Source organism: Mytilus trossulus, chromosome 14 (genome assembly GCF_036588685.1).
Source record: "Mytilus trossulus isolate FHL-02 chromosome 14, PNRI_Mtr1.1.1.hap1, whole genome shotgun sequence".
NCBI classification, from domain to species: domain Eukaryota; kingdom Metazoa; phylum Mollusca; class Bivalvia; order Mytilida; family Mytilidae; genus Mytilus; species Mytilus trossulus.
Window position 1 is genome coordinate 22162124 of NC_086386.1, and position 144179 is coordinate 22306302.

The 144179-nt window shown below is 32.0% G+C and overlaps 6 protein-coding genes across 12 annotated transcripts in view; 2 read left to right on the plus strand and 4 right to left on the minus strand.

Annotated features, from left to right (window-relative positions):
• LOC134697584 (uncharacterized) overlaps positions 1-1997 on the plus strand; it is a 4050-nt gene extending 2053 nt beyond the window's left edge. The window contains exons 2-3 of the mRNA XM_063559869.1: positions 1-857; positions 900-1997. The exon at positions 1-857 is cut by the window's left edge and continues 146 nt beyond it. Of these exons, the coding sequence (XP_063415939.1) occupies positions 1-857; positions 900-1997 (1955 nt within the window). The remainder of the gene's footprint in view (positions 858-899) is intronic.
• Positions 1998-16061: 14064 nt separating this feature from the next.
• On the minus strand, positions 16062-29776 carry LOC134697227 (muscle-specific protein 20-like). Of its 2 annotated transcripts, none has more exons than XM_063559367.1 (6): positions 29648-29776; positions 20173-20240; positions 19409-19489; positions 18758-18831; positions 18089-18293; positions 16062-17281 (listed from the first exon to the last, which is right to left on the minus strand). In XM_063559367.1, the coding sequence occupies exons 2-6, from the start codon at positions 20221-20223 to the stop codon at positions 17099-17101; spliced, it is 594 nt and encodes a 197-aa protein (XP_063415437.1). In that variant the 5' UTR covers positions 20224-20240; positions 29648-29776; the 3' UTR covers positions 16062-17098. The 2 variants fall into 2 exon arrangements, with proteins under 2 accessions (XP_063415437.1, XP_063415438.1); XM_063559368.1 differs by lacking the exon at positions 29648-29776 and adding an exon at positions 29220-29240.
• A 3782-nt stretch (positions 29777-33558) lies between these two features.
• On the minus strand, positions 33559-41052 carry LOC134696056 (replication protein A 14 kDa subunit-like). The gene is made up of 4 exons (XM_063557622.1): positions 40822-41052; positions 36022-36096; positions 35360-35471; positions 33559-34098 (listed from the first exon to the last, which is right to left on the minus strand). Exons 1-4 carry the CDS (start codon positions 40906-40908, stop codon positions 34019-34021), a joined length of 354 nt encoding a protein of 117 aa, XP_063413692.1. The 5' UTR covers positions 40909-41052; the 3' UTR covers positions 33559-34018.
• A 4315-nt stretch (positions 41053-45367) lies between these two features.
• LOC134696503 (L-aminoadipate-semialdehyde dehydrogenase-phosphopantetheinyl transferase-like) lies at positions 45368-54862 on the plus strand. Of its 2 annotated transcripts, none has more exons than XM_063558338.1 (6): positions 45368-45504; positions 50534-50696; positions 51426-51639; positions 52111-52232; positions 53926-54141; positions 54699-54862. In XM_063558338.1, the coding sequence occupies exons 2-6, from the start codon at positions 50541-50543 to the stop codon at positions 54852-54854; spliced, it is 864 nt and encodes a 287-aa protein (XP_063414408.1). In that variant the 5' UTR covers positions 45368-45504; positions 50534-50540; the 3' UTR covers positions 54855-54862. The 2 variants fall into 2 exon arrangements, with proteins under 2 accessions (XP_063414408.1, XP_063414409.1); XM_063558339.1 differs by having other exon boundaries at positions 45380-45478.
• Positions 54863-58012: 3150 nt separating this feature from the next.
• On the minus strand, positions 58013-72389 carry LOC134695842 (zinc finger and BTB domain-containing protein 17-like). 5 transcript variants are annotated; one of them, XM_063557282.1, is made up of 7 exons: positions 72262-72389; positions 70411-70530; positions 69621-69801; positions 66574-66693; positions 65970-66028; positions 61750-64404; positions 58013-61013 (listed from the first exon to the last, which is right to left on the minus strand). In XM_063557282.1, exons 2-7 carry the CDS (start codon positions 70513-70515, stop codon positions 60720-60722), a joined length of 3414 nt encoding a protein of 1137 aa, XP_063413352.1. In that variant the 5' UTR covers positions 70516-70530; positions 72262-72389; the 3' UTR covers positions 58013-60719. The 5 variants fall into 5 exon arrangements, with proteins under 5 accessions (XP_063413352.1, XP_063413350.1, XP_063413351.1 ...); XM_063557280.1 differs by having other exon boundaries at positions 65970-66031; XM_063557281.1 differs by having other exon boundaries at positions 66574-66696.
• A 5461-nt stretch (positions 72390-77850) lies between these two features.
• Positions 77851-86277, minus strand: LOC134697585 (uncharacterized). The gene is made up of 6 exons (XM_063559870.1): positions 86230-86277; positions 83539-83713; positions 82831-82916; positions 81221-81310; positions 79415-79426; positions 77851-78182 (listed from the first exon to the last, which is right to left on the minus strand). Exons 1-6 carry the CDS (start codon positions 86252-86254, stop codon positions 77851-77853), a joined length of 720 nt encoding a protein of 239 aa, XP_063415940.1. The 5' UTR covers positions 86255-86277.
• Positions 86278-144179: the final 57902 nt, after the last annotated feature.

Here is a 144179-nt window from a genome sequence, read left to right on the forward strand (position 1 = left end):
GTTTGGAAAAAAGTTTAAAGAATGATATAACAGCTGGGACAGATGAGTATGATGTATTGAAAAATAAGATACATAAATATTTTTTGCCAAAGAAGAATAAACATCATTCAAGATATATATTTTCAAAAATTAAGCCAGAGAGAGGAGAAATGATGGGTTGTTATGCATCTAGACGTAGAGAAAAAGCAAATGATTGTGAATTTGGAAACACAACAGAAGAAAGAATACTTGAACACTGTATACAAAATATTGAAAATAAAGAATTGATTAGAAAAGCCATTAGTAAAAATTGGGACTTGGATAAATTTATTGAGGAAGCGGCACATGTAGAAGACACAAATCTTCATCTGAAAGAAATGAGGAAAGAAGAACATAATGTTGTATATAAAGTGCAGAACACATTTGAAAGGAAATTCGAAAGGAGACAAGACAGTAACAGACCAAGAAGAACAATGGGAACAGATAATCAACGTTCACAAGATTTGTGTAACTATTGTGGAATTCGTCATGAAAGCAGAAGATGTCCAGCATATGGAAAAGATTGCAGGTTTTGTGGGAAAAAGAACCATTTTGAATCAATGTGTAGATTTAGGAACAAACAGGATAGTAAATATAATCCAAGTAAAGGAGGAATGATGCAGAACATAAACAGAAAAAATGTGAAAAAAACTGTTGAAGACAATTTCAGTGAGGACTCCGATCAGTATGAGGAAGATGATTATTTTGATGAATCTGTAAAATATGTTGCAAGGATAGGAAAAGTGAAGTCAATTTGTAGAAAAGGTCACAATGAGAAAACTGTGAAGATTCATTTAGGAGATGTAGAGATGAAGGTTGAACCAGATAGCGGTGCAGATGTGAATGTTATGGATGAACATCATTTTTCAAATTTAAGGAAGTTATCTAAAAATAAACTAAAATTGGAGAAAAGTAAAACAGTACTTAGTACACTTCAAAATTCACTTCCCGTCAAAGGAGAATTTGAAACTATCGTACGGAACGAGACATGTGGAATGGAAACAAAGTTTATCGTTATTCAAGGAAGAATAAATTCACCACCATTGCTTAGTAGAGCAACACTTAAGGAATTAGGAATGATGGAAATAAAACCAGATGTGTCATTTGCAGAACCGAATGATCTTAAAGTAACAAACGAGAAAACTAACGAAGGTGCTGATGTGATACTTGTAACTGAAAATGGGAAAATAGAAATGACTCAAATATTGAACGAATTTGAAAGTATTTTTGAAGAGATTGGTAAAATAAGAGACTATAGAAATGACAGTGAATTATACGTTAAGTTCAGCATGAAACCAGGAATAGCACCAATTGCTCAAAAACCAAGACAAGTTCCATATTACTTGCAAGTACCACTTAAACAATGGTTGGAAGAGGGAGTTAAATCAGCTATATTCGAAGAAGTGCCATCAGGAACACCTGTGCAGTGGTGTTCTCCATTAGTTGTATTACCAAACCCCAAGTTCAGTGAAGTTGATAAGGACAAATTAGAACCGCATATGATAAGAGCATGTGTCGACATGAGGATACCGAACAAATTCATGGAAAGGAACAGGATAATCCAGAGCCCAGTTGTAGAAGATTTCATATACAAATTCCATAAATGTAAAGTATTTTCGAAGATGGATTTAAGACAAGGATATCATCAACTTATGTTGGATCCAGAATCCAGAGAAATTGCAACTTTCAGTACACCTTGGGGAAACATGAGACCAAAAAGAATAATATTTGGAGCAAAGTGCTCACAAGATTTATTTGACGAACAAATGTACAGAATATTTGGAGACATACCAAATTGTTTGAATCAAAATGATGATATACTTATAGGGGGTGTCAACACAGAGGAACATCACAAAACACTGAGAGAAGTATTAAAAAGAGCAAAAGATTTTGGAATAACAATAAATAGAGAAAAATGTGAATTTAGAGTTAATGAGTTAGAAGTTAGAATGGATATAAATTTACAAAGGATGGATTGAAGCCAACACATGAGAAAGTTAGAGCTGTAAAAGAAGCAAAAGCACCAGAGTCAAAAGAAGCAGTAAGAAGTTTCTTAGGAATGATTGGATTAGGAATGATTGGATATTTATCAAAGTTTATACCGAGATACACACTACTAACAGCACCACTTAGAATACTAACGCATAACGATACACAGTTCAGATGGGGACACGAAGATAATTTAGCATTTGAGAAGCTAAAGACAGTATTACAAATGAAAGTACAATGGCATTTTTTAATCCGATGAGACAGATAGTGTTGCGTTGTGAAGCAAGTTTCAATGAAGGACTGTCAGCAGGATTATTTCAACGAACAGAGAAAGGATTACAACCAGTACATTTCATTAGTCGATCTATGTCAGATATAGAAAAGAGGTATAGCCAGACTGAAAAAGATGCATTATCTTTTCGATGGGCAAAGAATAGATTCAGTATATATCTTCTGGGAGCACCCAAATTCAAGATAATCACAACACATAAACCATTGATACCAATGTTTAATAAGACGACGATCAAGCTACCACCACGTATTGAAAAGTGGGTCATGGATATGCAGGATGTAGACTTTGAGATAATGTATGAACCAGGAAAAGATGAAGCTGACCCGCTAGACTTTTTATCAAGACATCCTTTGCCTGAAAAGGAACACGATGAAACAGAGAGGGTGATAAAAGCAGTCATTCACAATGAACATGCTGTAATACTAGAACGATAACAAGAAGAAACTAACAAGGACGAACACTTACTTAAATTAAAGGACTGTATATTGAAACTATCTGGGAAAGAAACAAGAAAGACATGGATATTATACCATATAACCATATGAGAAATGAATTATACGTAGCAGAAGGACTCGTGTTCAGATTGAATCAAATTATAGTTCCAAAGGCACTGCAAAAAAAAAATTGATCAATGCTGCACATAAGATGGGACATTTTGGAATGACGAAAACAAAACAAATGTTGAGAGAGAGATATTGGTTTCCAACAATGAATGCTATGGTTGAAGAAAACATTAAACACTGTTTTGAATGTCAAGTAACAACAAAACAACAAGGAAAAGAACCATTGAAGATGACAGAAATACCAGAAAATCCATGGGAAGTTGTATCTGTAGATTTTGGAGGACCATATCCAGATGGACACTATAATGTAGTGGTAATTGATAAAAGAACAAGATATCCTGAAGTAGAAAAAGTAAATACAACTTTACAGCTTGCAAACAAACAAAAGATAAACTTATGAGGATCTTAGCGACACATGGAATTCCAAGAAGGCTAGAAAGTGATAATGGACCACCATTTAATTCTGTTGAATTCGCTTACTTTGCCGCAGAACAAGGATTTGAACACCATAAAATTACACCCTTACATCCGAGAGCTAATGGAGAAGCCGAAGCCTTCATGAAAGTATTAAAGAGGGGGGGCAAGGGGGGCTCAATAACAGCAAAACAGCAAATTGATTTGGCTTATAACAGATAACAAGGAATTAAAATGGACAATAACAGATAACAGTAAATGAAATATTAAAATAAGTTGGCTCCTTGACAAATCCAGTATTTCTTATTTCGGGTATAATCCTTTGGAATGAATTCCATTTTCTAGGAACATGGTTTTTAGAATTAATGTATCTAGATATGTATTTGGTATATTCTTGTTTTAAGTTTCTGAGTAATGGGGTTTTATTCAATAACAATGGTGGGTTTTTTTTCTTCAGTTTTCTGATAATATCTAAAAAATCCTTCCACAAATTTGCAAGAAATTTTTGTGAATTGTTTATATCTATTGACATGAGCTCCCTTTTAATTTTTATAAATTTAAGATTTTACGTTTCCGAGTTAAGGGGTTTTATTGTTTTCGGATGTTAACACAAAAACGTTTTCAGCAGTTCTCATGAATCTTTGCTGAATTATTTATATCTATTGTTGTAAGCGCCCTTTCGATTTTTATTAATTTTCGATTTTATGTTATTCAGTTAAGGGGTTTATTCATTAAAAAAGATGTTATTTCCCAGTTTTCGGACAATAACTCAACCATGTTTTCAGCAGTTCTCAAGATACTTTGATGTATTGTTTAAATTATATACACGATATGTATTGACCGAAGCTCCCTTTCAGTTTTTACAAATATCTGATATGACATTGAGAAGTTATCGAATTTTTCAAAAAGGCAACGGGCGTATCATGTGCTCATGGCGTACACATGTATAGTTTTATTAGTTATATAATACTTTTTTCAGCATTCATTTATGTTCAGTTATAGAAACTCACACATGCTGGTAATTTAAATAGTGTGTAATAAAATGAAAATGAGGAATGTGTCAAAGAGACAAAATTGATATTTAGTAAAAATTCAAGGGCAGTTATGGTATCAAAGTAGGTCCAATTGACATAGTTCTTGTGTTTGTTGCTACTGAAAAATGACCTAAAAGAGTTTGAATATATATTCGCATTCTGACTTTTTTCAATGGCCATTTAATGAGATGTGTGATTTTTTTCCGAATAAGACTATGAGGCAAAGTTGTATATAGGGTAGAAAAATCAAAAGCACCAATTATAAGCATGCAATTTATCAAGTACCTCAAACCAATTTAGACACTCCAAAAGTACTTTATTCCACTATTTTCAAAGACCTAACAAATCTTTGTTTGTAATGAGTTATGTGCAGCTTCGGAACCCAGTACATGGTGGGAACTTTCATTGTACAATGTATTTGGTTCTGCTTTGAAGAGAGCCGAGTCTATCGACTATACAATTTAACCATTCGAGATATTTTTCCCAGGATTTTTTATATTTACGTTTCCTTATCAGTTTAAGGGGGCTTGCGGGTCTAAATCATTTTTTTTATTTAATATAGGATTTCTCTATATTTTTCTATAAATTAACTTTATCTTATACCTAATGGAAAAATGAAATAAAAAAATGGGGTCACCGTGCATTTACGCTCACAATCTGCCTTCGAAAAAAGCATACATTTTTGTTAATGTCCTTTTTTTCTGTTGAACTAATAGGAGAAATATTGGTAATATCGAAATAAAAAAAGAACTAAATTACAGAAATTGGTTAAATCTTACAATTATTCAGTTTATGTACAGCCTATTCGAAAACAACAATAAAAAATATAGGTCACCGATGAGTTTAAAAAGATATTTCATTTTTAGAGCCAAAAAATGGCATTTTTGCACCAAAGGGAGATAATTTGAAGCTTTTTCACTGATATCTAAATTTTAAAAGTCACCTGGGGTCAACATGTATTGATTTTTTTGAAAAATTCTTGTACCATAAGATAAAGTAACAACTACTAAAGGTAATTAATAAAAAATTTAAAGAAAAATGAATGTTTGATTTTTTTCTGAAAATCTTATACCCGCGAGCCTCCTTAAAACATCTTTCTTTTGAATGTCGCTTAATTAATTTATTTTGCCCGGCGTTTTAACTCCATCGAAAAAATTCCACATTTTGCGTTGTTGTGTAGTGCGCTCACCTGGGATATTAATTAAATACTTTTAAAATAGTACCCCAGTACCCTTAAAATGATTTCTTATGTTTACTTTTTTGTAAACAAACCGCGATAGAGATGCAATCACTGAATCAGTGATTTAAACGAAAAATTTCTACTGGTCCGACACAAATTCTACTGGTCTCAGACACCGGACCAGTTCCAATTTCGACCCCTGGGTAGACCCCAATGTCCAATGATCGATTTTCAATTTCTACCAAAAAGGCTGTCAAAAAAATGCTAACATTCCAATTTTCAATAACAGTTAACAGCAAATACATAATCACAATAACAGATAACAAAAAAACTAAAAGCTCAATAACAGCTAACAATGAATAAGACAATAACAGCTAACAGCAAATAAATTTTCAGAATAACAGATAACAAAGATTTAAAATGTCCCATAACAGCATAACAGCTAAACCCCTTGCCCCCCCCCCCCCCCCCCCTCACTAAACAAGACCGAAAAAATAGCAAAATTACAAAACAGGGATAGTGCAATAGCTGTACAGGAAATGCTTGTAGGATATCGTTCCACACCTCATCCAGCTACATATGTACCACCATATGAAGCACTCATTAAAAAACTAAATTAGGATATATTCCAAATACAAACAAAGATGAAGAAATTGCAAATGATAAAAAAATTAATGAAAAAGACAAATCTTACAAAGATAAAATAGTCAGCACTTTTTATGCTGACATGAATTTTCATTGATATGGTAATATTTATAAATTTACTGTTTACAAATTTTTGAATTTTTTGAAATACCCTGGCTTTTCTACCTCAGGCATAGATTACCTTAGCTGTATTTTGGCAACACTTTTAGGAATTTTGGTCTAATGCTCTTCAACTTCGTACTTTTTTTGGCCTTTTTAACTTTTTTGGATTCGAGCGTCACTGATGAGTCTTTTGTAGACGAAACGCGTCTGGCGTATATACTAAATTTAGTCCTGGTATCTATGATGAGTTTAATTATAAAACATCAAGCTGAGAACAGAAATACCAGAAAACACAATTTAAAGATAGGCGATTATGTGTTATTGGAACAAAACAAGAGAGACAAATGGACAACAGCATATGAACCAGCATTCTATGTAGTTTTTGTAGTAAATGGCTCAACCATAGGTGCAAGAAAAGTAACAGATGGAAGAGAGATTCGTAGGGATGCTAGTAAATTAAAAATAGCAAACAAACTGGTAAAAGAAGAAGAATATGGGCCCCCGCAAGACAGGCGCGGGAGGGGGCAGATTGGAGAGAGGAACTGCTAAGGAATACAGAACAAAAGAATTTTCAATCAAGTTTCAATCAATTGTCAAATCAGAGACCCCAACGCGAACGTAGGGTACCAGAACATTTTAATGACTACATTATGTCACGGAGATAAACTGACAACGATATGAAAATACAAGTGAATTTATGCAGACTGATAATCAAAGACAACACAAACAAAGTGAAATACTTTTTATTTATTTAATTTCAAACTTCTAGTTTTTTTTATAAGTTAAGGAGGAATGTAGTATCCAGATTAACCCGGAAACTCACATCATACACATCCGCAACTGTTATTATTACGTTACGTTGCTACAGCATTATTTGTATATTATTTTGAGACAGCCATTATTAAATTACTATCTAAAGAAGCTAGTCTTAGATGTTTCACATTTAAATGACAAAAATTTCTTTAACAAGACAAATCTAGTATGAACTTCTTCACATGTCGCTCGGCAGTAAAACCTTCGTTCGAGTTGCGTGTCTGTTTAGCACGTCCGGTCAGAATGAGGATGTGAATACAAGTGTATCTAGTAGAAAGTGTGCTACTCTGTACGTTAAGAATCTTAGTAGTACTTATAGTATAACTTATCGCCCTTTTTGAATATCAAAAATAAGACAACTTGTGACCAAACGCCGCTATGGATTAAACGAGTGCGCATCAAAAATAAGACAACGCGTGACCGAACGACGCATGGATTAAACGAGTGCGCAGTCAAACTGTTTCTACCTCAAGAATAGATTAACTCAGCTGTATTTGGCAAAACGTTTAGAAATTTTTGGTCCTCAATGCTCTTCAACTTCGTTATTTATTTGCCTTTTATACAATTTTTTATTCGAGCATCGCTGATGAGTCTTTTGTAGACGAAACGCGCGTTTGGTGTAATATGAAATTTTAATCCTGGTATCTCTAATGAGTTGATATATATCAACGGTTTCCATTGTAGTCCATATATCCCAGACCTTTATCCTTTATTTCAGAATTTACAGATTGTATTAATTGTAAAAATTATATAATCCTGAACATGCATGACATATTTACTTCTGGGCATTTAGTAATTTAAACAACACTCACTCATATTAGAAGACAACTGATAATTTCATATATTCTGAATTTATTGAGCGCCTCCTGATCTGACTGGGCTGTGTACTTGTACATCCCACACAGCAAGATAGCTATCTAAAAGTACCAGACTTATAGTGTGATACACCAGACGGGCGTTTCGTTTACCTATGACTCATTGATGATGCTCATTATCAATAGTTAGACCGCTAAGATCAAGAACAAAGTTGTAGAGCACTCAATACCAAAGGTTTCATAAAGATGTGTAATATACGACTGAGGTAATATACGCCTGGAATAAGAAAATCCTCAGTATTTCGAATAATTGCAAACAGTAAATTAAAAAAAATGTCCATATATTAGCTATTGATTTCTACGCCGAAGTGATAACTTCTGGGCTGGTGGTATTCTCGTGGACGAAGGGTTTTACTGTAGGTCGAAGTAAGACCAAATTCACCGTAGATGGACTGTCTTGCTTTTCAAAGTTTTCACATACTAAATCCTTTTCTAGATATAGCGATTTGGTTTCTAAGTTAGGATGTTTCAAACGAGAAAGCATATAGTTATCGAAGGTACAAGGATTATAATTAAGTACGCCAGACGCGCGTTTCGTCTACACAAGACTCATCAGTGATGATCAAATCAAAACATTTATAAAGCCAAAGTTGAAGAGCATTGAAGATAAAAAAATTCCAAAAAGTTGTGCCAAATACATGTACGTCTAATGTAATCCTCATTTTTACGGCAATATTTACCGGATTTGTTATCTCATAACCAACACGACGGGTTCCACATGTGAAGCAGAATCTGCCTACCCTTCCAAAGCACCTGAGATCACCCCTAGTTTTTGGTGGGGTTCGTGTTGCTTATTCTTTAGTTTTTTATGTTGTGTCATATGTACTATGATTTGTCTTTTTGTTTTTATCCATGGTGTTGTCAGTTTATTTTCGATTTATGACTGTCCCTCTGGTATCTTTCGTCACTTTTTTGAAACCGTGTCCGTAAATAAAGAACGATCCGAGTAAACTATTCGATCCTGTAAATAAACTTATTCTAAGGGTTAACCAATTGAAACACTTTTATTAGATCTATGAATATAATATTTAACATACACTATCAGAAAATATCATTTCACCGACCACGGTTTTGAAGTACTCAAGAAGACAATATTATTTTTAAGGGTTGACAGAATACACGTAATTGTTGATAGTTTCACCTCAAAAATATTAGGAAGCAGATTTAATAATCAATGAGTCACTGATAAATCTTATGTAGACGAAACGCGCGTCTGGCGTACTAAATTATAATCCTGATACCTTTGATAACTATATTCAATACTTTATATTTTGTTGGTTTACACTTTATATAGGGCTTTATTTGTAAACTTATTTCAGTTTGCACAATTCTTATTCTATGTATTTCACCTTTATCAAAATTAGGAAATCTATTTGGTCGTCCAATTTTGTTGTAGGGGTGTTTAGATTTACGTATACTAAATTCAAAACCATTATAGATTTAGTAAACGTATATATTTTATTGAACTCTGCAAATTGATCGGAATGCGAATGACAACATACACCTACGATTCTTTTTTGTATTTCCCGTTTCGGTAACACATGACATTTGCGCGGGAACTTCTTACATTGACATCGCAATATGATTTGACTTTGAAAGTCGGAAGCCCATCTCATTTTTGTAAGTTCTAAGTCGTGATGGTGTCTATATAGCATACGAAACAAGATGAGCATAAACATCTGCCATAAAAATACTGGAATATTCTTCAAATCACCTGTCCACCCATTCTGGTCACACTGAAAGACAGTCAGAAAAGTTACTTTTTCTCCATTTACTACAACTGTACGTTTGAATTGAAGAAATGAGTCGGTGTCATCTGGTGTTGTAATTACCGGTAAATCCAATTCAACAGCAAGTTCTCTCAACTATTGAACACTATAGTCAGATACCGTCATTCCTCTTTTCACTAAAAATGAGCGTAAAGCTGGTTTTAGCATTCTATTCAAATCCTCCGCCATCATTGACTTTGTTGTTTGTTGTGGATACAAGTCCCACCTTCCGGTTAGTAACGCGACGTTTTGTGTCTATATCACCGGAGAGTTACTATCTCGGAACTTGCGTATGGTATTTGGATTATTGAAATGTAATGTAACAGTAATAGATTTTTGGAGGTTATGTGACATTATCGATCCATCTATAGTGCATAAATTGGTAGTAAAAGGAAAAGGAACATGTAATTAATAGTGTTGTTGAAAAGTCGAGTGTGTGTCTCTCTCTGTACATTTAGAAACATGCAACATTTTTTCGATGGTTCCGAAAGTTATCAGCTTGAAGACCAAACTTCTTTTTTAATCTGTTATTCCTATTTCATTACATATTGAATACTCTTGAACCCGATCGATTCATATGACAATCCTTCTATGTCAAAGAGACAGCTGGCCCCTAAACAAATATATATACTAGTTCAGTGATAATGAACGCCATACATGCGGCGAGGTTAAACATGTTTATGTGATCTCAACCCTCCCTCTATACCTCTATACCTCTAGCCAATGTAAAAAAGTAAACGCATAAAAATACGTACATTACAATTCAGTCCAAGAGAAGTCCGAATCTGATGTCAGAAGATGTAACAAAAGAAAATAAACAAAATGACAATAATACATAAATAACAACAGACAACTAGCAGTTAACTGACATGCCAGCTCCAGACTTCAATTGAATTGGTTGAAAGATCATGTCTTCATTCTATGATTATTAGGCAAAATCCCTATCGTTAGGGGTCTAGTATCATACCATCAAAACATATTTGAGAAGAACAAAACCCGTGTCATGCCAACAACTGGTTTTTAAATAACTGGTTAAGTTTTGATGCAAAGACCCGATAAGAGAATCAATATTAAAGCCGAAATATGCACTCTTTAATGACCCGACAACAGTATCGTAACTATATCCCTTCTTAATAAGTCTAATTAAAGGTTTAGTAAGCTGCTGAGGTGAAGACTGGAATACAATTTTAGATTATTTACAATAATTACAAGCTCCATTGAAGGTTTGTTAAGTTGATAGACGTTTTTCTGTGAAATAAATGAATCGACTGTAAATGCAGTTTGATAGGTTAGGTCAATATGCTGAGCATGAATTTGACAGGAAAAGGCGGTTATTATTTCAAAATTATGTAACCTATGTGACATGTACTTAGTATAGTGATATTCAATTCTATTCAAATTAACCATGGTCACTCGGAATGTCAGACTCTTCCAATTGCAAAAGGAATGAATCTCAACAACAGCCTGTAACATAATCATATATAAAGAAGATTCTTTATTGAAATATTTTAAATTAATAACTTTGCTTAGTATCAGTTTCCAATCAAACATGACTGGTTATGCAATTGATGCGTTATATCCTGAGTAAAAGTCATGTGAACAAAGGTCACCTGACCTCAACCTCGTTTCATGGTTAATCGGTTACGATGTCAAATGTTTGCTTTCTTCGGTCTGTTTTTCAAATAACATAGACTATAGTTCAACTGTGTTTGTTGTATGGAATAAAGGTAAGGTGTGCATGCTTTCGTTCATTTGTATGCCCTACCTACGATAGTAGAGGGGCATAATGTTTTCTGGTATGTTCGTTCGAATAAGACGAAGATGTGACATTATGTCTGTATTATCAAGCATGTTTAGTCCTTATATTACAGATTAATGGAACTAAAATTAGATAACACATTCGTGCACAATGTTCTGAAGGGTAAATATTTAATTTTATGTGACGATAAATACTATAGGCACTTATTTAAATCTACAGGATTTTCTTCCTCAAATCAAGTTGTGTCCATTTGTTCTGTACCACCAATTGCCGACATAGTAAACTGAGGATCTTTTTTTTTATGAATTGATATTCACATAGTTATTTATTAAATATTAATTATTTATTTAAATATATAATATGTATAATCTGGTCTACATTACTGTTGCACATTCTCATGACATTCAAAGCAATGGGGTTTCTGATATCTTTTAGAGAAGGATAAAAACGTTTGCTGCAATGTGGTGGTAGCTGATTCGGAAACACGTACTGTTTTAATGAACTACCAACAATGTTTTCATAAGTGTTGTGCTCAGGATATTGTTAATAGATATAGGAAGATGTGGTGTGAGCTGTCCACCGGCTGGATTGATAAAGACGTCTGAAAGGGAAAAAGTATGTCAAGTTGAAATGATATCATGATAAACATTTTTAATGAGATGCTGTTGCTAATATCTTAAAGAATGATGTATTGAATTATTAAAAATTGTGTTCATAACTAGAATCCTATTCTCTGGTTCTTTAATAAATCAATGTTTTGGCAAATTGCATTATTCAAGATTTCGATCGTTATAGCACGGGCCATTTATCCCTTATTTTTTTTTAATTAAAAAAATATTAATATCAATAAAATCCCAAAGTTGCAAAGACAAAAAAGAAAAACAATTTTATGATAACCTCTCCTGTGAAATGGTCTGTGTGTTTATCATTTTTACTTGGCATACTGGTTAAGTACAGGTGTTCTGTTTTTTAGACTATCCCAATTATTTGGCAATTTCTGGATTCTGCGATTTACATTTTCCTTCTCTAATCGGTTTTTAAGAGATGACGCCTAGCATATCACATACATAAACAGCTATATAAGGAAGAAACGGGGATAACATAAACTTGTATAAGTTTACTGAATAGCTTTGTAAACGGTAATTTAATTGTGAGGCGGGAATATTTCCATAAAAATATTCATAGGTGCGTTTGTCATGGACATTGGCAAAGACGCATTATAAATGTTCGTTATTCCCATCAAATAATAATTATTAATTATCAGGATCTGAGCATATACGATAGTGTTCATTGTCCGTTGACAACGCCCTAGAATTTCTACGGTGTCTTAAAAGTAGCAACCTTGCTAGGTCGTTGTTATAGAAAATTACTTGCATATTTCTCTGTATTTCATTACTTACCTTGAAGTCGAGAAATTTTAGTATGTTTCTAGCTATGATTTTGGCCGGATAGTTCATCTTCGTGACTGTATTGTTCGTTTATTCTTGGTAAATGTGTGATCTCATACTTGTTCTAAATACTCATACAGTCAGCTTAATTTTCCGGGTTTTTTTCAGATGTTGGTCAAGTTTATTAGAAATGTTCCAGAACATATGAGAATATTTTTCAAAGTACGCATACACGTTCAGACTGTAGGCTTAATTACGACCTGCCTTATTTTAATATGGTGATTAAGTTTAATATATATTATTGATCATCATAACTGAAATAGTCTAACTAATTTTAAAAGCTTGATTGTAAATGAAATATTTAAACTATTTATAAAAAGTCACGGTAATTTAATCTGTTCAGTTCCTGTATTAAAATGTCAAATATACACGAGATTTCAAATATACACGAGATTTAATTATCCTCAACCGTCAAAGATACTGGGCTAATACTAAAAATATCCTCGAATATACAATAAGAAAATATATTATTGCAAAGAAAAAATAAGGTAGCTTTGTTACTCTGATAATACCAGTTGTTGATAGGATCTTGGTCGATTATTGTGTAGGGTTGCTGATACATTTCACTCTATTCGTCTAATTGTAATAATATTAATTTGTAAAAGATTTTGATACATTTTTATCTTAAATAAACTCATATTTGGCCCATAACTCGTGTGTTTGGGATATACAAGTACCCGGCCATGTCCACTTTGTGTAGTATTTCTTTGTGTATCCATTTGATGAGTAAAGTCTTAAAGTCATGAGAAACGAGTGACCGGTGAAAAATAATGTTCTTCCAATTCTTGAACCAACGCATACAAACATCATAAACTTAGTCTTCTGTACTCGAATTTATCATTTTTTTCGTGTAAATTTCGTATAATCGTCAATTCTTTTTTCAATCGGTCAGTGTTGTGAAAATATGGCAGGTAATTAAAGTTCGTGTTTTGAAGCCGAAGTTTAACGATTGTCACCTGTTTGTCAACAATTGACGAAAAATAAAAACAAAAAAGCATGGAAATTGAGCACGTGTTTAACATGTAAATACAGATAATAGTTTCTTTTAAGGACATCCATGCGTATTGTGGTCACCGGATTTTTACGAGATGGGTCACACTGAGGTAACCTTGCATACGGAAAAAATGTTGGGGGAATTGCTTGCTGGAAGGAAGCAATTCAAATAAAGTAAACTTCTTCTAAATATGAATAAATTAAAGAATTTTCTTCAGAAAAAAGTATATGTACATAAGTTTTATAATGAAAACTACCCATTGAGTTATAAAAAACATATGTATTATTCTTTTTTGACTTGAGGTTTCTTATGACTTTAAACCTGATTTTTATAGTTCGTTCTTATGTTGTACTGTCCCAGGTTAGGGAGAGAGTTGAGATCTCGCTTACTTTTTCTGCATGCATGTGCCTGTCCCAAGACAGGAGTCTGTTTTTTAGTAAGTGGTTGGTTGTTTATGTGTTACATATTTGTTGTTCGTTCATTTTTTTAACATAAATTATGCCGTTAGTTTTCTCTTTTTAATTGTTTAACATTGTCATTTCGGGGGCTTTTATTGTTGAATATGCGATGTGTGCTTTGCCCGTACTGTGACCTATAGTTGTTAATTTCGGTGCCATTGGTCTCTTCGAATCAGCAAGCCTTGTTCTCGCTTTCCCAACTCTAAGATTAGACAAAAATCAAAACAGTTAGTTATTAAAGATCTAGTTGCAGCTTTCAAGCACTGAAAATGGTTAAAATAGATATAATGCATGAATAAGTTGAGCTTGAAATTACCAAAATCGGAATCAAATCGTAGAATATCCAACATGTCTGGTATAACTTGATATTTGCCTTGGTAAAATAGTTGGGTTTTTTTCAAAGCATAGATAATTGTATATTTGTGGTCAATACTTCCAAGTCATTCTAATTTTGAGATTGTTTTTCTTCCTTTAAAATCATGATATGATACAGGACATACAGTGGATGCAGGCCAACTTATTCTGTAAGCTAAATAAATATGTAAAACATATTCAGTGTGTATATAAATTTATTAACAATATGTAAAATTTCAATAATGAACTAAAATTGTTGACCATGATGCATATGGATATATAATAATAAAAAAACAATAGGATTTTTATACAAATAAAAAAATTGGTCCCATTATCATACATAAGCTGCAAAAGAAATAAAAGTCTGCTTTTCAAAGAGCACATAATATCAAGACATACATACATCATAATATTTGGCAAGAAGAAATAGAATTATGTATGAAATTTAGGGAATGCTTTATTTCTGTTAATTGTTATATATTATTGGCTAGTTTAATGAGAAAAAGACATAAGCAACCTATGCTAGCATACAGTATTTTATAATCATTCAAGCATGAATTGCAGATATAATGAATTTCTTCACCTTAGTTTTCTAAATGTACATGTAATGGTATGGATTGTTCACAATAAAATTGTCAATGAAAATGGGGAATGTATTCTACAATGTAAAAAATCTTGTGTGGATTTCAACTTTAGCATTCATTATTCACATCGATAATTTCTAATACATGTAATCAAATGTCTTAGTGTAAAAAGGACAATTTAATGTTTTCCCTGTTAATATATGTTAATTCTCTGTTTAAGCCTTAAAAATACATTTCCATTTATTATCACTAATGAATTATATGTATCAATATTTTCTTTTAATGATCATTAAGAATGTGCATATAAAACTTGCCTCTATAATATTTCCTTAAATGACCCATGTAAATTCGTGGTCATCTAAATTAAAATTGTATATTTAAAATATATTCATGAATAAAAATGCATCCTTAGTGAAATATCACACACAGAAAGAGCTTAACCTGTGAATATCAACAAAATAATGACTGCATGATAAATGGTAAGGTTCAGACATTCGTTTACATTAACACTTTTTCAGCTGTCAAAAATTTTAAATCAATGCATTCCAATTTTAATAGTTTTCCAGGAACTTTACGTCAATGATTTTTTTCAATTAAAGTTTATAAAAAAAAAAATCAATCTAAATGCAACAAAAATGAAAAAAATAAAACTTTTATCTTATACTTTAGCAATTGTTGTATTGCTCTGCTGTTGTATTTTTTTATTTTGGTCGGGTTGTTGTCTCTTTGACACATTCCCCATTTCCATTCTCAATTTTATCTTAAACTTTAAAAAAAAACCACACACAAAAAAAACAAAAAAAAACTGAAAATGTTTTTTTTCTACTTCAATGTGTAAATGTGCAATATCTCAATATTCAGATAAAAACGATAAATCTTTTTTACATTAAAGTACAGTAACTGTGTATTGTAACCATCTTGCAAACATGCATCTGAGATTTTTAATTTGAGATTCTATATACTTGTAAAAGCTGATTGATGCAAATATGTAATCAAGACAGATAATACAATATAGCAATTATCTCCCCTTGAATTACAAAAGTTTCATAGACTAATGAACATGTTCACACACACAAAAATGCAACCAGGAGTAAAATATCTACTTTTGGAAAAGATTGCTTACTACACAGAAACTCTAGAAGAAATGATTTTCTAAATCAAAAGCAACAGAAACAGTTATTTAGTAAAATGGAATTTAGAGACCATAATAGTATGTGTACAGTTAAATTAAAAGCAGAACATGTTATTCAAAAACAATAGCTATAACAACTCTTACATCATGAAGATACAAGACAGATCAATAACAGTAACATTTACAGCGTTAAAAAAAAAATTTCATTGAATGGAACAGCATTATTACATGATGGTTTAAAAGACTGGAGAAGCAACAGAATTGTTGGTTTTAATAGATGAAACTCAGTCTATGGAAAATTGTAATAGTTAAAAACATTTTTAAAATAATGTAAATAGAGTTATTGTTATTTGATTCATAATTCGTAATATCAATCATAATCCTCATTTGTTTTTGTATAAGTGGGGTAAAAATGCACTTGCAATAAATGCTTTAAATATATTTCTTTTGTAGGTTCCAAATCGTATCTTGAATATAAAATTTAAAGACCAGCAAATCATTTTGATTAAATACTTTTTGTTCATTGCTTAAACAAAGATTTATTAACTTAGTGATCAAATGCTTTTGTAGCACTCAATTAAAACTGGGGTAGGCAAATAAAACAAACTTCCATTAGCAGGTGATTTTTCTGCACATTGTCAAAGCAGCTTTTTAGTTAACATTTATACTAATCAATTAGTCAATAATTGACCGAGATTTTCCAAAATTCATGCCAGCTTGTGAGGCTACTTTATTTGTTCCTGCTTGAAGTCCTATCACAGTTTGTCCTGCTTTCATTTTCTCTTCAGAAAAATTTCTAGGATTTGATTCTGCTTCTTTAACACCTAATACTGGTCCTGTGTAACCGTTTTTCTGGGCCTGAAATGTTAATAAAAAAAAAAGTAAAATCACAAAAATACCGAACTCAAAAGAAAATTCAAATTGAAAAGTCCCTTTAATACCAAATGGCAAAATCAAATTTAGCTCATACACATCAAACGGATGGAATAACAACTGTTATATTCCTGATGTAATTTATATCAAGTAGTTATCTTTCATGTATTCTTTGAACATGCTGAAGTTGGAAACAAAATAAATTGTGATGTAAAAAATACTGAGCATCCATGTTTCTTTGAGGAGTTTTTATCAGGCTAATTCTGATTTAATTTCAAATACGGTTGAACTATTGCTTACAAAATCTAAGTACATACATGACTTTGAAAATTAACCTTGATCACTGATCCATGAAATGAGGTCAATGTTGAATGAAATTTGCCTGACCTACATTTTGAACCTGCAATTTCAGTTATTCGTATTCATGTTTTGATCTAGAAACGTTTCACTCATCCTGAATATTCACGAATTGTTTGCCACTGAATGTTAAGCAAAAAATAATCAACCAAACTCAGCATATCTGATGAAGGCTTATTCAAAACAAACTTCAGTAAAATATCTCGGAAAATTTTATTTAAACCAATTTTAAGCTCCAGGTTGATTGATATAAAATTGACAGATTGTTTGAAAACCTATTTGTATTGTATTGCACCTTGTGTTTTACGGGGATTTAACCTTTTTGTTCCATCGTGGTACACTGCTCATCTCATTTTATACACACTCAAACACAACACATTTAGTATGATTGATTTTGACCATTTAATTTTTGTAGGCAAAATAAAAAATACTTACTTTTCTGCCTAAGGCATGTATTGCATTAACAACTTGAACCATATTTTGTCCTTCATATAAATCTACAGTTTGAAATAAATCATGACGTGAGACACCATATTTTTCTATAGCTGTTAAAAAGTTTGAAATATTTTCCATCATTTTAAATGCCATTTTCCCTTCATTTAATTTTTTCACAGCACCTGGACTTAATGTATTTATTAATCTGAAAAAGAATAGAAAAAATACCATATATAAATAAGTGTGTCTTTTATTATAACTTTTTAATTTTATTCTTTATTTAGTGATACAGTTAAGCATGTTCTTAACATGTTTTTTTCAAGTTCGGAAAGTAAAATAAACTTTTTCCAAATCACCTTCTAAAATACCTTTGAGATGACCCAAATTTTAAATTCCAAACATGATTACTTCCCCTTAGGAGATAAAATTACAGATTGTACACTTGTCTTTTTTCAAAAGAAAACCAAACAGAAAAAGATAATGATCTTCAAATCTAAACAACTTTTACAATGATATAATTAAAAGAAAAATATATTGTTTATCTGTCCTTGCAATCAATATTGACGTTTTTATCTTTGTCAATTATATTTATTTAACAGAACAAATATTTATAAAAATTAATTATTTTTGAACATAATTTAGATCTATGATACACTGTAACGTACTTACTGACATAATATTTTACCATCTTTCAAACATTGTTGAAATTCACTTTGGCCTAGCGCTTGATTTGGATCTGCTCCCTGTTTACATTTAAAAAAAACATGAATGAAGTAAAATTTACCTAAACATGTTAAATATAATAATGTGTAAGATATGTGTTGTTGTCTTTTAGCAAATTGAAATGTGTATGATATGACTTACTATTCTTTTCTGAAAAGATTTTATATTTAAGAGAGATATATTTTATTTTTCTATATTTTTATCTGTGTATAAAATATTATAAAATGTGAGAACTTGCATATCCTAAATTTGAAATCAAGCTAAGATGCATTTTCTTTATTTTATATTTTTCGAAATATTTTTGAAGTTAAAGCCCAAAATTAATACATCTTATAAAAAATCACTAATTTGATATTCCCCAATTTATATATCCAACAAAGACTATTAGCCTTTTCTGGACATCCATATAACATTTGACACTGAATTTTAAACAAATAACATTTTCGACCTATTAATCTTCTAATGTTCATATCAATAATAACAATCTTTTTCAATGTTCATCAACACTGACTTTACGATGTATAATATTCAATCTTATCTGTCATTCATTGTTTAAATAACAAATGTAAAAAAGTCTATATTCGTAAAATAAGTCACCTCTTTTAACTCTAATTGAAGGACATCCTCAATCCAGATTCTGGCCTCTTGTTCTAAATTTATATCATATTTTCCTTTAATCTATAAACAAAAAAAATCGTATGTTATGTAATAGAAAACATAAACCATACCTACCCAAAACATGCATTTGACCTGAAATATCCGGAGGATTTACATACATATCATGTATTCCTTTAAGTCTATATACTTGTGCAAAGTGTGCATTTTTAAAAGATGACATGCTTGTATAAATATCGTTTATCTATATCGTTTGAAGTTTAATCATATCTTTCGTTTATTATGTCAACTTGGAGAGAGCTAGAAAACTGATATCTCGAACAGGAACAAAAACTTCCTTTTGAAGAAAAAACAAAAATAATAAGTAGGAGGATGTTTATATATCTATGATTTGAAATAGATTGTTTGATTTTGTATTTAACAAAACTTTAGAAAAGACCTTGCTTCATTAAAAATGGAACCACTACTTTGATTACTTGTTTTCTTTTCGTATTCACTAAAACTTATTGTTTTATTTTTTCAACCGCAACTTTTTTCTCAGGACAGGTTAATTGCAAAATTGTTTTGAAGAATTTCAAATCTTTTGTTTACAAAGTCCATGAATTTTACTGAAATGAAACATGACAGATAGTAGTGGCAATGATACAGTAACCCAACTATACATTTTTTAAATTAAACACACACATAGATAGGCAGAGTTCATTGTTTTAGATGTATTTTATTACTATAGATTTATCAATACAAACCTTTCGTTGAACCTCCCCCGTCAGACCATATGCCATAGGTCTATAGGCCATCACGTTGATTTTTTATTCTAAAAAACATAAAAAAAACTATTTTCATAAATATATATGTTTATATATAGAACGGATTAGAACAAAACTACAATTAGTTGACCAATCTTAAATAGTTGTGAGGTTCCTAGATGACAAAACGCGATACGTATCGTATGTATAGCTGTGATTTTTTTAAATGCAAGAACAAGGTCGTGACAGCTTGGATGAATGCAGTAATAAAACGATACAAAATAAAACAGACGTCGCTCGTCTGCCAGTAAAGCTCAAGTGCTATGGTTGGGACTAGGCATTCTGTTGGTTGTGAGGGATGTATAAATACGCAGCCACGTCCATTCTATATATTGTTGATTTTTTTCTTCCTTTTCCTAGCTGAGTATGCATGAAATACTTGCTAGTGTACGTAAATCAAGTATCAAGCAATCAGTCATATAGATCTTTTTGTAAAAAGTGTCATCCAAGAAACAAAAGGCTTTAACAATATCATTCATCAAATCACAATACCCCTTTTCTCACACAATCCACTTTGTTCATCTCAAGGTACGTATTAAATATACTACAAAACTATGTATCTATAGTAAATGTTTGTCTAATGCGCATCCTATATCATTTATCAAACCAAACTTCTTTTTAATTGTACACAAAGCTTTCTCAAATATCTACTCCAGTTAAAAGTTTAAATGACACAGCTTACAATAGAATGATTTTATAATTCAGAAAAATAATAATGAAGGTGGAAAATCATAGTCCTTTACCGTATATCAACGATCATATTCTCGAAGAAGTGGTAAATTTAAATATCACATCACCTTTATTTATGTACAAAACTAATGTATCGTCCATATATCTGGTTGGAATTGTGAATGTTAGACTAGAGCATTGGGGGTATTTACACAAGTGAGTCCTGATTAGAATAGGCCACCTCACCAGTATTTTTCTCTATTCTTTACTTTTTGCCAATTATTTTCAACTCTTTATATTTCAGCACCCCGTGATTCTTTATTTTTTTTATTAGATTTAACTTTTTCTTGGCCAATTGTTCTTTTTTCTTGATAAATTAATGTCTATTCTGTTAACCCCATCCAGACCATCGTGTATTTCTAAAAGGGTATGTTATAGCGCGATGGACATCTAGCAATATTCACGGATGAATCAAGATTATTTGAGGGTTGTCTTAAAAGACACTTAATACATGTATTATTATATTGTAATAAGATGTGACACTGAGTATTTGCTCCATGCTAAAGGCTGTGACTCACTGTTAGATAAAGAACAATAACAACGCTGTTCATTTGCTAAACATATTCGTGTGCTGCGATTTTGTTTCATTAATATCGTTACAGTATATCTTTCTTTTCCGTATGTGCAAATCAAATGGCATCTATACAGATCATAGCAAACGTGTCCATTACTATTCATCCATAGTCTCAATTTGTTTACTGTACGTATATGCAATGAAATACATGCACAATTGCTTGATGGACGATCTACATGTAAAAGCCCCAATATGATCAATAGTCCAGTAGCAAACATTTCTGGCTGGCTATAGATTTTTGACTGCTTGATATTGTAGACCGCTAAACTTATTTGGTTTTTGCTATTTGTCATGGTATTTCTAATACGTATGTTCCCATCTTTGTTGGTCAACGCCTCCTGTAGTTTTTTCAAAAGGATTAATCAAGAAATACAAGTCGAATATAGTAGTAACGCTAACGGGATCTTATAAATTATATGTCCATGTACTAGTAATCAATACAACAAGATTAAGCAGTTGCTATTAATACTGGTGATTGCCAGGATGTGCGATTGTTTTATTGGAATTTTATTGAACGATCCCTCGTAATTAAAGCAGTTATATGTGATAAAAGTCGATATGGTCCTCGAGTTTTATTGCGGTTAAATATAAAATTATCCTACAGCACGAATAACAATGCTGCTGTATTGTATGTTCTGCTTGTGGCTAAAACAAACTTTAGGTTTGACTGCGACGTCTGATGGGCTTCTTGTGACTTGCTGGTGCCATTAAACTAGCGAATTATGATTTGCGAAGGTGTTGCCAAAGCGAAGGCTTCAACAATTTACGAATTCTTGCTGGTCAATCATAGGTTTCTGGGAATTTTGAGAAATAAATCTTCTTCGTATACAAGCTATTACATCAATTTTTGTTATTCATGGTGACGAAATTTTCTTTTTGTAAGTCTCTAAAGATATAGGTCCACGTGTTATGATGACTCAACGTCCCATTTCCGACCGTTATTGCAGGATGGTCTCGCGATCTTTTAAATTCAAATAATTTTCTTGGACATGCACTTGTCTGTCATTGAAAAGTTTTGTTTACCTCTATGGTTATTGTTTGTTTGTTTTATGTTGTATTTTATTGCTGTCTCAGTAATATATACTTTAAAGATTCATTTATCCATCTGGAGTCATCTAGTAGAAGTTCGTATTTTTATTTTTAAAAACAGTGTAAAATCATTACTTTAAGGTTTATTCTTTTCCTACATATCAAAACAAAACATTGAATAAGTCATCTGATAAATTTACGTAAATACTGTTTAACAACACGAAACTTAAAATAATAGCTACATTACCATTTGATATTAGCTTATGTACTAAGAGATTAGCCTGTTCATCTATCAACCCCAAAAAAAAACATGACGGGGAAATATCTCAAATAACATGTGTTAAAAGTGTGATTTAACACGTCCCAAAAATGTGAAATTTTATAAGTTAATTTATAGAAACAAAATGACATACAAAAAATCGCACCGTGTGACATACGGTGTTTTAATTTTGAATTAATGTTAATATATTAGTATGCATAAATTCTAATTCGATTCCATGCTAATTTTACAGTGGTACCATTAAAACGTTCAATAAGTGCTCTAGTCAATCCTCACTAGGACTGTACAGACTTTGATAGCATATATTTATCAAACTCTTTAGAGTTTTTTTTACTAGTACTGAAGATGTTAATTGTCATTTTGGGGGTAAAAAAAAATCAGGATTCAATCGTTTCACTGGGTCGTTACCACTGATGTTGAACTGTTAGACCCGCGGTTATGACTAGCAAAGTCGTAAGTAAAAAAAATGTAAATCCAGAAATTACCCCCAAAATGACAATTAACATCTTCAGTACTAGTAAAAAAAACTCTAAAGAGTTTGATAAATATATGCTATCAAAGTCTGTACAGTCCTAGTGAGGATTGACTAGAGCACTTATTGAACGTTTTAATGGTACCACTGTAAAATTTTCAAAATCCGAACGCACGAAATTTTAATTTGTATAAAGTGTTATTTCATCTAATGAAAAGAATAGTCGTACTGTTCGTACAAGACTTTCATAATTTAAGCACCGCATAGCCTTTCCAGGAGGGAATTCGTGAAAAAATAAATAGTATTAACCTTGACATGACATTTAACCTTGGCATAGCATATAATATTAATAGTAGACAAGCAGCATACGAAAATCTCCTTAGTTTGACAACAGTATCAAGTGTGACGCAACACGTGGATTTATGTTTATTAAAATGACTTATTAACTAATATCAAAGTCATTGTTATCACCCTAATTAGATGTTTATTATAGTAAGTTCTGATATGCAATCTGATTGAAACCTAGAAACGAACCTTCTTGTCGGAATTTCGTGGTGTAAGATGACAAATATATATGCAGGTCTATTCACATGAAGTTGTGAAAACTTTACTTTCATTCAACACTTGTACAGTTGTATTGCACGAGTGAATGCAAATTTAAATACTGGGTGCTTGAATTACTAGTAAAATTTCTTATTGAAGTAGATGGTATGTGGTGATTATAAGAGAAAACAGAGGGCAAGTATTAAGAGTCTAAAGTTGACGGCATAGGTCTAGGAAAGTCTTTCTGTACCCCTCTGTTGACAAAATACGCATACACATATATACAAGGGGTATTAAGACAAGTTCTTCGCGAGGGCGGGAAATAGGAGAGAAGTTAGGAATGTAGAACCGTAATAACCTCTAGTTTGTTCTGTCTATTTTAAAAGTAAAAATGCAAAATAAAGTATCCAGTCTTCTGTTCAAATAGCATAAATAATAGCAATAGTATACCGGCTATGACTTGGATGAACTATGTTATCCCAGAAATTCTCGAAGGCCACGAATAAATAATAGAAAATTCAACTCAAGAGAGGCGTAAACCGAGTGTAGTATTTGTCATAAGTTCAAAACATTTTACTATAGAGAAAAAAAAATGAAAATATGCATGTAGGGAAAGATACATGACTGTTTATCATCCAGTGGCAAATACAATGTTTAAAAAAGGCAATAATATGTTAATGTGAATAATATTAAAATGAACCCCGATTCGTTCTTAACCGACAAACAGAGCCTTTTTTTTTTTTTATTTCAGAACAATTAAGCTAGTTCACAAAAGAAACCGTCACCAGGACAAGTTATTCTGATTATATACGAATTAAGAACGGACTGTATACTAGTATAGAGAAGCAGCAAATATACAGATGTTCCAATTTTAAGTCTTCGATTAAACTTGGTCATGGGTCAATTTAAATCTCGCATTTGGGATACGCACGCTACCAAGAGACCAATGAAGCAGTTGGGAGAAAATGGAGAGCTCAATATATGGAGAGAGGACAGGTTCTGCTGAACGTCCAGTGGAAAATATTTCAATTGTTCTGCTTTGTATCGTACTGGTTTATTTTTGTCTAAAGTAATGATTGATACCATATTGTATCAAAATCTTTGTCATCCCACCCAGTCAGTAGAAGATATCTTGTTTCCTATTTCAATTTGTAATTCGTGCATATTCAGGAAGAGAAGACAAGAAGAAGGAAAGATGACACCAAGAACCCCCAACTTTGACACAACCGCAATGCTTTTATTCCCGGACATGTCGAATGATGATTTAAACAAAGGGTTTTTCTTAATACATAACAAAAAGATGAACTTGTCATGTTATTTATCCCAGTATTGTGTTGGTCTGTAAAAATAACATCTTTTATCTAATCCACATATTTTCACAATGCGTACAATAAATAGTAACTCTATATGATGTATTGACCCATTCGTGACCTGAAGTACTTGCTTAGGAATTAATATTCTCAATTTACATTCATCAAGTGGAATTTGGAATACTGTCAAACATTTTTTAATTTCTCACTTAAAATTGTGAAATTCCCTTATACAAATAACAGATGGTATATTTTTATTGTGGTTAACAAATTATTTTCATGAAGCTACATGTAGCAAGACGTCGGAAGCTAGACAATATGCTAGTTGCTAACCAGAAATTTGTAATTTATATTTTAAACATGCAGTAGGTTCTACGCAGGCCCCGGGGATATAATCCAAAGGATGGACTGTCGGGTATTGAACATCCCCATGTTTTTTTTTCTTACAGTAAAGACTATCCCCTTATTGTGTCCTATCCAATCCCCGTTCATTTTCACCACCAGGTTAAGAAATCAGTGCATTAAACTTGCTGTTTGTGCTTTTGTGATACTTATTTCTGGTCTTAAGAAGGAAAATGATCCATGATTTTAGGTTAGAGCGCAAATTCAAACTTTTGAAAGCATAGCAAATCTGAAAACAAGAATCATGAAAATGCGTCCATAGTACAGATATGCCCATCCGCACTATCATTTCCTATGTTCAGTGTATAGTGAAATTGGGGAAAACTCTTATTCGGCATACAAATTAGAAAGATCATATCATAGGAAACATGTGTACTAAGTTTCAAGATGATTGGACATCAACCTTATCAAAAACTACTTCGACCAAAACTTTAACCTGAAGCGATACAGACGGACAGACATACGAACGAACGGACACACAGACCAGAAAAAAATAATGTCCATTAATGGAGCCTAAAAGCTACTTATAATCCAGCCACATCCTCACATGTGTTGTCTATTGTTATTGGAGAATGAATTTTGTGTGGATGTCAGATCTATCAAATTTATTCACAACTTTTTCGTTAAGGGGAGGCTTTTGATCTTTACAAACAAGTTGTTTCGACGTTGTTGAAGACATTATCATGTGTATGTTGACCGGTTTTTTTAATTGTCTTTTGACTATTTTAGTAGTTGGGTTGCTTCTCATACCCGCTTTTTTGTATTCGTCCAAAACAAAAGTTTATAATTCTTGTATTTAACTCTTTCATATAATGACTGTGTGCATAAAGTAATGTAAAGCGGCAAGTCATATTCCGTTGTACTTTTCAGTTGAATTGCGCGATCATGCAGATCACAGACACAATCACCTTTGTATATGATCGTATATGCACGCCAACTTAAAAACAAATTTTCCGAATATTTTAAATATCAATTCAAAATTATGAGCAAATTCCACGAAATAACTGTATTATAAATTCAAAACCTTGTCACTTTGAAAGATATATATATGTTATACCAGAAAACATGGAAAAACATTATTCAAATCAAGAGATTTTTCAAAAGAAAAACACATCCATATTGAAAATGGAAAATAAATTCATGGTTTAGATCATGTAGATAGTTATATGATCTATGCAGCGATAATCGAACATTATTTGAACTACCATGCAACAGTCCGACGGAGCTAAGCTCTGATATTATGAAAGATCAATGGCTTGTCCTGTTAGATGTGTATTTACAAAAGGATGAATAGAAGTTCTTTGAACCCGATAAGATTAAATTATGTTAACATATGAAAGGGGTCACTGGAATACAAAACAAAATTAAATTCATATGTCAAATTAAGACAAGTATTAGGAGGTTCTTGATGGGTACTCCGGATGGGTCTTGTAAAACGGGAGGTACTTGGTGGTGACTTCGTTTTGTGTTTTTGTAAAACTCCCACATAAAACAAGAAAGTAAAACAAAGTCAACGGTAAAGAAGTCGATAACCAAAATATGTGATACACATAATAACTGCAAGAGAAAACGCAATTTAAGCTTCCAGTAAAGTAGATTCCCTATGAATTAAAAAATGGCCAATGGTCAGCCTAATCGAGTAATAACTGGATGTCTTTAATAACCTACCTGTTTAGATGACTCAGTATAAGTTTTGACAATGTTTACCTTTGATATATAATGTTAGGTATTATTATGTTTGTTTAAATTTTATGTGTAAACAGTCATTTATCCCCATAAATTCAAATGTCCTGGGGAAAGTTTTAAGGTGTGTAACTTTTGTTGTGTAAGCTTTCCGGATTGACAAACGAGACCTAGATCTTTGACAATTTTTTTTAAGTTAAATTATGCATATCAAAAATGTTCTTTTTTAAGTTCCCTATATCCATTAAACTTGAATGCAATGAAATGGAACTTTAGAGAAACCGAAACTGATGAGAGATTGACATTTCGTTTTTACTTTCATAGGTCTTGTTCGTTAGACAACCATAATTGGTAAGAAACTGACCTGCTCTAGATGCTGGATTGTTTGTCACATTCAAGTACCCCCAGGGTTTTAGCTAGGATTTTGAGGGCTTTAGTCACTTTTGCGCGTGATAAAAATCAGCCTTAATTTTTTATAAAGCAAGGGATCTAGGATGTTTATCAAACTAGCTATACATATATGTCCAAGTCCTTCAAGGACTAGTCTAGGATCTTTGAAGACTTTAGGATTGCTAATGTAGGCAGTTATTGACAATATTGAATGAATTGACTGATGTGATGCTAAGATATGAAGATAAGAACAGGGATCTGGTAATATGGTCAAAACATCACTTCAGTTATTTTCAGGGCACACCCCTTATCAACAAAAGTTGGGTGCCTCTATTTTTTAACCACTGCACAAATGAACTTGTAACGACTTTTTCACTTCACAATCATGTATATCCTTGAAAATACGTTTTAATATCTATTTGGAATCAATTTCTTTACTATTGGATAGAAGGATCTGCATCCGAACTTAATGTGACGATTCTAATGACTGTAGACTGTAGATCATGTTTACTTTCGATTTTTAAACGAAATGGAGCGAAATGAAATGAAAACGGGAAGTGACAATTGAATTATAATTTCAGAATAAAACCGGATTCATCTACGATCTTTTACGCATGCGCACTACATAGAACAGGAAGCACCTGTTTGCAAGTGAAAATATTTACGTTTTGAATAAAGTTCATTCTTTTTAATCGAAGTTGTCGAAAGTTTTTGATGAATATTTATATAAAGTACGACGAAAATACGTTGAAATGACGAAACTACGACAAGCAAACTGCAAATTATGATCGTAAGGGAAATATTGAAATTAAAATAAAGTTGTAATGTCCGGGAAGTTTATCAATTTTGTTCAAATGACGAAAATTCGACTGAACTGTGAGAAATGATTAAAATGAAATGCTGACTGACTGATTTAACCTAAATAGATTATTATGATGGTCATTTATGAGGTTTTATAATGATAATTAAGGGATTAGCGACCCATCTGATTGGCGATAGGCGGATTACTTGTCATCACAACTTTTAACACCTTTGGTAAACGTTAATTACCTGAGGGTCATAAACTTGTCAGAAACATAAAGACAGGTAGAATTCAAGTAATTTGATGTGTAAATATTTTTACACTTTCCAAATTTAAGTGACGAAATTGATATGAAATATTTTCGTCATTTCTAAAACCTTTTCGTAAAATACGAAAGTGACGAGCGCTAGCTAAATCACTGAGTACCCCCCCCCCCCCCCTTTTTTTTTAACGAAGTCATGACTTTACCTTTAAAGTTCTAAGTTCGAACTTAATTTTAAATCAATATAATTATACTTATTATGACTATCATTATTGAAACAGCAGCCAGACATGTAAAATATAGTATTGTATAAGTATTGTCCATAGTATTGTATCGGCATAACAGTAATAAATAATTCCTTTAATTTATTAAATTACTAACTGGTGGTGCGAAATGATTTATGATCTTGACCACGTGTTTGAGTAAATCTTAACTTAATACACCGACTGATTTTACTACCGATAAAAAGTACAATAAATCTCATTCATATTAAAACTGGGAGTGGCCTCACCTTTAAATTTCACACACATAAACATAAGTTTAACAACTTTCCTAGGGTTAAATGTCAAAGTCAGGCTAAATTAAATTTGAAATGGTTCTTGATCAGGCTATCGGACAGTAATTAGGCTTATCTCCAATTGTAATTGTTTACATATTTACCTATTCATGTATTTACCTGGAGAACAGGTGAAAATTACAGGTAGCAGTTTTCAACTTTACAGTGTAACTCGATCAAGTTTTTTGAAATGGTAAAATCTACGTGTAAAATGAATAAAACAGAAATTATAAAATTAAGCTGCTTCCGTATAAGTAATATAACCATTCATAATGTACTGGGACACCTTACATATTTGTGGTCAATCATACATGTAGGTATGATTGGAATTTACGTTTTAACTATTGATTTTAAATTGATTAAATAAAAAGACAAAATCTTACCTTGAATTTGAGCAAAAACAATAGTATTTTCAATCGAAAAAGAAAAAATAATTCTTGATAACAATATCCAATAAAATACTAGTCTTCTGGCGACAGTGTGACCGATAAAGCCGGTCAGAGTAATTTACCTTACTTTCTTACCGGTAGAGGGCGCACATAACTTCCTGATTATAAACCATGGGCTTTCTCAAAGTACGCAATGGGCATTTTCATTGAAGCCAATGTTAAATTTTATTTTAAAAATTGTTATGAATAAAAACACATCAAGTGTAGTTGCAAATCTTAAGATATTTTTGTATTCAATAATATGCGTTTGTATTTGGGGGTAAATATAAGAAATTTCAAATAAAAAGCAGGGGTTAACATCTGCATTCAGCAAAGGAACAAATTTCAGAAATATTCTGAATTGATCTATGTCCCCAAAAATTTACATATTTGTAAAGTTGTTATAACATGCATATAAATATATATGTACAGATATATACAACCTTCTGGTATGTTCTTCCTTGCATGTAGGGCCATGGTATGGATTGGTGAAGAAACAACATTCATAAATGATATTTTGATGAAACATTTAAAATGTAAAATTGATATGTATCCTGTTTTCAGACCGATTTTTAATGTCACCAAGTACCAGTTTGCAGGAAGACAGGTAATCCTACTCATGCATCAATCATATTCTGCCTTAGAGCAGATAGATTCTTGCCCACTCTCCAAAAAAGTGCTTAGTAGAAAGCATTTACTAGATTTTCTAGTCTCCGATTCAACCCTTTTGTGTATTGAAATGACTTGGACTGTTAGTTTACCTTCTGGGGATCAGCAGTTACTTAACCAAACACTCCAGCTTCCTTAACCAAAATGGCACAAAGAAAATATTAACATAATGAACTAGTGTCGCTCACCTTGGTCTATGTGAATATTAAACAGAGGAAGAAGATGGATTCATGACAAAATTGTGTTTTGGTGATGGTGATGTGTTTGTACATCTTACTTTACTGAACATTCTTGCTGCTTACAATTATCTCTATCTTGGCCCAGTAGTTTCAGTAGAAAATGTTAATAAACATTTACAAATTTTATGAAAATTATTAAAAATTGACTGTAAGGGGCAATAACTCCTTACAGTCAATTGACCATTTCGGTCAGGTTGATTTATTAGTAAAACTTACTTTGTTGTACATTATTGCTGTTTACAGTTTATCTTTATCTATAATAATATTCAAGATAATAACCAAAAACAGTAAAATTTCCTTAAAATGACCAATTTAGGGGCAGCGACCCAACAACGGGTTGTCTGATCCAGATGTCAGATTTGCTCTTAATGCTTTGGTTTTTGAGTTATAAGCCAAAAACTGCATTTTACCCCTATGTTCTTATTTTAGCTGTGGCAGCCATCTTGGTTGGATGGCCGGGTCACCGGACACATTTTTAAAACTAAATACCCCAAAGATTATTGTGGCCAAGTTTGGATTAATTTGGCACATTAGTTTCAGAGGAGAAGATTTTTGTAAAAGATTACTGAGATTTACGAAAAATGGTCAACTAGAGAGCCTGTGTCGCTCACCTTGGTATATGTGAATTAAACATTTTGTTAAACACAGTTCATGACAAAATTGTGTTTAGGTGATTGTGATGTGTTTGTATATCTTACTTTACTGAACATTCTTGCTGCTTACAATTATCTCTATCTAATGTTAGTAAATATTTACAAATTTTATAAAAATTGTTAAAATTTGATTATAAAGGACAATAACTTCTTAGGGGGTCAATTGACCATTTTGGTCATTTTGACTTATTTTTGAGTCTTAAATTGCTGCAAATTATTGCACATTATTGCTGTTTACAGTTTTAGTCCAGAGAATCTGGGGTTTAACCTCAAACAAATTGCAACAGAATTATTTTTTCATGAAAAACGAAGATTACAACTATATTATTAACATATCAAAAATCGGCAAAAATCGGACCACGGCAAAGTTGTATAATTTATACGAATTAAAAAGGTAAAATTCTACTGAATTTCATGCAACGTAATACGCACCATACGTCAAAAGGGAAATAACTTGTACACTGCAACTACAATATGTCAACAAGCTGCATTTGTTTTTGACTTGGATTTGACCTAGTGGAACTTAAAACTGGTGAGTAACGCTTGACTTTTATAATAAATGTATAAAAATAAATACATTTATCATGTTTTGAATCTTTAAAAAAGTATTTGTTTCCCCCCAGTTGCATTATTTTGCCGTATTCCCCCTTCACTTGTCATTTTCAATTCCATAATTTTTTACATTGATTTATTACAATAAATCATGTTTCCTAGTCTTGGAAATTGTTTTAAATGTATAATAACTGTTTTCCAATGTTTTTAACTGAAAAAACGACATTTCATAGGGAGGTTACGTCAAAAATAAAAAAAAGTATGGAACGCCGTTTGTGACACAAAGAATGAACGAGTAAAAACAAGTATTTGTATTTTCATTCCTATAAATGTATTTATCGCTATCTATTTTAAGTAACAAGATAATAACCCAAAACAGCAAAATTTCCTTAAAATTACCAATTTAGGGGCAGCTACCTAAAAAACCAGTTGTCCCATTCATCTTAAAATTTCAGGGCAAATAGATCTTGACCAGATAAACAATTTTACCCCATGTCAGATTTGCTCTAAATGCTTTGGTTTTTGAGTAATAACCAAAACTGCATTTAACCTCCATGTTCTATTTTTAGCCGTGGCGGCCATCTTGGTTGGTTGGCCGTGTCAAAAAACACAAACTTTAAACTAGATACATCAATGATGATTGTGGCCAAGTTTGGTTTAATTTGGCCAAGTAGTTTCAGAGGAGAAGATTTTTGTAAAAGTTAACGACGACCGACGCCAAGTAATGAGAAAAGCTCACTTGGCCTTTTAGGCCAGGTGAGCTAAAAAGTCAATGGTATAACCTGTCTTCTCCAACACACTGGGGGACAAGAAAAATATATCAGAGAAAGCAGTGTGTCATAATACTCAGGGTTATTCTGCAAGGATAGGTATATTTTGGGAAAATGTGTTTGTTTATGCAGGATGTTGGAATACTCAAATGTCAGATAAGGCAGGTTACACTGAAGTTTTTACAATGGCATAACTAACAACCTATGGTGAATTCTGTCTGTATTTGAGAAAATTTAACAAACTAATGTTAGATGACAAGAAGGGCACATTTCTAACCTGTGCGACAAGAATTCATCTCTATCGTATCAACAGATTTAAAAGTGTTGACTTCAAACAGAGGTCTGAATTCATGCCACAGATGAAACAATATAATTTTTAGTGTGAATCATTCTCTTATGTTACCATGGTTACATCTGTCTATAGCAAAGTGTGAATAAGGTCATTTGCTACTGTTAAACTAAAGAACTTGGGAATCGCCATCTTTAATAGACTATTTTTTTTTTTTATCAGATTCTTTATGAAATTATCAAAAATGGAGACAAACGAATGGACTTATAACTGCTGTAGCATCTTACAGCAGTTTAACATATAATATATATTTTTTGAAATACACCAGAGATCTTTTATTGATTTACAAATTCAAGAATGTTTAATCAGGGGAGATAATTTTGGAACATCATGTCCATTTCAGGGGCAGATAATTAACCACTATAGTATTGAAAATCCATCAATTTCTATATTATTGAGTTCAAAATCAATAAAAAAAATTAAGCTTCTATACCTCTTGTCCTTTTATTCTTAGAAGGGTTTGATTCTTACACAATCCAAAAAAAAAATGCTGAAAATTAGAACTCAAGGATGGAATCTTTTTTTGGTAAAGTTTTAAGAATGTGTTTACAGGTTTGAGAAACAGACAGTAGTTATCTAATCTAATATTTACTAATATCTATCTAATACTTTAAATATACTCCTCTGTAATACATAAAGGTACACATAATTTTATTTCACAAAATAGTCTTGTTTGTAATACATCTTAGATAAACAGTACAGGTCGACAACAATATTACGTCATTAATGATGTTACCATAAACTATAAGCTGGTTTGTCTATTTGTAAATCTGTGAAATGAAAAATAACACAAATGATGAAACAGAACAAATTTTACCAATTACTTAGATTATGTCACCATTCAAAGAGGTGTTGAACAAAAATGTAAAATATATGCTTCTCTGACAAGATTGTATGGTTTCGAATAGAGAATCTATATATGTATGAAAATAGAATTCTCAACCCAGGAAACTTCAGAATTCGTTACTACAATCCATTTGTATGGACCTGAAAATGTTCTTCATAAACATGTACTGTATCAGATACAACTAATGTTTCTGTCTTCCAATGTTCTATCGCATATCACTTTTTTAACTCTACATCTGTGCTCTGTGCTACTGTTGTTGTACACCTTGGACATAATTCTGTGGAAGTCTGGCCATCAGTTCTACAGCTTCATTGTAGGCTCCCATATCTGCAGAACATTGAAATAAAATCATTACAAATAATTTATGGAATTTCCCATGCTTATTAAGTTATGTAAAAATAATTACTTAAACTTGGTCTTGGTGGTTGCACAAACATCAATACAACTTTAACTATTAATTAAATAAATAAATATAAAAATACAAGATTTAATTGACATATTTATTAAAACATCAGTAACTACAATTGGCATGTTTGCACTCATGAAACTACCTGTGCACTATGAATGTTACTCAAAATGTTGTTTTACAATGGCCTAAAGATTCAAGAGGTTTCTTTTCATAAAAAAAAACATAATATCAAAGGTGGCACTTTTTTAATTCAGGGATTTTCCAACCCTCTTATTTGGGTCCAAATATGGGCCCCTGTCCGATGAGAAATATGCTTCTTTTTTCCTAATTTTCAGCTCTAAAATTCCCAATTGTATATAGACATCATTGTAAAATTTAATAATAATCTTTTTTTAAGCAATGCAGCTGTAAGGTTTTGTTGGTGTCGTGATGTGGTATTTTGTTTAAAAATCTCTTGAAATTGTTCACGATTTATGCAATTATAACTTATTCATTCTCAGAATGCCGAATTTTGCTCTTAATTCTTAAAAAATTTCTTGGGGACCAAGTTGCATGCAGGTAGTGCGAACTAATATATTTTCTGGAAATCAAACATTTCAAGAACTTTTTATTCCCAATTGCATGGGCCCTGGGCCCCTTCCCTTTAATAAACACTAGGAAAATCACTGTTATTAAGTTATCATTTACATGTAAGTAAGTGTCAAATTCCCAAAACCATCAAAGATATCAAAGTGGGAAAAATCCTTTTCAAGTTATTTAGGAAACAAGCTTTCCAAGAACCTTTTTTAATTTTTGTTTCATAAAATCTTCTTCTTCTTCTTTGTGTACATGTTTTTATGAAAATAACTTTAAATTTACATTATTTCATTCTTTCACACTGAACTTGAATGGAAAAAGCCCTAATAAAAACCAAAAGAAATCTTGAAATACCATACATGCATCAGTTTTTACTCACATATTTAAGTTTTTTGTTTGCATATTTTTAAAAAGAAATTAGTGAAATATCCTTTGGTTCAAGTCCTGTGTATTTCTATGAGAGAAGACATTGAAAAACCATTAACTATAGTCATGATAGTTGTTAACATAAAATTCACCGTCATCTGTTCTCTGGTAGAGAGTTGTCTCACTGGCAATCATATCACATCTTATTCTATAATGTATAAAAATTGTATATCTTACCAAAGTTATCTGAGGTTTCTGATGGGAAGACAATATAGTTCTGACAGAGTATGTTGTTTTGTCCATCAACTTGACCGTGTACTTCAGTTAAACCAGCTACATACTCATTTACCTGAAATATATTACTAAATCTTCAATATTTGTTTATAATAATAATATAGAGAATGGTACTGAGAACTGCATTTAGATCTTGTGATGCCAAGCTTCAGGGCAAATCCAGCCATTTTTAAAAGGGGGTTCCTAACCTAGGATAGAGGGTGGGTTCCAACAATATGTCCCCATTCAAATGCATAGATAATCAAAAAGGGTGGGGGTCCAACTCCACCCCACCCCTGGATCGGCCCACTGCACTTGCCTCATATGCCGTATGATGAGCTAAATGACCTACTGTGTTGTATAAACCACCCATTTCACGTATTTACAATTTGCATGTACATGTACATTTTTGTACATGAAGCTTTCAGTCCTTTGATGGAAATTAATACTTATGACTAAAAAAAAAGAAGTAAACATAACCAGAAATCTGACAAGAATCACTTACACATGGAAAAGTTAAAATTACAAATCCTAAAAATAAATACCCCCTGTGTAAGTTGAATTAAAATACTACTTGTACATCTTGAAGCTTATTTGTTAGGTTTTTTTTATAATTTAATACTCACAGGTTCTTGCAGTACAACACGTACATCCTGGTTATCACTTGTTGTCAGTGTAAAAGAATTGCCATCATTAGCTACCTAAAATAAAATAGTAAATAAAATAGTTATGAACATTATAGCAACAAGAATGTGTCAATAGTACATGGATGTCCCCACTATCATTTTCTACATGTATGTTCAGTGAACCCTGAGAATGGGATAAAAACTCTAATTTGGCATTAAAATTAGAAAGATCATGTCATACGGAACATGTGTACTTAGTTTCATGTTGATTGGACTTCAACTTCATCAATCAAAGAGCTGAATAGATCTGAGGGGAAAGACCTTGTTTCAATTATATTTTTTTGAGGGAGTGGGGGGGGGGGGGGGGGGGCAGGGTGTATCTCTTGATAGTCTTCATATGGGACAACATCCCTAATGCGCCTTGAAATGAGGAACTCAAAAGTCACGTGTAAAGAAAAAATCTCTGTGTAGTGATATTGGACATGTTTCTATTTTTAACAAATGACTGAACTTAATTATTTGTGGTGATTAGGAAAGTAGAGGAACATAGAATAAATGTGTAAAAACTATGGAGCTATTGAATGTGTTCAAAGTATTAAATTTTCAAAGAACTTATTGTGTTAAAAAGGGGATATTTTACCACAAGGAGCCGCATCACAAAGGGATGTTCGGGGTTTGCTAATTTACGGAAAAAGTAATCTCACTTCGTACCCCGAAAATTTAACCACATATGTGAAAATGTCACAGCTTCGAAACGAGCTATCATACATATCCAAGTTTACGATATGGACTGAGCTACAGGAAAAAACGTTACCATTATCGCCTATGGGAAAACAATTAAAGATATTGAGCCATATAAGGGATGAAAAAAAGGAACAGCTAGAACATGTAGAAAGGTTGACAATATTGAAATCAATTGTAGTTTAATGTAATTTCCTTATGTTAGGATTCAATTTGGACCATGGAAGAGATCTGCATCTTCTAAATCTAAACATTTGATTCAAGTTGATAGTAAATTATCTAAAATTCAACGGAATTCTGTCATTTAAAAACAACTACAATATTTTTTGAAATCTTAATAATGTACCACTGAACTGCAGGCTAGGACCATTTTCCATTTTTTGTGACAGTACTCTAAAAAAAATAAAATTCTTAAGAAAGTTAGGACTGAAAAATCTATTCAGTTTTAAATTTCCATTGAAAAGGCCAGGATTTTTTAATTAGTTGGTTTACGGATCTGCCCACCCAATTTTGCCGATTCCTAGAATAAAAATACAATTGACATTTCATGCTTTTTTATTCCTGCCAACCCAAACAAATACATTATCCCTGAAAAATAATTAAACTCTTCTTTTTTTATGAAATGAAATGCATGAATCACTAACAAAATTGATAACACTCTCTGTTGTGAAAAAATAAAACTTCCAGTTTACGTTTCTAAAAATAGACAAATCAATTATAACTGACCTAGAAATGTCGTTTACGCAAATAATTTTGCTGATCGAAATCTGTGATTAAAACCCATTACACAATAAGTTTGTTTCCCTTATTTGTCATCAGTCTGTAAGATGCATAATCTCATAGAAATAGACTTGTCCAAATGTGGACAGGTGGAAAGCACCTTGGAAGTAAAAGTTCTGAATATTATCAACAAGTCATTTAGAATTTTCTTGTTTCATGGATAATATAAAAAAAATATCGTCCATTTGGATTTAAAACGGGAATGAATGACACTAGATTAACCTGATATTCTCGTTTTTTCCTTGGACGAGTCTATTACATTTTTGACACGTGTGTTGAAACTTATTTTCGTAAGACGTTTTTTACATTTTTTTCTTTATCAGTTTCGTTTTTGAAGATCATTACTCACCAAGTTTTTGGGAATTGATTAAGAGCTACACGAATTTCTTCTTCTTTTTTGTGAAAAGACGATTTAATTTCGTCTTTGTCTGTGAACACCCCCCTTTTTTACGGCAAATCATTAGACAAAGTCATACGATATTTATGACAGCTGAGCAAGAATATTTCATCGAACTAAAATTTGAAATCAGGGGCGTGTCCAGGATATTTGAAAGGGGGGGCGTAGAATAAAATATTTTGACGAGGGAAGCGAGGCGAAAAAAAAATTTTGGACCTTTTTTTGGCTTAAAAACATAAAATAATAGAGAATGGTTCTAATGTAACGGTTCCTGACTTGGAGCATGAATATTTTATAGTTAAAGTGTCAGGGTGTGACATTTTTATGCCGAGTTCTATCCATTAATTGTCTATGGTATATTAAAATGATTGGATGGATCTTAACAGCAGTAGACCAATAACGAGAAATTCCAAACTCAAGGGTATAAGGAGTTACTTAACATTTCAATTCCTAGGCCAGGATTTTATGAACGAGAGGTGTGATTACGGTGGAGGGTCCATGGGGAAGCTCAGAAGCTCCTGAATTTCAACCACTTAGCATCAAATTATGAAGTAATCCCTCTATTGTTGATTAAGTTCGGGTTTCATTGAACGACACAGATGATACAAGACAAATAAACACTGAAGAATAAAGTTCTTTCGTTCTGAGTATTGCTTTAATGTGGAAATATACATATTTCTAGTATACATGTACCTTGACGCAAAACCTAAAATGAACACAGAAAAATACTGACGGACTCTCATTTTCAATTACTAGAGTGGATTCATTAGAACCATTTTACGTGGATTTCTCATGGCGTAATCGTTAATAATTTTATCAAATTCAAGTTTAATGTCTCTGTGAACATATAAAAGAAGCAGAGCATTTAGGCGATCCTCCTTCATGGTGCTTCTCAAATCATTCTTGATCAACTTAAGGGATGAGTTAGCTCTTTCAGTGGAGCTTGACGTGACGCTCGTCAAAGCAAGTAAGAAGAGAACTTTCATGATGTTTGGGAATAAAGTCGAGCATGCCCTTACATCAGTTAAGGTTAAGTTAAAAAAAAGGTGTCCAAGACACCTTGATACGATTTTCAGGTCTTTTGACGTGTTTTTTTTGGACATCGACATCTTTGGCGAATTCTTTATCACATCAACAACAATGGATACTAATCGCATAGTCGAACTCCAAGAAACGAAATTTTACGGTTGATGATGACCCATCAGATTGGGGAATCAGTATAAAAAGAAATCAGAGTATGTGTTTAATTAATGAATATGATAAATTGCCATTATTCAATACAATACTAGCAGATTATAACGATAGTTTTTTTTTTGTTTTTTTTTGTTTTTTTTTTTTAAAGGGGGGGCGTACGCCCATTACGCCCTTACCTGGACCCGCCCCTGGAAATGATGACAAAATAGCATAAAAAAACATTTTGTTAGGTGAAATGTATATTTATTTTACATTTTTTTTTCTGTCTTGAAAGTATTTTTTTTTTATTTGCCCCGACCGACTGACCCGGCTTTTTCATGGGGAAAATCCGTAAACCAACAAATTAAAAAACTATGGCCTAAAGTTCCCAGTTGCAACTCTCATCACAGGGATAAAGGTACTAATAAAAACAATATGATCCTACATTTTGAAAGATTTGTAAATTTCATGAATATCCTACCGTAGTCTAAGATCGTTCATCTTGTCAGTTCGTTAGGTATTTGTGTTTGAACTTAACACACGGGGAAACTTCGCATTGATGTCACTACGGTACTTCTGGCGTAGAAAAACAGTGCAAAATACGTTTTTTCTGCACTTTTGAATAAAAAAACATTTCTAAAGGTAAGTTTTCATTGTTGTTCTCAATTATTGCCAAAAAATGCCAATTTTCTTATGCCCGTTTCAATCCCAACTTCCGAATATTTAAAAACATTCTAGAACTTCACAAAATCCCATTTCCGGCCTCCATTGCTTTGAGTACATTCCATTCAGCGTCATCAATCTTGTGGCAGGCAATATAGGTCAAGCAAAACGTATTTTTAGGAATTTAGAAATGACATGCTCCTTACCTCTTTCTCGATTTTCCCGCGAAAAAAGCTCAACCAAAATGAAAGGAAAACTATATGAAAAAACGATGTCCATGCCATAATTTTGAACAGGCATATAGAGTTGGTTAATAAGAAACCATTTACATTTATTTTTCATAGAATTTTCTTTTTATTCATTATAAAAAGATCGATATTCTGACCATCATGACTGTATGTAAATATTCATACAAAATTCCCTTGATGTCAAAAGGGATGGCAAAAAAAGAGTTTTCCTGTTGAATAAAACCCAGAACTATTGCAAACTATTTTGAAACAATATCCCAGAAAGAAATAACGTAATTGCTGTAGACTGAAAAATCCCCTAATTGACAGTAGAGCAATTTGATTGGATATAACGAACTGACATCACGTGATTTTGACGCCATTGAAATTTTAATGTAAACAAACAAGGTCAGAAGGTTCCGTATGGGACATCATTGTACATTTAGTTACTGACAAACAATTACGAGTTATCAAGCTTGCCAATGCATGGTTATAAAAAATTAAAGCTAAGTCTACAGAAAAAAAAAGAAAAAAATAGCCTTAGTATAACGACTTATCATTACACCTGGATACTAGAATAGGTTTAAACCACAAAATGCAACATTTTTATTCAGCCAGGTAAGAAGGGACAAATTGCTGTGCCCAGTTCCTCTGACCAAGTATATTTATACAAAATACCCTTGATCTGACAGATGTCATAAAGCAGATGCCAGGTGGAGGCTAACTAATACTGGGTATCAAACCATACATATGTAACCATAGGCAGCCTCAGGCGTATATCCAAACACACCCACTGGCACTGTTTGTTTTTATCCTTACATTTTTCACTTTTCCTAAAAGACAAACGTTTCTGCCTCTGTGAGAAGGTAACTTTGAAGCATTAACACGAGGTTTTGAGAATTCCATTATCAGTTAAATTTGATGACTTCAACAACTATTTTCTTTGCAATCACCCGCGCAATTTTACACTGGTATCCTTTATTGTAAAACTTTTATGTTGAGGAAAGCGAAATGAACCCTAAAAAATAGGCAACCAGCACAAAAATGTCTTAGTAGCAGGAGTGTTTGAAATAGTGAATGTAATTTTGGTCCATAGCAAGCTCGCCCCGTAACTGAAGGTAGATCATATAATAAATAATAGACTTTTTGAGACAGAATTTTCTTATAATTTTCCAAAATGAAGATTTTACTATACTTTTTTTTTTTCAAAAATGTACTATAAAGTATGGGTCACAGTGCTATTTTTCAAGCTATGAGTCGTGATCAGTCGTTGAAAATTGTCAAAATTTGGTTAAATTGATCATGAAAAAAAAACATTTGTATGCTGCTGCATACAAAAAATTCTATGAGATAGAATTTTGAAATAAATTGTCAGAAGGTTTAATAATATGTTTAAAGAAATAAAAAAAAAAATATGGTGTCACCGAATTTGATTTCTTGCTACAAGTAAAAATAAAAAAAAATCCATGATTTCCCATATTTAGTCCATTATTTTTTTTTAACCAAAAGAGCTATCTCCCCTTAAATGGCTCATTTGGAGGAGAAAAAATTGATTCTATAAACAAACAAAAATTATATTTGTTTATATATTTTGATTAATACAATGAATCACCAAGTTTTCTTAATATAAATAAACAGTTTAACCATTAAATTGCAAATCTGTCTCCAAATTTGCTGATTTGGGCAAATAAATAGACCGATTTTGTACTGTGGTTGTACAATCGTTCCTTAAACATACTTAGATGTAGGAAGATGTGTGGCTCGGTGTGTGGTGTGAGCACAGGCACTTGTTTCTGTCAAAATGGGGATTTACTATCCATACCAGTACAAAAAAATTAAAGTTTGTGTCATTTTGTTCTTTTGTGGATAGTTGTCTCATTGGCAATCATACCACAACTTCTTTTTTTATATTAACCCAATCAAAAAACGTAAATTAATACACTATGAACGAATAAATTTGATCTGTGATATCTGAATGCAAATGCACAGTTAATAAAATATTAGGGACAAACATTCAAGGCCAAAATGCAAACAAACAAATCCAAACAAAGCCATGGCAAGACACCACTGCGAAATATTTTAACAAATAAACAAAGCTGGTATATAGACAAGCTCCATATTAATATAAAATTTTAAAAAAGCATAATAAACAGTATCAACAGGTCGAATTAACAAGAAAATACGATTTGAAATTGAGAGTACTCGCAGTTACTGAAAGCTAGTTAAAAGCCAAAAACAATTAATATAAGTTGCAAAACTTGTTTCCCAATCTACTATAAATAAATATGTTTAAACTAATTAGTAATAAAACATGTAAAAATTATGCATCAGAGACTAAAATCAACTAAAACACAACCCAGGGATTTAGTATTTTAACGTCATGAACACTCAGAGAAGACATGACTTATGGAATAAGTGTAAGGTGTACTGGTTGATATTTGTAGTAAACAGTTTCAAGTATTAAAGAGACTTTCAACATACTAGATGCAATGATAAGTAAAACAGACGATACATTTTAGGCTGTACTTGAAGGTTTTTACTACAGATATCAATCATTCCATACAAACATACAACAACATTTTTTTTTATAACAACAAACACATATTTTATTTGCCAATCACGGTGCCCAAAATCACCAAATAAAGTTGATCTGTTGCTTATGGTATCTGACATACTGACAAAATTACGAAAACTAAAACTTATCAAAGAAAAATCAACTATAAAAATGAGACAAAGGTCAGACGACACCAGTTCGACCGATGGTGCATGTCCATCTTACAATTGTCCCATACACCAATCATATCTGACATATTGTTAGTACTAGTATTAGGGAAACTGACCAAAACCTAATATTGATTTAAAAGCAGTATTTTGATTTGAATTTCTGTTTGTATGTTGGTCTTTATCTATTTTAGACATCATCATCATGACGTTGTCAGTTTACTTTCATGAGTTTGAATGGGACCTTTCGCTTCTCTTTTAGAGGATCTTGAAAACTATTTCTAACATTTAGACAGCAAATAGTTTCAGTAAATTATGAAACACTACTTCGAGAATACCTCAAGAGTCAGCAATAGACCCTCTGTTATTTGTTCTTTACATTTATCAGATTGTGTTAAATCAGCTACTGGTGTTACTTTGGTGAAATAACGGACAAGACACATTCATCTTGTTAATTTTTAAACAAAAACAATGATATTATAAAGTGTTGTATATCATTTTAAAGCTTTTAAACTCTTCTTTCAGATAATTGCAATTTTGTAAATGTAACAGACCATTTTCATTAATCAAAACTCAATAAAATCTTTATTTTTCAACATGATTTCCTTGTCCCGCGTTACACTTTTAGTTTTGTGAAATTCTGAATACCGTAAAAAACATGTGATTTTTTTTTACCAAACGATATAAAAATTTGTCTAGAACAAGCAATTTATCAGTGGACGATGACGTAATGTCGATTTTTATCTCTCGAAAAGACGGAAATATAAGAAAAAGGGATCAAGATGATACAAATTATGTGTCCCATGCACGAAAGGTTGCCGTAATTTTTTTTAATTGTCCCAAAAAAGAGAATTCCAGAGCAATCCCCATGTCGAAAGTAAATAATTCTTATACTGATATTTTGTACAAAGATCACACTTTCGCCTCATGCAATAAACAGGAATTTTTAAAACAAATTCTTTTTACTCGAGTTGATTAGCAATGTCCGACATTTTGTCCCCTTCGAACAATATTAAACGTAGGGTAACGTTCTATGTTTTTTCATGATGTTTATTTCCTACAGTGCCATTTGCTACATAAAAAACTTTATAATAGATAAAAGTACAAAAATTTATCTCTATTTTGATATCAAATTCCCATAAATTAAATCTAATACACGAGATATCAAATAAAACTAAAATGTCCGATACAATGTCCCCACATACGATTTTGACGTTATTTAATAAAATATGCTTCTAACGTTCCGTCTAGTTGTCATGCTTGCAGTTTTCACAGACGATTTGGAATACGGCTATTTTATTTTGTTGCTTAATAAGGAAACTTTAAGATTAATGATTTATTTTGAAGCTGTACCGATTCACAAAGATGGGGTGGGAGAGAGATTTCCTCGCGGATCTGAAGTGTTTTCCGGACTATAATAGTCGGATCCGCTATAATAATACAAATTAATAGAAAAAAAACAGCTGTAATAATTGTTCCCGTTATATATAATTCCCTTGCATATATTTGTGCAGAACTGCCATGCTAGATATGCCGTAGTCCTTTTGCCTTGACATTCTGGAGTGCAAAAATGAATGCATTTGCAGTGCATAGTTATTCCATAAAAAGAAAGCGATTGCCCTTATAATTAAAATGTATATAATTAAATGGTTTCAATTCAAGTTACTTTTTTATTTTTGATTTGTTAATAAAACTAAAGCTTAACATATTTTATCTAAGGAAAAAATCCTTCTTAGGAAAAAAATCAATCCTTTAAAATTTATTGTAAAAGCCATATGAACAACATGCATTCCAACGTTTTTATTTTGTCTTACGTCTTTGAGTTTGTAACGTTAGGTGACACCAGTATCGTGCGACGTGCGTGAACAATACTTACATTATGAAAATCATAAGAAACTTGAGAGACCACCCATGCTATATGGAATATAAAGATCTGGAACAGAAAACTAAAGTGTCAGATACATGTCCCCTTAATTCCGCTCTGAAAATAAAGCACTTTGATAAAGTATAGACTTCCGAGTGCATCTGCTGAAGGCTTAGTTAACCTATAGACCCACTGTTATTTTGTACATTCGTCATGTTCACTCTATTAGTTTCTATTAATTTCTACTTCATCAAAGTGCCAATCTAATTGAAAACCCGACCTCTCATCGCTACCGTTTTCTGATATCTCCCACGCGACATATCAGAAAACAGGAGCGATGAGAGATCGCTTTTAATTAGATTGTCAAAGTGCATGCTTACATTTTTCTTGATGGAAATTAAAGAGCCTTGGTATCACTTCAGTTTTCTGTTCCATATCATTATATGCCATATTGAATGGATGGCCACTCTAGTCTATTATAATTCTTCCAGTCTGATGTTTTACAATTTACTGATACTCGTTGCTGTCCGGCTAAATGTTTAATAGAAAACTCTTTATTTCTAATCAAGTGTCATTAGTTCACAATTTTCATTAAAAGTATCATATTCGGTACTTTATCATACACTGTATATATGCAGCCTATCTGGTATCTTTCATCTAAGACTTCTTTTCATTTATTGAACACTTCCATCAGTCAAGTTATAATATTCCGAGTTTGCAAAGGGGCGAGCTTGTTATAGGCCGAGATAAGCTTCTGTTTGACCATTTCAAACATTTCTTTGACATTGATTGGTGAAAACTAAAACGAAATCAATTACGGTTTAAAACGACCCATAACATCCTAGAACTTTCAAGTTTCGTTTCTTTACCAAGTGTTAACTCAGTATGATGGTAATGACAACACATTGATCAGCTGGGTATTAAATTTCTGAACTCATTGAAAAAAATGACTAAGTGCAAGAGTTGAAAATTGTTGACAAAAAAATATCAAACACCACTACTGCCAGTACTGGACAAAAAAATAGTAAACACCACTACTGGTAGTCCAAATAATTATGACGTCTTGAAAGTCTATTATATTTTTTTTTTATTTTATGACTTCTTGAAAGGCTATTATAGTTTTTTTCTTTAAAGCTTTACTTCGTTGAAGTACCTCATAATTATTTGGACTACACTACTGGCGGTACCTCAAATGACCGAATAACACTGTTAATACCGAATAACACTTAAATAATAACCGAATTACACTTGAAATTTTAATATTCGCACATATTTCTGACTTTATAAACTTTGATTTTTGGAAAATGACGCGTCAGCAGCATTCTTCCATTACTATTGACCAGAACAACAGGAAGTCGATTATTGCCTCTGCCTACCGCACTTGGTTTCATATTTACTATTTTACAAACTAACTGGTATCTGCTTGTATTCTGCTACACTTGAACAAAGTGTGTTAGTCGGACGGGAACCAGTTTACATACTTTTATTTTATTTAGTACAACAAATATGTTGACCTGTCCATAGGAAGTCTTGTATAGTCCGCGCTTTTATTCTCAACAATTGGACCTTCCATTTGGGATGCGCACTAAATAGTACAATTTGCAAGAAATAAGAGAACAAGTTCATTATTCGCGGCGATGTTGTTTGTTTACATTCCGCCATCTTTGTTATTGATATTGTAGAGGGCGCTCTCATGATTTTTCAAACTAATTATTTTAACTCGTCCATATTAATAAGTTATTTCTATGTAATATCAAATTAAATGTGATAAATATAAAAACTAAACCTTTCATTACAAATATCTCCTTTCTGTTCAATGCATTTAGAATTTGTAAACTACAAAACGTGATCGGTTATTGCTCATTCCGTTTTGATTTTTCATACCGACTTAAAATTGGTTTGTATAAGCTTAGACCCTTCAAAACATTAATGTAATAGGTATATTAAAGACTGTTTTACTAAAGGATGGAACTTTTTTATTTTCAAAATCGTATTATAGTGATATCTGTCATGTACGGATTTTGACTTTCACCGGTTAATTTCTTCTTTTACACGTGCGTCTTAAACTTCCTTTCAAAACATCCCAAAGTTTCATAATTGTTTTTTAAGTGAATTAAACTTATTTCAACAATCATGAAGCGTTTTAGAATCATTTTAAAACAGTTTCTACTTCTGTTTGATGATCGAAAACAGGGTTTTTCAAGAAAATACCGCAAACGATCGCAGAGGATTTGAAAAATGGCACCTGGTTAAATCGGCATATAGTCAAATCGGCACCTATTTGAAGTGAATTTGGCATCCAATAATATTTGTTATAATATTTTCTATTCAATCAACTTATAACTTTTACAAAGTACATAGTTAATTAGTTGTTGTGTATAAAGTTAAACAACGAAGCCCTTACCCAAGCTGTTACTTAACAATGAAACAATTAGAAAAATAAAATGGAAAACTATGAGTCCCTTTCAATAAATCTAACTTTCATGCCAAATAATAGCTAATTTTAGGTGTTTTTTTCAGGACAGTTTAAACAACATCAAACCAACAATCTTGTAAAATGCTCAACTGGTTAAAAAATGCATAAAAAATGAATATTCAATACCTTTAATTCCTAAATATACCTCATATATATAATTAAAAATACATGTTCCAGACCATGAGTATTTGGACTGTACGTTCCGGACGGTATACATATACTCGTACAGTCTGACAATACTTGTATGGTCGGACCGTATGAGTAAACATGTATGGTCCAGTACGAGCTAACCATTTATCACAATCTTTATTTTTTATTTTTTATAAATTTTTATCATTACAATTACTTTTAGATGGATCAAATGAATAATTGAACAATTGAATTTAAATATTTGTTTAATTATATATATATCTGAATCCTATTTTGGTACTCTCTCCCATGGTGACTCTTACTACCACAATTAATGATAAATTATTTACATTTACATGTTTGCAGTTCATTCATGTTCCTTTGCATTTGCATTATTTTATAAAGTTTCTAATATATACTAAAATTGTAGTTCCACATCATGTTAACTTCCGATAATGTAAATTTCTATGATCATAATTCAATTAATGTATTACTGATCGACAAGCTAAATACAAGATATTAACATGATGAACAGATTTAATAAGCATGAATTTTTGTATTAGTTAAAAAATTACGTTTTTATTCCAATTACTATTGGAACTTTTACATATTAATTTGAGAGTTTAGTTATGTTGAGCTGTAAATGAACTTTACATGCATTTGTAACTTATAAACTTAAGCAACTTCTTAATGATATTAATCAGATTATTTTGAAAAAGTACGCATACGGTCCAGACCGCACGTGTACCGTCCAAATACTCATACGGTCTGGAACATACACATTTAGTGGAGAAAAATAAATACATGTATATATACAAAATGTACATGAACCCCCAAAAATGTGAAAGTAAATATTTTCAGACAATCCTTTCCTTAGGTACTTAACTCTTTTTGCTTAAATACTAAAAACATATCTGGCAACCCCTTTTTTATTTTTACTATTTTTGCTTAAAATACTGTTAAAAATATATATTTAACATGGGCATATGGGTGACAAATTGACTATATAGGGTGTCGATTTGACCAGGTGCCAATTTAACCAGGTACCGGTTTGACTATAATTTTTTTTAATTACCTGAGTTTCATTAGACCTTTGATAACAGTAACAAAAAGATTATTTAAAATTAATTAAAATTTTCTGAGAGAAGGGACTATGTACCAGTGAGAAATATACAAGCCTTTCTACGGTATTTATTTGTACAATTCAGGTAGTCGTGACCTATTCATTTGTCTTAAAAAAAACAGTCACTTCACACACACACATATATACAAATATCAATTATATGCTTACAAGACATGTTGCATTGTTGAATTAATTACGGTATGTGAAAATCAAGACTTGCAATAAAAAATATCCCAATATTAGAGACAGTGGCGTCATTTTTCCTCAGAGCTTTCAGCTCTTTGATTAAATAATAGTATAATATGAGACAGGCATTACCTGAAAATGGGGACGGTCTATAAATTGTTTTGATAAAAAAAGAAATGGAAATACCGTAACGTTTCCGATTTTGGTTTTGTTGAACTAGGGATTTTAGTTGTGACGTTATTTAAGTTATGAAGTCATATGCAATGTAAACAAAAAAACACTATCATCAGGTAATGTTTTTTCATATCGAGGAGTTATTAAAAATGAAATTGGTATAGCGTTCCTTCCTATTCTATACTAGACTGATAAATATATACTAACTTTACTCAAAGTTTCATACAAACTAGACCTGAAAAAGGAAATACATTGTAGATTTCTGCACAGATGCGGGAATTCAAAACAGGACATAAAAAAAAATTGAACGATTTTGAGTTAATATGTAAAATTTTCCCCGATTTTTTTTTCTTATTTTTTTTTCTTGATTTTTCTACTGTTATTGGGGACTTCGTCCCCATAGTATCGATGTATTTTATAACTAACAAGAATGTGTCCCAAGTACACAGATGCCCCACTCGCACTGTCATTTTTTATGTTCAGTAGACTGTGAAATTGGGGTCAGAACTCTAATTTGACATTAAAATTAGAAAGATCATATCATGCGGACCATATACATGCTACATTTCAGGTTGATTGGACTTCAACTTCATCAAAAACTACCTAGACCAAAAACATTAACCTGAAACTGGACAGACAAACGGACGCACAGACCAGAAAACATAATGCCCCTCTACTATCGTAGGTGGGACATAAAAAATGATTTACAGAAAGCAAATAAGTTCATAAAGATCTTTTAAAATTTAGCATGTGCATCCAACATGGTGACCACGGAAAACATAATGGCCGCCATGTTGGATGTCGCTCTAAATTTAAAAAGATCTTTATGATCTCATCTGCTTTCTGTAAATCATTTTAAAGCTATAGAATACATCGATAATGTATTATTATTTAATAATCAATGTTTAAAAGTCACCAATATGTGCTAATACACAAATGTATTAAAATTTCAAGTGTTATTAGTTCATTACAAGTGTTATTTGGATAATAACAGTGCTATTCGGTCATTCATGCTACCCAGATGTACACACTAAATTTAAAAAGATCTTTATGAACTTATCTGCTTTCTGTTCATAGAGAAAACTTTAAATACCATGATCCGCAAATAGTTAAAAATAACATGAGGACCTAAGAGCTAGGGTTCCACAGCTATTGGTCTGGGAGCTTGTACGTGTTGGAGCAATCATTTTTCTTTTCTTCATTTTTTTAATTTCATCTTTCGATATGATTTTGATTTGATATCATGTGATATCCAAATGGACATGATATACATGCAATATATAAACATTACAATAACAGCTACATATATATGATGCTCTATCATCTAAATTAACCTGAAGTGTGGTGAGTTAGACTTTAAACTCCTTGCTTACTGTTTATATATATATATAGATTAGTATCATGAGTATATTTAATGAAATTTATTTTGAGTTAGGTCTGCCTGTACACCATGTACACTATTGTTCCATTGAAATATATACATGTACGATAAGAAGTTTAACATCTTTTGTGGGAGCAGGGTACATTTTTGTCCAATTTTGATAATAAAAGAGTAACCCTTTTTCAATAAGACGCATATATATAACATAATACAAATGTATAGACATTTATCTAAGCGAAACATTTTGATTTTTTTTTAAAACTAATTTTCATATGCTTTTACCACATTTGTACCAGAAATACATTTGCTATAGCATAAACATGATAACATGATAACATGATAAATGAAAAAGAAGTGCACAGTACAGAATCTTGAGTGTACTTTCCATTTGAACTTTTTCATATTTAAAGTCATGTTAGGGAAGTAAGTTAGGTTTAACAAGCATTCTTCATATGTTTTTTTTTAATATATTTTCAGTAATGATATGAGAAAAGTCATGGCACATGTTAGATGGGCTTTTAATTTCACAGCATGGACACCAGGCCAAACAGAATGGACCTTCTGTAACCAGTGTATACAAAAGGAAGAAAGAGAACGAATAAAAAAATTCTACTTCACTAAAGATGCAAAAGCTGCAATGGTAAAATGTTGATCTTACAATTTTCTCTGTCAATATCATAATGACTTATTTATTTATGTAAATCATTTTTTATGAACTTTCAACAAATTTCAAGATAATCTTAACTTATTTATTGTTATTTAATATACTATATCCTTGCTAAAAAATAGTCTGGAATCCACCTGTTCATTTTTTGCTGTTCTTGTGTCTTTGTAAGTATACTCCGCTTAAACAGCTAGGCAGGAATATAAACCTTGTACATTGCACAAAATGAAGGGGAGATAACCAAATTAATTTTGATAGTGGCATCTCTTCAAAGACTTCTTCGGTTATTTTAATAATGTATACAGCTTCAGGCTGCTGCTATACCAAGGTTTTATTGAATAACCTTTAGTGCAGTAATGGGTATACGCAGCACAATCAGATACTGTAAATTCAGAAATTATGGCGAAGTTTTTATTAATATAAATAATGGGAATTGATGAGTATCGTAATAATAAGAAGGAAATTGAGCTATAATCGCATTTTTGTAGAAATGTTTAGAATACATGTAATAATTTCTGAATTAATTGTATATGAAGAAATGGATTGGTTGATTGAATTAACTTAAGTGCAATGGCAGTTGTTACAAGAATATTTAGGATGTAATCAAATTACCAATATGTTTAAACATTCACAGAAAAATGCATTTTTGTGCTCTGATCATTAGAGTTTTGTTAACATTATACCAACAACATTTTGTTTTGTTAGATAGGTCGACTGTTGATACGAAATTTAGTTGCCGAATACACAGATATTCCATACAAGGATATACAGTTATCTAGGACAGAGAAAGGAAGGCCTTATGTGTTGAACAGAAGCCTTCCGTTTGATTTTAATGTATCTCATCAGGGTGATTACGCTGTGATAGGAGCTGAGTCGGACACCATAATCGGGACTGATGTTATGAAATTAGAACCACCTCGTAAGTTCTTGGATTCTTTTTTTATAAAAAAAATGAAATTGACAAAATTTTAAGTTTTGATATGAGTAAAAGCTTTGTGAGACCATGCTATTTGATTTTTTGATATGACTGTACTTAATGTAATTGTCTGCAAGAGAACTAATACCCAAGAAAACAATTATTTTTAGTTGGTTTGAAATTGGTGAAGAGCAGACAAGTCACAGTAATAAGCATACTGAATGGGAGACAACTCATGCTAAAATATTAAGAATGTACAAAATTTATTCTTGATTCTACCTTGATTGTTGCCACAGAGTTTGCTGTTATTTTTAATAATTTGATGAATTATTTATATTAATAACTATATATATACAACTATACATATGCATATAAGTTCAGTCCTTTCTTATCTTTTTTATGTAAAAATGAAAAGAAAAAAAAGAAAAAACGTAACAGACATGGAGAATCTATTTCTTGCAATTTTTTTGGTAGGATCTTCTGGTGTTGGTAAATTTTTTGACACAATGAATCGACAGTTCTCAAAAGATGAATGGAAGATTATCAAGTCACCTGCCATGGAAACAGACCAGCTGAAATTATTTTTTAGACACTGGGTTTGTACCTTCTTTTATGAACTTTTAAATATTAGCTCAGCTCAAATCAGGGTTGGCAAAAACCCGGGTTTTATGAGTATTGCCCAGCCCAGTGGGAAATATTGGGAAAACCCGGGTTTTACTGGGTTTTAGTGGGTAATACTGGGCAATACTGGGTAATATAAAATACTTGTCTGAATTTTAAAGAGGATTCAGTGATAAACACAAATATAATACATGTAATGAGACATTTATACCCTATTTTGTTTGTTTAGCCTTTGTCTAGATGTGAAAACTGTAAATATAAAGCAAAAATATTTTTTTTCAAATAAATATAACTCCTATTAAGAATTATCAATTACTTGTAAGAAAAAATTCATTTAAATAATGTCACTAATTAGTAATTATTCAGATTAGAACACAGATTTGTTTATGTAACAATAATCAGCCCTTATAATTCTATAAGTTTTATTGGCATGACCCCTTAGGGTGTTTATTTAGCAATATGAATGTATAACAAATAAAATTAACAAGTCACTTAAACACTGCAATAAAATGCATGTTTCAAGGTTTGGATTATTAAAACAATGCTTGGTAATTAAAAAGGTATCTTTTAATGTATAAATCTTCTGTTCTGCCTATACTTATAGAATTAAAAGAGAGAGAATGAAATTGACATTTCAATCTTCTAAAAATGACTGTCAATGGTTATCTGTATAAAAAGTATATGTTTAGCTGTTATACTATGAAACTGTACCAATTCTTTACTATATATAGCTATTTAGTGTTAAAATAAACATAGAAAATCATATTGCCCAGTATTGCCCACTATTACCAATTTCTGGGAGTATTGCCCAGCCTGGGAAAACCCGGGTTTTCCCACCCGGGAATTCCCGGGCGGGTAATACTTTGCCAACCCTGGCTCAAATATTTATATGCATATGAATATTTAGGGAAACAAATTAAAGAAAACTTTGCTGGTTCACATAAACATAAAATATATAAATCAGATATTTAATACTGTAAATTCAGAAATTATTGTGAGGTTTTTATTAGTGCGAATAATATGCGACTGGTAAAGTATGGCAAAATAATATAACTTGCATTCTGATAACCAAAACAGATTTGTACACAGATTTTTTTGGAAATAATAAAAATCGCAATAAGTAAACTCACTTTTTTGTCAAATCTTTAAAAAATTGCAATAATGACATGCACACAATAATTTCTGATATCAAAGCACTTTCACAAGCATGTTTAACAAAGAGACCTAGGTTTTCTGGTAGTTTACTCATACAGAAAAAAGATTTGGGTTTCAGCTAAAACTCTGATATTTTATAACATTTGCTACTTCTCTATGTTCATAGTCTTTTTGTACCTTTACATGTTATTGTCATGATGATTTTTTTCCACTGATCATTTAGCATGCTTGTATTAATTGTACGCAGATGTGATTACATACTTTAATTTTTTTAGTCTTTTAATTTCTTGTCGACTGTAATATCACAAATTTTTGCAATGTTTTTATTATTTGTTAGATTGCAACAAGATATGTCTCACAAATATTAGAATAGGTATTTTTATAAGCACACTAATACATTTTGAATTGGTGTCCATTATTCACAATTATAAATGTAAACAGACATCCCTAAATTAACAATTACTGTAAAAAAAAACCAAGATTAAAATTTTTAACCTCCATAATCTTTTGCAGTGCCTGAAAGAGAGTTATGTAAAAGCCCTTGGAATTGGTATTGGTTTTGAGATACACAGGTTGAACTTTAAGCTGAACACATTAAACCTCCCATCAGATAGACCACTGACAAATACTACATTAAAAGTTGACGAGAAAGAAGAAAAAGACTGGATATTTGAAGAGCATTTACTGGATGACCACTGTATGGCAGTGGCTTACAAAAAGGCACACGATGTATGTATAGTATCTAAAGGTGTCACTCCTGATTATGTATAATTATTGTATCTTTTTCATCATTTAAATCTGTGATTTAACAAAGACTAATTTTCATTTGGATATTAAAACAAAATTAAATAGAGACATGGGATATAGGTCAATGGGGAAGTTTTACAAATATTACTCAAAGTTTTCTATTGAAATGCATCATCGCACAAAGTCTGAATAAGAGAAAACCTTTTCTTTTATGTTTTAATGTACAGTTTTTATTATGTAAAAATAAGATGATGTGATATGATTGTCAGTGAGACAAATTTTACAAGAGGTCAAACAACCAAGAAGTTAACAGCTATAGGTCACAGTGCAGCCTTCAACAATGAGCAAAACACATGTTACATGGTCAGCTATAAAATTCATGTATCTATTAAAGATTAAAACGCCTATATATAACCTTTTACCACATAAAGTTTTATTTTAGAATCATTATTCCAACCAATTACAAAAAAGTACAGATTAAAAGTAAAAGGATTTTGGATACATTCAAAATTTTAACAGTATTTTTCTTTCAATTTCAGGATCAGATAGAAGCAAGTAAAAACTTTTCCATTTTGGATTATCAAACAATCATACAAGGTGCTGTCCCTTTATGTGATCCAGAAGAACAATACTGGAATGATTTCTGTGATAAGCCGAAGAATCCTGAACTATTGAAAAAGTCTAATAAATCTTGACATTTGTATATATTTTTTATTTAAAAAATGTATGTTGGAGGCTAGAAAGGGACTTTCAAAATATCCCTACAACCAAGAACCATTTTTTAGATAATTTGGCATATTCATGGTAATAGATGCATACTGAAAAAAGTCAATAATTAAAACTTCCGTTCCTACCCTCCCACATACATTTTAATGGAATAGCCCACCCATTTTGTGTTAGGCCATATGTTTGCAGTCGTCTGTCCAGAATCAGGTTAACATTTATGTCAAAATAGTTTTCACGAGTTTGTCGTCATATCAACTTAAAGCTACCAGTAGGTAGATATAAATATCAAAAGAGGAGATGCAGTATTATTGTTAATGAGTCCAGAATCACTGTCCTGCCTTTAACAATGATCAAAATCCATACTGTAGAGTCATCTATCAATACTCTAACATGACAAAATGACAAACCCAAAAAACAAGTGCCTCATTTAGACAAAATTAGGAATTAAACCAAATATGACAGATACCAACCATTCTAAAATGACGTCCTTCAAACGCTTTGAGTACACACCCGTGGTAAAATTTGAATATATTGCATGGGCTGTTCCGATCGTACTCCCACCTCATATGTTTTTATATGAATGAGTTTGCGACGTCATAAAACGATGACGTTAGAATATGAGCATTTTACGGGAAAATACACGCTTGTATTACCGATAATCATCACAACATGGAAACGTAAACAAACGATGCTAAAATGTGTTATCAGCCATATTTGTTAAACATTTAGACATATAAGTAAATTATCATTTAAATTAATTCAAAACTATTTATATACGTTATTTTAAATAGGTTAAGCATGGAATGTAAGCATGTCACTAATTCAGTTTGCTCCGTTCTTTTACGCCAATTTAATAGTGTGTTTATTTCTGGGAATGGCAAATATTTGCCTCCACCTAGAGCGCTTCGATCCAAAAGAATTGCCGTATTTGACCTATTAGAATCGAAATAATTCATGGGGGCTTGAATATATCTAGATTTTACCACGGGTTGTCCCTTTATGACGATATTTTACCCCTCGCTATCGCTCAGGGTAAAATATTTGTCATAAAGGGCAAACCCGTGGTAAAATCACGATATATTCAAGCCCCCATGAATTATTTCTTAATCAACACCCATAAGATTAAAGGCTTCCCACTTGGGACAGGCACATATTAAAGAATATCCAAGTTTATACATATTTGTTACGATGTGAACATTTTATATCATATTCCAAAATGAACTGTATAAAGAGAGATATATGTCTTGCCTTATTTGTTTTTTTGATAGTAAAATGCAAATGTTAAAATTATAACGGCCATATAATGTACTTTTACAAGTTATGCAAAAGACAGTGATAGGTGTCCAATAATCTTAATAGAAATGAGATGTGCCAATGCTAATAAATATGCTCACCAAATGTCTTTGACCTTCCCCCAATGGTTCCTCATAAATGGACCTTATCACAAGCATTGTTGACAACACCACCAACGTCAATTTTGTGATTTGACACTGGCTTGACATACAAGGCAACGACACAAACACATGAAACACAAGCATTGATAACAGAATTTTTTTCTAGTGTAGAACATAATTGTCTTAAACCCTTTAATGCTCAAATACCAGTGTCATTAACCAAACTTTACTAGTGAAAATGAAAAGGCATTTATGGAAAAGTATTCCCAATTCAGAGCTTAGATAAGGTTCCTTTTCAGATTTATTTCACACTATGTTTAGTGTCCATTTTGTTGAGCTGCAACTTCTTTCTTCGCAGAAAGATCTACTAAGGAATAGTGATCCAGTTGTGGCGGCGGGTTAACTAACTTCTAAATAAAAGCTTAATATTTCAGAAGGTTCAAGACCTGGATCCTTCATACTTTGGTTACAGATGTTTCTGTTATGAAATTTTCTTCTGTCATATGTCCTTCACCTCATTTTCATAGAACAGCGATTAGTAATATTTGGTATGTGTGTACATTGCAAAATCGCCATGCTTGTCACAGTTTTCAACGACCCCTGCCTCATTTCATGGATTAGTGAACAAGATCAAGTATTTAGAAATTATAAGCATAAGGTCTATATATTTGGTATATACTATGATGTTAAAGTGTATGTGTCAGACTGGCAGGTGTTATCTGACCATGACCTCATTTTTATGGTCCAGGGGTTTTAGTAGTCTTTGTGTTTTGGTCTGCTATGCTAATTCTATATTCATTAGGTCTAATATCTTTGGTGTATGAAATGATTGTAAGATGTACATGTCCAACTGGCAGGTGTAATGTGACCTTGACCTGATTTTCATGGTTCAGTGGTTAAAGTAAAGTTTTGTGTGTTTTACTAATACTCCATACAATAAGTCATCAACATTTGGTTTATGAAAATAGATTTTAAGTTTAAGCTTTTTTGGTCTTTTTCTTAATACTGTTAGCAATAGGTCAACTCTATTTGGAGTTTGGAATAATTGTCAGGTGTAGATCCTTCAGGCAATTATCATCTGTTCATGGTTCATTGGTCAATCTTTACTCTTTCTTGTTAAGTTTGTTGACAGTTTCTATGATACTATATTCAAACGGTCAACTTTATTTAAATAGATATAGAAAGATGTGGTGCGAGTGCCTTTAAATGTGGTGGGAGTATATTTAAAGCATGTTAAGATTGTAAGGTGTACATGTTTGTCTGTCAGGTGTCATCTGACCTCAGCCTCATTTTCATGGTTCATTGATCAATGTAAAATTTTCCTGGTTAATTTGTTTCTTGGATGTACAATAAGTCAACTATATTTCATGCCTATTTGGTGTATGGAATGATTGTAAGGTGAATAGGTTTTCCCAATTTGGTTTATTTGACCTTGACCTCATTTCCTTAGATCATGTTAATTTTATGTGAGTTGTATGAAGCTTTATTTTTAAGACTATCAACATAATATCAAAAGTAAGTACAAAAGGAAGGCATTTCAGCGTGTGCACGCTTTGTTTATAATTCTGTGTAGATTAAATTTGCAGATGAATTCACTCAAAATAACGAAAAGGACTATTGAGACTTTTTACAGGAGAGAGAAAACTTCAATGGTGCTCTATGTTTCATAACCAGTCAATGAAGTCTCGATAATTCTAAACTAACATTAGTCTATCATTAAAAGTCTGACAAAGTTTTCCATGATGCTGAATTTTATTCAGTAGCCAATGACAATATAAAGCAGATCATATGACATTTATACAAAGCAAGTCAAATGACAAACTGATAACAAAGCTATTAAATGACAAATTCATTGTTCTAAATCAATTTACATACATATTAAAATATTACAGTTCAATAGATCTGAGAAAGTATTATTATTCATTGGCTGCAAAATTTTGTTGGTTTCATGATAAGAACAATATTTTTAGTTGATATATTTATATCTAGACTAGAGTTTTCTGTCATTGTTTTTTGTACAATGACTTTAAGGATTTTTTTTAACTCAGGATTAGAGAACTACTGTTGAAAATCCTTATACAGTATATGGGTGGGTAAATAATTTTATAGAAGAATCTTAACACTTAGAATCTGTAATAGACTTTGAAAGTGTTGATAGTTTTAATAGAAAACAACACTATTAAAAATGGCCAAATGTTACAAAATTTAAATCAATTTTCTTTAAGACACACTGTTACAGTATCATCAGAATACAAATAGCAGAACTATAAAATTTCAGTCGAAAATAATATGAAATAATGTTTTCATTGGAGTATCCATGATTCAAAAATGTAGAATACATGATTTTAAAATCTTTTTATTTAAATAAATTGTTTTCATTGGAATATTCATGATTTCAAAAAGAAAAATACATGATTAAAATTGTTTTCCTTTTCACAAAGCTGTTTTCATTACTACATAAAGGTACATAACAAGCTATTTACATACATTTATAAAGCTGGAAAGCTACTCTCATATATCTGTCCATGAAAATGCACAATGGCACAAGCACTATATTCAAATGACATTTTACAGATTTTGATAACAACAATTACACATGCTAGTTTGATGGAATAATGTTAGAAATTTCTCTCAACAATACCAAAGATGCTTTTAAATATCATTTTTTTTTAAAATAATTATCTAAAATAATTTCCTGGACATAAATTTGATTACCCAAACTACTACTAATAAAAACTGTTAACAAAATTTCTTGCAGATGATAATGTTAATATGACAGTGCTATAGTTTCATCGTAATATGGAAAATTATGAATAAAAAATTATATAAAAACTTGTGATTATATAAATCCTTCAAGTGAACTTGGAATCAAACTTCCATCTTTTATAATGGCTACTTTTGATGCTTTCATAAAAAAAAATACACTTTCATCACAATCTGCTGTTCATGTTGTCTACCTTTTTACATCCATTTACGTCACAGAGAAGTATTTTTCATATTAATTCTAAAAAAGTTGCTTCAAATCTAGATGAAGAGAGAATTTTTATTCTTTTTTAATAGAAAAATGTTACTTTCATTTTTATGTGGAATTTTTCTCCCATTTACAATCAATCTTAATTCTAATGAACTTTTACAACTTTTATAAAATGAACATGAAATGATCTTATTTAATGTACAGATGAAAATACAATTTGTCAACTTCATTATTTCTAACCACAACTATATAAAACACATAAAAAAGTATTTATACAAACAAGTATGACATTAACAATGCAATCTCAGAATTTTTAAATCTTTTAATTTCACTTGTGTTCTCTTTAAGTTCAACTCTTTTATATTAGAACGTTCTCAGGATTAAAATACAAAAGATAAAATCAATCATAATTATAATTTTGTTCTAACCCCAAAACATCATGCTTACTAGTTCTAAATATAAGCTATTACAACATGAAGTTTAAAATCATGATTATGGATAATGCATTTCTTATCTTTCGTACATTAACAACGACAGTTTAGTATACCATAATCACAGATATCAATGCAACATTTTAATACAATGGAATGCCTTATATGGTCTTATATGTCTATGCTATCTAGAGATTAAATAACACCTTCCATTAATACTCCATTAATTACACACTTAGTTGCAAAGCAGTTCTAAGTCTTGCAGGTCTTTTTATAAATGTAATTGGTTTTCAAGCCAATTCTCTCCAATGGCAATAGTACATATATTAAATTGCATCATGACTGTTATTTCTCACTTTTGAAGTATACAGATACATGTACCATTCAAAAATCAAGGTGCACCTTATGAAATGTAAAACAAAGATATCTGACAAACACAATTTGACTTTATGATTTAGACAACATAAACCAATTCACTCGGATTATGATTAGTCATTCAATATTTAACAAAATCAGATCTATAAAAAAAATACAATTGTTAAGTAATTTTACTCATTAGCATGTGTCTGTAGCATAAAACTAAAGAAATACCTGTTAGAAAATTTGTTCGCATCGTTTTGATCTCAAAATTAAATGGTTTATATCATCATGATAATTTTTTATAGCTCAAATTACCAATTCTACTAGTTAAAGACTTTTGAAAAAGTAAACTTTGAACATGCTTGGTTAAAAAATATTTGGACTGTTATTTCAATAGCATAAGCCAAGCTGATTAACTTTGCAGAATTTTCCATTACTTTTCATTTAAGATAAATGCTTCAAACTTAACATTAATTAATAACAACCATCATAAAATAAAAGATGAATGATGCTACATTGGATTGAAAATGGTTTCTCTTTTAATATTTCTTTCTGCTTTTTAAAAAGAATCAAGCAATTACAAAAAATGCTGACTTTCAACAAAAAATCGACAGTTTAAAACAATGCAATTGTTTACTTTTTTTTGTGTCCGAATACAACATTAGGTTCTACACATTATTCTTGTTGAATCTGTGCATAAATTTGGTGACCTCCATCTTCGCCAGGTTGTTGCATCACATACTGTACAGTTCCGTCCTGGTCTACGATGGCATGGGTAGCATTCTCACCAGGTTCTGCCGTCTGTACAATAATGATGGTCTCCTGACCACCCTCTGTCTGTAGTGTGGTTAATGCCTGTCCAGCCAGGAGCTGTGCAGCATCTGTCACATTACTGTATGTTCCATCAGCACTTGTTACTACGTATGTGGTGTCCCCAGAAGGTTCACCTTCAAGATGGACATTCTCAATCTAAAAATAGAATTGACAAATTAAAATAAGCAATATATCTATACCGCATTTGAAACAAATGGATTTTAGACTGGTGTTTTTGATTTTTAAAAGACTAAGTATTTAAAGGTATAGTTTTTTGTTTGTTTAAATGATTACAAAGTTAAACTCTAATATTTTTTTTTGGTTTAATTTGAAATGGCTGCAACTTTTTTCCAATGTGCCGGTGGTGAGCTACTATTTCTTTTATTGTCTTGATCATAGCTATGATAATTACATACTTTAAATTGTATTCTTTTTTCAATGAATCAATATTCATGAATTGTGGAAATATTGCACTAATTCAAATTATAATTGAAATAAAATAACAAATTTCATTTAGTTTCTTTTTTCATCATTCATGAATACATTCTGAAATGCAAATACAATCAAGTTGTACAGTATATTCATTGCAATGTTATGCTTTAAAATTAAAAAAATGAACTATATATAATAATAGAAAGACTGTTTTAACAATAGAATGCAGATCATAACAAAGGCTTGAATGTATGCATGTATTACTAGGTCCTTTTTTCATAGTTTTTAGTAGTTTTTTGGTTTAAACCATACATTGTCCTGTAGGTATTAAATTCCAAATCATTTGGTTTTCTCATTGGCAATCATACCACATCTTCCTTTTTTCATATGAGATGGAGCAAACATACTTTTTTTTGATATTTTGGTTGTTGAAAATCTAACATTTAATTGTAAGCCTTACCTCTGCTACTTCTCCTTCTTCGTACTCCTCTCCCTCTGCCTCAATGTCCTCATCATTATCAGTATGGAGATCATACTTCCTAATGATGGCTTGGGCTGCCTCTCCAGCAGTCACATGGATCCTACCAATATGTTCCAGTAATAACTTCTTCCTCTTAAACTGTTCGTGACACATGTCACACTGGTAGGGGGACAATTTCTTGTGGACCAATTGGATGTGAGACATCAGATTAGATTTATTATTGAAGCAGCGTCCACAGTCGTTACATTTATGTGGCTTTTCTCCAGTATGAATCAACATATGCCTGTCGACATGGTACTTCTTGGTGAATCGTTTCTCACACACTGAACAAATGAAGATTTTCTGATTAGGTGACTTCCAGCCTTCATGCACACGCTTTGTGTGCCCAATCAGAGCTCCTAATGTTTTAAATGCAGCTTTGCAGGTATTGCAAAGATATTGCCTGGTGTGGAGATGCATTCCTTTAATATGGGTGTTAAGATTACCACGGAAAGCTGATGCATAATCACAGTGAGGACATTTGTAGGGTTTTCTACCAGAGTGCACCGTTCTCATGTGAGAACTCATTCCAGTTTTGAGGACAACTTTTCCACAAATTGGACAAGGAATTTGCATCCTGTTTTGCTGATGAAGTTCCTGGTGACGTTTCATATTCTTTGTGGTCTTCCCACACTCCTGACATTGCTCTCCTTCCTCCTCAGGGCCTTGTGTGGACACTTTCATTATCTTTTCTCTCCACTTGGCATTTCTCATTTCCTCTTCATAATCCATTTCATCTCTGTGTTTACCTTTTATATGCTTGACCAGACCAATAAATGCTTTGTCACAAAATGGACAATTGAGAGCCTCCTCTGTGTTACGGATTGTTCTACGCTTGGGTTCCATGTCCTCAAACAAAGCCACTTCATCACTTCGTCTCTTCTTTCTGCCACTTCCATCATCCTCTTCCTCTGCAAAACCAAAATCATCTTGACCTAATGGTCCAAATTTCTTCTTCTTCAGTTTAGGATCCGTCTGAGTTAGTACAGATCTTCTTTCTGGAGTTTCAATAACAGTCTCAACTTCAACAAATGGGATCTCAACTTCTGATGTGCCTGGTTCCTGATCATGATCAACTTGTTCAATGCTGTAAACATCTCCCTCTACATTTTCATGAACTATCAGTGTGTGTGGTCTGTTACTTCCTGTCACAGACGAAATAGTAATATTGGGTAGTACCTGTGATAACAGATCTTCCTGGGGTTCCTCTTTTACGATCATTCTATCGTTAGGTCCGGCTGATGAGTCAGTCATGACTGGTGGGGAAGCCTTTGGTTTTTTCTTAACCGGTAAATCTGTTGGTGTGGTTTCCACTGTTTCTTCCACTGGTCTTGCTCGTTTTTTTGATGGAGTTGATGGGACAGTTTCTTCAGCTTCCATTGTTTCATTAGTACCAGTGATATCCTTTGGAGAGTCACCAGATTTTGATGGACGGCCACGTTTTTTCTTGGGCTCTGGTTCAGGAGCTTCCTCTGCCTCCATGTCTTCCTCAGCTTCTTCTTCTTCATCTTCCACAGTTTCTTCAACTACCTCTTTTTTTGGTCTACCTCGTCCTTTTTTGGGAGTGTCTGCAGGTGTTTCCTCTTTCTTTTTGCCTCGTTTCTTTCCCTCATCTGGTGGAGTATCTGCACCTTTTTTATTTCCAGATTTTGCAACTTCTTCTTCATCATCATCATTATCTATTTGTTTAGCTTTTCCTTTTTTACTTGTAGGAGTTTTCACTTTGAGTTTGACAACAGGAGTAGAACTTTCTGATTTAGGTCTTCCTCTGCCTCTTCCTTTTTTTGGTTCAGGGGTGGCTTCCTGTTCTTCCTCTCCAGATTCTGCCTCAGATTCAGCTTCTTCCTCTTCTTCCTGGTCAACTTCCTTTTCTGTTGACTCTTTCCGTGGACGACCTCTGCCCTTCGATTTTGTCTTCGGCGTCTCAGTATCTTTTTCCTTTGCAGCCTTTCCTTTTTTAGATTTAGTTTCTGGAGTTTCTGCAATTTTGTCCTCGGATATCTCTTTGGGAGCTCTTAGACTTCTACGTGTTGGCCTACCCTCTGCAGGAGTACCACTTTCACTTGATTTTGAATCGTTTCTTTGTCTCTTTTCTGGTGATGGACCAGCCACATCTTCAGTGGATTGTTTGGCTGGTCTTCCTCTCCTTTTTGGCGTAGATTCTTCTTTTTCCTCAGAATTAACTATAGTTACAGTAACAGTTACTTCACCTTCTTCATTCTGACTTGACTCAATTTGAGGTTCTGAGGCCTCAGTTGTGTCCTCCATTGTAGATTCCTCCTCTTGATTTTTCGCTGTTTCTTCTGCCAAAGATTCCTCTTCAGCTGTATTTTCTTGGATTGGGTCTAATTGATTATCTGCAAGGGGAATAAAACTTTCAGGGACAATGACTGGTATCTCAACTGGTACCAGACCTTCTTTTTGTTCCTCTGCAGATACCCCATCAGATTTTGCAGAAGTTACTTCTACTGACCCTACTTCCTCCTCTAAAGGAGTGAAATTTTCTGGGACTATAACTGGTTCATCAACTGTTGGTGGCTCTATATCAGTGACTATAGGACTATCAGTTTCTACCACTACTTGAACTATTTGGGGCTGAAATATAAAAGTAGGTACATTTTATTATCATAATAGCATCTTCTCATTGGTTTTAAATTAACAAACATCTAAGAACTTTTGATTAGTACATATAACAATACATAGAAGTGTAAACATTTTTTTCAGAAAGTGTAAAAATGTATAAAATCATTACAGCATAATCTTTAGGATTTGGATTATCAATAACAGAATCTCCTAGTTGAATAAAGGAAAGCGATCATCGTCACTCAAAGTTTTCATTGGTCAATGCTAGCATTGGTGGCTGTAAAAGTTTTGATTACAAAAATATAATATTGTAAGTGGCAAAATTCATATTACAAGTGTATGCTGTTTCAAAGTTCAATCATCAATCAGACAAAAATGCAATGTATGAATGTGCATATTGCTGTGGTTTTATATTTACTTCATTGGTTAGACAGTCAGGGGTGCTACTTAAACAAGTGATTTCATTATCACCTATTTCAGTGATTTTTCATGTTAAGATATCACCTATTTAAGTGATTTTGGTGTTTTCTTTGATCTTCAAATGGTAATTTCAGTGATTTTCCATATTTACACAAACTTATCTATAACTTTCCTACATAAATCTATCATCCCTTTATCTTTGGTATCAATTTCATCAGTGCGCATGGGCAGTAAGTTAATGCGCTAATGCCTTTAAAGGTACTGTTGGGAATTGTTCTGTAATCAAATGTTCATGAAATACTCTTACTATCAGACAAAGGTCAACAATATTAGGTGACCTGATTGGTTTTCTTTTAGAATTAGAATGATTAATTTCAAGGTAACGTCTGGATCTACAAATTATTCAAATTTTTGCATATTCAAATAAACTGAAAAATTGGCAGACTTATCAAGCAAATGACAAAGTCTGCATGTCCAATTTTTTTTCCAATGGAATCAAGCTTGTGGGGAAAAAATCCCAAAAATGTTATAAACACCAATTGAAGTAATTAATTTTTCACTTCTTGACTGGTCCAATTACTTGTTACCATGGTTACAGTGGTTTTGAAAAGTCTTTGCGAAAATTTTAAATATTTCAAAGCCAAAATTACTTAACATTATTTTGAAATCACTTGTTTAAGTACCACCCCTGATTGTTAGAGGTATAAGCCTTAGGGGAAGGATTGAGATCTCACAAGACATCTTCAACCATGTCAGATTTTGTATATCCGATTGGTGGCCATGGGCTGTTTTCTGCACTTTGGTAAAGTTTTTGTTTCTTTAACCCAATCGTCATTTCCATTCTTAATTTTACCCTTTCATGTATACAGCTATATAATTGAACATTTTATTGAAAAAATCCATAAACTTTATCCATAATGAGCTATCAGCGATATGTGTGTGTGTGTATTACCTGGGTTTCAGATGTAACTTCTGTATTTCCATCATGGGCTGTTTTCTGCACTTTGGTAAAGTTTTTGTTTCTTTAACCCAATCGTCATTTCCATTCTTAATTTTACCCTTTCATGTATACAGCTATATAATTGAACATTTTATTGAAAAAATCCATAAACTTTATCCATAATGAGCTATCAGCGATATGTGTGTGTGTGTATTACCTGGGTTTCAGATGTAACTTCTGTATTTCCATCAAAAAAGTCAGCTGGCAAACTGTTATCTGCTAAATATAAAATAAACAAATTATAAGAAAACACAAATAAATTGGGAATGTGTCCATGGAAAAAGATGATGTCCCCACTTGCATATCATATAAAGTTATAAAGGGACATAACTGACAAAGGCTAAACATGGTCCTATCCAAATGTGTACTTAATTTTTTTTGTGGTACATGCTTACAGTCAAGTGCGAGCTTTTGTTCCCTTTTTGAAGGCCTCAGTGAGATAACAGCAATAACCTGTGGCCCCTTGCCTTTGAGTTTGATTGAGTGTGTGTAGGATTTTTGTGACAGTAAAATACATGTACATGTAAGCATAGGGCTGTTCTATGAAAACATAGAAGGCATTTTGCAGTTGGATCTCTTAAATCACACGTATAGATGGGAGACAAGTACTTTGAACATGTTGAAAGTGCAAGAGAAATTCAAAATTTGTCTATACATGCAAATTAATCAATTATAAAAGTGCCTCTACGATACCATTTTTTTTTTAAAACCAGCCCTTATTACACATTCAATCAATAAACATAATTTGTGGAAATTATTACCTGTCTTCCCATCAGATGCAGGCTGTTGTACAGTATCAACTTGATTTGGTAATCCTTCTACTGCAGTTGTCCCTGCCTCAGCTACTTGGGAAACCTCGTTGATCTTTTCTAAAACCTCTTCTACTAAAAAAAAATTAAAAAGCTTTGTTGATTAATATCAATATATAGTTTACATTTTTACATATCTTGCAAATTTGTCAGAAAAATAAATGTTGATGTACAGTACGGGTAGGGACTTATTTTTATGGATGTCTTAATCCGTCTAGTCGGATATGAATAATCGGACATTTTTATGGTAAGTAGAATGGTCATTAATCAATAAATCCAGGTGTGATTGGCAATATATTTGTCCTTTCATCTTAATCCGTGCTGCTAGAATTACGGTTCACTGATTTCAGAATCAGGTTACCTGTAATTTTAACCTCTCATGTCACTTTATTGATTACATCGTATTTGACATAAAATATTTTTACAGGTGAAGTACTGGAGAAAACTTTGTTTTAATAAAAAGAGCCTATTTTCTAATTATGGTTTTTATTTTTCAACTGCTATTTATTTTCTAATTTGTTCCGTGAAATTATTTTTATTCAATGTTCCTTGTTGTTTATTTTTTTGTTTTTTGTGTATCTTTTTCTTATTTGTTTGCATAAAATTTCAAACATAAATATTTTTACATGTATTCTATTTCTGGAAGCTTACGGTTATTTTTGTTTTACTCGTTAATCCATAGATAAGCAGAATGCTGTCTCGACAAGTGTTAGTTTGACGCGGTCACATGCAAAATATTTCTATAATATGTATTTAATATTCAGTCTGTGTTGGGTCAGTTCCGAGATAAAAAATAATTACAGTGAGCAATACTTGTATATTATTAGTAGCTTGATGATTCTTTGTAGTTTTTACTTTTTACTGTACACAAATATTGTCCGTAACTTCAAAGTTGGAGATGTATAAGCAGAGACATATATATGTCTCTGGTATAAGTCAAATAGAACGCAAATAATAACACTAGAAGAAGATAATGATTCTTCCCGGGCATAAGTTTATTTTAAGATTTCCGTGTTTGTTCATTATGCTATATTAATATAATTGATCTGCATTTGGGGGTAGGGGGTAAATAGGGTCCGGATCTCGAAATCCCAGGCTTAAAACACGAAGTCCCAAGGTCTCGAATTTAAATAAATCTAAATCCTGACATCGCGTAAAAAAGAATTCTAAGATCCCGAAAGTGTTAATCCCGAACTTAATTGCATAATATTAATTTACGCACAATCCATGTAAAAAAAGGAAACTTGTATGTTATATATTTTTAACAGCAATTTATTAAGAAAAAATTGCCGTGAAAAGACAATTCCATGATACACATATTAGTGATCAACAGCGTGTGCATGTGGTTGAACTTTAACTTTACTCCACTCACAATAATATTGAATGCTAATAAAAGATATTAAAGATCGATTTTATCCACTGCACGAGATTTTTATATGGCGGGAAATGTCGTAACAGTAAACTCAGGTGACCTTTCTGAACGACCGTGGGAAAATCCATTCATGATTAAATTTGATGTGGAACGATTGACAGTATTGTGCGTTAGTTTTGAGGCTCTTGATCGATTGACCGGAATAGAAATTTAATCGATTTACAAAACAAGATTTAGTCTCCTTCCCCAACTATTTTTTGTTATATTTTTATCAGTCGTTTCCCGGATTCCCATTTAAATAATCTATTTGGAGACTTCCTTTAAACTTCGGAAATAATACAACATTGATTTAAAAATTCATACCGACTGCGAGAGCTTTAGAATGACTAGAAGTACGATGAAAAAGTAAAGACAGCTGATCACAACTAGTACGACTAGCCTTCAACCCCATTGGGGTATAAATGTGCATTTATTCAATAACCTATATAAGGTTAAATTATGATTTTCGTGTATCGATTGATACAATTCGTAAAATATATTTATAATAAAAACACTGGCGATTTTCATAAAATATTTGAGACATGAAAATAGAAAAGCAATATCTCGAGTGTCAACATTTTTTTGTAAACTAAAAATTAGGAATCGAAATATGATCACGGCATTATAAATATTGTATTTAAAGAAACCAATTGTTTGGCTTTCGAAGAGATTAACGAGAAATATGTCAAAATAGAAAGCACGAGTGATCTGTCTGACCAAAATGTTTCACTTATGAGAAATGATTGACAGGTGTGAACTGATGTAAAGGCTCCGACGGGGAAAGTTGTATCAAAAGGAAAATAACTTAAATCACAATGCCTATACATATTTTATAAATACGATAGGTTGGCCTTATACTTAAAATTGTGTTTCTAATAATAAAATATAAAGGAACAGGACGTTAAAAGGGGGAAATAATATAACCATCAACGAAAACTTGTATAATGTACGGGATTGTTGTCTCAACAATTTGATTTAAACTTCGATTGAAAACAGTCTTGGTTGTTATTAGGTTTATTATTTTGCATTAGATGAAATATAAATGCAAATATAAAATAGTTTATTGGCACAAAACTATTGTAATAATTGGCAACACAATATATTGTTAAAAATCGTCTTTATTTCATTTTCAAATTATAAAAAAAATCCCATTCATGATGTTCATTTTTTCATATTTATTTTTTAATTTAGATTCTTATTTTTTATTTTAAATTCTTATATTTAATTTTAATTTCAATTCTTTCTCTTTGAATACAAAGCAATATTTCACATTTATCTATTCTCCTTAAATACTAATATATCTGTACAGGTAAAATTTAATTCTAATCAAGCTGGTACAGATTGATTTACGACCTTCCACTTGGATATTGCACAGCAGGTGTTTATTACACTGGGACAACTGTCTAACCAGTCTGACATCTAGACGGATTAAGGCACCCATAAAAATAAGTCCCTACCTGTACTGTACATGTAACGCCAAAAATCAAATTTAAATTGTTTGATTTTGCGTTGGCTATGTATATACTTAACCACCTAAATAGCAGCCTAAGTGTATTTTAAATATCTATAAAAATCCTTGCGTTCATACCTGATGTTTCATTCTCAATAGGTTTTTGCTCGGCCATGATTTCAACAGGCATTTCAGTAGTCTTCTGTTCAGCCATGATGTTGACTGGCATAACACTTGGCAAAGACTCCATACTGTATCCACCATTAGCCTGAGGAGCTGGGTCAGCTTGAGGAAATACACCTTCCAAAGTCTCTACAACCTGCAACAATACAAAATTTATTTTTAATATTTACAACTGATTGATAATGAAAATTTATGTCCATGTCGCTATTTTCTGTGTAGAAAATTTTAATGTACAGTGCTATGGTAGTCGACATTTCCCTGTCAATATTTTTTTTACATATTTATGTAGCAGAGATTTTACCTTGGGTCAGCCTGCGCCAAAAAAATTCATCTACTAGTCTGGACACTAAATTTCAAAACTTGTCCCAATATGACTATATAAAATTTTGAAATGTTTCACTAGTCCTAATCAATATTTACTATGTCTGGGGCATCATACTAGTGGCTTATGGTGCAGACTGTTGGGTACCAGGGTTGAAAATAAGTGTATCTAATAATAATCTTACTACTTGATTCGTAGTTTTAGTGTTATGAAAAGCCTTACAGTAAATAACCAAAATTATCTGTTGTACAGCAAATTTTGCATAATATACATGTAGATAGTTTCGTACAACCCCATCATGTCTGTGACAAAATGATAAATATAGTCACTTTTATAATCATTCATAAAATATTCAGAATCATTGCAACCAATCACCTCATACATAGTGAATCATATCTCTGTACTGTAGAACAATAAACAAACCTGAGTTTCTGATAGTTTAACTAGGTCTCCAACATCACTTATGACAATCCCATCTCCTCCCCCAACTTCTTCTGCTACCTGCTGTAAAGTATCATCTGTATCCATGCCAACCAGTATCCACTGAAAAACAGAAAAAGTCAATTCAAAAGATTTCATGATGTGAAATTATTAAAATATTTAGTCGCTCTATATACAGTGATATATATGCTCGAATGAAGCATGCCAAGTGTTCGTGTTTTTACAAGATTGAATTTTAATTAGGAATGGACATCTAGGAAATGGAAATTAAAAAGTGAAAATTGTTTCAAAATAAAATGATTTTCTTATAAATTTCTATTTGTGTACAAATTAATTACTTTATTTTCAATTCCCTGACATATTTTCCGTATGCATAGTGACCTCAGTGTGACCCATCTCTTAACAATCCTGTGATCCAAATACACATGGATGTCCTTAAAATAAACCATTATCTGATTGTACATGTTAAACACTTGCCCAATATGCATGGTTTTTTTTGTTGATTGTTGACAAACTGGTGTCAATCGTTAAACTTTGGCTTCAAAAGACGAACTTTAATTACCTGCCATTTTTTCACAACACTGACTGAGAAAAAAAGTGTGATTATACGAAAATTATGCGAAAAAATGACAAAATTGTGGACTGAAGACTAAGTTTATGATGTTTGAATGCATTGGAATAACATATTTCACCAGTCACTCGTTTCTTATGACTTAAATAGCCATTTCATACCAGTGTAGCAGGTTTGCTTCCCCTCCTTAGTACAGATAGAACATATAAAGCCAGTCTTAATCAACTGAGCTAGGGAATCGATTCTTTGGCTCAGTGGGGAAACAGTCAGGGGACTCACTGAAATAAGTGATTTTTAAATGTTGGTTCTGATAAGTTTAGAAACACAATTATTCCCTGGATCATTAGGCCAAAAAAAAATATATGTCTGTTTCCTGCTGTCAAGGCAAAAAAAATCAGGGTCGGTAGATCTGGACTTAATAACGCACTGAATGTAACATGGGTATGAATCACCATGGTGATGATATAAATTTGTAGAATAGATACATCTCTCCAGTTACACCTTCTAGTAATTTTTGATCATTCTTAGAGCAAAATTACAAAGCAACATAATTTGCCAACAATGCCAAAGTGATTGTTTTAATCATATACAGCCTCAAATTCTGAAATAGCCATAAGCTCAATGAACCTACATGTATGATAGCACTCATATGCCAATGCAATTTAAAGCTTCTGAGAGTGAGTATAAGCTTGTAAATTTCTGGGTGCACTTCTAGCCCTATGGGCTTAGCTTTGCATGGACATTACATTGTCATTGGGGACATGAACTCTTGACCCTAAACAATTTATATTATTTATTTTCAACATTTATCATTTTTATGATTTGGTTGTATAAATGTGTTTTGTATTTCTTTTTTATGTATGCTAACTCAAATTTAAATTATAATAAACTGATGATTTTACATTAAAATTATGGATCTTGTCTGGTGACGAAAACACTGCATAAATTTCCCCTCCGCCATTTTGAATTTCTTAAGATCAGGAAGGGTTTCGTCGGTTACAAGGCTAGAATGTCTAGTGCCTGTTATTTTATGGGTTGGCATTCAGCAGTTGAGCAATGCAATATCTCAAGTTAATCGGGTTGGCATTGTAGGGTCGCAAACAGGGGAAATTGTCGCCCTTGTCCGGTTTCTAAAGGGCAGTAATCACAAAGGCCATTTTTCTGCTTCACTTTGTGGTTATCGCCCGTTAAAAGAGAAATCGTCGAAAAATCCTATTTAAATTGATATGAAAAGCGTGACAGTTGCTTCAGAGGATACCTACCAATACAGAGTTAACCACTAGATGTTCTATTTAAAAGCAAAATATAAAATTCTTCCCCAGTATCACATCCAATAATAAAGTTGACGCACGCCGTCCCAGATTTTACCCATGATCCTTCATTCTTACCACGTGACCAACTCGCGGGAAATTCAATTTTTCACTGTGTGATTTTTTAAAATTATAAAATTTGTATAAAAGAGAGTATGTATACGATATATATATATATATATGTAGAAAGGATATATTACAATGCTTATATACAACAGATGTATATTGAAATACAAATCAATGCACTACTACATGACACATCTGAACTAAAAAAAATAATCATGCAAAACTGGGCCAAATACTAGTTTTGGAAGTACACTTATACAAATCCTTGCTAAAACTGAAGCATAACTGAACATTATGACATAACTGTATAAAAATTCAAAAAGTAGTAAAACTTATCTGAAATAAAAGCAAGTAACCTTTTTTATATGTACCATGATGAAGAAATCAAGTCTGCTGTTATGGGGCATTTTAATTCTTTGTTATCTGCTATTCTGAAAATATATTTACTGTTAGCTGTTATTGTCTTTTTCTTTGTTAGCTGTTATAGGACTATTTTCTATTTTGTTATCTGTTATTGTGAGAATCTATTTGCCGTTAACTGTTATTGGAAATTGTAATTTTGACAGCCAATCTTCCGTAGAAATTGAAGATAATTGAAAATTGTGATAATAGTCTCATTGGCACGCTTACCACATCTTCTTACAATGCATATCTATTAGGGTCTTTCTACTGGTAATATCGGGTGGCCCTGTATTTGCAGAAGAATTTCAGTAACATATACATAAACATATTAAAATCAATTGGACCCAGGACCATTCCAGTATATATTATTATTATCCTTTGTAATAAATTCTGTTGTCTGTGAACATATAGCATTTTGTACAAATTATATTTCACTTATTACTTGTAAACAATAACTTATAGTATGGATTTTTTTTTTTATAAAAAAGCATCGGTACACCATATATATTTTTGTATTCAATGACCACATAATAATCTTTATGCTGTACTATTACACCACTGTCCCTGATTAGGGGAGTATTGGACACCAACTAGCATGCTTAAGTTGACACAGTCACATTCTGTATGTGCCTATTTCCAAGTCAGGAGCCTGGATTCAGGGGTTGTAGTTTGTTACTGTGTTACTAAGTTTCTCGTTCACTATTTTGTGGATAAATTAGGGAATTAGTTTTCTCCTTTGAATTGTTTTACATTACTAAGTGGTATGGGTTTGAATTATGGCTTTGGGAATTACACAACATCTTTTTCATTTAGCATTTATATTATCAGTGCTACTCCCTCTCTTTTCATTCTATAATTTCACATAAGATGCATGCTTGGTGTTTCACTTGGTGTCATCCAAATTTTCACTAGGTCCAATTTCTATTATACTACATGTATCAGAATTGTCAATTGAGATAATTTCTATTATCAGAATAACCGTAACTGGCAATTGTGTGTCAGTTACATGTCCTGTCTCCACTGATCTGGGTATTTTTGTATTTGATAAGTATATTGTGCATCAATGTTTTTTTATAATTACTTGTAAAGTATATATATTTTCTGTGACTGTATCTTACATTAATTTGTAGGATCCTTTACTATAGATAATTTAGCTGATCTGTAACAATAACATCTTCATGCCTTATATATCATGTACTGTAGTACACCGCTAGATTAAAACTGACGTGGAAAGGTAACACATGCCCACCGAAAGCTCTTTTTTCGAGAGCCCAGGTGGTCGTGTGGTCTAGCGGGACGGCTGCAGTGCAGGCGATTGGGTGTCACGATATCACAGTAGCATGTGTTCGAATCCCGGCGAGGGAAGAACCAAAAATTTGTGAAAGCAAATTTACAGATCTAACATTGTTGGGTTGATGTTTAGACGAGTTGTATATATATATATATAGATATTGCTTTTCAGAAATAAAATGTCTAAAAATCAAATTGATAATAAAGTGTCACTGGCTGCACTACTTTCAAAAATTAGATAAAAAAAACCCCAAATCATTAAAAAATGATCGCTCAAATGCCCTAGATTAAAAATATCCGTATATCAAAAACAGAAACTAGTAATTTCGTTCAGAAAAAAATCAACATCCATACTATTAGTATAACTTATTGTACAAGTTACAGAAAAAACCAACCAAGGCAGAACTGCCTCAACGGACGAAACGTCTTGTTTACACAAATTACAATTTTCTAGGTCCATACCACAAGTTATGTACTAAGATCTACAAGTCATCTACTGGATTGGTCCTGGACAAATTTATTTTCATATTTTATAAACTGTTATCTGTTATTGACCCTTTTCAATTCCTTGTTATCTGTTTTCACCAAATCAATTCACTGATTAGCTGTTATGGGAACCCCCTTGCCCCCTCATCACTGAAAAGACATTTTTTGTCAAAATTCGGATCTGGTGTAATATATTTTAAACTTATACACAATGCTAAAAACACAACATGTAAACAGAGTTAAAATTTTGGCAGTGAGTCTTTTACATGTCTAGAATTACATCTCTTTCTAACTTGGATTTGTTTAAGCGTATTTGGTCTCTATCTGTAAGGTTCTATCTTAAGTCATGGCATGATGTTTATTGAATGGATTTGAAAAAAAAGATTTCATATCAAAGCATCAGATAATATTTTTGGACAGTTATTGCTGCTCGGAACATTTTTGTTTACTGTTGGTCTGAGTGTCTTTGCGAATATCTACCCATATTGGTAAGTAACGGTATTTGAAAAAAAGAGCCTTTACATAGTTTAGCTCTTCACCGGTTTCGTAACTTATACATCTTCCGATTTCAAATGTTTGGCTTTGAGCGTTCCTAATGGAGGTAAATTCAGAAAAGCGCTTCGGACGCAAGAAATTATTCATCAGATAGACAAAAAATACAAGTGGACGTGGCCGGGTACTTAAACATCCCAACACAAAAAGACACAATAAACAGATCCGAGAGTACTCGCAGTTATCTGACAGCTAGTTCAAAGCCACTAACAACTAATAAAAAAATCATGCCTCTAAGACTAAACAATAAATCCGTACACATTTAACATACAATGGATTTAGTGTAAAGACGTCATAAACAGTCAGAGAAAAACATGGCCTTGTGCAATGCCAAGTTACAGGTATCGACAGATTGTAGATCCATCAAAATGTATATGTTATAACATACTAGTAATATTTAGTTAGCTTTTAATCTACTGATAACAAAATCAATATTTATACCAATAAAAACAATATTCGATGATCTTAAGTAATTTATGGTAACGATATCACTGGTTTAATAATTTACCAGTAGTACATAGGTTGCGTTCGTTAAAATCAGCTTTGGTCAATATGTTTTTTTGCTTGGGCATCAAGGAGTATTCCGAGAAAAAAACCCGGAATCACATCATGAAGTCGTAATATTTAGGTTGAAGATTATGTCCTGGCGTAGTACCATGAATTATGATGTGTTATTTACGGTGAACTCTTTTTACCTTCTTTGATATGAGCGTCACTGATGAATCTTTTGTAGACGAAATGCGCGTCAAGCGTACACAATTTTTATCCTGGTATCTTTGATGATTTATCTAATGAACGTTTGTGTCTGCCCTTACTTGAGACGTTGATGTGACAACACGGCATACGTGCAAAATATAAAAGAAAAGGAATTGGAAAGGACGTGACTCATTAGATGAACACATAGCACATAGACACAATAGACATACAGTTACGATCTTCAAGTAGTTTCTGGAACCTTTTGTTCGATCAGTATCAGTATCTTGATACATTGTTGTGACAACACACCATACAATCAAAGTGTAAAAGAAAACCAATTTCAGCAGATGGATATGAGCACAAAGATAAAAGTACAATAAAAGACGAAAAAGACAAAATTGTAACTACTAGTATATAAAATTACCTGAAGTTACTATTTGTTTAAATGAGATCAACATCAACTAAACTCTAAAGCCCTGGTCACAACGAACCCACGACACATCTATGCAGCGCCACGACATGAATTTTTGTCCAATCGTGAGTCATCTGTGATCGTCGTACGACTGTCGCACGATATGTTGTGCATCGTGACGCTGCCGTGTGTCGTGGGACAAAAATTGGACATGCACCATGTTTGCTCTACGATTTTTTTTTGTCGTGTCTGTCACTGTCTTGTGGCTGTCGAGAGAATGTCTTACCACAGCCGTGAGACTGTCGCACGATTAAAACATTGTTGTGGATACCAAAATAAACCATTTTAATATTTAACAATCGTACGACTGTCGTACGACAATCTCACAATCGTACGACTGTCGTACGACAATCTCACAGTCGCCCGAATGTCTCACAAATACCAAATTTCGTACGATGCTCGCACAACATTGATTGTCTGTCGTACGACAGTTGTACTTTCGACGTGCAACATATTTTCGTCTTCGACCCCAGTGACGTCTCCAGTAGTTTCCGAATCTTCATATACTTCAGGTCATGGAAGGGGGTCCTTTATCTGGTCAACATCATCCACTTTTACTGCTACCACTTTTCTTTTGTTAATTTTTTTTCCGGGGGCATCCTGGTTTAAATTCGCGGAGCATTTATAATATAAACTAATACGAAAAACGTCGTTTACTCAGACCGAACTTATAACACTGAACAATATTGAAAGCAAATGGCAAATGACACGCAATACATCGGGCCTTCTTTATATATCAGTAGGTCGAAGCCAAACGCGCAAGTGACCCACGACTGTTGTGCGACAGGTGTACGACAGTGACACGACAGTAACACGCGCATTCCATGACATGAAAACCTGAGAAATAGCCCAAAACAAGTCACTATTGTCGTATGACTGTCGCGCGACAGACCCACGACAGTACAATTACAATTTTTTTTCTGTTCTGTACCCATCGTTGGCATGTCGTAGCCGATGTGACCACTCGACATACTTTTTTTTGACATTTTGCACGACACTGCCACGAAAACTATTTTAACGATCTTCCAGGACAAAAAATCGTACGATCTGTTGTGACCAGGGCTTAATAGACAAACCATGTATTAACATAGTACACTAATTTGATCAGTGCACCGTTGTCTATTTATTGCAAAATTGTCATAGGATGTTTGAGAACGCATAACCTGCGTACAGCTGAATTTCAATACCATCGCCCTTTGTGTTAATAAAAGTACTACATTGTGTCCTTGACTCTAGCAGGAACATTTTTTAGTAGTTACAACCATTTTGAGTAGAATAATTTTGAAACGCACAACAAAGTCGAATGTTTTAAAAAATAAGCTCACTGTAGACGGAACTTTCATTTTTATTATTCGGAAGTATCAAAAGTTTCATATATGTACCTTACGTATCAACAAATATTAACAGTATACATGAATGACAGATTATTTGAGAGAAAGATACATTCATAAATATTTTAAACAAGAATTTCTGAAAGAGAAAACGAATGAACCGTTCTAGAATTGAGGAAAATGGTCTTTATGTCTTCATCTCATTTTTATTCTAATCAAGGAGAAGTTTTTACAAGGCGAAACTGTTCATGCGTTGATAACTACTAATTCTTCACCACACGTTTCCATTATTAGAGCCTCTAACTCCTCGTTTTTCTTGCACTTTTTCTTTGACTTTGGCTTATTTTTCCAGTTCTGCTTATGTTTTCTGTGTCTTTTTAGTGCCCTGCCACCACCACCACCCACTTCATTGGAACTGCTTGTAGAAGAACTGCCAGAACTGTCAGCCTCGAGAATTTCTAAAAGATCGCCACAGAAACCTTCTATGGTAACTGGAGGTGGTGGTGTACAAGGATTACCATTCTCAATCAGAGGACAACCATCGGGTATATCACATCCGACAGGAAGAGGATCGGGAACTAAAATCAAATGTTTTTGTGAGGAAACCATATATAAAAGTAAAATCACAAATATATTGAACTCAAAGGAAAATCCAAAACGTAAAGTCTTTAAGAAAATGACAAAATCAAAAGCTCAAACACATCAAACGAATGGATAACAACTGCCACATTCCTGACATGGTACATACATTTTGGTTTTTTTTATATTAACTGTTTTGATAATTCGATAGAGTAACAAAAGTCACTTTGTTCCTGAGCAACACGACGGGTGCAAAATGTGGAGCCGGATCTGCTTACCCTTTCGGAGCACCTGAGATCATCCCCAGTTTTTGGTGGGGTTTGTGTTGCTCAGTGTTTAGTTTATCTATGTGCAGTTTTAAGAACTGTTGTTCGTGTCCTTCATAACCAACTAGAATTTAGCTGTAAATGATTTTCTCTAGATTTTGATACATTAAACATAGCACATCAGACTATCTGAACTACGCGTTGTTCTTAACTGTTTGTCTCACTGTGTTTGTATACTAAGTATTAGTTTTCACGGATGATCGGTGGTGTTTTGTTTGGATTTCCCCCCGGTATCTTCCTGTTATATATATATTTATCTTACCTCCTATACATTTTTAGGAATGTGATTGGTTAAAAGCGCCTTCGTGGAAATCGTGTATATTTCATATTAGGTTATTAGGGAGGCGGGGCTTATCTCATACACGGTTAGTAGTGGTGTTACGTCCCTTTATATTCAATATAAGGTAGTAGGGAGGCGGGCTTAATTCATACACGGTTAGTTGTGGTGTTACATCCTTTTATAAAAACAAAACGATACTGAGAAAAAATCGTAAAGGTTAAGTTAAGAAAAGAAAGTTATGATTAAGATTGAAATAAATTCATAAGACACATTTAAACCTAACAAGTTGTTATTGTTGGTATCTGTTTTTGTAGGATCAATGTAAGAAGTTTCTTAATGCTAACAGTATTGAAGTCTTGCTCATTTTGATAGGTCACTAGTCTAAATTTGTTACGTTAATATAGCCGGTAAGATAAATTCGTTACATAGTGTGCTAGTGACCTAATACGGTATAAATGGGGTAAGTAAATTCTATATGGAATTCACTGACCCAATATAAACCGTATTAGGTCACTAGCACACTATGTAACTAAGAATATCATGTATATATGTAATATTAAATACAAAACAAAAAAAACACCCATTCTCAATTCTAAAGACGACATATTGTAAATTACGAACTTACAAACAAGCTTGTCTGAAAAATATATAGAAAATATAAAGAAAATATAAAGAATATTTAATCTCTCTATCTCTTGTTTGAGAGTCATATAACATTCCATTATATTGACATAGATGTGTTAACAAAATAAACAGACATACAACGTAAAAATATCAAACATTTGGGTAGAGCCGTCATTATTGTGTTTAAATTTCAATAACCATTAAGTGCAAGTTGTTTTTGATTACGCTTAAAAATTTAAAAAACATTTTGTGATCTTCATGGCTAGTTTTCCATTGAATAAGTATTAAGTTCAGCCTAAATTACCGTATATCACTGATTGTCGATGTAATGTCATACAATCTCGTATCGAACATTTATGCAATAACAATCAGAAGTTGTTAACAATGTTTTCAAACTAGCACGAAATGCAAAACCAAAGAGACATGATATGTTTTTTTTTAACACTCTGATTAATTCTTTATTGCACATATTGCTGTTTAACTTAAACAATTAAACTTGGTGTACAGCATTTCAACTAGTTTCCCTGTTTAATTACCATTGAAAACACAGGGATAATATTCAGTAAAATTAAATACAAAAAACATTTGTTTAATTATTTGAATACTAGTACATTAAACTACAACCTATTATTATAGTTGTTACACATAGTCTTTGCATTTTGGTTTTTTGTGGATAGCTGTCTCATTGGCAATAATACCATATCTTCTTTTTTATATTTGCAACTTCACAAACAATATTTACGGCTACATAGTTAATAAAAAACATCTACACAATATTGAATGTGGAATCATTCATCCGAAATCTCAAGATACTTCTATGCAGTATATAGCACCAACCAACAGCGTAAAAACATATGTGACATTTTGCATTGGTAATTCGTTATCAAAGGTACCAGGATTATAATTTAGTACGCCAGACATGCGTTTCGTCTACATAAGACTCATCAGTGACGCTCATATCAAAATAATTATTAAGCCAAACAAGTGCAAAGTTGAAGAGCATTTTGGATCCAAAATTCCAAAAAGTTGTGCCAAATACGGCTAAGGTAATCTATGCCTGGTATAAGAAAGTCCTTAGTTTTTCGAAAAATTCAAAGTTTTGGATACAAGAAATTTATTAAAAATGACCACATTATTGATATTCATGTCAACACCGAAGTGCTGACTACTGGGCTGGTGATACCCTCGGGGACGAAACGTCCACCAGCAGTGGCATCAACCAAGTGGTGTAAATAGTTATCAAAGGTTCCAGGATTATAATTTAGTACGCCAGACACGCGTTTCGTCTACATAAGACTCATCAGTGACGCTCATATCAAAATATTTATTAAGCCAAAAAAGTGCAAAGTTGAAGAGCATTTGGGATCCAAAATTCCAAAAAGTTGTGCCAAATACGGCTAAGGTAATCTATGCCTGGTATAAGAAAGTCCTTAGTTTTTCGAAAAATTCAAAGTTTTGTATACAGGAAACTAGTTGATTTAAGTAATCTCTGTAAATAAATATATATATATATATATATAACTCGTCTAAACATCAACCCAACAATGTTAGATCTGTAAATTTGCTTTCGCAAATTTTTGGTTCTTCCCTCGCCGGGATTCGAACCCATGCTACTGTGATATCGTGACACCAAATCGCCTGCACTGCAGCCGTCCCGCTAGACCACACGACCACCTGGGCTCTCTATATATATATACTCTGTAACAAAAAAACCGACTTGAAGTTGTAGTTTCGGTTTGTAGAGAGACCTATGTTTGCTCGAAAATGAAATCAATTAAATGTAAAAAGAAATATACTATCAACTTACTATCACTTCGAAACAGGATTGATATAGATGATGTGGTCATGCTTGAACAAACATCACACAAACCAGGGGGTGAAAGTTGTAGGTTGCGGGCTACAAATACAAAAAACAGATTTTTATTTAATTCCGTACACAAACACACATGTGCAAATTAAACTATAGGTGATAAAGGGTAAACAATATCCAGTTATGGGAAAGATGATGTTATTGAAAAATAAACCTCCACGAACTGCGTTCATGTATATCATCTTCGATTGTGTTTTAATAGTAAATTATGAACACATATCAAACTAGTTTTCATAAAATTTAGTTCACGAATGTTTTGTTCGGTCTTTCCTAGACGTATTAAGGCTCCGTGTTGAAGGCCGTACATTGACCTATAACGGTTCACTTTTTTAAAATTGTTATTTGGATGGAGAATTGTCTCATTGGCACCCACACCACATCTTCCTATATTTATTTTTTGTTGTTGGAAAAATGTGGAGGTAAACGCTGACTTGTAGTCTACTTGTAGTTGTATTTTTAATCAAAGATGTATGTAAGAATTAAAAACAAGGAAAACTTCACAAAAAACAAACTGAGATCACCCCATGTTTTTAATGGGGTTCGTTTTGCTTAGTCTTTAGTTTTCTATGTTGTGTTTTGTGTACTATTGTTTGTCTGTTTGTCTTTTTCTCTTTTAGCCATGGCGTTTTCAGTTTATTTTCAATCTATAAGTTTGTATGCCCCTCTATTATCTTTCGCCACTCTGTTACAATTTATTTGTTAATACTGTTACTATTACTATTGTTGTAAAGTTTACATAGACACTAACTGTTTACTAGTGTCTTTTTAAAATATCAGCAGCTGTTTATGTACGAGACTAAGAAACAGGTGTAATGCAAGCTTTAGCGAGCTATTACTCCTGTTTCGAGCCGAGTATAAATACAGGTGATATTTAAAGACACTAAACAGTTATTGGCCTTATCCTACAATTAATTCTGTGTATTGTCTGTGTTTTGAAAGACACAAAAACTCACATTTTTTTTGCATTTATTGTGGATTTGAAATCCCTTGAGACCCGTGTAGTAATATTATAATCACTCATACAGCGGAAGACGGGTTCGCAAAAACGAATGTCGAATGGTCAACACTTCATCTCTCAAGGTGAATACTTATCTATTTTAACATAACAACTAGTTTCTACAGTTAAAACAAATAACAAAACATTGTCCAATTTGAAACAGAAGTGTACGAGTTTTCCTACGCTTCAGACTTGACATTCGCTAAACATGCATCTTGAAATTGACATAGCTGATTTTGTTACACAATCATACACATTCAAGTTTTTAAATCGATAATTGTCGTCGTAGAAAAGACTGCTGTTCAGGTGTGCATTCGCATAAGGTCTAACACTATTTCATTGGAATGCGACTGCAATACACATTCTGAGGTAACATAGGTTCATACAATACCCAGTCCGGCAGTTGGCGGAGCTTTAATGCGATATCTGTATAGCATAGCGATATCTGTAGGGCTGTACCTGTACAGTTGGACACCAGAATGCATACATAATCGTACAAACGTATTGTCAGGTAAATTTGTTATCTTTGTTAATTCTCATGAAAGCTTACCTGGTAGTATATCTTCAGTTAGATAACCTTGTGGTAACAATTCGTTTATTGAAGTTAATTTCAAGCAAATAGACGATTCCCCGCTTCTACAAAATATATTACACACCATTATTTTTCGTTATTACAATTTTAATGCGTTTCTCTCGGTTTTAGTTTGTTACCCCGATTTTGTTTTTTGTCTATGGATTTATGAGTTTTGAACAGCGGTATACTACTGTTGCCTTTATTTATGAGCAACACGATGTTGAGCAAGATCTTCTAATCCTTCCGAAGCACGTTGAATCCCCACGGTTATAGTTGAGTTAACGTTGCTACGTTTTTACTTTTCTGTGGTGTTTGTTTTTGTTCTGTTTTTTTGTTTGTCTCCCATTTTAGCTATGGGATTGTCAGTTTATTATTGACCTATGAGCTTGAATGACTTGTTGATACATTTGTATCTTTCGCCTTTCACGGTATTTGCATGTATTAAATACGCTCTAGAATGGTGTTGGCCAAATACCAAGCAGATAATTCTGTATCATTATAAATCATTGGTTATCAAATAATTGAGTGTAACCTGATTAATGATGAAGGTGAACCACGGAAAGCGCATTTATAAAATGTTATTAATAATTTTTCCTTTATGGGAGCGTGATTCTTCTACTCGCGAAAATAAATCGCTCGCAAAAATAAGTTGGTTTACAGTAATTCAATTCCTGTATGTCTTACCTTAGCAAGAAAAAGTCGCCATTCTTTTCTACATGTTCTATGCAGTCGTACGATATACCCTGGTCAGTAATTTGAAACTGTGTTCCCGAAAATAAAGCTTTATAAATTGTTGGATTTGAACCAAACTTTACATCAAATTGTTTTCCGTTTATATCTTGAGGAAAGTTGCAAAGACCTGTCATAATGAAAATAAAATTCCATTTGAAAATCACATGTTGTCATGAAGAATAGGCGATGAACTACAAAATACACAACATCTTTATAGTTTTTTCTCCACAGTTTTGGCTTAAAAAGGGCAAAACACAAATTAGTGGCATTTGAAATTTCCCTGATATTCGGTTCCTTTATTCAGAGAATATGATGATCGTTGATGCATCTTCCTTAATCTTAGATTACTTTGATTATTGTAATGTTGTGTCAATTTTCGTGTATTTGAACAGCTTTGCATTAAATGCCACATTACTGAAGGAAGAATAAAACCTACCTTTGTTTTTGTGAAAATTTAACAGCACTAATGTACAATGCTTAACGACGTGGTGGAGAAGTAATAGCACACGGAACTAGTAGGAGATACTGTCAAAATTTTAATCCGGTAATGTACATTAACATATATATTTGACTCAAAAGCAACCAGTCCTTGTTCATGATCTTATCATCCTGATTCTTACAAGAGAGGAAGCAAATACCGACCTTGAAGTCTTTGATTTTACTTTCATTTATCGAACCAAAGAACAAAAAAATTCCAGATGAGTACGCTAATTTTACATTCGATTATCGATCAAAAATGTATAAAAGCATTTGTCATTTTATTATTTTATCTAGCGTAATACCTAGTACAAACTAACAATGGTTTCCTCAATCAAAAAACCATGGAGTACCCATTCATTCGTATGTAATAAGATATTACAAGATGTGGTATGAGTGTCAACGAGAATAAATCCTAATTTCGAATGTCGTAATTTGTACGTATTAGTAACATTGAATGATACACATTAGGATAATTGATTGATTGGATAATGTTTGCTTAACATGGCACAATACACGTCATCCAAATGGATATATAAAATGAGGAGATATGGTATAAATTGCCAACGAGACCAAATGACAAACAAGAACTATAGGTCACTGTACAGCCTTTGACAATGAGTAAAACCCATACCACATAGTCAGTTATAAAAGTCCCCGAAATGACAAATGTAAAACAATTCAAACGAGAAAGCTTACGATGTATGTATAAAATAATGAACGCAATTTTTTAAAGTTTATATCGAAAAGATCAATTAACTTATAAAAGAATGTCAAATATAAAAAAGAGGATGTGATATGAGTGCCACTGAGACAACTCTCCACAAGAGACCAAATCACACCGAAATTATCTAAAAGTCACCATACGGCCTTTTACAATGAGCAAAGCCATACCGCAAATTCAGTTATTAAAGGCCCCGAAATGACAATTGTAAAACAATTCAAAACCTAATTTATGAACAAAACGAAAAACACAAATGTAATACATCAACAAACGACAACCACTGAATAACAGGCTCCTGACTTAGGACAGGCACTTACATACAGAATGTGGTGGGGTTTAACCACGTTAGCTGGATCCCACCCCTCTTCTAACCTGGGATAGTGTTGTAACAGTACAACAAAGGAACGAACTATGAAAATCAATTGAAAAAGGCTTAACTCATCAGAAAGATAGATCTAACAAAATACAGAGTGGACGTGGCCGGGTACTTGTATAACACAACAACAAAAAGTCATTAAGTACTGCTCTGAGAGTACTCTTAATAACTGACAGCTAGTTCAAAGCCACTAAATACTTATAACAAAAATCACGCATCTAAGACTAAATTATCAATCAATACACATCCATCCAACATCCAATGGATTTATTGAAATGACGTCACAAACATTCAGAGAAAAAACATTAACTTGTGCAATTACAAGATACAGGTATCTACATATGATAGATCCATGAATGTATGTATGTATATAACAATAATATTTAGTTAGCTTTTATTTTACTGATCCATATTTATACCAATAAAACAATATTCAATGACCTAATTACAGTGTTGAATTTGTAACATTTTAAAATAAGTTTATTTCAAGGATCGATAAGTTTGCTAGGATAGTTTATAAATTTCGGGTCACGGGAAACAACATTTCCGTAAAAATGAGGATGTGCTATCCCCTTTCCTACAGGTACAACCAAACTTCAAAACCAAATTGTTGTATCGTTGGACGAATTAAGTAAAGGCTTTATTTTAAACGCTACATGTTTCCACCATTTAATAATATGCACTCTACAATTTTTATTTACAATGTATAAAATCTACCTGCTGTTGATATATTTGATGGAATACAACTTCAGTACGTGTAGTTTTACCCACATATTCTTTTATATAGATATAATTTTGGCAAAACCTTTAGGAATTTTTAATCTTCAACTTCCTATTTTATTTGGCCTTTTTTACATTTTTTGATTCTAGCGTCAATGATGAGTCTTTTGTAGACGAAACGCACGTCTTATGTATATATAACTGTATTTTTTATTATTTCATTAGTTTGTTTTTTAAACAAAATTAATGACTTTGTGATTATATTGGCCAAACAGTTGTTACTATGTGATTACTTGGACACCTCAATGAGGGTCCCCATTAATATAACAAATATAATTAATCTTACCTTGAACAACCGTTATGGTCGCCATCAAAACGAAAACAACCAAACGGTTCATCATTTCTGTTCAGTGTAATAACCAAAGTAAGAAACCTCCATTTTATAGCATTTCATTGAAGCGTCAACTTATCAAAAAGATAGATTTGTATAGAAATTGTGAACGTCGACCAATGATAGCAAACATGATGTACTCAAATTTAAAATCAAGTTATAAAAAACATTTCAATTTAACATGTTGAATATGTTTTTATGAATATATGTTTGTATGAATAGGGGTTCTTTCAATTCTTTGAAAGATTTTGATTTGTAAAAATGAACTGCTATACATAAATCAGTTTATATTCCTTGTATCAACATATGATCAAGATAGTGTCAAATTTAAGTAGTGTTAAACTTCTAACAAACAGTTGAAGGGACAAAGGAGTAGTTTAAGACCTCTTTTTGGCCCAAAAATAAAGCAGTTAACTTTAGTTATTTATTAGAAAGTAGAATGCTTCTGATGCATATACATGGGGAGTTTTTTACAATACAATGCACATATATCGAGTACTAGCATCATTAAGTCATGCTAAATTACTGAAATCTTCATAATTTTAGCATTTTAGTTAAATTTAAGACAGTTTCTGTCTTAAATGAAAGCGGCCGAATTCGTGTTCATTCTCAATATTAAAATGTAAGTTGTACATGATGATAATACATAACATATGTAAAGCTTGAGGATGAACACGGATATGGCTACTTTCATGTTTGACAAAAATCATCTGAAAAGTGACATTTTTGGCATATTTAATATAATTTTCATATTAAAGCTATAATCTGAGCGTTTTTAATAAGTAAATCAGTTAAAATATTTCACATAAACTAATTGAATCAACTGAAATAGACACTGAAGTGTTTGAAAAGTGTCCAAAATCTTACGTCAGATGATCCCGAAATTCAGCCCTTACTGGACCTACTCCTTTTGAAAAGTTAGTAATTCCACATTTTAGTTAGTTTTAAAAGATATATGTTAAAATATTACCTTACAATTTTTTTTATTATTTGACAGCAATCTTATTCCTTCTGCGTTATCACATTATATTTTCTTACCTAAAGTTACATATACATAGTACATTTAGAAAGACATAATATATGAATTGTATATGGACATGTACAGTCATACATTTTCCTTAAAATATAGTTTATATGCATGTTCATCTTATATACAGCTTTACAGATGTACAGTGTAACTGCAAGTAAATTGTTTAAATCAATCTTTATACATATGCATAAACAACTGGGATGGCAACTCCATGTTTGAAGTTACAATTTTTTAAGAAATTATAAAATTGCTCTTGCTAGTGGATTAACTGAATAAATGAAATTTATCCTTTTAAATTTAAGTAGATCCTATATGTCGATACTTGTAATCTGAAAATAGGTTACACTATCGCATGTGGCATATGTACCATGTTCACAGTTGTTTTATTGACCACCAAACTGGACATTTGACGTTTGTGTTGTTTTTTAACAATGAAAAAGGATGCTGAATATTCTTAATATCAGGATATCGCATTTTTCAGAAATTTGAGAAGCTTAACAGATCTTGTGTTTCAGTCTTTGGAAAAATAATTCACTTTAGAAGCTACATTAAAATTTGCTTTATGCCCTTTATATAATTTATAATCATGATAATGTAATTTTTTATATTTAATACTTATGAGTATATCACTTGGTGTTTTTAAATTTTAATATATACTGAACGTTTGCAATCATTAAAAAAAATGTTGCTGCATTTTGCCGCCGGATATTATGTCCTTGTTTCCTAAAAGATACTCAACTTTTTTTCATATTTTGAAAAAAGAAAAATCCAGGTAGAACAATGTACACTTACAAAATAAAAACACTAACAATTTCATTATAACGGATCGGAGTTTTGTCATGGATTGGACAAAAAGCAAATTTTCAGGGATTAAAAAAGTCGGAGGGCTCAATTGGGTATTAAACACAGACAAAAAAAAATCAATCGACTATATTGCGCTGAATCGTAAAATATGATGATAATAAACATATTGATATTAATAACAAGGTTGAAAGCATAAAAAGACAAAATATTGGTTCCTTTAATAAATAAAGGATAGCAGAGCGATATGACTCAAATATCCTTTATTTAACATACATGACATCTTCCCAGAAAATTGTTATTGATGAATTATAAATTCTACTATATGTAATTAGTAACGACGGTACCATTATAATAATAGTTATTTCTTGTTTACTAAAATATTGCAACTCGGATTTTAGAACTGTCAAAAATAAATTCTTTTGACGAAAAACTTTAAATTGCTTTATTTTATGCCTTCCGAGTTACGATAAGGAAGATGCTGTTAGGGAATAGTAGTTTACACTCTTTTATGTGACCAGATTCATAACATATATAGTAACCCGAACCCCACCAAAATGAATTACTTGTGTTCTTTCGATGTAAAAATACAAACATTTGAATGGGCATTTTATTCATTGAAGGACACATTCTTATTTATAATGGCAGTTTTCGTATTCAATAATGTGTGTTTGTTACTATGCAAGTTGAATTATCATTAATAGTTATTAAACGATATGATTGTATATTTTGAATAAATAACAGAAATGGATATACGGTTGTATGAGTTTCTAATTTCAAACTGAACATTTCTACATCTCACATCTAATAACAAACTTTTGTTCAGACACTGACGGAATTGCTGTTCACCTTGAAGCTTTATTATTTGCGAGTTTTCCATATCACTTTGACCTCTAGATAGCAATTAATCGATATATCTTCAAAACAAAATTATAGAAGATTTATATAAAAATTTGATGCTCCTTCTAGCATTGTAGTATACGGTTGTTTAAGTATTGCACACACCATATTTTGATTGAAAAGCGATATATGCGATCACTACCTTCCTCATCCTGTATCATTTCAAACCATTATCATGCATTTCTTATTTTTACATTTGTCTCCTTAATCATAGACATCTTTTGTCAGATCAAGTTTCTAATTCAAACATTGTTGTAACACGGTAATACAGAACACCAGCAGTCTCGACAAATTGTTTTAACTGGATGATATAACATCCTTTTGAATAGTTTAAAACTCTGTATACCGATAAATAGATGGACTCCTCATTTAACACCAATATATGCATGATAAAAAAAAGTTATATTAATTTGGATACAGCATAATAAAATAGTGTGAATTGTTAAACCAAACAAAATGATGGAAGTCTCATTTCACACAAACGTTGTTATTTTGATGCAGACTGTTGTCATGAAACCTCAATTTATGTTATCAATTGTAGAAATTAAAGAATCCTGATCATGTTAAAGAGATGTTTTAGAATTGTTTTACGAGGACCAAATATATTTTATGTTTAATTTTTAGATACAGTTAATTGAATCCTCCGTCATTGAGAAATTCAAACTGACGTATATAAACAAAATATGAATTATACAAGTTTTAAAGATTTATTTTTTCTGCCTCAGTTCTTTCTTATTGGTCGATTAGCTCTAGATTATTCCATTTAAATACTGTTAATATCCTTTTCATGTTGCTTTCAACATGTATTATCACTAAATTACAATTGGTGAGTGCAAAAACCTAGTTTTACCATGGACTTAAGATGCTTTTTAATAATTTATACTTCTGAATAAATGGGAACAAGATGTTGACGTACATAAGACAGCATGACGTTATCTGTTTACTTAAATAAAATATAATTTGTAAGAAAAGAACATAATGTTGTTATGTACATATAACTGAAGATAAATGACAACTTAGTTCATGTCATAGCCATGCAGATGAATAAACACAAATGTATAGTATTAATCTTCGTGTGTACCACCCATATTTGAGGCAAGGATGATTACGTTTTAATCGTCGAAGTATTTAGTACAAGTAATAAATATTTCAATTAAAAGAAACTTGAATTAAATTAATTCCATTGAAATGATTTTTTTTTTTTTTTTACTTCAAACTTAAAAGATTCAATATTTAACTTAAATTCACTTTTTTATGAATGTTTAATCGACGTCTTAGTATATTGTGCAACGACAATCTTTTTATCTTAATAATCTAACGTTAGTGGAATATATGTTCCAAGGCTATGGGTTTTATATTTGATCACTTTCGGAAATAAAAATGTGTACCGTTTCGAATGAACCAACCTGAAATGGTTGTCCTTGGCGTATGAACAAAACTATACAAAAATACTTTGAAGCAAAACAGTGTACTGAATAAGACTTCAAATTAACAGCAAAAATGACATCGTATTTATATTGTGACACAGACCAAAAACATAAAAATGGACAAGGTTTGTTTAGCCGAAGGACGGTCCTTTTCAAGTAGAGAAATTTTAAAACCATTTTGAAATGTAGTTATTTAACATTTTTCACGTTTTCCATTGATTCAAACCATTTATCATCAGGAGGAAATTCTAGCTCAATTAATGCAGTAGAGCTCAATAAAGTCAGGCATATTACTCATAACATATTTGAAATACAATCATTTTAAATTTATAAACATCTCACTTAACAGTTACTTGTTTACTAGGCAATTATTATCAAATAAGGGTTTTTAAAAGTTAAAGTCAGTCTGACAATTTAATCAACTGAGGTTTGGATTCCCCCAAAAATAAATTAAAAAAAACAAGCATAAAATAACTAAGTTTCAACTTTGTATTCTTAAATCAATGCTTTACCCACCTTAACACTTTTTTTATGTTTGCTAAATCAATATGAATTTGGCTTGACATCAACACAAACAAAGGAGTAAGTCAAGTAAGACCCCTTTTTGGCCCCAAAATATAGCAGTTTTACAAAATCGTTAAAATGTAAACTTATAGTCATTAATCGGACAGTAGAATGCTTTTTCTACATAAATATGGGCTGTCTTTGACAATATAATGCACATATATCGGGGACTAGCACCATTAAGTCATGCTAAATTACTGAAGTCTTAACAATTTTAGCATTCTAGTTACATTTTAGACGATTTTCGTGGCCGCATTCGTGTCCATCCTTAATATTAAAAAGTAAGTTGTATTTTATGATAATACATACCATATATAAAGGTTGAGGATGAACACGAATGCGGCCACTTTCATTTTTGACCAAAACATCTGAAAAGTTACATTTGTCGGCATATTTGGTAGATTTTTCATATTTGAGCTTGAATCGGATCGGTTTTAATGATTAAATCAGTTAAAATCGTCCCACAAAAAACTAATTGCTTCAAATGAAATAGACACTCAAGTGTTTAAAGTGCTCAAAATCTTTCTTTAGATGAACCTGAAATTTGAGGCCAAAATCGGTCCTTACCGGACCTACTTCTTTAGTCAGGACGGGGGACGTTTAGTTATCTAAGAAATAACAATAACTTATTTTTTTCTGTTGAAAGAATAACGTCGTGAAATGGTTTGGAATCCATATGCCTATAATTATTCATTTTTTATGTGCTGTTAAATAAATTATCTCTTTTTTTGGTCTGGTTTATCAGGCCTACGCTCCTCTCAATTCGTTAATAATTTTGTTTATTTGTTTTTTCCCTGCTAAAATAATTAATATATAGTTTTCTACATTGGCTAGAGGTATAGGGGGAGGGTTGAGATCTCATAAACACGTTGAACCCCACCGCATTTTTGCGCCTGTCCCAAGTCAGGAGCATCTGGTCTTTGTTAGTCTTGTATTATTTTAATTTTAGTTTCTTGTGTACAATTGGGAAATTAGTATGGCGTTCATTATCACTGAACTAGTATATATTTGTTTAGGGGCCAGCTGAAGGACGCCATCGGGTGAGGGAATTTCTCGTTACATTGAAGACCTGTTGGTAACCTTCTGATGCTGTTTTTTCTATGGTCGGGTTGTTGTCTCTTTGATACATTCCCCATTTCCATTTTCAATTATATTGTATTACATTTTCGCAAGCATACACGTCAATCAAATCCCTTATAAATATATGAACTCATAATCAAATTGGTTTAATACTTTGTTTTTGGTTCTTTTAAACTTGTTTAAAGTTAAAGAGCAAGAATCCTTTCACAATGGTCTTAAATTAATCAAAACTATAAAATTTCAAAAGCTAGAGGGGAGTTAAGGATAATTGTGTTAAAGCAACAATACCCTAAAAAACTTGGTAATCTAACACTTCATACTTGTAACATGTGTAATATATCTGTATGAGCGTAAAGATCTATTGAGCGCTGAGAAGGCAATCCGTCAGCACCTGAATGTTTTAATTTCGTAACCACAAATTTATTTAAATCTTTACTAAATTCTTCAAAAGATATAAAGATTTGATTTTAAAATTTGTTTGTACCGTTAGAAAACATATTTCAAACAGAATAGTACATCCTCATTTTACGGAGATGTTGTTTACCGTGACCGGAAATTTAGTAACAATCCTGGTAAACTTTAAATAAACTTATTCTAAAAGGTAACAATTAAACACTGTAATTAGATCATTGAAAATTGTATTTTATTTGTACTAATATTGATTTTGTTATCAGTAAATTAAAAGCTATCTAAACATATTGTTATATAGATATATCCATTCATGGATATACAATATGTCGATACCTGTATCTTGGCATTGCACAAGAGCATGCTTTTCTCTGATTATTTTGACGTCTTTACACAAAATAAAGTGGATGATTGATGTGTATACGTACTAATGGGTAATTTAGTCTTAGATGCATGATTTGTTTTATTAGTTGTTAGTGGCACTGACCTACCTGTATGTCATTGCGAGTACTCTCAAATCTGTACGTATTGTCCTTTTGTTAATTGGATATACAAGTACCTGGCCACGTCTTCTCTGCGTTTTTCTAAAATGTATTGTTCAACCCTGCCACATCCTGTATGCATGTGCCTGTACTTCTGTGGTTGACATGTACATGAAACGCACCGATTTCTGTATATTGTGTACATTTATCACGGTGTCGATTGATAACAATTAAGCTAAATGAATAAGTAAACACTGCACAAAAGGTGTGAATGAAGGTTTAAATATAAACTTATAACATAGATCTGTGATGAATAAAGACAACAGTAGTATACCGCTGTTCAAAACTCATAAATCCATGGACAAAAAAAAATCAATCGCGGTAACAAACTAAAACAGAGGGAAACGCATTAAATATAAGAGGAGAACAACGACACAACACTAAAATGCAACACACACAGAAACGGACCAGGCATCAGACAAAATCCCACGAGAATAACAAATGTAACATCAAAACCAAATACATGAATTTGGGATATACAAGTACCGTGACACGTCTTATCGCAATGTGAATTTACACTAAAAAATAGGAGAAAACAAACGACGCCACGTTAAAATGTAACACACACAGAAATGAACAATAATATAACAATGGCCATCTTCCTGACTTGGTACGGGACATTTTTAAAGGAAAAATGATTGGCTGAACCTGGTTTTGACGTATAGGCCAAAAAAATGTAAACATACACCACTACTGACTTTACCATTCCAACAAACATACATATAAATGTCTGTGTCATTTGGTCTATTGTGAAGAGTTGTATCATCTGTAATCATATCCAGCTTAATTATATATACAATAAATAAAACAAAGACATCAGTAAAGAAGGTATTGTAGTTAAAAGAAGCCAACAAACAGTTGATATAGTTGATTTTTCATACCGTTTTCAGCCCATGCTTTCTGCATGAAGTACAAATTAAGAACTTAATAAATAGATATGATGATCAATCATACATACATGCCGATTCATGTCAATCGGTATTACACCAATATAATGCATTTTAATGTTAAGAATCATTAACACATACTAGAAAAGGATGTGTAAGAGGTATGCGTCATACAAATAAAATTAAAAAAAAAACCCGTTCATTTAGCACCTGAACTGTAGGATAACAGTTTAAGATGACTATTAACATTTTACATAATTCAAAATCCTTATCATATGCATTGTGATATACACTAAGCCTTCATGAACAAATCTTTTTTCCCCTTTAATATCAAAGATAAAAAGTAATATACTAGTATTAAAATCATTATTTATTTTCTGGGATCAAATAAGCGCAATGACAGTATGAACGATATTGTTCTGAACATTGACAGTGGATTAAAAACAACATGTAGAATGAAAACAGTAAACAACGTCTTAGCTTAAAAGAAGAATTAAAATTTCTTAATATCAGATTGTGATTAATATAAACAAATCATATTGTGCGGAATCAAATCATATGAGACGATGTGAAATCTTAAAAATATCGACGGATTACACTATAATCTATAAAAAATTCTTAAAAAAATATACAAGAGTATTATTTGATATTACATTTGCATAGTTTTCTTTATTGCTATTGATCAAATATAGTATTTACAAATCAAAAGAAATAACAGGAAACAGATTTACTGTTCGACGTTAAACATTAAAACCTTGAAATGAGTAAATAATTAATTGAATGTTGTTGACAAATTAAAAAGAACCAAATTTGGTAAAACACATATTTCGTTGCGAATTTAACATTTATGTTTGCGCGAGAACTGTAGTTGGACCTTATTATCTTTGGTAAAAGAGAACACTATACACTATATTTCTCTAAAGACTTATAACATGAAAAAGTAATGATTAAGTTATGCACATTTATAAGCCCAAAGACGGTCACACTTTTCTAAATATCAATAATGGCTGCTGAATTTTCTACTTCATTTTCTGAGTTTTCTGATAGTTTATTAACCTTTATTTTATTTCAATTTGTATATATGAATCAAATTGAGTATTTAAAAAATAAAATAGTAAAAATCCAGTTCTCCATAGAAAATTCAAAACGGAAAGTCCTTTGTCGAATGCTAAAACAAAAGTCTCCAACATTTAAAACAAATAGAAAACAACTATATATTCATGACTTGGTACACCCAGCTTCTCATTTAAAATGTGTGGATTTAATCTGGGTTTATAGCAAGCTAAACCTTTCACACAAATAATTCCCTTATATTGACAATGATGTGTGAGGAATACAAACATACATCATAGATAATAGTGACAAAGAGTTATGGTACAACAGTCAGCATTATGGTACGATATATACCTCTTTATTCGTTTTTTTAACAATCTCAACAAAGAAAAACAAAATGACATAAAACAATCTATAGACAAAACAATACCTTAGCACAATTGCACAATGACGGGATGTATAAATATCGAGTCACGCAAAACGTAAAATACAAAAAAAGGACTAATAAGTAAAGTGTATAAATATGCATGCAAAGTCAAATAAAAAGAACACATAATAAAGTTGATAAACAACGTCATTTCCTATACTTTATGATCACTGTTCTTATATTATGCTATCACACCACTGTCTAGTGTAAGGAGAAGGGTTATATGCTAACATCTAAAAATCTTTAACCCCATCATATTTCAATATGCCTGTCCCAAGTCAAGAATTTGTAGTCAATTGGTTGTCGTTTTTTTCCCGCTATGTTTGATTTTCGTTAATCATTTTGTTTTAGATTAGGTCACTAGTTTTCTATTTTGAATTGTTTCATAACTTTATGGTCTGGGTCTTTTTATATCCGACTTTACGATTGTCTATAATTTCTCAAACTAACTCCAATAGAACATTTGGTGATCGTTAGCTCATTGACAATCATACCGCATCTCCTTCCTTTCATATGTATTATTTGTGAAGTGGTTACGAAACATTTATCAACAAGGTTTTGGTATCTTCCAATGAATTCTTTCATAAAAAAGACGAGACGATCTTTGATATAACACTGTTTCATCAATTGTCTGCCGACACTGCTGACGTTTTATAGTTTATTGTCGTGTACCAAGTCAGAAATATGGCAGCTTTTATCTGCAATCCGTTTCTATGTATGTTGGCGTTTTATTTTATTGTAGTTCAGTGTTTCTGTTGTTCTGTTGTTTTTTTTTTTATTATTATTGATATGTTTCCCTCGATTTTAGGTTTTTATCCGTATTTGTTTTTATCTATTAAATTATGACCATTGAACAGCGATATACTACTGTTGCCTTTTTTTAAATTTATCATATATTTAGTACAAAATACAGCAATTTTGTATTTCTAATAAAGGTTCTTTTTTTCCAGTCTGTATCACCTAACCTGTATTGCATACCCCGTATCGCATACTTGGTAGGACGACAAATTTCGAATCATTCCACGTTTGACCTATGATGTCCAGTTGCTGTCTTTCATGGCATAGGAAAAAAATGAGTTCCAATTAGAAAAAAAATGTCCTATTATTTCAATTAAAGTCGATTTTTCTACAAAAATATTACCCAGTAACTTTATGAGCGATTTATATGTATATATATTAGGAAGACGCAATAAGATGTAGAAAAATCTGAAAATCATGAATAATATCATAGCCAACATAAAACTTTAAACATTTCTACATCTGATGATATTTATTTGATAAATTTTAATTTCAGTTGAAATATTTGGACAGTATCGTTAGTGGTTGATTGTAATACATGGATTTTAACGTGTATTGAGAATGTAATAAGGTTATAGGAGACAATACGATGTGGATATTAAGAAAATAAGAAAGTCATCAAAAAACAAGTCTACTGGAAAATTACAGGAAAATCATAATGTTCTTTTCTAGCTTAGCTGAAAAAAATAGGGATATCCCGTGAATCTGATTCTATTAAAGTATATGATAAACAGAATAAAGCCTGGCGAAATCTGTATCGCATGCTGGATCACAACTCAACCAATATTAGCCCTCGACACTGATATTGGTCTCTCGTGGTGATACAGAATGCGATACGGATTTTGCCATGTATAATAAAATATATACTGTATGTACTAATCAATACAAACACTTTATTGTTTATGCCTTTTGGAAGTTAATTATCAAACATTATTTTTTTTGTTGAGGTCTTTGTAGTATTTATTTGTATGTTTCTGTGAATTTTGTAGTCAATTGTATTGTTTTGTATGCCTGTGATGTATGATCTCACAGTTTTTGTTGTTGGATTCCCAATGTTGTCACATTAGGCGCTTATAACTGTTTCGGTTGCTTACCAAATTTTGTTCATATAACGGAACTCTAAACTACTGTGATACAACTGGGAGGTTGAGTTAGCTATACAACAAGGTTTAACCCTTTTTTCTGATTATAGTTGTACCAAATCGGGACGCTTATAACTGATTTTAAATTGTTGTTTTGATTGATAAATCATAACGTCTTGTTTTATGAAAACTTACCCATTTTGAAATTCAACCTCGAAATGTGTAGTTTTTGTCGAGCCTGCGACTTTTGTCGCAGAAAGCTCGACATAGGGGTAGTGATCCGGCGGCGGCGGCGGCGGCGGCGGCGGGGTGTTAGCTCACTTCTTAAAAGCTTTATATGTTAGAAGGTTGGAGACCTGGATGCTTCATACGTTGTATAGGGATGCCTCGTTACGAAGTTTCCGTCAGTCACATGTCTAATATCCTTGACCTCTTTATCATGGTTCAGTGACTACTTAAAAAAAAAGTTGAGATTTTTTGTAATGTTAAATTCTCTCTTATTATAAGTAATATGATAACTTTATTTGGTATGTGCGTACCTTGCAAGGACTCTTGCCTGTCGGTCAGTTTTCACTTGACTTCGACCTCATTTCATGGATCAGTGAACAAGGTTAAGTTTCGGTGGTCAAGTCCATGCCTGAGATACTATAAGCAATAGGTCTAGTAATACTGTATATTCGGTGTATGGAAGCACTGTAAGGTGTACATGTCCAACTGGCAGGTGTCATCTGACCTTGACCTCATTTTTATGGTTCAGTGGCTATAGTTAAGTTTTTGCGTTTTAGTCTGTTTTTCTTATACTGTATGCAATAGGTCTGCTATATTTGGTGTATGGAATGGTTATAAGGTGTACAGGTCTAACTGGCAGGTGTCATATGACCTTGACCTCATTTTCATGGTTCAGTGGTCAAAGTTAAGTTTTTGAGTTTTGGCCTTTTTTTCTAGTACTATATGCAATAGATCAACTATATTTGGTGTATGGAAATATTTAATGATCTACATGTCAGTCGCGCAGGTATTATTTGACCTTGACCTCATTTTTTACGGTTCATTGCTCAGTGTTAAGTTTTTGTGTTTTGGTCTGTTTTTTTAAACTATAAGCAATAAGTCAATTTTATTTGTTGTATGGAAGAATCGTTAGCTGTACATGCCTTCCTGGTATGGTTCATCTGACCTTGACCTCATTTTCATGGTCAAAGGTCAATGTTTAGTTTTCTTGGTTTATGTTAAGTTTATGTGACAGTTGTAATAAAGCTTTATTATTAGGACTATCAACATGATATCAATGATTAGTAAAGAAGGCGAGACATTTCAGTGTGTGCACTCTTGTGTTGATATTTGTTAACATCATTCTGATAAAGATAACGATATCGTGAATCAAATGAAGGGTGTTGCTTTTTTGGGATTCTGATTAAATTCGTCATAGTTTTCTAAAGTTTTACTAGTGAGATGGCCAGTATTTCTGAAAATGTCTACCATAAACAACCAGTAGTGGTTTTGGAAATAGTCTCCTATATTTGCCATTGCGAAGTAGTTTTTTTTTAATGTTTATGTTAAGCTTTATTTATATTTTCTAATGAAAAGTAATCTTTGTTACAAATACTCAAAGTTTTCTGCTTATCAGATTTGTATTCAAAGCGGAGTAACTCTGATCAATCAATATTGAGTGAAGCTTCACAGCTATCAATTTCTCCGCCTTATTAATTGGTATCTGTTACACTACCTTGCTGTATATAAGTCAAGTTGCAATGGCAACACTTTTGCTCATATAGCATACAATGTGTGAGTTTTTTTGTTAGATGTTTCAATGCAACTGTCTGCAAGATTAATTGTTCTGATAATCAAGTATTGACGACAGTCACATCTGAAAATTATTCATCAGGAATAAAAAAAAAAAAAATGATATTTTTCATACTATTTAAGAAAGTTATTGATAGAATTATACCAGTGTCGACGGAGAGAAGCCATCGGGTAAATTATTATTCCTTTATATATGAATATGAGTATGAATTTTACAAATTTGACGTGTTCACGATGGCATTTTTGTTTAATGAATAAGAGACGTGGTGTGTTTGCCCGTCATTCAACTGTACATAAAGACGAAAAGAGCAAATAGGTAAAACAATAACAGGTCATCGTACGGCAATCAACACTGACAAAAATACATACGTTAACTCATGGAACGTAATGTAATACAGATTGGCATAAGGACCATATCCGTCTTACATGATAATAGTGGGCTGGATTCCCGTATATACGTACCTATTAATTCTCATTACCATAATGGATTTCATAATCCATCATATAAGAAATAAAGTGAATGACATTGATGATATAAAATTAAACCTTTTTATTAATCCGAAATCTAAAGCAATACAGTTTTTTTTATAATTAAGAATGATTTGTTTTCGTATGTTGTCTTTTGAAATCAAGTACACGATTTACACAATTTAAACATGAAAGATTAAATATTACCATATCTGTTTGTTTAGTTATTATTAACATTATTTACGAATAAAAATGAAAACTGTCATCTCTTAAGGTGGTATGGGAGTCTAAATTAAAACAACATTATATGTTTTTTACTTTGCCAAAACGTAGTACAATAGATACATGTTGACAAATGTAATAAAAATGATAGGTCAGCGCGCATTTTATCAAGATACAGGCTTAGACAAAATGACACCTTTTGTATGGATTATAAAGGGGAAAGCTTTATTATGTGATTTAAAGCTGAACTTAATGATAAAATGTAAAATAAAATGATAGCTTTAAAAAAATGCTTTAAGAATATCAAAAGAAAAGATCGGGTCACCGTGCGTTTTTTTACGGTTTAAATACAAAATAGTAAAAAGACATATAGATTACTTAATAAAATGCACTATTCAGAGTTACATCCCCTTGAAATGCAAATTTGAAAACATTGAAAATTCAGATACATGTGTATATAAAATTGTCACAAATTGGGGTAAAGCAGTCAGCATTGTTTTATCATCATAATCATTATTATATTTGTTTTTAACTATCTCAATCAAGAGAACAAAAAAAGCAGATAATTACTCTATAGACATAGTACATAAACAAAAATGAAAGACACGAATACTAAAAAAGACCATAGCACAAAAACAATGGCGGGATGTATAAAAAGTGAATTATTAAAAATGAACTAAACATATGCAAAGGCAAAAAAGAAGACTTTAAGACATAACTAAGGTGATTAGCAAAGTCATTACCTATATTCCATACTACAAGACCATTGGTCTGATGTTGCCTGTTGCACCACTGACTAAGATTAAGGGTTGAGTTGAGCGCTTACACACATGTTTTAATTCCGTTTTACCTATTATATTCTTCATTACACCTATGCATTTAATTATCCATCATATAGAAAAAAAGATACAAATAATCCTTGAATACAGCAATCTACAATCGAGAGCAATACAGGATTTGTCTTTTTAATTAAGAATGGTTTGTTTTCGTCTGTTGTCTAGTGAAATGAAGGACACGATTTACATTATTTTGATATGAAAACTGAAATATTATCATATCAGTTCGTTTAGAAATATAACATTATTCAGGAAAACTAATGAATAAAGGTTTGGTGAATTATTTTACAACAAATTACCTTAGTTAATTGGCATGATTTAACATACTTTTTAAATTGTCCTATGTTAAAAGAAATGGTGTTACCATACGATATAATTTTACGAACCGGATTACTTAAACGGATATTCTAACAAATTGATTCGTTTCTAATCAAAGTAGGTAATTTCAGTAAAAATCAAAACCGGTCTTTTGCAATAAAAAAAAGATAAGCCATCCTTTTTAACTCGAGTTTCTATTATACCGAAGAAGATTAAACATATAAGTAAATCTCCGCCATAATCTGTTTTTATATATTCGTGATTTAACGCGTAGAAAAATCTATTTGACAAGATAGCTCAGTACACTTGTCATTTTTTGCATAATAGAAACGCACGCGTTACAAATGATCAAATATATACAATGAGTTTATCACAGCAGCCAATCACTAGATTTAACTTAAATTAAACTAAAAGTAAAAGCGTATGTTTGCAGTGTGATGAAAAACTGCTCAAAGATGGTGAAATGGTATTTCGGAATACTCATATTCCTTCAAGGTGAGATAATTAAACTGTAAGACAACTTGATGAGAGTACACTTGATGATATTATAAGACGACAAATTTATTTTACAAGTATCATTGTCTAAATTGTTTAACATATGACGTAGCTCTGTACTTATACATCCCGTCATTGAGTTATTGTTCTAATAAATTTTGTATTCTCATGTTTCATTTTGACTGAAATGCTTTGTCTATATGCCTTTTTGTGTTTCTTTGATATAAAAGGAATGGTTCTGTACTTACACATCCCGTCATTGTGTTATTGTGCCAATGATTGTTTACATCTATACTATTAAAGGGAAGACCTCATTTTGTGTGTCGCTTTTCTTCATTCCACAATAAATTAGGCATCATGCATCTGTGTCCTATAGGTACGATGTATTGTCGCAATTGTCATCCATTCTTTTGATTATTCAGCTTGTGTTATTTTGGGAGAAAAACGAAAAAAAATGCGTCCAGATATGTTTTCGTCATTGGACGATATTTTAAGTCAAACTAGACATCCGGTTTGCGTTTTGTCAGTACTTTGTACATACCACAGACTATGAATAACGTGTATTTGATATCTGCTATCATTTTCAAGTTTACTATACACGGCGGTCACCGAGTTTTTTTTTAAATAGAGAGGATCTATATAATATGTCAATGGCCGCCGGGGATTGATTTGTTAACTGAGAATTGATAGAAAGAGCAAACACACTTTATTTATAGTATTCAGTGTTCACCTCAGAAACTTACAAAACCTTTGAAAAGACGGAATATAATTACGATACTGTTGTCAAGTCATTAAAGATTGCTTATTTTGGCGTTAATATTGAGTCACTGATAAGGCCTTTGCATCGGAACTAAACACATTTATTCTAAAAACAGTTGTTGGCATGACACGGGTTATGTTCTTCTCATATATGTTATGATGGTATGATACTAAACCCCTAACGGGAAAGATTGAGCCTGATGTGCATATGATGAAATCATAATCTTTCAGTAAGTTTAATTGAAGTCTGGATCTGGCATGTCATTTAACTGCTAGTAGTTGTTTTTTATGTATTATTGTCATTTTGTTTATTTTCTTTGGTTACATCTTCTGACATCAGACTCGGACTTCTCTTGAACTGCATTTTAATGTTCGTATTGTTATGCGTTTACTTTTCTACATTGGTTAGAGGTATAGGGGGAGCGTTGAGATCTCACAAACATGTTTAACCCCGCCGCATTTTTGCGCCTGTCCCAAGTCAGGGGCCTCTGGCCTTTGTAAGTCTTGTATTATTTTAATTTTAGTTTCTTGTGTACAATTTGTATGGCGTTCATTATCACTGAACTAGTATATATTTGTTTAGGGGCCAGCTGAAGAACGCCTCCGGGTGCGGGAATTTCTCGCTACATTGAAGACCTGGTGGTGACCTTCTGCTGTTGTTTTTTTATTTGGTCGGGTTGTTGTCTCTCTGACACTTTCCCCATTTCCATTCTCAATTTTATGTTCATAACATACTAAACGATATGTTCATATTGGAATAAATAGAAAACAAAAAATGGAAATTTTGAGTTGTCCTGACCCTAAGTACCTATTACTTTTATTACTTTTTCTGAAATTCTCCAGTCATTATTTTTTTTACAAACAACACTTTTCATACTTTCAACCACGCTCCAGGTGTAATAACCACCAAATCATGGTACGTCACATCCGGTTGTATATATACAAAAGTAGGTCGAAAAAAATATTCCCTTCAATTTGACCGTTGTAGGTAATTAATCCTACATTTTATTGCAGTAAAACTATTTCTGTGTCATAAACATATGTCTTGGTTATTCAGTCAAAACACCATTATTTTTTATTTGTGATTTCTATAGAAGAGGGACGAAGATACTAAAGGGACAGTCAAACTCATAAATCTGAAACAAACTGACAACGCCATGGCTAAAATTGAAAAAGACAAACAAAAGTACACATGACACAACATAGAAAACTTAAGAATAAACAACACGAACCCCACCAAAAACTAGGGTTGATATCAGGTAGGTGCTCCGGAAGGATAAGCAGATTCTGCTCCACATGTGGCACCCGTCGTGTTGCTTATGTGATAACAAATCCGGTAAATAGTATAATTCGGTAGGTCACATTCATGAAAGGGAAGGGGATTGTAGTTACGACGTAAGGAACATATCCGATATCATTTGTGAAATGATTATTCATTAACGGTAAACCAATTCGTGATGGCGTCCGTAAAACTTAGGAAGGGATGATTTTAACTTCACCATTTGGAACTCTTGGTTTAATAGCTTCCTTGTGAGCAGTAACCCCCTATCAAGAAAATCATGATAGGAAATGCAAGCACGGGGATATCGTATCAATTGGGAGATATATACCACGTATGCAGGTGCTGCTGGAATGTTGCTACTAAGAAATGGAAAGTTCACAATTGGAAAGATGAAGTCATCTCTTTTGTCGTAAAGTTTTGTTTTCAATCGACCCTCATTTCAATTTCTAGATGTAAGTCAAGATATGAAGCCGACTTAACTGTATCTGTAGTATCCTTTATCTCTAGTTCAATGGGATAGATGCGTTCCACATAGTTACCAAATTTTGAATTATTTAGTGAAAGAACATCATCTATACAGCGGAAAGTAGAGTTAAAAGATATTGTTTACTTCTTATCTTTCTTCCTAAGAAGTTCGATAGAACATTTTGTAATCTTGAGGTTACATGGTGACTAAACCTCGTACATAGATAGAATAAGGGGAGAAATTTGATTGGTTAACTTCCGATGATGGTTATTGTCTTATATGCAATGAAATGTTATGTGATTTTTTTTCTATAGAACTGAACAGGATAAAACTTTACTCCTTCCAAGTATTTCATAAAGGATAAATTCTGCACGATGTTTTGAAAAGTGCACATTCAACAAAGACTATTAGGGGAAAATCAATGGTGGTATTACACCTCTAGATGCCCGTTATTTAACATTTAACATCCTTGCTTAAAGTATTTCAGTTTGGGTTATTTTAGTAGGAAACGGAAAGATAGGCGTCCATATATTGTTTTCGTCATCGGACTGAATTTTTGAGAAATATAAAAGTCTTCCGTTGCCCTTAAGGCCTGTTTTGAAGTTAAGTACTTGGAACAGAACAATTATTTTTTGCGTTTGTCTCTATTACTATGATCATAAATATATAATAAATAAAATGTATTTGCTGTTTATATAATATCATCAATTCCGATAGTTTTCTATCCACGCCGGTCACTGAAATATTTCTGTATACTACATTACCAATGGTATTTCAACGTTAACTGATCGGGCGGAGCGCAAGTTTTAATTTGCATAAGGACTGTCTATTTTGAGATGTATGTGATAAGGATAATTGCCGTTTTAATTATCATTGATTTCTAATTACCTATCAGTGTCACCAAACGAATTTACAATGCCCATAACTGGACACTTCATTATCATTGATGAGTTTAACCCAACACACCTATCAGTAGATGGACTGGTTAATGATGAGCGAACTGTTTTAACTCCGTCCAGTCAAGGGAAATAAATCAAGTAATACATATACACAATGAATAAATTGTATATTTTCTACAATTAACTATAAATTCCAATATTTTACTGGGGTGACTTTTAATATATCAGTGATCGTTTGATATAGTAATTATAGTATATATATATATATGTAACACTCAGAAACGTGTCCTCCCCCCCCCCCCCCCCCAAACGTGTCCGATTCCCCAAACGTGTCTGCATGAAGTTACTGAACTGCAAAACATGTCTAAGTTGTCAAACAGCGTCAAGGCATGTAATTTGTATAAATGCCCAAATGTGTCCATTTTTAATAAACACCCAAACGTGTGAAATTCCCTTAATGTGTCCATATTTTTATTTTTTACTCGAAATTTTATTCGTGTCAATATTATAAATACGTAGATTTTTTTGTTATTGCGTTGTCATTGACGTACATTTATTCTCGTTTGCTATTTCATTGAAAAGTAAATATAACTTTAGGTCTTTTTTGAATTTGCTGCGACTGTCATACAAGTGAGAGGTTTAGCTAGCTATAAAACCTAGAAAATGCCTGTACCAAGTCAGGAATATGACAGTTGTTATCCATTCGTTTGATGTGTGTGGACTTTTGATTTTGCCTTTTGATTTTGGATTTTCCTTTCTGTATTTTCCTCGAAGTTCAGTACTTTTGTGTTTTTACTTTTTATAAACAGGCAGAATAACGTGGGTTAAATCAGATACGTCGTGTAAGGAGAAATTCCCATTATAACTGAAGTAATAAAAAAAATCGTTTTTAGTCGCTTTTGAGTTTTTTAAAATCCCAACTACTGTTTATCCCGAATAAACGTAAATATTTAAGTCCAATCCTCAATTCCTGGTATGACAATAGAACCTATCTATCTATCTAAAAAAAAAAAAAAAAAAAAAAAAAAAAAAAAAAAAAAAAAAAAGAACCTATCTACCGTATAGAAAAGAAAATGTGGTGTGATTGCCATTGCAACAACTCTCCACATGAGACCACATGCCACAGAAATTATCAACTAGAGGTCACTGTACGGCCTTCAATAACGAGTAAAGCCCATACCACATTGACAGCTATAAAAGGCCCCGAAAGGGCAAATGCAGTTTTGCTAACATTATATCGTTGAAATAATGCATTAAATATTTGACACTGGACATTATGTCTCTTATAAGTGTCATTAGTGATGCTCGAAATCTAAAATTTATTAAAAAAAAACCCTGACAACCTGTTTATGATTTGAAGAGTTTTTATAATACCAGACTAAGTGATGAAAAAAAAGGAAGTCAATTCTGCTAAAAGCCCGTCGTACAATATTCGGATTAATATAAAAGCATCATCGGAGTTTTTAAAGCACAAAAAACTTACAAAGTAAACGATTTATTCAACTCTTCTAGAATTATTTGTATGTTCGATCAACTGTGGATTCATTAATATCCGTTGGATACCAATTTTCGTGGATTTCGTGGGTACAAGAGAACCACGAATTCAAATATTCAACGAAATACAAATTTTGTAAAGGAATGAGTGTAGACTTTGCCAAAACCACGAAATTAAATATCCACGATAATGTAAGTTTTCCTCAAACCACGAAAATTGGTACCCACGAAAATAAATGAATCCACAGTAAATGAGCAAGAAATACTTGCAACTGGCCAATAAGCAAATACAGCCAAAAGTCAATTCATATGTTGCAAATTGAATTTACAATTATGATAATAATTATTAACCGTCATTGAACAAACTAATGGTAATACAAAACCACTTCATAAACTATGTCCCCCATCATAGAATAGCCGTAAACGTTATTACATTCGGGAAATGAGTGTATTAACGCTAAAAGACGTGAGACGTTCTGGCGTATAAAAGTGGACAAGTTTTGGCGAATAGCAATTATCGGACACGTTTGGGGGTTCTGAAATCGGACACGTTTTAGGATATTGAATATTACGGACACGTTTGGGGGGAAGGACACATTTGGGATTGTAACATATATATATATGTATGTTCATAGTATACAGAAAAACAGAAAGATTAAATATCGGTATTTGGAAAAAGGGGAAGGGCTAAAATTAAATGTGCTCAGGTACCTTTGACTTTTGATACCTCTCCTAGAATTTTCCAGGGTCTGTTTTTACAGTTTATATACGCTCCATTCCCCGCGATTTCGCGGTGGTGTTTAATTATTTGTTTATTCTTATACTGATTATGATGAAAACACAATGTTGACTCCTGTACCTCTATTTTGACATTTTCAGCTATTATGTCTGTTTGTTTTTTTCACACATCGTTGTCAATATAAAGGAATTTGATCCGACTATCATACAAATGAGAGGATTAGCTATCTATAAAACCAGGTTTATTTCAACATTTTCTATATATGAGATGCCTGTACCAAGTCAGAAATATGACTGTTGTTATCCATTCGTTTGATGTGTTTAAGCTTTTGATTTTGTCTTTTGAATACAGATTTTCAGTTTTTTTTTTAGATTTGACTCACTTTAAATGATAACAATAAAAGAAGTGGAAAAAACATGTTCCTGCATACTTTAACAACTATATTTTGAAGTTATCAATGTTATGTCATTAATTTTCTCATCATATCGGAATATTTAAACTGTTGGCGTATTCAAAATAGCTACGATATCACTCTCTTTAACTTAACATCGATTTGTGTGTTCTCAATGCATTTTAACAAGATGGATCAAAATGAGTCACTAATTTTAGTCAGTTTTAACATAAAAAAAAGAAATTTATTTATATATCACAGATTTGTTTTCAAAGAAATAACCAATTTGACTTAGTGCGCAATAAGAATAAAAAACGTTAGATATTTTCAGATGAAAAGAAAAATAATCGACAGTACACATCAGATTTTACGCAATATTAGCCTCATAAAACATCTTATTTCATTGTGCGCCCAGGTGCTTTAAAAAAATAGTAACAACGATTCGAAATGTGTTCAAGTTACTCCTCTTTTGCCGAATATTTATTTAGATATTCTCGCTTACCAAACACGTGATTTGTGTTCACTCCACATTTTAAGGTGAATTTGATTTTTTTTTCAGTCATTTAACGTTAGAATTCTTTAGAGTAATGAGATTGAAATATTTTACCCACCTCCCTTTATATTTCTTGTTTATAAAATATTTTTTGATTCTTTTTCTTTTTTTCTTTTTTGCACATAGGCATTTTGCAGAAGTGCAGCAGATATGTATTTATAATTTGTGGCCCGCCAGTACATGTATTTCCCTCGCAATAAAAGAGATGCGAAATATATAGGAGTGACAGTCAAACTCATACATCGAAAATAAACTGACAACGCAATGGCTGAAATTTTTTTTAGAAAAAAAATAGTTCACAAGACATAACGCAGAAAATTAAAGACTAAGCATGATTTACCAGACCAGAACTGGGGTTGTTCTCAGGTGCTCTGGAAGGTTAAACAGAAGCTGATCCACATGTAAAACCCTTCTTGTTGTTCATGTTATAACTTAATGGGTATTAAAAAAAAATATATATAAAAAAAATTGACGAAGTTGACGTCAAGTCCACTTGACACTTAGTAAACATGTCCCTATGATATTATCTTTCTTGTTTTAATGCCAAATTATAAACTTTTTCCCATTTTCGTGGTCCACTGAACATGATAGTGCGGATGGGGCATCCGTGTACGTGGGACACATTTTTGTTTTAATATTATAAATCAAACAAATATATTTCTGTTATAGAATGGATCTATATAACAGCAAATTCCACCTTGTTTATACACAACTTGACATGGAATGATGCAAACAATTACTGCCAAAGTATTGGTCAACATTTGATTGATATTGATAGAAAAGGAAAGGAGGTTATTGTGCAAAACAGGATAGAGAACCTGTCGGGTTTTACTAGTGGGTAAGTTGTTTAGCTTAAGGATGTAGAAATTGATTAAAATTAGGAAAATCATAAAAATGGTACTTTCAACTGGGTGTAGTAGAAAAGGAAGTGCACCCTCATATGACTTTTATCATCGATAAAGTCATATAAACCAAAAATCAGTTGCATAAAAAGTAAAATTACAAAACAGGTGTATATCCTTAAATAAATGTATTTACACATTACTTGAATCAATCGTTTGTCATTCATTATAGAAAAACAAGTGTTTTCATTTAACTATTCACTTTGCTCAAGAAAAACGATTTAAATTTCTAATATGATCTGTTCATTTGTTACTGTTCATCAAGGACAAGCCAAGACTACATAAAAATTTAAAAGCAAAAATACCTAAATCTGAGAACAATTAAAAAACGAAAAATCCGTAATCAAATGACAAAATCAAAAGCTCAAACATATGGATAACAACTGAAATTTTCCTGATTTGGTACCGGCATTTTTTGTGTGAAGAAAATGGTGGATTAAACCTGGTACTATAGCTAGCTTAACTTTTCACTAGTATGACAGTTGCATCCAATTCCATTATTTTGACATCGATGGTAGAATAAAACCAATAGAACTAATAGGTAAAACTGTAACATTCGATACATTTCTTGTGTTCTTTCTATGGATATTTTATCAGGATTTATATGTTTTATTTGAAGAAGGTTGACAGTTTCAGAATTCTGGATTGGTCTGCATTCTCCAGATCCAACGATGAGCGAAAACAGAATGTGGTCAAATAACTGTTCATCAGCAAAATACGAAAATTGGCGCCGTGCACCGAGTGTAGCAGACGACAATCTTTGCACGTATGTCACCGTCTTGATGTCTGGTTTTGAATGGAATGTAGCACCATGTGACTCTGTGACGAAAATGTTCCTGTGTGAAGATGAAAACGGTAATAATAATAGTGAAAATAACATGGTTTAATCTAGAAACCCGTTCAACAATCCGTGATCCTTATTTTCGACAACAATTTTATATCAAAATCATCTCCACATTCTTTATACATGTTATACAAGATTAAAAGTTGAATTGTTGTCGTTCATGATTTGGGAAATAAAACTGTTGATTTCTTTCCCATAAAAAGTGCAGCAGTAAGAACCAATAACGCAACTACTAAATGGCGTATTGTCATCATACATCGAAAAATTGGATGAGAGAAATATTAATATAAAATCAAAGTACTATCTTTTAAAAGCTAGCATACGTATTTTTGACTTCATCCATAACTTTTGAATTAAGTGGACAGTTGTTACATCGGTATTGTACTTCATTTGGCTTTTTTTCCAATGAGTGTTTTATTCCAGATATATATGATAGTGTTACGTAGTCAGTCTAGTAGTCAGCACTTCGGCAATGACATGAATATCAATTATATGGTCCTTTTCATAAATTGCCTGTTGCCAAATTAAGTATTAATCATTCGAAATACTGAGGATATTCTTATCTGAGACATAAATAACCTTAGCTATACTTGGCAAAATATTAAGGAAGTTTTGGTCCTCAATGCTCTTCAACTTTGTACTTTATTTTGCCATTTAAACTTTTTATGATTCATGTGATTCGAACGTCACTTGAGTTTATTGTAGACGGAACGGGCATCTGGAATCAATACAAAATTTCAATCCTAGATGATATCTATGATGAGTTTAGTTAGTTCATGACAAATAAAACTTTAATGTTTTATAAATATGTTTTTCAGAGTTTTGTTCGGAATTTTATTACGAGGCAATATCTGCAATGAGAGGCGATGCAGAAAGAGGAACTTTAGTAGTTGCAGGGATAGCAACTGTAAGAACATGTTCAAATTTATGTGATGCAATTTCAAATGACAAGTTTTGCTGGGGATTTCTTTTCAACGACATTGATCTGAGGTGCAAACTATATGATATCCTAGATGACCCCTTTCATAATGACAAATATCGATCTGTGTCTGTTGAAAGATCACTGTATATTCGCCGATGTATATATTCAGGTAATAAAGTCATATATGATGTAAATTCTATATTTCATTCATGCTTCATTAGATTTTTTGTTACAAACAGACATAAAATAGGCATTTAATATGAAAATGATAATTTAAAATGTATACACAATTTTTGTGGTAAAAGCGGCAACCATCAGTTTTGAATGGTTTTTGTTTCCATCCTATAGAGGTATCGGAATAAGTACCTTTTAGAACCCTATCTTGAAAAGGTCAAATGAAATTTTTGTATATACGTATATAAGATGAAGAAAAAAGAAAACAATTCGTAATGATGATACCTCGGAAAAGAAAAAAAGAATACAATTCGTAATGATGATACTTCGGAAAAGCATGTTTCTTATTATCAAATATTGATACCCTTCACTGTGTATTAATTGCAACGCAAAATTAAAATGCAAAAAAAAAACAACACACAAATACTAAACTCTAAGGAAAATTCAACATGGAAAGTTCCTTCTCAAATAGAAAAATCAAAAGCTCAAACACATCAAACGAATGGATAACAACTGTCATATTCTTGACTTGGTACAAACATTTTCTTATGTAGAAAATGGTGGATTAAACCTGGTTTTAAAGATAGCCAAACCTCTCATTTGTGCGACAGTCGTATCACATTTCCTTACATTGACAACAAAACAAACAGACACAATAAATAGACAAAAAAGTCAAAAACTGGGGTAAAGCTATCAACATTGTGTATAATTCAAATTACTATAAAATCAAACAAATATGTTACAAAGAAGCACAAAAAGGTATATAGACAAAGCCTACTAGCAAAAGTGAAAGATAATAATAAAAAAATCCAAAATAACACAACAACAAATGACGTTAATTGTATGTACAGGTCCACGTCATATGTGTCAAAGAAACACAAAACGCATATAGGCAAAGCACATAAGCAAAAATGAAAGAAATGAATATAGAAATTATCATAAACAATCAAATTTTTAGAATAAACAAGGGCGATGCTTTAGAAAGACAGGAATATCCTACCACTATTGTGCATTTGAGTTAAAAGATCCCCAACTAAATCTATATGTTTTAAAATTATTATACAATATATGCATTATCCTTTCTGTTTCAGTTGAGGTAAACATGAAATCGATTCATGTCCAACCGTATCAATCTTGTGGTAAATCTGTGGTCAGCAAATGTTCTTGTCTGGAACAGAATACAATTCTTGACCCTACCAATAACAGTATGATACCGTCTGCAACACGTGGCATAGATTCTACACAATTTCGTACAACACAAGTAGTGTTAACCGAAAGCTATTCGAGTACGCCCGATGCCTCAACTAGTGGAAAGGAAGTCCCAAACAATCATGACTTTACAACCAGTACATATGATGCAACAACGCCCGGAAAAACTTCAACTATAATAAAACAACTTCCAAAAAGTAAATATTTTAATGTACTGTGGATTCATTAATATTCGTTGGATACCAATTTTCGTGGATTTCGTGGGTCAAGGTAAACCACAAAATTAAATGTTCAACGAATGACAAATTTTCTATAAGCTTGTATGGAGACAACGGCAAAACCACGAAATCAAATAGCCACGAACATGTAAGTTTTCTTTAATCCACGAAAATTGGTACCCACGAAAATAAATGAATCCACAGTATACAAAGGAAGAATTAGCAAATACGCGTTCAATACGAAAACAAACAAATTTCGAAGATGCCGAAACCTATCATTGAATCACACCTTTAAAAACTAGTTTGAGAAAATAAAAAATCACCAGTAAATTATTTGTTAAAGTACTGGTTTGAAATTTACATTCAATACAAAGGTATATCTATTAAATTATTTCTTTTTAATTTTGAAAATTAGGAGGTCAAAACTGAAATATGTATGATGTAAATGTAACAAATCTCTCGTCAAATATAAAGTCTTTAAGATTACCAGAGATCTATAACAGCACTTATTGCAATATCCAAAAGAATTTTAAACAAGAAGAAAGTGGTCATGAATTCATAACATTCATGTATATGTTATATACCAGTGTCATTTCATACATCAAATTAGCTTATATCTAACTTCAGTCACAATTTTTGAATGTGACTTGAATTAGCTTAAACCTATATAAACAATGCCAGAAATATAAAAAAGTTTTATAAAAAAATTACTGTTTTGGAATAAAAGAATTGAAAGGTATATAACGTATCCGAAATGATGGGTTATATCCGGAACTGAACACATTCCATCATAAGCCTTGGGCAGTGTATGTCAACGGCTGTCGTCGGAATACGGTATACACCATTCCTGTACTCAGTAAAGGGTGAGCAACACGCCAACAGTTGTCAACAGCAAAGAGATGACTCGAAGCCCATGGGCGCGTGGAAATACCAAAGTCAATATCGGCTGTATTGTAGCCTTATGGCTGCCTAGAATATTATTGATAAATTCAATAGGAATTTGAATACCATTGTTTTTATTTTTCACGTATTTTTTTCTTCCTAAGAAATGCCCTTTTTTGTAAGAAGGTCTTAACTGTAATGTCATGCATCAATTTGATTGCATATTACAAAAACATGTCTTTTGCATGCTTTTGAGTTTCACATATAGTCATGAATTTTCGATAATTTTTGTTTTAATACAAACGTTTATGTTTGAAACTATGTATTAAGAAGACGATATGATTTCATAAGAGCGCACAATTCAATACTTTATAATTGCAAACTTAAACCTATGACAAAATACAAAAGCATGGAGATAAATCTAGCATATTGGAATAAAAACAAACAAAACTGTCCCGTTCTTTAATAATAGGAGTTATCAAAGTTACCAGGATTATAATTGGCGCGTTACGTCTTCAGAGGACTCAGCAGTGACGCTCGGATCAAAATAGCTATAAAGCCAAACAATTACAAAGTTGAAGAACATTGAAGACTTAAAAAAAATCCAAAAAGTTGTGCCAAATACGGGTAAGGTAATCCTTAGTTAATCGAAAATTTCAAATTTGGCAACAGGAAATTTATAATAATGACTATATAGTTGACTACTGGGCAGATAATACCTTCGGGAGCGAAACGTCTACCAGCAGTGGTATCGACCCAGTGGTGTAAATAGTTATTTAAGGTACTAGGATTATTATTCAATACGCCAGACGTAAACTCATTGCTACTTTTTTTTTTTTTAACAGCAAGTTATTTCATAATAAAAAAAATGGTATTTTACATGTGAAACACTGTTTTGTTATTGATGATTAAATATCTATAATTATATATATATTTCAGATGATACCACATGTACATGCTTCTGTATTAATTCATCAATAGCTGCGGTATCCGATAAAGATTTTCAAAAAATAATACAAAACCTACGCATTGATCCACGTAAAACATCAGCATTTGTAAGAAGACGGACATCTGCACCTGATTATAGAATTTCTGCAGCAAGAATTGGATTTACTGGTGTTATCGTTCTTGTAATTGTGTTCGGATATTTTGTTAGCCATGACATTGTGCAACTTTGTAGGTTATTGTGCAAGTTCATCAAAAGGACCAATACTTAGACATAGAGATGTTTTGGTTATCGGCTATCATTAAATTAAGCAGGATATGTTAAACATTTTACTACACATGGGTTCAACCTCGGTAAAGGACAGTTTATATTGCTCAATCTTTGTTTTTCTTAATTGTGTGTTTGTATACTTTGTCTTATGATACAGGAGAGTAAATTGTGCTTAATCGTTGTTTTTCTTAATTGTGTGTTTGTATACTTTGTCTTATGATACAGGAGAGTAAATTGTGCTCAATCTTTGCTTTTCTTAATTGTGTGTTCGTATACGTTGTCTTATGATACAGGAGAGTAAATTGTGCTCCATCTTTGCTTTTCTTAACTGTGTGTTTGTATACTTTGTCTTATGATACAGGAGAGTAAATTATGCTCAATCTTTGCTTTTCTTAACTGTGTGTTTGTATACTTTGTCTTATGATACAGGAGAGTAAATTGTGCTCAATCTTTGCTTTTCTTAATTGTGTGTTTCTATACTTTGTCTTATGATACAGGAGAGTAAATTGTGCTCAATCTTTGCTTTTCTTAACTGTGTGTTTGTATACTTTGTCTTATGATACAGGAGAGTAAATTGTGCTCAATCTTTGCTTTTCTTAATTGTGTGTTTGTATACTCTGTCTTATGATACAGGAGAGTAAATTGTGCTCAATCTTTGCTTTTTCTTAATTGTGTGTTTGTATACTTTGTCTTATGATACAGGAGAGTAAATTTCGCTCAATCTTTGCTTTTCTTAATTGTGTGTTTTTATACTTTGTCTTATGATACAGGAGAGTACATTGTGCTCAATCTTTGTTTTTCTTAATTGTGTGTTTGTATACTTTGTCTTATGATACAGGAGAGTACATTGTGCTCTATCTTTGCTTTTCTTAATTGTGTGTTTGTATACGTTGTCTTATGATACAGGAGAGTAAATTGTGCTCAATCTTTGTTTTTCTTAATTGTGTGTTTTTATACTTTGTCTTATGATACAGGAGAGTAAATTGTGCTCAATCTTTGTTTTCCTTAATTGTGTGTTTGTATACTTCGTCTTATGATACAGGAGAGTAAATTGTGCTCAATCTTTGCTTATCTTGATTGTTTTGTATACTTCGTCTTATGGTACAGGAGAGTAAATTGTGCTCAATCTTTGTTTTTCTTAATTGTGTATTTGTATACTTCGTCTTATGATACAGGAGAGTAAATTGTGCTCAATCTTTGCTTTTCTTAATTGTGTGTCTGTATACTTTGTCTTATAATACAGGAGAGTAAATTGTGCTCAATCTTTGTTTTTCTTAATTGTGTATTTGTATACTTCGTCTTATGATACAGGAGAGTAAATTGTGCTCAATCTTTGTTTTTCTTAATTGTGTGTTTGTATACTTTGTCTTTTGAATCAGGAGAGTAAATTGTGTGTTTGTAGACTTTGTCTTATGATACAGGAGAGTAAATTGTGCTCAATCTTTGTTTTCCTTAATTGTGTGTTTGTATACTTCGTCTTATGATACAGGAGAGTAAATTGTGCTCAATCTTTGCTTTTCTTAATTGTGTGTTTGTATACTTCGTCTTATGATACAGGAGAGTAAATTGTGCTCAATCTTTGTTTTTCTTAATTGTGTATTTGTATACTTCGTCTTATGATACAGGAGAGTAAATTGTGCTCAATATTTGCTTTACTTAATTGTGTGTTTGTATACTTTGTCTTATGATACAGGAGAGTAAATTGTGCTCAATCTTTGTTTTTCTTAATTGTGTGTTTGTATACTTTGTCTTATGATACAGGAGAGTAAATTGTGCTCAATCTTTGTTTTTCTTAATTGTGTGTTTGTATACTTCGTCTTATGATACAGGAGAGTAAATTGTGCTCAATATTTGCTTTTCTTAATTGTGTGTTTGTATACTTTGTCTTATGATGCAGGAGAGTAAATTGTGCTCAATCTTTGTTTTTCTTAATTGTGTGTTTGTATTCTTTGTCTTATGATACAGGAGAGTAAATTGTGCTCAATCTTTGTTTTTCTTAATTGTGTGTTTGTATACTTTGTCTTATGATACAGGAGAGTAAATTGTGCTTAAACTTTGCTTTTCTTAATTGTGTGTTTGTATACTTTGTCTTATGATACAGGAGAGTAAATTGTGCTCAATCTTTGCTTTTATTAATTGTGTGTTTGTATACTTTGTCTTATGATACAGGAGAGTAAATTGTGCTCAATCTTTGCTTTTCTTAATTGTGTGTTTGTACACTTTGTCTTATGATACAGGAGAGTAAATTGTGCTCAATCTTTGCTTTTTTTAATTGTGTGTTTGTATACGTTGTCTTATGATACAGGAGAGTGAATTGTGCTCAATCTTTGTTTTTCTTAATTGTGTGTTTTTATACTTTGTCTTATGATACAGGAGAGTAAATTGTGCTCAATCTTTGTTTTTCTTAATTGTGTGTTTGTATACTTTGTCTTTTGAATCAGGAGAGTAAATTGTGTGTTTGTAGACTTTGTCTTATGATACAGGAGAGTAAATTGTGCTCAATCTTTGTTTTCCTTAATTGTGTGTTTGTATACTTCGTCTTATGATACAGGAGAGTAAATTGTGCTCAATCTTTGTTTTCCTTAATTGTGTGTTTGTATACTTCGTCTTATGATACAGGAGAGTAAATTGTGCTCAATCTTTGCTTTTCTTAATTGTGTGTTTGTATACTTCGTCTTATGATACAGGAGAGTAAATTGTGCTCAATCTTTGCTTTTCTTAATTGTGTGTTTGTATACTTCGTCTTATGATACAGGAGAGTAAATTGTGCTCAATCTTTGTTTTTCTTAATTGTGTATTTGTATACTTCGTCTTATGATACAGGAGAGTAAATTGTGCTCAATCTTTGCTTTTCTTAATTGTGTGTTTGTATACTTTGTCTTATGATACAGGAGAGTAAATTGTGCTCAATATTTGCTTTTCTTAATTGTTTGTTTGTATACTTTGTCTTATGATACAGGAGAGTAAATTGTGCTCAATCTTTGTTTTTCTTAATTGTGTGTTTGTAGACTTTGTCTTATGATACAGGAGAGTAAATTGTGTGTTTGTATACTTTGTCTTATGATGCTGGAGGGTAAATCGTGTGTTTGTATACTTTGTCTTATGATGCAGGAGGGTAAATTGTGTGTTTGTATACTTTGTCTTATGATACAGGAGAGTGAATTGTGCTCAATTTTTATTTTTCTAAATTGTATTTTGTATATTTTGTCCTATGATAGTTTTGTTTTAGTTTTGTCAATAGATTTTCAGTTTGTATTGATTGATGAGTGTGAATGACCCAATGGTAAGTGTTTCTTCTATTTCATATTACATTGAACAATTGTTAACATATTCCTAATAGGACTAGCCAAGAGATTCCTAGGCTTATTGGAGTATCTAGTATAAAACGGCTGAATATCCTAGTTACTAGCTATAGTACATACTGAATGAAAACATCTCAAATTTTTATGACAAATCATTTGAAATCTTATAACATTTTACCATTTCATTAGATTTATAAAATATACAGATATTTTCCTGGTGCTTAGTAATTTCTAACCGCTTACTTGTATAGGGAAACATCTGTCAAAAGTACTTATGAACTCATTTGAAATCAAACCACGTCTCCTTCCTTTTTTACAAATACAGTTTTTTGGCTTCAAAAATAAAATTTATTTTAAGATTTGTATTGAAATTTATCACTTACACTCTTCAGTGCTAAATTTAAGAAAAAGAAATAAACGTCTCGCGTACACAATTTTAATTCTGGTATTCATGATTAGATGATCAGGTATATATAGTACCCGTATGTTGCAAGAGGATCAGCATATAGTTCCAAGTTATATATCATTTATGAATAATATTATCTTTTAAATCTACAATGTCAATATATCTGAACTTGATCAGTGTCTATATTGTTTCTGATCTTTCTGCAAACTTTTATGTATGCAAATAAGAGGATATGATATGATTGCCAATGAAACAACTCTCCGACAAATCGACAAAATAATACTGAAAAAACACAGCTATATGTCATTATTCCGCCTTCGACATTGAGCAAAGCTGATACAAATAGACAGCACTTCGCTATTGACATGAGTATCAATTATATGGTCATTGTTTAAATTTTCTGTAAACAAAACTTTAAGATTTTCGAATATCTTAGGATTTTGTTATCCCAGACATAGATTACCTAAGCCGTATTTGGCATAACTTGGAATTTTGGGTTATCAATGTTCTTCAACTTGTTACTCGTTTGGCTCTATAATTATTTTGATCTGAGCGTCACTGAAGAGTCATTTGTAAACGAGATGCGTATCCGGCGTATTAAATTATAATTATGATACCCTTGATAACTAAATAGCTGCAAAAGGCGCCGAAATGACAAACATAAAACAATTCAAACAAGAAAACTAGGTGCATAATTTTAGACAAAATAATATAATAAAACAAATATGCAAACACAGCAATGAACATCAACCCGTGAATTGCAGGCTTTTGATTTAGAACACGAACATACATTATGTGTCCGGTTAAAACATTAAAATCATTTGATAAAGGCTTAACCCGTCAGTCGGATACAAATAGAAATACGACTTACTAAAACAAACAAGGGTATGGTCGGTTACTTACACATCCACACATCAGAAAGACACACATTTAGGTCAAAGCCAATAAAAACTTAAAATCATGCATCTTAGATAAAAATATCAATCAGTACACATCCAACATCGTTGGTATTTAGTGTAAGGATGTATAAACAGTCAGAGAAAATCATGACTTTGTAAGATGTCAAGATATATGTATCGACAGATTGTAGAACCATAAATATGCGTAGTATATACAATTATGTTGAAGTTTTTTTTAAATTATTTTTACTCCTTAAATATCCTTAAAAGACATCACATGAAGTTATGTCTATCAAATACATGAACTGATTAGGCCAAATATGTACACATTGTCGTTTGAATCTTGTTTATGTCTACTTTTTGATGATGGGATCTACTGGTAACCGGCCACGTTCACTTTGTTTTTTGTAAGATTTATTTTTATTTGTAAATGTGAATGAGCATGTTAAAATCATGTTAAAAGTAAAACAACAAACATACAGAACTCCATAAATTCATAATGGAAAGTCCTTCATCATACAATGATCATATGGCAATTGTTTCACGAAGTAAATTATATTTTTATATGACATAAGAAAATAACTGAACCAATTCAAGAATATGACAGTTGTAATCTATTTGTTTGATGTGTTTAATTGAGCTTTTGAATAGGAATTTTCCGTTTTGAAGTTTCCTCGGAGTCCAGTATTTTTGTAAAATAACTTTTTATATTTTTTCGCATTTTTCTGGAGAAATTTGCGTTGAGAGCAGATCATTATTATTGAATGTGTGTTCCATCTGTGTTCTAAGTTGGTTTGAAGACACTTCATTTGTTCTTCATGCTCTTTATATATTGTCATTTATAAGTTTAAATGAATAATCTGGTTGTAAGAGATACATTTCCAACTCCTCTACCCTTCTTTTCCCAAGATTTGTATCCAACACAATTAAACATACTCGTCTTGCAATACAATATATAATATTTCTTTTTCTATGTGATAAAAGGCTTGATTCAAAATTTAAATAACGGTGTGTATCTGTCTTCTTGTAATACATATCTGTAATAATTTCATTGTTGGAGAGTGTCATTAAAATGTCCAGAAATGGGAGTTGACATTACTTTTTTCAACGGATAAATTGATTTTAGAGTTTTTGGAATTTATTTTTTAGTTCGACTATTGATTTATAAAATAAAACAATCGTTTAGAAATTCTTTTCACTGTTCATAAACATCACTTTTCAATTCATGTTCTAATATCTGGCCAACTGTTTCGTATATTTTTTTTCTATAAATGATTACATCAAACATCAATTTCCTGAAATGTTGATATCCTGATTTTCTCCTGTCTTTGCAAAATTTAAAATATAAATTGATCATCTCAAAGTAAGAAGTTTTTCCCCAATGTTCATTGTCCGCAACCTGGGATTAAGATTAACAAATTCAAGATAAGTCTTCGGCACCGAGGTACATATGTTTCAGAACCACTTAGGCCTTTTATAGCCGACTATATGCATTTTTCTTATTGTTGAAGGCCGTACGGTTGCCTATTATAGGTAACATCCACTGTTTTTTTTAAACTTTAGTGGGAAGTTGTTTCATTTGTTATCATACCTCAACTCCATATTTTTATATATATTTTTCGTTTGAAAGTGTTCGCTTCTTCGTATACAGATAGTGCTTAGAGAAATAATAATTCTACCTGAATAAAAACTAAATTGACTGAGAGAGGCATTGAAGTTTATGGGAAAAAAATTACATTACATGTATGTTTCATAATAGTACATTGTACGTTATTTTGATTGGCTAACAGCAATATCGCGTCATTCTGAAATCAAACTTCATTTACTAATGAAATGTTACATTCAAATTGAGACGAACTTCTACAATAAAGTTTTCATAAACCGTTTGCTAATGTACCAACTTGCGTTTACCACAATTACGAAGAAAAATTATTTCTGCTAAAAATACAACAGACGGATTAAAAAAGATTATTTTTGGGCCTCTGAAAGCTGACTATGAGGTATTTGCCTCACTCATTGTTGAAGTCTGTACACTGACCTACAGTTATTAACTTCTGTGTCATTTTGGTCTCCTGTGGAGAGTTGTCTCATTTGCAATCATACCATAAATTCTTTGTTTATATGAACCGAAGAGTAATTTACGATGTATCAAATTTAGTAGGAGAAAATAAATGACAAAAACAAATCTGAAAATCACGCTCTTCATAAATAAATTAGTATTGAGCAACACTAACCAAAACTCATTACTCATTTTATTCTTTAATTGACACATCATTATAGCACATGGCAAGACAAAAATGGAAAAAGTAAAACATATATTTTCAAGCTTTTATTCTTTTAAATAAGATATAAACAGAAATAATACATTATAATGATAACTATTCTTTATGTTTTATAAGATTTAAACATTGTTAAAGATGAAACTTGAAGAAACGTGGAACTAGAAAGATACTTGCTTGCTGAAAGGAATCCAGAGTACATAGTTCTACTTCTAGTTAATAAATATTGATATTATGAAGTAACTTGAAAGAAAGAGTTTTATAATTAGCCAAACAAGAATTTTGAATTTGAAAACTAATATTTTTCCCTTATAGATTCTTTTCATTTCTGTTGTTATGAATTGCAAGCGGATATTACAAAGAAAAACTGTTCATACAGTGAGAGCAACCTTCTCACTCACATATTTCCCTTATCAAAGCCTCTAATTCATCATATTTCTTGCACTTTTGCTTGGATTTATTTTTTCCGTTCGGTTTTCTTCCTTTCGGTTTCCATCCTTTTGGTTTCCTTCCTTTCACGTGTCTTCTAAAATCTAGTCTTCCTCCTCCTTCTACCTCAATAGAACTGATGGAAGATGAGCTTTCTGAGCTTTCTGAACTTTCTGGACATGCGTCATCAATGATTTCTAGGAGTTCGCTACAGAAACCATCTAGAGTAATCGAAGGAGTTGATGTACATGGAGTACCAAATGTCAAAGGACAACCAATTGGAATAGAACATCCAATAGGTAGCAGTGGCGGATCTAAAACTCAAAGTATAAATTAAATGACAACCAGAAACTCGAATTAACGTATGTTGTTAGGTAAAAAAAGCCATATCAAATAAAGACAATAAAACAGTGTATGAGATTTTAAGATAAGCTATCATAAGTGGTTTTGACAATTTTTCCTTAACACATATTACATAAAATGTCCCAAGTCAAGAGCCTCCGCCCTTTGTTAGTCTAATACGTTTTAAGTGTAGTTTATCTACATGTTTTGAATGTAAGTATGACGTCTATTTTCACTGAGTTGGTACACATGTTTAAGGGGCCAGCTGAGGCCACCTTCGCGTGCGGGATTTTCTCCCTGCGTTGAAGACCTATTGGTGGCCATTGTTTATTATCATCTTTTTGATTAGGTTGTGGTCTCTTTGACATATTCCCCATTTTCATTATCATGTTATAGAATAGGACATTAATTTACAGTCCCATCAAGCGTATCGATATCCATCTAAAGTTAAAAGACATATCTGAATCTAATGTTTTTATTGAAGTTAATTCTGATAATATCAAATGCTTTTTGCATTCTAGCATTGTTACAAAAAGAAGATTTACACTTTATCACAAACGTAAAGTAAATGTACAATTTAATTCTGATAGTTGATAGTTATTTTACTATTTGATCTGACATACAAAAATCAATGAATGATCAAAAACTTAATTCAAATATTTTTGAGCTGAAGGGTCAAAATTGATGCAAGTTTTGTTTGATTGAAATAGATTTTATATATTCTTATCGGTCAATCATTTTTACCCAAATTAAGTTAAGAGACGGTAGGGGATTCAATGAAAAAACTATATAAATTAAGTTTTTTCTTTTATCCTACATTTATCTTTTGATGTCGTCATTTATTGTCTGTTCAATTAGACTGTATTTGAAATTTCTTTTAACGTGTCTCATAATAAATTTGTATTTATATCAAGTCAATGTTGAACCGCCTTAAGTTATATACCGTTTTCTGCTTTTTTGTTCAAAATTTTGTTCCTCTTGTCGGAATGTAATTGCATTTACCATCCGCATGCGATAAAGACTCATTTGAGATCCAAACCACACATAAATAGTAGACTCACATGCATCTTCTGACTGATATACTGAAAAGCGTAAAATACGTGTAGTTAAGTATCTATCTGATATCTATTTAAATGGTGTTATTACCAGTAAGATATATCTGACGAAGAAAAACAAACGTACATTGTAGTAACAGTAGGAAACTCTGCAACCTTGAACAATGAGCAAAATCAATACTCCATATCAAGCTATAATGACGATATGACTAGCTGTATATTTGTTGAGGATGCAACATTAAACGTATCTTGTGTAATAAGGGTTGCAGAGAGCAAAACATATGTTAATTTTAGTTTCTTGTGTACAATTTGGAAATTAGTATGGCGTTCATTATCACTGAACTAGTATATATTTGTTTAGGGGCCAGCTGAAGGACGCCTCCGGGTGCGGGAATTTCTCGCTACATTGAAGACCTGTTGGTGACCTTCTGCTGTTTTTTTTTTATTTGGTCGGGTTGTTGTCCCTTTGACACATTCCCCATTTCCATTCTCAATTTTATGTTATATATTAATTGTTATGTCGTTTATTTTTGCTTTGCATTAAATAAAGGCTGTGTTAGTTATTGCTGTTTTTGAGTCATTAATTGATTAAACAGACACAAATCAAGTCATAAACCAAAACTGATGTAAAATTGAATTCATAAATATTCAAAAGAAAGTCCCTTATAAAATTGCTTTAAAAAGGAAAATAACAAAAATACTGAACACCGAAGAAAATTCAAAACGGAAAGTCCCTAATTTAATGGCAAATTCAAAAGCATATTCTCATATTCCGGATTTGATAAAGGCATATTCGTATGTTTTTATAGGTAGCAAAACCTCTAACTTGTTTGACAGTGGCATCAATTTCCATTATATTGACAACGCTGCTTGAACAAAATTTAATTTTTATAAGAAACACATCAATTATTATTAATAGTAGACAACAGCGGAACAACAGAAACACTGAACACCTACAAATAAAAAGAAACGTCAACATATATCGAAACGATCTATTTCATAAAAACTGTCATATAACTTGATTGGTTGAGTTAAATCCTGTTTTTGTTTGGCTTAAATAGCAATAATATAAATACCGGTAAAATACTGTGAGAGGAATACAGTACAAATAAATGCAGGAATACTCAAGGCAGTGTACATTTAATGCATAAATGAATAAAAATGATGTTAAAAAGAAGAAAGATGTGGTTTGATTGACAATGAGACCACTCATAAGTTTTGTTAGTTTTATTTTGTTAATGTTGTTAACTTTTTCGTCCTTTTTGGTATTTTGACAAATAGTGTAGCTTTGTAAGATTGTTTTTCGATATTTTATTTAAAATAGATTTTATGAAAAAAAAATAGAGTAACTTGAAAAATGTAATCCCGCCAACTTCAAATAAAAATATTTTTGGCACAATTTCGACAGAACTTACCAAAAGTGTTATTATATATGATATAGATGAACATATGCTGATGGCCAGTTTCTATCTTTTAGAATAATCCAAATGGATATCAATTCAGTTCTGATTCTGTTTTTTTTTATATTTACACAGTACACTATACAAGTTCACATTAACAGTATAAAGAAAAAAGAGACATACAGAGCAAGTGTATCTGATGTGGATCTATGAGCATTTTCAACAGTAGCTAGCTAAGCAGTGATTTATTTTGGTTACTCTCGTATTGCTGACATTTTTTCTACTTCAGGTTCTCCGTCTTCTCGCATGACTATAGTTTGCAAAATAATGACAGGTTAATAGGAAAATATTAAACGCCTATAACTTCAATTATGAGTTATCTAATTATTCTGGCATAGTAGACATATTCATTCATCTTGCCTTTTTGAGACATGTTTACCAGTTTTGAAAGTTACAGTTTCTCTATCAAATTCTATATTATGTAGCTGTCACACCACAAAAAAAAACATGTAGGGTTCAAAATCGTCTTTAACTAATAAAAAACCTAAAGAAGTCGACCTGAAAATACATTTTAGGCATGTGATATTGATGCAGATCATTCGGGATGCTTACTCTGATCACTCTGATTCAAAGTACAAGTTCTCTGAAACTGACATTATTAATATGCTTGATTTTTTTCTTTGACAACATATTTGTAACGTTCGGAGGACATGTTTTTCAACAGACGGTGGGCATTCCAATGGAAACCGAGTGTGCCCCTCTTCTTGCCCGACTTGTTTGTTTATCATTATGGACTGACTTCATACAGGAATTTCTTAGGAAGAAAGATAAGAAGTTAGAAATATCCTTCAACTCTACTTTTCGCTATACAGATGACGTTCTTTCACTAAATAATTCAAAATTTGGTGACAATGTTGAACGCACCTATCCCATCGAACTAGAGATAAAGGATACAACAGATACAATTAAGTCGACCTAATATCTTGACTTACATCTAGAAATTGACAATGAGGGTCGGTTCAAAACAAAACTTTACTACAAAAGAGATGATTTCAGCTTTCCAATTGTAAAGTTTCCATTTCTGGGTAGCAACATTCCAGCAGCATCTACATAGTAATAGGGGGTATATATCTCCCAATTGATACGGTATTCCCGTGCTGGCAATTCCTATCATGATTTTCTTGATAGAGGGTTGCTTCTCACAAGAAAGCTATTAAACAGACAGGTCCAAATGGTGAGGTTGAAATCATCCCTTCGTAAATTTTACGGACGCCATCAAGAGTTGGTTGACTGTTATGGAATAACCGTTTCACAAATGATATCGGATATGTCACTTGCGTCGTAGCTACAATCCATTTCCCCTTCATGAATGTGACATACCAAATTAGACTATTAACTGGATTTGTTATAATATGAGTAACACGACGGTTAACATATGTGGAGCAGGATCTGTTTACCATTCTAGAGCACCGGAGATCTCCCCTAGTTTTTGATGCTTATTCTTTAGTTTTCTATGTTGAGTCATGTGTACTATTGTTTGTCTGTTTCATGTCGATTTATGAATTTTACTGTCCCTCTGGTATCTTTCGTCCCTCTTTTACATGGTTTTTAAATGCTTTGATGTTTTCATTTTGTCTCTGACTACTTCAATTTCGGCAAGGCGAATAAAATGAGTTTTACAACAATGCTAAAGGTTTATAACTACAATTCCACCAGACGAAATGATGAGCATTAATTCGGTTTTGTTAGCAGTAGTGTAAGGGCATTGTTATAAAAGTTCAAGAACGACCATACCATAGAGGAATAAAAATGAAATGACAGACGGTTGACCTCAAACAATGAGAATAGCTCATTGTTTGACTAATAATATTACAGAAATTGAACTTACCACGAAACAATATATCATTAGTTGGCAATAAAAATCTAGCACAGACATCACATATGGCAGGAGTACCTGTGGATTAATAGAACAATACATATTGTAAAATCACATACATACAACGTATCGACCGTAACAATAGAATTAGCAGGCAAAAATTTTCATGCTATTATTCAATTCTTTTTACAGTTAATGAATCGAATAAAAGTTAATATAAAATAAATAGTTGTTATTGCATTATTATAAAAAGAGTTTTGTTTCTTTAATAGATAATAAAAGAATTGCTGTACAGATATATAATTAAATGCAAACCAGTTCGGTATGAATCGAACAATCTAAAAGACAATCTATAATAACTTTCCTTATCATATGTGTAGTAGTTAATACATCAGTTTTAATATTTGATAAATAGCCTGCTGTTGAATTGGTATCACTAAACTTTGATATGGACCCTTTATCACACATCTTTATTTTATGTCTACAACTTTTCATCATATTCGTACTTAAATTTCTCAAATATGACAGCATTGACTCCTAAGTTTACATGAAGTCCATATTTGTATTTATGTAAGCTTTTAATTCTTTCTGTACCTCTTTCAACATTGGAAAAATTAAATCCCGAAAATTATTTTGTGTAATATTTCTTTTCAATGATTCTTACATGAACAAGTCATTAGGGCGTGAAGTCTTTGTCTACCACGTGACGTCGTCGACGTCGAGCTCTCATATTTTTTTGGCAAAGGAAATGAAACCAGAAAAAAAATACTGACATCAAGAGGGTTTAACTTTTAATTTTGATATTTCAAAAGTGCCCGATTGTCTAATAGGAGTATCTTATTTTTTAGAGTACAATTGTTATTGAAATGTTGTTTATCATTTTTATTTATTAACTTGTTTTATTCAGAATGTATATTAGATAGTAAAAAACTGATAATGAAGAATAAAAGAACTAAATGAAATCCCGTACAAAACACAAATAACACGACAAATATGATAACTATTTTTGAAGGCCATCTGGCAACACATTTTAAGGTCACCCATGTCACCAGACGAATAACTAAGTAAATAAAGCAATTGAGACACATGCTGCCATGTATTATTCTAATGTAAAGTACTAAATATACCTGTATCATCTTCTATGAGTCCAATCATGCAAGCCTTTGGTTTCAAGCTGTCCGTTGAAGCGAATTTAACACATATAAAGTCCGTTTCTGCTCTACAGAATAAATGGGATGTATTTAGTAAACTATTAACAATGACAAAACTGCTGTAACATGAAAAGGAGCAGGAATTTATAAAAATGCATGTACATAACAATATTGAAAAATAACTCATATAGCCTAATAAGTGAAAAGTTTGGAATAAGCATAATCACCTTGTCATTGGACACATTCAAAGACAACTTTTTCCTGTGTTTACGTTTGCATGGTTTGATCATGTGAAATTAACAGTTTTTTATGTACTTCATTGTTGATTGTGTTTGTTTCGGTCTTTTAAGTTGATTTCGAAGAGTTTATACATTTTGTAGACAAGGTATCAATTGTCTTCATAGTATTGTAAATATATATTTTAATAGAAGGAATGAAGATCTTATAGTTTTCTTGCAGAAGGGAGGCGATAGATACTAGAGGGACAGTCTAAATCATAGATAGAAAATTAATTGAAAAAGAAGTCGCTAAAAAACAAACAAAACATTGAATGTTATGTTTGTGACAATAACCTTTTGGCTGTAGTGTTTGTTAACACATTTCATGTAACAAAACCAAAATCAATTTCAATACTTAGATATAGGATCGTTCCGTCGTAAACTGAATTGATATATATCTCTTAATTTTACACATATTTACGAAAAAAACAAAAAAACAAATTAATTGAACATATTTGAGACATACGTACAATTGAGAATGGAAATGGGGAATGTGTCAAAGAGACAACAACCCGACCAAATAAAAAACAACAGCAGAAGATCACCAACAGGTATTTACATTTCGTGGTTGGTATTAACATGATAAGGATATCATGTTTAAATTGTGAGTCAAGAGTACATGATATGCTTATAATTAGTTTAACAAAGTAAATTAAGAAATGATCAGTCTTTATCGTCTTACCTCACCATGAAAAAATCACCATTCTTTTCTATGCAATGCATAGAGTTTAATGGCATGAGGGTTCTGTCTCTTCACGTTGAAGAACTATATATGAGTAATAAAATGTATAAACTTCAATTGATGGAAAGGGTAAGAAATACTGATACGACCTTCCAACAAGTTCACTTAGAAAGCTGCAAATACCTTTGAAAATAGATATCACAGTTATTAAAACAATTCCAAGCATGCCTACTAGTTAGTTAGTTAGTTGTAAAACACAAACGTACACCCACAGTCCAAAACAAATCAAACTAAGATCATCAGGCCCGACAACACAGTTATTTCGTAGTGCATTTCTTTTAGACAATAAATTCAAATTAAAAAAATCGCACCTGCTCTTTCTCAAAAAGATTTTTACAGTGTAGTGTACTACCAGAGAGACAAATAATATCAAAATTATAGAAACTTCTCCCAGCTCTAACTCAAAATATTGACAATTCTGTGTTAAGGGGGTGTAAAATTGAGTTTGACAGCTTCAGACGTGATAAAATTTGACCTTTTGGAACTGGACAAAATCACTACTTAGCATAAAGATTCAGCACCCAAATTTTTTAAACATGTAATTACATCCCCCTACTTAATATTTTATGCATTTAATATCAAGAAATAACTTGGGAAAGTGTATCAAATAAAACATGCAAGTTATACACTGTTTACACTAGGGACTATATTCGTAGACAACGAAAACCAAAGGACGATAACTGTGTCCTTGGACCATCAGCCATCACGACCGGGCATTACTTTGTGTAATATGAAATGATACTCGATTTAGTATTATCTAGAAAAACAAAAATATCGTAGGTCATTCGATTAAAAATGTTTGAAGTAAAGTAGTCATATACTATGCATTGTATGGTAAAATACTCAAAATGTGACTGAATGGCAAAGAGGATAACAATTTACGAAAATATACAACAGCTTATCTGCAAAACATACAACTCACATGCCATAATACATTATGTTCGTAGCTGAAGAAGACAGACTTACTCAACAAACTAAATCTACTTCATATAGAGTCTAGTTGTTTGTATAGTCGGAGCGTTTTCCAAAGTGCACGTGGTTTACCCTGTACGACCGAGGGACAAATTGTTGATTTGAATATGTTAAAGATGTTGGGCAAAATTTCATGTGAGATATAATTTTTATCACACATACTTTATTCCTTCATCAAATAGATATGAAACATTCTGTCGATTTCAATTTGTTATTTCTTTATACAAAAATATCAATTTTTTTGTGATATATTAAAAATTCTATTTATCTAATCAACGTATAATTAATTAAAAAAAATTAAAAAAAAGAACATGAATGAATTGTGTATTCTTATTTCAAGCAAACTTCTTTGATTAGCCGAACAACAAGCGAAACATATAATGATATAATTGCTACTAAACTAAAATACTGTTATCACTTATCACGAAACACCAATAGTCAATTGTTACCCCAAGCAATATTACATGGAGGATACACTGCAAATAGAACATACATATACCAAGTTATGCAACAATCAGACACTTTGGGTTTTAATTTGTCACTATAATCCAGACAGATAAACCGAGCTCAATTGTCAAAAAACATGTATATGCTTCTTGTATGTGATGTTTGATCAAAGAAGAATACGTATAATCATTTAATTATGACTTTCAACCAGACCAAGTGTTTATCAGGATATATCATAGAAGCAAACCAAATACACGAAATATTAACTAATATATTCATAGTGTTGTTAATTGTGATTAAGAGTTTTCATAAGTTAGACAAACTAATGAAATTCATCATTTTATATAATGTGTGAAACACAACAATCAGCTATCAATGTTATATGCTAGTACTAGTGAATTTATTCTAAAGTTCAAGGTTTACAATTTATTTCTTTTTGAACTAATATTTAAAAAACAAATTATTAGTTAAAAGCTACAAATAAGAAGCCAAACGAATACAGTTATACTAATATTTTTAGTAAAAAAAGATAATTGGAATTTGGAAGTGAAGTTTACACGAGTACTTATATAGAAAAAGTAAAGATGAACACATAGTATTCACACTCGTTCCGATTATTCAAAAAGTGTGCTAATGATTCAAACTGTTCACTTTAGTACGAAAAACGTGAAAAGTAAAACATATATTACCTTGAACAACCGTAATTGTAGCCAGCAAAAGTAAAACAACCATCCCCTTCATCATTCTTGTTATGTATGGTAACCACACAAGCAAACCTTCGTTTTATACCAATGTAATCATGGTAATGAAGCATTGAAATATATTCAAGAAAAAGCTGAATCAATAAAAACAAATATGATATCTGAAAATTTTAAGATACCTGATTTATTATGCACCGTTCCACTTGAAGTATGAATTTAGAAGGAATATCTAAATGTAATTTTTTTAATTTGTTTGTTTTTGTTGTGTTATAGTAAAAGAGGGGTAAAATATACCAAAAAGGATGCTTGTTTAAAAAAAAACATATTTTAAATCGACAAAAGTTTACCCTACCAACAGAAGATGCACAATACGACATTTATTATTCATTATACAGTCAAACCTGCTCCGGAGACCACCTGAGTTAGGCAAAAACATGTATTTTATGATCCCTATGTAGTGCAATTCACATAAATTAAACCTGTATAAAGAGACCATATGTCTAAAGAGACCACTTTGTTGCTTTCCAGTAAGTGGTCTCTAAAATAAGGGTTCACTGAATATCAAAAAAGGTAAATCATTCCCCTTGAGGGATGTAGTGTCGATTTATTGATTGATAGTTGATTACCTAACAGCCAGTGACAAAGAGCGAAAGTCGACCAGAAGTTGTACCAGACTGAAAGTTTAAACAATAGTTGACCACCGTAAATCAAATGTTTCTTAAATATAATTCTAGCTCAAAATGTTCAATTTAGGTAAAAAAAACAAAACAAGAAAGTTCATCACACTTTCTTGTTTCGTACACACATTATACTAAATATTAAATTCAAATGAACACAAATATTCCATCTTGACGTTGTCTTGATCAACAATGCTGGTTGCTAGTTTGACTCCGATTTTTGGTTTATTTTCAGCACTCATCACTAACTCTCAAAGCCAAAACTATACACGACAAAATCATAAAGTATCGAAATATTTGAAGAGATATTTGATTTGACTATAGCTTGTTACCAATCAGAGATTGAATCCCTTTTTTGGTATAGGTTATCCCGCTCCTTTTTTTTACTACAGGATCATTCCTAATTATATGCCATAGCTTGCATTGAGAAATTTGTAATTTCAATGCATTGTTGAAAAGAAAACGCTTTAACATTTTGTTAGGTGTAACGATATGTAATTGTAATATGAGGAAGGCGCTACCTTAAATGCCAGCTTTTTAATGTCCTAGATATTGATTGGTTGTTGGTTGTTTAACGTTCAGTGGCAAATATTTCATGCATGTTCAGAACGAATGTCCAAGGCTACAATAACGTTTTGTTTATGTCTAAAATAAAATTATAAGTTCAGATGGAAATTCTATTTTTCTTGAAAAAAATATTCTGATTCCCAAATTGATGAATAAAAAAGCATAGGACAAAAAAATATTTTGAATCCAGATCTTTGCCAAAAATGATTTTATCTTTCAGATATGTAAATTAAATTTAACTTTTATATATCTAAAAACATAAAAACTTCCCAAACCGCACATGTCAGTCTGTACACAGTATTTTTTAGGTGATAATAAGACTGTATTTGCCAATTTGTTATGATAAACCTTAATACTAGTGTTAAATTTTGACTAAATAATTTTAAATGATAGCGCTGAAGGGCTTCGGTAAAAAAAAATCTGACTCGAATAAAAGCATTTGTATTTCTGATCATCTTCAGTTTGTGAGTGTTCTACATCAATATCTGACAAGTACTATTAAATTCAGAGTAAGTTTTATGTCATTTCTTGCATATATTTTTTTTGTTACATGTACATAATGTTGCTTACTTTTCAAGTTCTTATATGATAGCAAAAAAAAATTGAGAATGGAAATGGGAAATACAAGCATGTTAAAAAAACACATTTGGTTTCAGACAATAACTTGAGTTAAGTAAATGGATTTCCATGAAATTTTACCAGGAGGTTCATACACAAAACTCAAAAGGAAGATAAGAATTGATTTTGGGGTTATAGTAAATTATTGGGGGTAATTTTATTTTTTTATTTAGGGTTTTTCTTCCTAAAATTACCTTATTTACATCAATTATACTCATCTAGTACAGATTTGGCAGGAGATGCACTCAAAATATGGTGTTTTAAACATTTTATCTGTAGTCTGTGCATTTTTCCTATGATGTACATGTACTTCTTGATAATGTTGATGTGAGTATCATGATAAAGAATATATATTTGGTAACCGTAAGTATATATTCACAATTGACATGCACCAGAGCGAGAAAAGGATCTTCTTTCCCTTTAATTCCAAAAATTGCACATGATTTTTTTTCTCTCACAGAAACACATGAGTTATTTGGTAAATAAAACATTTGTCAATGTTTGAAACTTTCAGTAATAAAATTCAGTTTAGCTTGTTTGAATGTTTCACTGATTGTGTGAAAATTTTAACAGCAATGTACAAAACACTTGAATAAATTGCATTATCTGCAGAATTATTGATAACTTTCCTCACAATAAATTCACAAGGACATAGAACTAACACATTGTTCTTGCTATTCTGATCTGAGTTTTATACATACATATACTAGAATGGCTGTGCTGTTTCAAGTTGTCTTTTCTTTCTGTTTCCTAAGAAGTATTTGTTTAACCTGTTCAGTCACTATAAAGTGTTACAATTCTTATTTAGACGCAACACATAAATAGTGACCAAAAAGGTTCTGCTTTCACACGAGAGGAGCTAGAAAAAAATTAAATGTACACATTTTCAATAGTTAGTAGGACTTACTATCATATGGAATTAAGGAGATATGTACATGTAGTTCGAGACTTCTGCTGAATAGAAATATGTGGGTCTACCTGTGCCTGTTTTCAAATTAGTCCATATTGAAGTTTAAAGGATCCAAAATTAAAATATGTTTGATTTCAACTGACATAAAAAAAATTGGTCTTATTTATATGCTCAATATACATCTGCGGTCGTATCAGGCTGTGCATGGCAAAGCATTTTATTGCCTTTAGGTTTGTACTTTTTTTTTTGGTCATGAAAATAAATATGCTAACATGAGAATACCCTAATTTTACCTAAATTGTCAGTTTTTTTTACCAAACTTTTTTTTATGTACCAGACAAAAGCTTATTCTGTGCTTATTTTGTAGACTTCCCTTGTTTACAATAGAGTTATACCAATTTAATTTTGAGTCCATGTAGAGTCATTGAAAAATTAGTTTGAAATAACATCCAAACAATCCATGATCCTGTAATGAGACCAGTACCCAAATTCCATACATCTTTACATGTATGGTTAATTTCAAATCCTTTAAACTGGGATATAAAAAGAGATTTTGTTTTATTTCATGCTGTAACTATTATTTTTGGAAGAAAAGGATGTTCATGGAAACACATTTAATTTGCTCATTTTATTGGAACCCAATTGAACCTTTCCATAGATTCACCTGATAGTTACCTGTCCATTTAAACTTTTTGCAGTTCTATTGTCCAATTGAACAAATACAACAGGTATTGTTCTCTGTATAGTTTATAGGCACTCAGACCTTTAAATTTCTTCTAAGAGAAATCTATCACTTATTAATTAATGTACCAGAGTAAAAAGATGATAATAAGATAATTTGACATGGTGAAACAAAACTTGTAAGTTTTTTGCAGGTATTATTTGTTGAATAGGTGCAATTTGGTTACTGAGTACAATTTTTGTACTGTGATGTTATATCATAAGTGTGTATTGCTAAATAGGTTGAAAATGTGAACCTGATAGTGATATAGTGATAAAGTACTTGGTAGAGTGAAAATGTTCTGATCAGGGATAAACTGATGCATAAAATATGCAGGCGACTACTGCAGCTTGAATTTTAAAGGATGTAGCCCACATTCTTCCAAGTAACATGCCCTATATACAAATCATGGTTTATTCTCATGGGTTATCATAATAACTCCATCTTCCCATAAAATCCAATTTTGGACAATATTGAAGCATACAATATATACAGTAGTCAGTTCTAAATGTACTACTCAGACTCAAGTCTCCTTTTATGATTAAACTTAGAGATAGAAAACAAAACAGTTTCCATTTCCTGGGACTGTATAAGGTGTGACATAATCAATGAAAAGATGTCTTGAGAGTTTGCCATTTAGAAAGTACAGATAGATTGTGAATTATTTGAATGTTTTAACTTTTGTTAAGTTTTGAATTAGTCTGTGGACTACCAAAGGATCCAGAGGGAAACCCTTTTCTTAGGGGGGGGGGGAATGATGATTATATAGGGAATAACTGAAGCATGACTGGAGCGCCCCGTCAGCCCCCTCCCCCTTTTATGAAAAATGCTGGATTCGCCATTGACTACATGAATAACCGTGATCACATTCAACTGTATAATTATCACTGTTCCTTGGTGTGGGGAATAATGATATGTGGCAGATGAACACAAGGAGTCATGGTCAACCAGTGCACCGGAGTTTACCCCGCATGCCCGACATGGTCAATTTGTATAAAAAGAAATGCGAAATATATTGCTTGCAGAGTTTTTTTTCTGTGTTCCCATGGCTGGACGGAACTTTTACGCTAAATATGTTATCATAAACTATAAATTTGTGACTTTTGAATGAAGTACCTGTGATTATTTAGGACATTTGCTTTGACCTCACTGATAATGGAATGTTGAAGCAGACGAAACATGGCGTCGGATGTTGTTGTCATAACTTCGGTAATTTCCGTGGTACAATAAAATTTAAATAAGCTACACAAGTAGCCAACATTTCTGAATTCTTGTTTTTGCAAACAAATGAAAATTCATGTCGTATTTAACATCGAATTTGTTCCGTTCTGCCTGTTTTTACAAGATCGCGATTGAACGACAATTTTGGCAGCCATTAATAAAAAATAATCGTACGAGATTTAACGAGAGTGACGAAACTTTTCAGATGGGTCGTCTAGCAAGAGTTATCGTTCTTTGTCCCAAAACGATACTTCTACCATAAGTGCCAGCATAGCTGGCATATAAAGTGTAACGCTATAGAATTGTGTAAAGTGTAATAGTCCATCAGCTAGTTCTAAAAAACGCGCTAGTTAAGGAGTTTGTGTTACACCCCAGGGTACCGCGATTTTTTTGGATAGAATTCAGCTTTATTTTCTTAAATAAAAGGTGTTAGACTAAAAAAAAAGTGTCTAAAAGAAGATTAAAAACGTCCCTTCAAATGGTCCCCTCATTTAGAAATCACGACTAAGTTATTTTTAATTAGAATTTTTAATATAAAGCGATTAAAAAAAAATAAAGTATTGGTTTAAACAACTAAAACAGATACAAAATTATCATATTCAATGTAACTCGTAAGATTTTTTGTTTAAAAAAAATGTTTTTTTTACATAACAAACAATCCGATTTTTTTGGGTCCAAATAAATTAAGGCATATTTTCTTCTTTCATAAAGAAATTCGTTATATAATTACACTTTTCAGTTAATTAAACTTGAAAATTAATCATTATGCAATGTTTAAATCATTTACAGTATTTATATATCGTCTAAAATATGAATAATTTAATAAAATATATATATGTGCAAATACTCGTGAAATACCTGAAATCTTCAAATTACCGTCGTTGATATGGTATACAACATGTACAATGTATTCACACATAAGCATTATCAATTTGCAACTGAAAACAAACATTCAATTGTCGGTTGATGAGGTTTTTGTGAGACAAATGATTTTATAAAGTGAATGTGTAACGAAATATTTATGAACAAATTACAAATTAAGGTGATTTTTTTTGCGTTCAGAAAAGGTGCACTCTATCGAACTCAATAGAGGTGTGTTTGATAACATTTTGTGTTATAGCTATGTAGTGATTGAATTAAGATTAATTAGTCATTTAATCGACAATCATGGCTTTGAACGAACGTCAAATAGTCAATTGTGGGACTAGGCAATATTTTTTACTTTCTTAGATTTCTTAGAGATACAAAAAAAAATGGTTTTGTTGCTTTCAGTTTAAATGAAGATTCTGATAAACATTGGTTGCTAAAATTATGCACATGAAAAAGCTTTAATATTCTTAAAATGACGAGATTTTGTAGGAATGGTTAACCCTGAAACATCCGCCCAAAAAGAACTCAGAAAAACTCGAATGAAGCGAGACGAATCTTGTGTTTTGAAATTGTTTCAGACACTGCAAAGCTGGTTAATTCCATTATCACATCTGAGCAGTTATATGGCTTGTTCTCATGTTATGTTGCTTCTTCGGAATTAATGTGCGACCTTCCAAATGCGTTTGAAAAGGGAACATTTGCTTCAGAAATTTTCATTACGGAACGGCTTATTCAAAAGTCAACCGATATCTTCAAAACACTCAAAAGAAAATCATTCTTACATTTTCAAAAAAAGGAAATGTAAGGCAAGCAGTTAATGGCTAATACGAACAACAAAACATTGAGAGCAGATGAAAAAAATGTCGCCTGCTTGTCATAGCCCAGACAAGATAGTTATGCGATAGGTTCTCCAGTTTGAATTAGGTCCACTTCCAATGTCTCTTGCAAATTTTGATGAACACAAAATGAAAAAATTAAAATATGTCCGGAGTGGTCTTTTAGGAAAGGCTCATTCCTTAGGAAAGCATGTCGATATTTGATGACATGGCAGTTATTCACATCATTACTAGGATACCAAACACTTTTTTCTAAATCGCAATTATTATTTAAAAACCATTCTTTTAGTTTCGAAAAGTGGTCCCGCATTGATGTCACTGATTAGTATCCCACAATATTCATTAAGAAATTAGAACGGCAGGTCCTTGGAGGGGCAAATCATTACCATGCATAAGTTATAAACCATCACAATCGTGTTCTTTGGAATGGAAGAAATGTTTTGTTGGGGAAAAAAAAAGTTGTTTTTGTTGAATTCTTTGGTTTTGAAAAGAGTAAACAATCCTATAGATTTACACTTGAATGTGTTGATTTATTTGTATCACATAGAAGTATGTGCCACAAAATATATGTTTACAATGAAATAGCGTAATATGGTTTTAGCTTATAATCTAACAGGAAGAACAACTATATGATTGTTTAGAGCGCTTTGATCAGTATCAATTTGCTAGACCAACCAGTGTTAGATGCTTTGATAATTCTGATGTGCTGTTCAGTAAAAGCTGGTTGTGCAAAAAAAAGATGTTCATGTGTTCAACAAGATTTATCCTGAACAGAAAGCTGTATGTTTATGCTCGAAAGCTTGTTGGTATTGCTAACGATGACGACGAAGATGATGGAAATTACCCTCCCCCTTTTATTCTTGGTCCTCTACGATTTAACAATTAATTAAAAATTAGCCTGCGTTTTAATAAGATATGATGTGTTCCATTTTATAAACAGTATAGTACTGAATACTTGGTTATTTTTGCATTTTCCCTTAAATATGTGCAAAACAAATTGTTTGATATACCCTTAAATAAGTCTCTTTTAACCCCTTTTGGACACTTTTTCAAAAGTCTAACACCTCTTAAAATATTCTTCAGATATTTCTCTTTAAATTAATACAAAAAATTTGCGGTACCCTGGGGTGTAACACAGAACTGAATTTTTGCCCTACCAGCTGATGGACTATAATGCTATATCATTGTGTATAGTACTGTAACGCTATAAAATTCTTTATAGTGTAATGCTGTATCAACGTGTAAAGTGTGATGTTATACTGTACTGGTATAATTATAATAATGCTATATGAATGTGCAATGTGTGATGCTATGGACATGTATCCACTAAGATGCTTAAAAAAATGTACCTAATATAATTCTATGAGAAAAAATAAACCCAAATAGAATGCAATGCGACTGTTCAGCATGTTATGTTATACGAGTGTACTTAGTGAAGTGCAATACGAATTGTGCCTATACACTATGCAAATGCTTTTTTATTTTATAAATAAATAATACAATATGGGAGATGCGATATGATTACTACTGAGACTAGCACATTTCAAATTAAGGGATTGAAAGCAATGGTCATATGGCCTTAAACAATGGAAATAACCAATACAATGTTGTATAAAATTGAGGATAGAAATTGGGAATATATCAAAGAGATAACAGCCGAAGGCCACTAACACAGCAAGAATATCCTGCACCCAGAGTAACCTTAGCTGGTAGCTAAAAAAGTGTGTAGTAGTTAAGTGAAAATAGACGTCCTACTAAACTCCACAACATATACAGGAACATTAAAAAAAACATATCATACTAACACAGACAAGGTGCTCCCGACTTAAGAGTCAACATGAAGCGGGGTTAAACATATTTTTTATATCTCAACTCATCACCTTTACATCTAGCCAGAGTAGAATAAAGAAACACATAGCGATACGCATAGGCTATAAACGGTCACTACATGGACAATAAAAACAATTCAAGCGAGAAAATTGAAAAACTATTTTTTAACAAAAAACCTTTAATATTACGAGAAGCAAATATGACAGACACGATTCAAAAAAAGCCACCGAGCTACTTGCTCCTGAATTCTTGTTAATCTGGGAACTTGTTGATATATTAGAGATATCTTTGAGGTTGCATTTCTGTAAATATTGACAATGCAATTCCCCATAGGAACTCCTTTTACGGCTAAAACTGTACCACTTTTTCTATGAAGTTTTGACAAAAATCTGATCCTAGATTTGAAAGTTCATTTGCACCACAATTTTTTTCAAAGGTCAAAATATAGGGCTGTGCGGCATATTTTCAACGTATGTATGCCCTTAACTTCTCAGAGTTTAAACTTACACTAATTTTCTTAACTACCCCTACCTCGAATGAAAGGTTACCACAGATTTCAATGTAAACAGTATGCACGTGTTTATTTACTGGTAACATTCCCAAGTTCTGTCTCTACGATATGGAACACAGAGAGCATAACTGGGATCAGTATGTAAACAAAATTAATTTTCTATGATTATTCAATTTCTTCCCAAAAGAGGTGTGTTTTCAGAAACAGCTTTATTTACAAAGTGCAACATTGAAAGATTATCATGGGTAATCAGTGTCGTTAGAAACTTCCTGTTATAGAATTTGTTAATATTTCTACACTAATTTAATAATTGGACATAATTGATTATTGAAATTAAAAACAAAATGCTATCAAAACCTAAACTAATTTCAAAAAGTATTCAATAGCAGTTACAAGACTAGTGTCATGTAGTTTCATGACCCCAGTTTTATTCTTTTTCCCATCCTATTCCTGAATTACGAAGAACAGTTTACTAAAAAATGATTCACTGCACCTGAAAAGTACACAAAATTTCAATAAATAAACACAAGAGAATGCTATCCCTTCGATATTGGAGTTTGCTCTCCCTTCGATATTGGAATTTGATGAAGAACAAATAAAGGGTTCCGCTTGTATCAAAGATGTGTAGTTTCAGTCTAAAATGGTTCCTTATTCATGTTATTTGAATATTACTTGTCCAAAAAATTGCCGACCGTATAAAAGACACCTGCTTATTTGGCCTATTTTGTGCACCCTTGGATAGGTTGAAAACCGAAAGTGAAATAACATATATTTTTTCTTATTTTTAGATGAATGTTAGAGTGATAATTTCTTAGTTTCTGTGTAATGTTTGGTGGCTGAATGTTATATTATATATATTGTTTTGTTTTGTTATTTCCTATCATTTTCAATTGCATTAGAAAAGAATATTTCAACACACACACTTACATTTCATATAATTATTTGTAAACTATCATTTTAAGCTTCTGTATGATATGAAATAATATTGTAGGGTCAATTTTGGTTTGATTATCAATTTGGTACGTAAAGACTCAGAATTGGTTTATTTGTTGTTTTGGTAATAACTTTGTTGTTATCTATAGGCGTTTTGAATATCTGTTACAAATTGTATGATCTTCCCTTCTTTTTCTCTGTAACTACAACAGTGGGAACAGAGTTAAGTTTACTAACACTAAGATTCTAAGAATTCTGATTAGATTCATTCTGATAAATTTTTAAGACAGCACAAGTATACTTTACTAGAATCATTTATTTCTCTTTTGTGAGCTCATTTCCCCCTTCTTATAATACCTGGGATACCTAACTAATGCCGAACGCCTGTTTTAATTTCAAATTCCACTAAAGGCGCAATCTTCGACTTATTACCAATTTAAAGATATGTTTTTTCATTTAGATAGAAGACATATCTTTAAAATAATGTGTGACCTTATGTGCTTTAGAATTATTATAGATATAAAAGAACTGTGAATATGTCTTTTATCAGGTTGAAAGCAGCCTTTTAATCTAACTTATTTATCTAATTACATATGAAAAGTGAGAAATTTTACTACAGGTAATCGAACTCTCTGTCATTAGAAAAAGTGAATATTTCTTTATGGTTGTTTAGCCAAACTGCATTACAGTTAACTACTGCTAATATTCTCCTAGTGGTGCTTTATATGTTCATGATAACGAAATTTCGTTTGATGATTACAAGAACCTACCGATGAATAGACTTTCTTTTAAAAACTATAAATAATTGTGGATAAATAAAGACACGGCGTTGACATTAAAATGACAGCACGAATGACCCTTTTAATCGCACTAAATTGAATAAAAAAAAAGTCTAGCTATGTACTTTAACAGCAAAAAATATTAAGCTCAATTCATGTCAAAACTAAAAGACTAAACTAAAATAGATATAAGGAGAAATGTTTTGAATGCCAATGAGACAAGTCTCCATTTAGGTCATTATATGTAAAGAAACCATTATAGGTCAAACTAGGTCTCCAACCCGGAGTCTTCGCTCTCATTGAACAGCCAAATGTACTGATGTGTGAGACTACCACCTATATTTGCGTCATGTTGGATAAATCGTAAAATAAAAATAATAAATTTCAAATTGTAAATGCATTTACGGGCCAGCTGAAGGACGCCTCCGGATGCGGGAATTTCTCGCTACATTGAAGACCTGCTGTTAGTGTCCTTCTGTTGTTGTTTTTTCTATGGTCAGGTTGATATTTCTTTGACACATTCCCCATTTCTTTTCTCAATTTAATTATATTTAACTTAAAGTTACTGACATATTTACCTTATTCGCAATAATATTCATAACTAAATATATGTTTCACATCGGAGAATCACAATCCAAGTCAATATGTTCAATAGTAGTTGATTTGGACAAATACAAATACGTTCACTTGTTTTTTTTAATGATTAATGATCAGCAGGAATAGTTTTCCTTGGCATACGATACCGTAATAGACCACTAACGAGACAAAATGACTTGCAAACAAAAACTGGGATTTAATAAGTTATCAAAGGTACCAGGATTATAATTTAGTACGCCAGACGCTCGTTTCGTCGACAAAAGACTCATCAGTGATGCTCATATCAAAATATTTTAAAAGCCAAACAAGTAAAACATGTACAAAGTTAAAGAGCATTGAGGATCCAAAATTCCAAAAAAGTTATGTCAAATACGACTAATGTAATCTTTGCCTTGGATAAGAAAATCCTTAGTTTTTCGAAAACTTAAAAGTTTAAAAACAACGTTATTAACTCCCCTATAATGGCACTGAATGCATATGAGATCGACAGACCCTATGCATATACTACAGGATCATTCCTAATAATATGCCATAGCTTGCATTGAGAAATTTGTAATGTCAATGCATTGTTGAAAAGAAAACGCTTTAACATTTTGTTAGGTGTAACGATATGTAATTGTATAAAGTGTAACGCTATAGAATTGTGTAAAGTGTAATGCTATATCATTGTGTATAGTACTGTAACGCTATAAAATTCTTTATAGTGTAATGCTGTATCAACGTGTAAAGTGTGATGTTATACTGTACTGGTATAATTATGATAATGCTATATGAATGTGCAATGTGTGATGCTATGGACATGTATCCACTAAGATGCTTAAAAAAATGTACCTAATATAATTCTATGAGAAAAAATAAACCCAAATAGAATGCAATGCGACTGTTCAGCATGTTATGTTATACGAGTGTACTTAGTGAAGTGCAATACGAATTGTGCCTATACATTATGCAAATGCTTTGTTATTTTATAAATAAATAATACAATATGGGAGATGCGATATGATTACTACTGAGACTAGCACATTTCAAATTAAGGGATTGAAATCAATGGTCATATGGCCTTAAACAACGGAAATAACCAATACAATGTTGTATAAAATTGAGGATAGAAATTGGGAATATATCAAAGAGATAACAGCCGAAGGCCACTAACACAGCAAGAATATCCTGCACCCTGAGTAACCTTAGCTGGTAGCTAAAAAAGTGTGTAGTAGTTAAGTGAAAATAGACGTCCGACTAAAATCCACAACATATACAGAAACATTAAAAAAAAACATATCATACTAACACAGACAAGGGGCTTTCGACTTAAGAGTCAACATGAAGCGGGGTTAAACATATTTTCTATATCTCAACTCATCACCTTTACATCTAGCCAGAGTAGAATAATGAAACACATAGCGATACGCATAGGCTATAAACGGTCACTACATGGACAATAAAAACAATTCAAGCGAGAAAATTGAAAAACTATTTTTTAACAAAAGACCTTTAATATTACGAGAAGCAAATATGACAGACACGATTCAAGAAAAGCCTCCGAGCTACTTGCTCCTGAATTCTTGTTAATCTGGGAACTTGTTGATATATTAGAGATATCTTTGAGGTTGCATTTCTGTAAATATTGACAATGCAATTTCCCATAAGAACTCCTTTTACGGCTAAAACTGTACCACTTTTTCTATGAAGTTTTGACAAAAATCTGATCCTAGAATTGAAAGTTCATTTGCACCACAATTTTTTTCAAAGGTCAAAATATAGGGCTGTGCGGCATATTTTCAACGTTTGTATGCCCTTAACTTCTCAGAGTTTAAACTTATACTAATTTTCTTAACTAACCCTACCTCGAATGAAAGGTTACCACAGATTTCAATGTAAACAGTATGCACGTGTTTATTTACTGGTAACATTCCCAAGTTCTGTCTCTACGATATGGAACACAGAGAGCATAACTGGGATCAGTATGTAAACAAAATTAATTTTCTATGATTATTCATTTTCTCCCCAAAAGAGGCGTGTTTTCAGAAACAGCTGTATTTACAAAGTGCAACCTTGAGAGATTATCATGGGTAATCAGTGTCGTTAGAAACTTCCTGTTATAGAATTTGTTAATATTTCTACACAAATTTGATAATTGGACATTATCGATTATTGAAATTAAAAACAAAATGCCATCAAAACATAAACTAATTTCAAAAAGTATCAATAGCAGTTACAAGACTAGTGTCATGTAGTTTCATGACCCCAGTTTTATTCTCTATCCCATCCTATTCCTGAATTACGAAGAACAGTTTACTAAAAAATGATTCACTGCTCCTGAAAAGTACACAAAATGTCAATAAATAAACACAAGACTTTGCTATCCCTTCGATATTGGAATTTGATAAAGAACAAATAAAGGGCTCTGCTTGTATCAAAGATGTGTAGTTTCAGTCTAAAATGGTTCCTTATTTGAATATTACTTGTCC

Coding starts and splice junctions, on each gene's coding strand:
- LOC134697227 (XM_063559367.1), bottom strand. CDS start 20,223: ATGGCCTATAGACCTATGGCATATGGTCTGACGGGGGAGGTTCAACGA. Junction 19,490..20,172: donor CGGGGGAGGTTCAACGAAAG/GTTTGTATTGAT, acceptor TTTTGTTTATAG/ATTAAAGGAAAATATGATAT. Junction 18,294..18,757: donor GATGGTAAAATATTATGTCA/GTAAGTACGTTA, acceptor ATTCTTTTTCAG/ATTAATAAATACATTAAGTC.
- LOC134696056 (XM_063557622.1), bottom strand. CDS start 40,908: ATGGAATTCTCAAAACCTCGTGTTAATGCTTCAAAGTTACCTTCTCAC. Junction 36,097..40,821: donor TTTTAGGAAAAGTGAAAAAT/GTAAGGATAAAA, acceptor ATTTTATTTTAG/GTAGCTAATGATGGCAATTC. Junction 35,472..36,021: donor GTGTTGTACTGCAAGAACCT/GTGAGTATTAAA, acceptor AATATATTTCAG/GTAAATGAGTATGTAGCTGG.
- LOC134696503 (XM_063558338.1), top strand. CDS start 50,541: ATGAGAAAAGTCATGGCACATGTTAGATGGGCTTTTAATTTCACAGCA. Junction 51,640..52,110: donor TATGAAATTAGAACCACCTC/GTAAGTTCTTGG, acceptor TTTTTTTGGTAG/GATCTTCTGGTGTTGGTAAA. Junction 52,233..53,925: donor AATTATTTTTTAGACACTGG/GTTTGTACCTTC, acceptor AATCTTTTGCAG/TGCCTGAAAGAGAGTTATGT.
- LOC134695842 (XM_063557278.1), bottom strand. CDS start 70,515: ATGGATACAGATGATACTTTACAGCAGGTAGCAGAAGAAGTTGGGGGA. Junction 66,697..69,620: donor TATTGAGAATGAAACATCAG/GTATGAACGCAA, acceptor ATTTTTTTTTAG/TAGAAGAGGTTTTAGAAAAG. Junction 64,405..65,969: donor AAGTTACATCTGAAACCCAG/GTAATACACACA, acceptor TTTATATTTCAG/CCCCAAATAGTTCAAGTAGT.
- LOC134697585 (XM_063559870.1), bottom strand. CDS start 86,254: ATGGCGACCATAACGGTTGTTCAAG. Junction 82,917..83,538: donor GGCGACTTTTTCTTGCTAAG/GTAAGACATACA, acceptor TATATTTTGTAG/AAGCGGGGAATCGTCTATTT. Junction 81,311..82,830: donor AACTGAAGATATACTACCAG/GTAAGCTTTCAT, acceptor TTGTATTTGTAG/CCCGCAACCTACAACTTTCA.